Genomic DNA, 144,179 nt, shown 5'->3' with positions numbered 1-144,179 from the left:
CACTTTTTAAAAAATTTAAATTCTTATTTTTACACAAACCCTTCTAGGGATGGGCGTTAGATCCTTGAAAACAAGCAGTACTCTCCTGGTGAAGCTCTTTCTTGTGACAGGGAAAGCCAACCAAGCTTAGTTTATCACACTAACATGGAACAGTAAATATCGCTATATGAGTAAGAATCCCAGACACATCTCCCAAAACTATAAACACTATTCTCCTGTTTTCACACATGCACCACATTTGTTGAAATGTTTGTGAGAAACTCTGCACGCGGATCCCTTCATTTCTCACTGGCTGCCCCATGTGCTCATTTAAGCTCTGGCAGTCAGCATCATGAACTCCAGCCATCACAGCTGGATCCCAGTTACAGTAAAACACAGTTCACCGCTCTGCTCTGGTTCATGACTGGTTCAATAACAACCTGAGATTCTGCAACATATTTCTCCCTTTCTCTTTCTCTATCCTAAACCTTATAGAGGAGTTTTTTCCCAGCATGGTAATGGAAGGTCTATGATCGAAACCCTTCCATCTCTAGATTTTACGTTTAGATACTGCAGGTGAGGCTTGCTGGGGGTGGGAAGGGCGTGGGAGTTTTTCCCTCCCTGTGTTGTTGAGGAGAAGCTGTGCCCTGACCCGGCCCAGAGACAGGATGCTAACACAGAATAAATGTCATTTCTTTACTGTATTCATTCATTTTTCCAAACTGCTTATCCTAATTAGGGTTTCAGGGTGCTGGAGCCTCTCCCACTGAGCGGAAGGCGGGGAAACACCCTGGACAGGTCGCCAGTCCATCGCAGGGCTAACACGTTCACACACAGGGGCCAATTTAGTATCTATTTATTTAGTATCTTCATATATGTGGAAATTACTGCATATTACTGTAAAGCTGCATATTAATACATATATTTTTTCACTCTGTTCCAGTTTATTGTACTTCAGTCAAAATGTATATATTGTATGCATTATATTGTGGTCATCATGTTAAAAAAAAAAAGGGACTGATCTCGTCGGTGATTTGATGGTTCTTTTGGGGTGTCCAACGGCAAAGTTTGGTTTAGATGGAGGGTTACATGGTTTTGATGTGGAAGTTTGAAGTTTGTGAAGTTTGTGAAGACGACTGTTGGACAGTGTTGGAGAAAACACTGGAACACAGCGTTTCTCTGACGTTTGACCTCGTCTTTTCTCTTATTACAAATACACTATGATGAAAAATCAGATGGTGATTTTTTGGTGATGTATCATTACATAAGTTGACATTAACTGAGGTTAGCACTGGTAACCAAAAATGTAAAGCATGTTCTGTATCCTCATGCCTATGTGGGTTGCAGATTTAGTGAACAATGACCTGTTTACACCTTTTACACTGAGTTTAAATCCTGGATGTTGGTGGGATTTTCTATATGACTAAAAGACCACAGTCATGCCAGACACTGGCTTACTTCAGAAAAATCTGCAACCGACAGGGAGCCAATTTGCATTATTCACACTTTTTAATATAACACCGAGTTGAAAAAGCCTCCTGACCATGCCAGCTATTTTAAGACCAGTTTTAAACAAACGTTCTTTTCAAAATAAATATCTTTATCCCCAAACAAGGACGGCAACCAACTTGAGTGCTTCCATAGAGAACACCTGCCATGATAATGATCCATATCATTGGCAGTGCAATGGCAGAACAGTCTGTGAAATGGCATTAGGACAAATAACACACCATATTAACACCATGGAGGCACTTTGTGTGTGTGAGCAGCTTTTCATTTGCTTTTTTCTATGCATCTGTGGGTATGTTTGCTGTGTGTGTGTGTGTGTGTGTGTGTGTGTGTGTGTAGCTATGTGGTAGCATCACATGCTCCTGTCCCTGAGGTTAGTAGATGAATGAAAGCTGTAGAGAGCAGCATGACAGCCTTGAAAGTCACAAGGGGAGTCGGCCAGTGCTGTAAAGATGGCAAAGTTTCCCTCCCTCTGGGCATGGCCTGAGTGAATGTGGATTTGAGTTTGTGTGTGTGTGTGTGTGTGTGTAGATATATGTAACAGAAAACAGAATGGAGATTGTATATACATGTTTATGCATGTTTCTATCTGTGCGTGAGTGAGACATATATGTATGCATGAGTATGTGCAAGTGTACGGCTGATCCCAGAGCAAGATGCCGCACACTGGGCTCCATTGTGGAGCGTATCAGCACCCAATCAGCGCTCCACACCCTCTGTCCCATCACCCATCCCATCAACAACATCCCTCATTGTTGGCTCATCCCACCACCTTCACCCTAAAGGCAGTGGCAGTCTTTGCGAGTGTGTGTGTGTGTGTGTTTATATCCTCGGGATTTCACTTCAAAGACAGGCGGTTTCAGATTGGGTCAAAGTTGGTGGAACACGGACGCATCTCCCTCAGATGGATAGATAGTTCACTGTGTGTGTGTGTGTGTGTGTGTGTGTGTGTGTGTGTGTGTGTAATGAACAGAAAGTTATCAGCAGCGCAGCGTTAGCGGCTCGTCAACAGGCAGAAGAAACAGAGATGACTTTGTGTCTGCCTCTCTTGCATCCCACCTCGGGCCCAAATGTCAATTTCACGGCGCCCGAGGTTGTGTGTGTTTTTCAAACAGGGCAACGATCAGCTGTGTGTCATGTGCTGTTAAATTTAGTCTGAATAAGGGGCGCTTTCTCAACCCCTCTCCAGATCAAATACTGCTACCCTTGCGCTCACACATCTGCTTACACACAGATACACACAGTCACACACAAATCAGTACTGTCCTTGGGGGTCAGGGATTTGTAAGGCAGGACCGTCTCCTGTTTTTCTTGGGGCATACCTTCTCTTTATGTCACATATTCATTTAATCAGTAATATGAATCTATCCCGATTTCATAATCAGTTCATTGAGTCAACCACTCATTGACTATCTTCTTTTGGGATGCCCTTAGCACTTGGAACGGGTGGTGCTAATCAGGGCCCTCGGCCCTTCAGTTTGACCAAAAGGCCCACCGGCTATTCTGCTGAACAGGGAGGCTGTAATTCATTTCATGGGACACACAGCCAGCGGAAATTGGTGCGGCCCTCAACAGCACACTCTGCACAATTGGGAGAATTAGCTTGCCTTCAACCTTTGAGCAATGTGTTTGCCTTCCGCTTCTCCATGGCTGTTACTGTAAAACACACACACACAGGCTGGCGTGCTGCAGAACCTGCCCTTCAGCAGTCGAGTCCTGACAAACGTGAACAATTTTCAAAATAAATGAGTTTCTCTTAAATTATAAATTGCAGTCTGAAATGGTTTACAAACAGTATCTGATTCTTTTCCCACAACACACCTTTCTTTTTGATTTTTAGATTATTATAGCCTTGTTGAACTTTGAGAGGCAGCTCTTTACTCATTCATCTTTTTATGCAAATTGTAACTTAAATAGACCCTTAACAGTATGATGGATCAAGGTCTGTTAGGGTCATACAGCTGGTTACAATCAGGTTTGTCATCAGTGTCCATGTGAAAAAAAGTTAAAATCTGTTATTTCAAGCTTTGACTCACTGTATTTTACTGTTCTCTATGCTCTTTGTCAGTTGTATATTTTTACAATACATTTACTTGGGGCATGGCTTTGAGTACAGAGTTTGGTTTTGACATGGAACTTTTTAGAGAAAACTGTAAAAAGAAACCAAACAGGGTCTGACACCGTTTAATCATTAAATCATTAGAGTCCTCCACATTATTAGATGGAAACTGATGACGTTGCTATACTGTTGCTCCTAAAAAGCTTTGGGGGGCCTGCTCGGTCACCATATGTATGACTTGGGGTGGTAACCAGTGTTTCTGGTGTATTTGCCTTGAATCCATGTGCTCTGCCAGACATTATGACACCGACTGAATAGATTCTAAACCGAATGTCAAGGGTTACATTTGTGATAGTACTTTTGGTAATTATCTGATGACCTTTTAAGTTAAATTTACAAAAGGACAAATATTTTAGAGCATTAGTTTTCTTTCATGATGATCTTACAATGGGATTTTCACTAATCACTGACACACTGCAAGTGATACAATATGTATGAACAAAGCACACCGGGGGCTGATAATAATGGATCTATATTATGTTCACTGCAAAGCCAAAAGGAAGAAACAACTTGTTTCAAAACCTCATATGTCTGAACTATCATGTTAATTGTATTTTTTGTCCAGGGCCACTGCAATTAATCTTGGGGACTTGAACAAAACTTAACATTAAGGTCTCTCCTCATTATTTATGGCCGCCTGAGGCAAGGTTGGCTGTCCCACTGCTTGCCCCCCTCAACAGCAGGCATGATTTAGGGTGTTCACTTTCTCTTTTTTTTAATTTCTATCTATCCGTTTTCTGTCTTTGGTCATCTCCGGGCGAGGTTTAAAAACCTTTGTGTATCAAGGCTGTTTCCTCTGTTATTGCCTACTTATAGAGCACCAGTCCTTCACAGATTTCGTGATTAAGGATTGAAATGGTTCACTAAAGGGCTGAGGAGTGAGGGGCCCAGCTGGCTCGGCCTCACCCTCCCTCACATCCCCACCTCATCCATCCTCCCTCTTTCATCCCCCCTCCCTCTCCACTCCATCTCACTGCCTTTCCTCACCCCCTCTATCCTCTATCGCCCGTCCTCCTCATCATCATGGGACAGCCTAGTTTTGCTGTGCATGTATGTGTGTGTGTTTGCGAGTGTGTGTGTGTTTTGTGTGACTGAGATAAAGAGGGGTTAGGTTGGAGGGGAAGCGAGCAAACGGAGCAAACGGTTGGTCAGGGGAGCACTGTGTGTGTGTGTGTGTGTGTGTGTGTGTGTGTGTGTGGATGGGTGGGGGTGGGGGTGGAGTGGGGTGGTGGTGGGGGATCTCTCTGCCAGACTGCAGCTTCATGCCCTTAGTCCAGGATAAAGCCAGTCAGCAGTGAAGCCACCCTACCTACCCAGCACACACACACACACACACACACACATACACACACAGCCCACTGAAAACAGCCAGGCAAGAGTAAAAGGTGTGTTTCTGGTTCATAATCGTGTCCTGTGAAGGTTAATTCATTAAACTACCGTTGACTGGCGCTGCTTGTGTCCCGTCCCTGCCACGGCACAGCCAAGTCACCACACGGCACTCTGGGTAGTACTGCGCTCTACTGTACTGCTATTACTTCTGCCACATGCATTTCAACTTTCTATCACTCTGACATTTCCAACAGACTAGTATTTTATCCATCTGTTCTCCTTTGGTTTTTTGTGCTAAAAGGAAAAAACAACATCATTTTTAAAGAACAGAGTCAGAGTTGGGAGGATATGGAAAATGACAATTTTGATTATTAGCAGGCAATTGAGAAGGACTTGTAAAACAGCAGAGATGACGTGCAGAAGAAGGCATAAGCTGGATTAGAAGGATGGACATGGAAAAGGATGGAAAACTTGGCATGCTTTGAGTCCTCTGAGTTTTTAAGCTGCCAAATTTTGCATTTTTTTTTTTTTTTTTTTTTTTTTTTAACCACGCTATTCACATATACAAACTTTCAGTTCAAGTCGAAAATGGGAAAAGCAGTATGTGTCTAACAGATGTTGGTGACAGAACTGGAAGATTAAAAAAAAAAAAAAAAAAAGGTGTACCATGCAAAATTGCCAGCGGTCAACTGAAGTGAAGCCTGTAATAAGCATGTAATTTGATGAGTCTGAATCTACATAGTTGGCCAAAAACGATCTTGAAAAAGGTCATTGCACTGAAATGTCAGTGAACAATAAAAAGAATCTAATATGCAGAAATACCAGAGTGCAGCGATCACTAATCTTAAGTCTACATAGTCCTCATCGTCGCACATCATGACTCTAAACGGTCCTGACTTCAGCCCACCCTCTGTAATATTGCACCTTTAAGACTGAGTGAGATCACACTGTGGGTTTAAGGGAAATCGAGGCTGCACAGTTTGAGAGGAAATAAGTCAAATAATAGCACTTGAAATTCTGAAATGAACTGCTCACGGGCAGAATTGGGGTCTCGGCTTAATCCGCGCCCAAGGGAAACCTGTGGTGCTCATTTCTCAGATGTGGAGTTTAACATTAAAATTACTTGAACTTAAGCGCTGCTCAGAAACTGAGGCCGGATCTTCACCTTTGAATAAAACGATGAGTTTTTAAATGCTGTAAGTATTGTGCCAGGTTGTTTCTGTGGAATTCCTCTGTGTTTGTCATGGCGAGCTTTTATTTTCCTCATTACATGCAGCAACCACAGCCATACAAGAGCATGAAAGTGAGGGGGTCAGTGAGGTAACAACTCACATTCAAAGTTAATGCTATCAAGCCCTGTTTATGTGCTCTTAAATCGTCATCAGCCCCCTTTTATTAAATTTAATCATTAGGGAAATGTGATGAGTTAGAGAGAGAAACCACCCTGGCAATATAGTAGACAATTTAACTCCAGGTTTAAATAAATTAGTCACCTCAAATTAAAAGCGGAATAATATATTAAACAAGATGGGGGATAAAGAAAATTAACAATTCACTGCCCTGGTGACGTATGCAGATGAGTTGGGGAAATATGCAAATTGGGAGACTGTAGCTGTTTTTTTTCCCATGGAGGTCACATTACAGGAAATGTCTGAGGGCGGTGACCCCCCTGGTGCTCTCTGCCCACCCTGTTAGCTCCTCTCTCTGCAACACCCCCGCCCTATCCTCTGTGATTATTTCAAATGCCATCCTCCCTGCACAGCACTCTTCCGCTTCCTCGTTTTTTTTTTTTTTTTTTTAATTTTAAAGTGCACCCCCCCCTTGTCACATGGTTTCAGCTGCAATTACTTTTGGTATCACTTCTCGGTGAGAAGTCAACTCCCCTGGAGGCCTCCCATCAGAACCTATTACAGCAGGGGGGCAGGCTGAAGTTAAGTGGCATGACCTGTGGGGTGGATGGAGCAGGAGGGGGGGGCAAAATGTATGGCTAATTTGAGGAAAATTTGAATAAAGGGATGGGGATTGGTGACAGGGCTGCATGATATGATGGCACAGCGAATTAGACATCCATAGGCCTACAGTGTGGCAGGATTATTTCAACAGGATGGTTAAAAAAGTTACAGTTGTTTTCATGTGTATGTGTGTGTGTGTGTGCGCATGCAGCCTCTTCCACAGACACTTGGAAAGTAATCTGTGTTTTTCTTACGACTTATGGCATACTTTTGCTTACAGGCTCGTGCTTTAAACTCATTCAGCTGAGTGGATTTATGGTTTCCTTCATCTCTCTCACCATCATTTCACCTCTTGCCCTCAAGCCAAAACCATAACCCAATGAATGAGAGCATGACCACACACACACACACACACACACACACAGACGCACACAAATGCCAAGGACCTGCGTGCAGCTGAGGTAGATCAGCAGAAGGGGTAGGAGCGACTCAGGCGGCTAATTCAAGAACAGTCTGTCATCTGTGTGTGTGTGTGTGTGTGTGTGTTTGTGTGTGTGTCAGAGAGACAGAGAGACTTAAAGTGCAATCTTGTGCAATCTCATGGCCCCGGGTCACACATATGTACTTTAGCACCTACATGCCGATTCAGCCGCCCATCTCACTGATTGATGAGGTTTCCGTAAAACTCGGGTCTCGCTGCGCACCTGGGATTCTTGTGCAATCCACAGCGAGGCTGCGCTTCCTGTGTGACACAGATAGAGAGAGAGAGAGAGAGAGAGGAGATAAAACGAACTCTGAACTTCAGGACACACGATGTGTTATAGGAATCTCTCGTGCCGTAATTCAAAATGAGCATCCATACAGAAGCCCGATTCAGATGTCAAAAGAATGATGTAGCGACCCAAAAACGCCGTCTATAGAGGCAATCGAGCTATTCCGTCGTAAATCTGCACCAGACAAGCAGCCCCATTCACCAACCTCACGACACTGGCACTAGGCCATGTCCGTACGAAACTGGGTACATTTGAAAATGCATCTTCTTTTTCTCCGTTTTAGCCTTCGAACCATACCAGCGTTTTACACCGGCAGCAACTCGGGTTTGGACAGGAACTTTTTGAACTTTTTGAAAATGTTGACGAAGAAATATAACGTGATCTAGGTCGTGGTCTAATGCATGGCCTGTGCAAACTTGATGGGGGAGTGTCATGTGGATATTACCTGAATTTGACCCATGAAACCTTCAGAGGGATCAACAGGAGGTTCTGGTGTCTTGTTACACACGTCCACAACTACACTATAGTGCAATTACCAGCACCTACCCTGTAACTACACATTATTGGAGACAAATTATTGACTCATAACTCACTATTGACCTCAAAAGTTACAGGATAAAGGGGCGGCTGATTCTCTTGGCTTGAAATAGCCTGAAACCAAATTATTAGTAAAATAGTTCTAGCTGGAGCTGCAAATAGTGTTCGAATTTTCCCTTTGGCATCCATGCAGCCGCTCTACTATAAGTCATGACTTTGTTTTAAAATAAATTTCCATAGTTTCACATGGTTTAGTCACATCACAGATTTTCATGTTTCAGACCCCCAGCCGATCTCCTTTCTTCTGAGCAGGAGCAGTCACAATAAAACCAAACACAATCTAACACATAATAAACAAACCTAGATTTTTCTGTATACACTGCCTTCCCTGAAGCTTCCTGCTCAAAAAGACGTTGCATTATTATCGAAGCCAATCATGCAGAAGCTGCTTTATGATAATGCATAGTGATAATCTTTACCTTTTCAACAATAACATAGGAGGGGAAACACAGTCAAATGCACACGCGCAGGCAAGCTCACACTTATACAAGTGGACATATACATGCACCAAATTTGGAACTGTAACGTAGTTCCCTGCCCCTCTGGAGGAACACATAGAAAAAAAAAAAAAAAAAAAAAAACACAGCGAAGAAGAGAAGTGAAGCAAAATCTCTCTTCTTCAACTTGCCTTTGAGCACTTCACGTCTGAAGAGATGACTGCTCTGGAAGAATGTGCAGAGAAAAAAAAAAAGACACATGCCCCCTCCCTCCCTTGTGCCTTTCAAAGTTGCATCCCTGCCTGTATACGCTCATGTAATTGCAATAGACAATCAGATGCCATCTTTATAGGAGCATGGTACAACTGTCACAATCTGTAAGGCCACGATAAAGCGCTGGCCTGTCAGAAGGGGTTAAGACGTGCGAACGCTCCCCTCACCACCACGCAGTGTTGATTGTTTCACCGAATCAGTCACCGAGAGATGGCGAGCCCTGTTTTTACCAGATGTCGCAGCCGATATGCGCCACTTTCTCCCCCTGATCTTGTTAACAAGACTTAATGAAGGGTGGTGGTGGTTGCGTGTCTGTGTTTGCTGTGGGGTGGGTGGGTGTGGGGCGCGGAGGTGGAGCGGGGGTAGTACATCTTACATGGCAAACCAAACGCAGGCTGACAAAAGTGTCGGGCGGCGATGATGAAGTGACATGGGTGAAACCTGCTTGACTCTTACCGCAAAGCTGAAATGGTGGCACCTGCTGTTTGTTGAAATAAAGCCTGTTGCTTCTGGTTTACACTCAGTTCAAGTCCTAATCATATCATGATCCCAGTAATGCAGTTTGTTCACTGACCCACCAATTTTTTAAACACCATTTTATGCCACATTGAAGGTGCATTATGCAGAATTGGTCTATGTATGTGAGGACTGTTTAGATTAAAGCGACATAAAACATGGAATAAGCATGGTACTGACCAGTGAGTGGAGCTGATGATAGGAGCCATGTAATCTCAGTCATTGAATTTCATACATATGCCACATTGTTTGTCAGTTGAGTCTAAATGGTCACTTATATAAATTTTACTGTCGGTATTGAGAAATTGGCACTTGTATGACCTTTTTCACTAGCAATGCATCACTTTATACAACTTCATAACTAAGTAAAACTAACATAGTTTTGGTTTAAAAAAAACAAAAAAAACACCTGAAGATAATAATAAAAATGCAATAATTAGAATTGCCAGAGTGAGGAAAAATGCAGAATAAACATATAATTCATCAGTGGACAGACAAGGAGAGCCATCAAATTATGTGCATAGCCTAAATGGTCCTCACTTAGATCTACCCTATTAGCAATTTTGAATATTGCAGCTTTAAATGGTGGCAATAACAAAGCAGTGCTTTAACACATGAAACAGACATTTTTGCGTCATCCACAAAGCATAAAAACGTCTGAGCTCCATAACTGACCGCAGGAGTCCCATGAGGGGGAACCTGCAACAGTGTTCACTAGTTTGTTAAAGAGCAAGACCGCTGAGGTGTCGTATTCTCCTGCAAGTCCTGAGGGCTGTGCTTCTCACCTCTCCTGCCCTCTGCCCTCCTGAGGGGGAGAGAGAGAATCACAAGTCAGGCTCCATGGTGAGAGATGAAGTCATCAGTGAATCCTGACAATAAACCTACCTTATTGACCCTTGACCCCTCCCCCAGCAGGGGGCGCGGTAAATTGCACCTTGATTTGGCTGCCGGGGGTGCAGGGGCACACTTGTTGGGGCGGGGGGTCCCGAGTGGTCTCGATCCAGGCCCACAGTGGACGGCCATCCCTGTGGAGAGTTGCTCCTCTCATCTTGAGCAGTCGGCGAGCGGCTTGGCTCTAATTGGTGCTTCTGGTCTGGGTTACCTGCTGTGGCCTCACCCCTGCGTCTGGCTCTGACTGCACTGCAGTTTGATCATGGGGGAACCTGACTGCGAGACCTCGCCACACGCGCATTTTGAGACTCTGGCAACAGTCAGCGAGCCGCACATGAAAAGACTAGTTTCAAAATGAGTGATATCATCATTGTAGAGTTGGTGGAGTACTTTCAAGAGCTTTGAAGACTATTGTGCTGCAGTACAGACTTTTCAAGGCTCAAAATGTGATTAGTGTCGCAGTTCAGTAAAGCTAAAAAGTATGTAAATAAGTAAACGCTGTGCTTAGCTACAACACTCAAGTTTTCTATAAATTTTGTGATTATGAAGCCAGAAAACAGAGGCATTGTGTTGGTGTGACGCCACTGAGAGACAAAACTGAGCAACGAAGAAAGTGATTTTGAGCCTTGACGACTCACAATGTGATTGAGTTTTACATCCAAATGAATTACTGCAATACCTCTGAAACAGAAAATCAACCCACTTTTTTCTGAATTTCATTAAAATGTACAAAAAAGAAAAAAAAAGGATTAATTGCACAAATTTAGTGTACATGGTTCTCATCGTTGGACTGACTCGCTCATAGATTAGTGTCATGTTTTTTTTTTCAGTTGAGAATACACAGCCCAATCCTTGAAATTTTGTACAGTGCTCTTTTGATAATAAAATGATAATAAAAATTCAGCTGACTCTGAAACTGTGCTGTAAATAAATATGAATCTGTCATCAGTCATCCAGATGTATGGCATTTTATTTCTTTTAAAATGTCATGTGTATATATAACATTTTATCTTGCATGCATATTGATTTTCTTGTGTGTTCTCACAGTACATATTCACTAAAATAGTACAGTTAATATTTTAGAATACTTTAAGGTTAATTTTTTTAAATTTTTTTTTTTTTGAAAAAGATGATCATTGGTGCCCTAATGCAATGCAAAGTAGTTTTACATAAAAATGCACTAAGGTGGCCATAACAATAAAAGCATGTAAACTTTTCCATAACTGCAGTAGGACCATGAAGATGCCACAAATAATATTTAAGAGAATTTGAAAGTGATTCGGCAGTTCTAACTTTTGCAGGGCAAGCTTCATCCGTCACATCTCACAAATATGTCAGTCTGATGCCATGCATCTCTTTGAATCAGCATTCCAACAAAACGTCAACGTCATCACAAGAAAACAGCCTCTTTAATGTTAGACCACACCATTAGCTCCCATATGTAGTCACAAGGCCGCTCAAATGGCTGCAAGCTATTTTCCCCTTTGCAACTTAACACTTGCCACTCGCCACAAACACACAGCACCCTGTCCTCAAGGCACTCACTGAACAGTGGCTCGGTCTTTTTGCTGTTCTACTCAAAACAAATTCTTGGGGAATTTAAAAAGGATGACGTAAATAATATGCAGAGAAGTGAGGGGTCATGACACATTAGTGATCTGTTTCCCTTTGATTTATTGGCACAAGATGACCCTCATGGTGACAGCAGATAACAAAAACCACTGCAGCTTCAAGCAACAGATATGATAAGACAAGCAAAGCCTGCTGGGAGGGAAGAAATTGAAAACATAGTGGAAACGAAAGCACTGAAATGATGCCGACAGTGAGTATAACTGTCAGCAAAAATTGACGCAAAAGACAAAAACATCATGTAACAAAGGTATGAATTTACCACAGGTCTACACTTGTTCAATAATTCCCTATTGAGAGCCATGTTTAGTCTGTCAGTACAGCTGGTTCAGACTTCACAATTCCTTTTGAGAGGTTATGATACACAAGCAGGCAAAGATGAGATCAGATTGTGACAATAAATATGACCAAGTGCAGTGTTTCATCATCCTGCTGTTTCCACTAACACACCTCATCACTGTTTGATACTGTACTTTGACAAGGAAATACCACACAACACCATTGCAGTTAAAAGTTGTCAGTGTTCATAATATTAAGTCACAGTTTGTGCCTTCAGTCTCTTCAACACACAGCTACAACTGGGTTCAACATTCGCTGCCAAAGACTCTCCCTGTTAATGGCTCTAATGGTGAACATACAGTCAGCAGCAGTAAGGCCTTCTGAGGCATGGATCATGATTCGCATGTTGTGTCATGAAAGGATCCCCCGGCCTCTGGGTGCTCTTTTTCTCTCTCTCTGCCTTCCTGCCCTCTCCCTCCCTCCCTCCCTCCCTCCCTCCCTCTGTCTCCAGCGGCCCTGTGGCAATGCAGAGGTTGAAATGACACACAGTGGCTGACTGTCGCCCAAGGGCCTGGGTTCTGGCCTTGGCTGGCTGGATCTGTGTGGCAGCTGGTGAGCCCGCTGCCCTCTCTCTGGCCTGCAGCATCAACAGTGGTGGTGGTGGGCCTGATCGGAGCCTCACTCTGATCTCTGACTCTGGGGCTGACGCTTAACTGCTCACTGCTGCCCACACGACTGGTGGTGAGGAAGGAGTGGGAGAGGGAGCAGGGATGTACTCAGGAACACACACAGACACAAAACACAGGAAAACTGATACGTCCCATTGGCAATGAATATGTGTTGTGTGTCAAAAACACCTCAAATCCTAAGGGGGAAGACATTCCCAAAGAACATAACCTTGCCAAGAAGATGAGAGAGACATACTAGATTCATGAGGGCAGGGGCTTGGCAGTGGTGGCAGAGCGATGTGGAATAACAGTGACTGTGGTCATTAAGGGGTTATGGCATTGAACCAGGAACCAGATTAGTTTGGACACACTGTGGCTGTTAGCTAATGTAACTTGAGACAATGCATTGATGTAGCATGAGGGCGTTTCTTTACCTGGGAATATAATGTGCTCTAAAACAAATAACTCCATAACAAGCCTTGTTCATACTTTTAATACTAGTCTTTCCATATTTGAGGCTCAGATAAAAAAAAAAAAAGACCATCGCCGACAGGCACATAAACCTGTTGCCATTTATAAATAGAAAAGCCTTTTCTTCAAGCTAGCAGCGCTTCACCGCTACCCGTACAACTTCCTCAGCTGTAAAAAACACCAAACAAAGTCCCACAAAGTCCCAACGCACACAAAAAAAACACAGACTTAACAGAAATTCGGCTATCTGACATCATTGCTCCTCAATTTTGTAAAGGCATCAGCCAATGGCACTGCCCCGTACCGAGGGCAGACATGGGCAAAATCATTAGTAAAACATTTAAAATGTCTGGAAAAAAACTGTAATAAATGTAATAAATGACAATTTTAGTACCTGGTACTGTAACTAAAACTGGTGGGCCAATTTTTTTTGACCCGCCTGGCTGAGTAAAAAAAAAAAAAAAAAAACAGTCAAAGAAATCAGGTATAGTCCAAGTCCTTGACATATTTCAAACAATTTTCTGTAGTGTGACTGGGCTGACAAAAAAAAGGCAGGAAACACCAGGCAAAAAAGGAGGAAAAACGAGTGAATGTATCCAAAAACCTTTGACTTGTGAACAAATGATATGATGCTTCTGTGGTGTTTGGGAATGAATTTGCCCAGGTCTGACAGGAGAGACAGGAGAGCTTGCAGTGAGTCTGGTCAGGTCGGGTCGGGTCAGGTCTCAGTGGTGTCCACTGGTGTAAACTCTGTTTCGGAGGACCACCACGAGGGGCAGGTGGTGCCGGACGCCGGGGTAGTGCTGAACGTGGTCGAACCACCGCGTCACGTTCACATACTTCTCCTTCTCCTGGACGGCCAAGTCCACCTGGGCGAGAGAGGGAAGGAGAGAGGTTTGTTTGATCCTGTCAGGGAGCGTGTTATTGGGCTGATGGTGCTGAGCCGGCCTCATTACTTATTTGACAAACTGTGTGTCAATTGCTACTCATCACAACTGCTTCCCCTCGTTATGGAGCCACACTGACAGGCTGCAAGTGCAAGAAAGAATGCAGCAATTTTCTGTATCTTCCTGCAGGTAGTGAGGCATTCGGTCCTTATCAAATTATTCAGGATACTTAGGGGTTTATTGAGTAGGTCTCTCAGAATAGACAGAAGGAAATAGACACTGGATTTCATACAGATAACACAATAGGAGAGTGTATTTGGAGGTCCTTAGAGAAAACTGTTATTAGGGATGTGATTTTTCATTATCTCAGAAACTGAAATCTGGAAATTCCCCACACCGACAGAAATCCAGCCCTAAACCATTAAAGCGTCAGTCAGGTTTAATGTTTGTGCAGTGTTGTTTTCCATAAATTGAACATCAGGACAGGCTGTGGTTAAGGGTTGGGCTAACTGACCCCTTGTCCCTGGGGTTAAAAACCACACTGATAGCGAACGAAAGTGACTCCATTCTGCCTGGTGGCGGGTGGCAACCTTCCATCTCCACCACATCCGCTGACTGCTCCAAACATGTGATCTCTCCCTCCATCAATCCCCCCCTCTGTCTCATTCCTTCCATCCCTGTTTTTGAATTCACTTTTTTTAAGCCCAGAAGGCGTAACAAACTTCCTTGTCCCTGGTCTGGGGCTAAACACATCACTTTGTGCCACATCACTTTATATCTTGGAGGAGGAGTGAGAATGTGTTTATAACCTCTGTGTTTATTGCCAAGTTGTTCTTGGTGCCCTTTGGCCATATGACTGGTCTAATTGTGTGTTCTGCGCTGTGACAAATTGCCTATTAAAGTTGTGGCTTGACTGAAGTGGGCACAGATAGGGAGGGGCAAGGAGGATGGATGGATGGATAGATGGATGGATGGATGTAGTCGTTGGTACTGTAGATGATGGTAAGCACAGATCATGGTTTTGTTGAAGTCCTTCAATTCTCAAGATCAACCAGCGTTAAATAGTTAACTTGGATGGTCACGTGTCAGGTTAGATAGATACAAAATGTTCAACAAAGTGCCTCTGCTAAATCCCTATAAATTATGCATAACATCAATTCCAATCCTAAACCCAACCCAGGTAAATTTGATTTTTTTCCCCCTCTGTTTCATCCTTTGCTCCACACTAAGCCAGTGCTTTCCATCGACAAAAACTGGGGGAAATAGACCTTCTGACAAAGATGACAAAAAATGGTCAAGTCATCCAGTGAGTGCTTTCCATGTCCCGTTCCACGTTGTAGAGCGGCACCAGTATATGTAATTAGGGAATTTGTGCTTTTTCGGGTGTCTCAGTGTGGATGGAAGGCCAAACAGCATTTTCTGATTGACCTGGCATAGTGCAGACACGACCTAAGATTGATCTGACACTAACAGACTTTTCACACTATTACATCAGTCTTTCAAAAAAACAGGGAGAGGGCTGCAGCATTCTTAATAGGGTAAAGTAGGAAAAACATATCGTATATATATGAATGAAGATGTGCTTTGGAAAAATCCAGAGGTCTTAAAAACAACAAATAGAAAATGTGACTGTTTAATCACAAGCTAGGCATATATTAAAGACTTTTATCCACTTGAAGAGATGTCTTAGATTCACATTGTTGTAGCTGCTTACAGTGAGTGTCACTTGAAACTCTGTAGACTTTTTACTGACACACTGTAGTCATTTGGTAAAAGTTGGGTATCAGCAGTGGGCGATCCACATAAAATATGTTGGAGAGAGGGTGACTTACTATGAGTGGATGAATTCCATAGTACATGAAAATATCAGCTAAGGTGAACTGGTTGCCAGCCAGGTAGACCTTGTCTTGCAGGTAGAGGTTGAGATCCTGTAAGGGACAACATGGAAAATCAAGTTTAGATACTTAAGCAAAAACCAAGCTATTACAATTACAATTACAATTCACATTTGGCAGACGCTTTTATCCAAAGTGATGTACATATGAGATTTTTTTTTTTTTTACACCAACAAGCAAAGATCTATTCAGGAGAGAAAAACGTCATGAAGTGCCAGAAAGGTCCAGTTCCCGTTAAAAGGACAGAGGTGCCACAAGGCAGTGCACAGAGCGGACATACAGAACGCATACAGTGCATGGAAGCAGGAGGAAAGAGCTGGGTTTTTAGCCTTCTCTTAAAGACTCAGAGGGATTCTGCCGATTGAATGGAGTTTGGTAGCTCGCTCCACCACAGAGGAACCGCAAACTAACATAAAACAAAACTGTAACAAGAGGTTCTTGAGTTGCCTAAGGTCCAGCCATAATCACTACAACGTTACAAATTGTGGTGACTATGGTCGCAGGCATTTGAGACAATTTTACATGCTTTTATTACCACTATTCTTGATTACTGGAACTCCATCTATTTGGGAGTCAGTCAGTCATCATTGTCTCAGTTACAATATATTCAAGATACTGCAGCTTGGGGAATCATAACTCCCCCACTCTTGCCTCACTGCACTGGCTACCGGTTCATTTTAGAATAATTTTCAAGTTTCTTTATTTGTTTTTAGAGGACTTCAGGGCCAAGCTGTGGAATGAGCTTCCCCCCATTGCTAGGTCTGCCACCTTGATTGAATCCATCAAATCTACTGATTAAAATCCACTTCTTTTCACTAGGTTTTCACTATGCTTAATGTACAACTCAGCTGCGTTTGCACTGTATACAGTTTCTTTGCGTTATTTGCTTTTTTGGGTGCTTCCTTTTATATTGTTATTTTATCATCTCATAAAGCACTTTGGTCAACACATGTTTTTAAATGTGCTACGTAAGTAAAAATTGACTTGGTAATCACCAAACTATACTAATTGGATCATTACTTAAGCTAATTAAAGCATTATTAAACAAGCATTCCTATGTCAAAACACTTGTCTTCATGTAATGGGTAGTGTTGACGCTTGGTCCTTTTACATGCTAATACTGGTACATAGATGTTTTGTGAATTGACTGTACAGACTCTCTTGTGTAGCTTGGAAATAAACATGCAGGAAACAAGGTGAAGGATCTTCAGTTCTTTAACAGAAAACACCAAATCTATGCAAAGCGCTATTCAGTTTTTACAAAAGTTGGCCTTCAAGATGGAGACCTGGGGGGGGGCATGAGAGGGGGTTCGTTAACCTATATATCTGAGGGTGCGTGAGGTACATGGGTCTGGATGCTGGCTTGCTTGCGTGTGTGTGTGTGTGTGTGTGTGTGTGCTGTGCTATGTGGATAGGAATAATATGTAACCTGAGGGGGTATTGCATCTCTCCCCATGACTGGCCACTTAGCACAGATGCCGAACAAAACGGGCTATTTGTTTACTCCACTACCAAATGACTACAACACTCGCCTGCAAATCTAATGAAGCTGTCCTAAACTTGGGCAGCATGATGTGTGTTCTTCACTCCATATGTGTGTGTGTGTGTGTGTGTGTGTGTGTGTGTGCTGGGTTGTGTGTGGAAGTGCTGGTCCCAAGGGATAGGACCATCTTTAGCACTTGTACATTGTGTGAAGGGAACACTCCACACACACAGAGCATCTTGGGGGCAAATGGAGTTATTGTGCGGCAAGAGTGGGTGATGCCAAACAAGGCATGAAGACTGCAGACTTGCTCCCCTTCCACAATCAGATCCTTGCCTTTCTTAGCCTACAGCCATGAAGCTGAAGCCCAGTCGAGCAGGAGGGGAGAGGAGAGGCAGCTCCACTGCCACCCCCACCCTGCACATGGAGCTCCAAACCTGGGTTCTTCCCTACCTGCTCCCCCCTCCCACCCCTGTGCCCTAAACTTCAGTACATACAGTTAAGGTCATGAAACTGAAGTCTACAGCAGAATTTATTAAGGACATAGACGTGTTAAACTGTTGTAGGCAACTACTTGAAGGAATTGACATAAATACTGAAAAGTGTGGGAGAAGTCTGTTAAGTTATTGGCCCTTCGTGGATCCGTTTGCCACTAGCTGGACAAGTGCTCAGGTTCATTTCTACATTAGCACAGACAGAAATGAATTCACTGAAATGACTGTGCAAGAGATACGTGCCAGCAGCTGTTTGTGCTGCATTTCTGTCTGACATATTCTTCTTTTCCGCAGCCAGTATTTGCCCGCACCTTTATAATTCTAATTTTTACCTTTCAGAGGTACATATATCAAGAGGCGACCAAGCTTAACAATGAAGAAATAACTTATTCACCCACTTGGCTAGTGCTTGAAACTCTTAAAATCTTCAACCCTTCAATAAATCTTAAACTGCAGTAATTCAAAAAGACAGTTTTCTATTTTTCAAAATGCTGAATGGCTGTGAAGAGCTGGTGAAAAAAGATTCAAGATTCAAATAACTTTGTCTATAATATAAAATCAAGGAAAACTTGTCACTTAGTGCTTAAGCAACCCCCAAAAACATATAGAATAAAACCATGAAATGAAGACAACAATAATCCCTTGTATCTGGAAATGCTCATATAGTCTATTTGGCATCATTTAAGATTTTTCTGGCAGTGGATACTGGTGAGTTTTCTTCTCTTCTCAAAGCAGTCATTTGGACATGAAATAGTGAGTTAAACGCAGGTGTTGCTCATGTCACTGATTAAGGTTCAATTCCACTTTGGTTAGCTCCAGAGCCTGGTGTTGTTCATGTTGTCTCACAGGAAAGACTCAATTGCAAAAAGGGTCTATACTCACAAATATTACATTTCCTGTAACATTTACTACATTACATTGAACAATCTAACTTAGTGCCCATTTTGCTATTTTGGGTCCTGAAAGGAACTAATTGTTATTCAATCCTGGAACTTCTGGTTTATGCAGTTTTAAAAAAAAAAGAAAAAATCCTTTCAAGCACAGCTAGCAAGCTTGTGAAGTACAATGATTTGAATTCATTGGCTGTATAATGCAGGGCACGCTGTTGGTCTAAAAGTTGGTGCTCTCAAGTGACCACAACACAATGTGTCTGTTTCTTTTGTGCCCTCACATGACATGAGTGACACAATGTTTACTAGTCCTAACATGGAAAAAACTATGAATTTCTTATTTGGATCCTGGGGTGAAAAAGTTTAAGAATTCCTCCAGCTGACAGTTTCATCCCTGGCTACATTAATGGGAGATGACTGGTATGTTTGAGAGAGGAGTGTTAAGGACACAGCTAAAGCAGCAGGACAGGCCAGGGGGCCACCAGGCACCAGAGCCTGCCGCTCAGGGTGACTTCCTTCTGTAAGTGGCACCATTAAAATATTTAAGAGGCCTGTCCAGATTACATGCTGCTGAACAGCATGACTCCCCAGCCATGCCACAACACTGTGTCATGCTGAGAGGTGTGCACGCACGCACGCACACACACAGACACGCACACACACACACACACACACACACACACACACACACACAGTTCATGCTGACAGGACAGTGCCAAGAGGCGCCTAGCATCCAGCAGACCAGTGGCTGGCGATCCATTTCACACTGACTGGCGTCAGGCACTTTAAAGCATTTTAGTGTGTCATGAGTGGCCATGTCACTGAGGGGCCATACATCAGTCTGTATTCCTGTCTCTTGTGCCTTAACGAGACAAACATATACACACACCCCCTCACACTCAGTTTGGCCTGGCTGGTGGACAGATGGAGAGAGAGAGAGAGAGAGAGAGAGAGAGAGAGAGAGAGAGAGAGAGAAAGAGAGAAGAGATGCTCTGGCACCTCTCGTAGGCCGGGGGTGGGAGGGGGCATTTTGTAGTTTTTGTGTCAGATTGGCTGAATGTGTATCAGACACAAGATGTCAGAGCCACTGGACTTTCTGTAATTACAACTATTCTCACATTTCCAACAAATTTATAGTAGTTTCTTGAGTAAGCCAACTATTACTCATTAAGAAACAAACACTTTATGGATAAAGTAATTTTTTCAGATAAAAAAAAGAATACATAATCTCATCAGAATACTACACCAGGTTGAGAAATGATCTCACTGAGGTATTAAAAAATTACCAAGATAGAGCATAAAAGGAATTTCTTATTTTACCAGACCAATTCAGTTACTTAAGAATGGTTTTGATGTTAACCTAGTGAACTGGCATCATCAGCTATTAATGAATCTGCATGGATGGACAGACGTCCAGAGAACGTCAAGTACACTGAAGGCCATTCATCCATTTCCAAACACTTTTAAGGGCTTTATTTTGCACACACACAAAAACAGTCAAGAGTTTTCAAGTGGGAGCCTTGACGAGATGAGGACCATGAAGCGATGTTTTTCCAACACAATCAACTGCACCACAATGAGGGACAAACCCGAGTTGATATACACTCAGTTAAAGGAATAAAGAAGAGATTTTATGAAGCTGTTAGCTATCATGATCTCTCTCTCTCTACCTTCAGGGTGATCTTGATGTCATCTTTGGTACAGACATCCAGTCTGGCAACTCTGTACTCCAGCCACTGCTGAACCACAGCCCTGCTTTCTGCAGAGTCTCCCAGCAGCTCTGGTCGCTGGGCCTGTTTCACCAGGTGACAGGCAATGGTCACCAAGCCTGCCACTGGAGCACCATTATTACTCTGCAGCACAGGGACCTACAGGGGGGTGCCAGAGAGAGACACGGGCAAAGAGTGTGAATGGCTGGCTGAAGCAGGATTTTCTCTCCCTTTATTTAATATTTAGACACAAATGAAAACTCAACTTTCAATTAATCAGCCATAACTGCAGGTCTTTAGGATAGGGCCATTTCAGTTTTAAAGAAAACAAGGCATCATTCCAATAACTTAATAACTAATTGATGATTTCACTGAATAAACTGTGCAATATACTGTACACATGCAAGTGTTTGTGTGTCTTTTATTTGTGCAGTTGTACAGTGGCTGGCAACTTTTCACCCGGTACAACGATAAAATGAAGATTAAATAGGCAGACATCATCTACAGGAAGCTGGGAGGATAATATTTTTCTGACACTTTCCAAAAGGAAGGTTATTCAGGTTTAAATACTCTAACTGCACATGTTGAAGTACACATCAAATTTCCTTAACCTCCACTTTTCAGTGACCGGCCTCCACGGATCATGATGCTTGGGCCGGTTTCACACTGATGTAGAAACAGGATGCTGCAGCCCACCTTTCTCATTTAGCCTGACGCTACTCCTGAGGACGGACATGCGCAAAAAGCCCACACGCATGGCATGGATCTATTTCCATTGTGCTGACTAGTGTAAATGACACAGCTGGCATTAAACGCTACTGCCAGGATACACTGTGTATATCAGGTAGGAAAGCCTTGCTGATGAATGAACCACTGGCTGTCAAATGAAAACACAGGACAAACATGGCTAGAACTGGTTAATATTTGCAACACACCGCTGCCTGGCATGCTAAATTAGCATTACAAAGCTAGCCACCGTGTGCCCATTTCAGTAGCTCTCTAACTTCTCGTCAAATCAAATAGCGGTTAAAATTCAGCAGTCCACGCTGCCGTAGTGCGCGGACATTTCACCTTTTTGTCCCCCTGAGTACTGTACTTGTTAGGCTTTTTCAGTCCCAGGTATTTCTCCAGCGATGATAGCTCCCTCAACGCCATTTTTGAGACTGTCAGATGGGCAGTGCGGTGTGCGTCCGTCCTGATTGGTTGGAAACGCTCAACTCCCGCCCATAGGACTTAGATTGACTTTAAAATTAGCCAATGGGAACACACCGGTGCCAAAGCATGTTTCTTCAATCTGTCAATGGATTGCATCAGTGAGTGATGTATCAAGAGCATGATAATACTAATACTCATGCCAATACTACCACCAATAATAAAACAAAATGTTGATAGTAACAATTAGAATAAGAAAAATCACACATCATATGTTTTGTCTTGAAAATTCTATTAAATAACAGACAGAACTTGATTTAAAACAGACCATACTGTCAACTTTACAAAAGCAACAACAACAACAACAACAACAACAAACAAACTGACACGGCTGCTGCCAAGAGGAGCTACATGTTAATGGCAGTTGAATTACAGTGTGTTTTAAATAGAATAATTTGCACAGTGAAAACTGGATAATACTAATCATAACTGCTGATATCAGTATGCTGCACAATTAATTTGGTCTTTAATCACTTGTTTGATGGGCGATCATATTTTCTAAAAGCATCTTGCCTGGGGTTCCAGTAGGGGATCTCCATTAAAATGGAGAATGGTAATTTAGCTGTTTCATTTAGGAGCAAGCCAAATGAAAGTTACATCTGTATTGACAAAAGAGTTATTCTGAGTTGTTTCCATTCCTAGCTGTTATCACAAGACTTCTGCATGTAATACTGTGCAAGATCAAACATGAGTTTTCTGAGAAGTGCTAACTGGATAAAGATTTCTAAGGAGAATATTTACAGAAACATACGTATATACTCAGACACAGTGAATCTCTGAGGTGCAACCTATGTTATCAGATCTAGGCTAACAATTTATCACAGTTACTGAATAATCATGATGCCACATTCATTTCTGATGACAAAGCACAACATTCAGATACAATGGAAATAAATCTAAACTTTTTTTCTTCACATAGGCAAGCATCCAATCAAAATATGAACATAGTTACACAGATCGCAACAGGATATTCATTCATTCATTCATTTTCCAAACCGCTTATCCTTGTAAGAGTTGTGGGGGGTGCTGGAGCCCATCCCAGTGCTCACTGGGCGGAAAGTAGCGGAAACTCCCTGGACAGGTCGCCAGTCCATCACAGGGGAGCAACAGGATATACAGTTATTAATTTAAACAAAACTAATAGGATTAAGGTATCCTTAAAACAGATTTTTATCATGTTACCCACAATAAATCATAGAATTTCATTGAATTTATGTTAAACCTGGTGATTGACATGTCCATGTGAGTAATTAGTCCCACCATGTACATTAGGCAGAGCCCATACTGATTTGTTATGGTTCTGGATGCAGAAACCTGCAGGTTCTGGTGGATTGGTGTGATTACTGTGCAGTTTGAGCACATGCCGTAGGAAAGCCCAGTTTATTCAGACTTTTTGGGGTCCTCTCCAGTTTGGGTCCCACTAAGTCAGCAAACACACACTCTGGACCCCCATATGCAGCGTCCTGATCCTGCATATGAGCATATAGCAGCATTCCCTGCGGTGGGGGCTCAATCCTGTAATCCAAAACGCCCAGCGGCCTCAGCTGAACTGATCAAAAATGAGAGGTATGCGGACCTGCCAGTTCACAGTAACATGCCTGTTTTCACACTGCTTCTCTATGAGGATTTGCGGTTAAATGGAATCAAAATGACAGGGGAAGGTCTAGAGTTTCCATCTAAAGTCCTGAAGCAAAGTTTCCCAGTGTGCATCTGGGCCGTCTGTCTGTCTCGGCAGTACGTCCCTGCTCTGACATTGTGTGTGTCACGTCTGTTTGGATTTGTACTGTCCTCCATGACTCCCCCATAATGAAATGTCACCTGTCAGTCAAAACTGGGCTTATTAACTATATATGAGCCAGGTGTGGCTTTTTGTGCCAGTTTGTGCCTATGTGTGTGTGTGAGTCTGTGAGTGTGTGTGTGTGTGACACCATAGAGAGTGACAGCTGGGCTGAGGTGTCACGCTGCAAGCGTTCGTTTTATCCCCAGCAGTCCCTCTTTGTAACAGCTTACCTGGATGACGAGGCTTGAGGTGATGTCCAGGACCTCAGCAATACAAATCAAATTCATATTTTTTTTCTTGGATTTTTATTGACTTTATTCCGACAGTAATAAAACAGACAAGGAGACAGAGTAAGGGAGACAAAGTCTGGCGAGTCTGAACTCAAGCCCTAAGTGGCTGGTTTGAACTGAAGCTCATGTGGGCTGTGTTTACTTCCAGTGGTCGGGCAGATTTTTGCACAAGAGCAAAGTCTTCGGTGTGAGAGGCAAGGAAGCCGAGACGCCTGGGACAAAGTAAAAGGAGAAAACAAACGGCAAATCTGATTTATAGTGGATTTATATCAACCATATAATCTTCAGTCATAATAGAATAATGTAAAGATGGCCAGCAGAAACACCCACTAATACATTTTCTTTTTGTTTGTGTAACTGGCCAGAATCCAGTTATATTTGTGTCAATCCTATTTTTTTATACAAAGAAGGAGATTGTGAATACAGTGTACTTTTTCACATCAATGCTTGTGCTTTACTTTATTATTATTATTACTCAAGGCGGGGTACACAGTGTTTTATCAAGTCAGCCATTTCAATGCAGACGCAGAGGAAAGCAACATAATTTTTTTTTTTTTAAACCCAATTTTGATCATTATAGGACCAATATTTGTGTCACTGAAAATCATTATTCTGATATGGTTAATGCTAAGTCACTGTATTTTAATGCATGCAATTACATGATATTCAGCACTCATTATTACACAGGGTCAGTGCTGGTGTTAATGCTATCTCTATACTTCCATAATACCATAATGGGTCATACTTTAAAAAAAGATTTAAATGTAACTGTGGCATAGTAAGATAATTTAGGCATTACCTTATTACTATATTATACTGTGTGACATAGGGTACATTCTCTATGTAGATCAACAGAATATTGCAGAATTAGGAATATCTAGTTCACAGTAAACTCTAACATGGCAATTTAATATTGAATTCCAAAGACCTTTTGATTCTAATGTAGGCAGCATTTTTGCTTCATGTGAACTACTTTCACTGACATTTATTGCTTTCCACATATCCCCGCGTCCGCATCCCTTCCTTTTCACTACATGCACTTAATATAAAAGTACAGATGTTATTTTTAAACCCAATTTGTCGAGAAAAAGCTGTCCTAGAAAACAAATTAATTATAAGAATGAGTACACAGACTATCACAAATGATTAGATGCCACGGAACAAGGTAAGGCTAATTCTCTGCATACCCCCCCTCCCCAACCTTCCATTTTTGCTGTTTGTTTGTACACCACAGCACGTCATACACTTTTACCCTAGTAGGCCTTTCCATAAATGCATGCCTGCAGCGTTAAAGTGCGTCTCCTCTAACTAAATGCCTCCAAGCTGCCACATCCTGTCTGTACTCAGGCGGGCTGAGGACAATGATCCCCAGTGCCCAGGACTATCTGTAGCCTGTGGGAGTTTTCTCATGCCGATTGTGATACACAATCCGGGGTCACATTAGTAAGGAAATCTACAGTGGGGGTCACCGATACTGCCGAGGGGCTTCCTGAGGCAGGCATAGCCATAAACACAGCCCCAGTCCTGTAGATATATCCCCCTTCTGCCTAGTGTGTAGCCTACAATATGCTGTTACACTGATTTGTCTGGCCGGGATGCAGAGCCACTGCTCCATCTGTCTGCTCTGTTACCTTTCATAACCTGTGAGCTCTGGGAGTGAACACTGCATTTTCACCACAAGGATGCCTAGGGAAGGAGGAGGAGGGGGGGGTGATTTGTGGTGAGAAGACATGCACGCTGTCAGCATGGATCGGTGAAATTGGATATTGGTGGTAGGTCGGATCCTCAGTGTGGAAACAACATGGAGACAGGGTGTTGGGTGGCTGGGTGACATTCTGGGAGAGGGTTCGGAGATGAAGACAGACATATGGGGGGTTGGAGTCCTGCCTATACCTTCATCTCTTGTCGAGTTTTATTTTGAATCTGGATTTAATCTTCCCAAAAAGGCGCGATGAATGTGCAACTTTTATAGCAAGAGTCATGGGAACAGGGTTTGGTAAATTGATTATGGCCAGTGTGTAGGGCTACATTTAAAAATTATAAAAATGATTGTCATCGTAGATTAATCCATTAATTTGATTTATTGAAGAACTAGTTTTCCTATTACATGCCAAAAATAATGACCAGTTCCTATCAGAAATTAGGTGAGCACAAAGGGGCCCTAAAGGTTTCATTTTATAATGATGTGTGATGGCGAGTAGCAAACAAATCTAAGTGCCTGTGAAGCTGTAGCCAGCAAGTGTTTTTGTATTTTCAGCTGATTAATGATGAAAACAATTAAAAGATCATCAAAATGATGACTGATTAATTTACTGTTCCTCCACTAATTGATTAATCGACTAATTGTTTCAGCACTACCAGTGAAGACAGTATTTTATTTTATTTTAAAGCAGCACATCACAATGCAAAAATCTCAAAGTGGATGTTTACACAAGACACTTTCTAACCTTTTCCCAGTAATATTTATACACACATGTATTCATATACATATTAACTTATATACTGTTTGTCACAGGATTGTCTTTAACCTGACATTCAATTGCTGTCGACAAAAAAGACAACTAAACCATGTCAGTTCATTTTCTAGTTTTCTGCTCCTGTTTTTGAAGTTAACTTTTCATTTAATCCATACTATAGTTCCCATTCAGTTCCACACCAGAGTGTCAGTAAGTGACTTTCAGCCAGTGTAGTAGTGTGACTAGTGGTAGTCCGTGTAGTGAGTCTTTTGGCTTTTCAGCGCTGCTGGCTCCTGTTGTGGAAGAGAGTCAGAGGATGCCAGAAATGTCGAACCTGCAGGCAGGGCCTTTGGGCCCTCATGACGACAACAGTGATGGGATTATAGGAACCACCCTGCTGTTCCATGCAGAAACAGCCACCCAAAGGCTAAAAACAACAAGCTGGTACCCCACTCCATCTCTCTCTCTCTCTTTTTCTCACACACACACACACACACACACACATGCAAATGAGTGTGTGTGCTTGAACATGTATGTTTACAAGGGAGATGGAGGGGTTGGGTGAGCCAACAACAGGAGTGGAATGATGACATTTTTGTGGCATTTCATGTCCTCCCCTTAACATTTGTGACATGGGATTAGCATTGGAAGGCATGCTTATGTGTGTGTGTGTGTGCATGTGCGTGCATGTGTGTTGAATTTCTGACTGATCAAGAGAGGCCCTGGAGACAAACCAGCGAGTAATAAAGGCAGTTTCTCCATTTCCTCCTCCTCTGCTTCCATGCCAACCAACAAGGCTTTGGGACGTGCTGGGGGACACAGTACCAGCTCACAGTAACAACAAACCCCGTCCCTGCCTCCCATCCAGCAGCAGTCACTTAGGACTATTAATTACCGCTCTGAATTTCCTCCTCCTTACCCGTAGCCATCCGTGTCCCCCTCAGACAAACAACCTCGGTGGGAGGATCTTGATTATTATAGCTTCTGAAAAGTCAGATTGTCTTTTATTGAAGTTGCCCACTGGCCATGCAGGTTTCTCTCTCTCTCTCTCTCTCTCTCTCTCTCTCTCTCTCTCCCTCACTCTCGCCCTAGCTCTATCTTTCTCGTTTCATGATTCAGACAAATTCTTGGAGGAAACTATTATGCCTGTGCTCTTGCGATGCCCGTGAGGTTGATAAGGGAGACTCCCATGTTGTTGGAGGTTTGAGTGCACGCAATTCACGTGAAACCGAGGCAGTGCACGTGCGCGCACACACTCACACACACACATGAACATGCATGCACACAAGTTGTAGACTGTAACCTGTGTGTGCAGTGACTAGTTTGCTGTATTTGCATCCACCAGCAGGGAGCACTGTGGGTCTTTCAAAAAAACCCTCAGCATCCGTCTCTCCCCACAGTCCAGTTGCGTCTAAACCAGGTCTCTCCGCCTGGTGAGAGCCAACTTTTTTCAAGTGCTCTAAGAAAGCGACTATTCAAAAGGGATGGGATTATGGGGAAGTTAAAGGAGTATCCAAATCACTGTAACTGTATCTTGAAAGTGATGAAATCAATATGTTCAGTGTGTATTACTGAAAAGACAATGGTCCACTTCCTCCGTCTCTTCAGAATGGTTTAAGTTTGAAATCTGATCATTTTTCCTGTCAAAAGTGGCATTAACAGACTCCTGTGCTGTATTTTATCTAATATTCTCTAACATTTTCTGTAATATATCTGTAATTTAAAGAAAAAACATGATTTTAAAAATGTTTAAAAACTGTGTACTTAAGTATTCACAAAGGTTAATGTATATCTAGGCCTTGCAAATAAAATAATAATATTTGTATAAGGCTTATTTTGCCCTATAGTACAGGTATGCACATTAGTTTGGTGGGAGCAAGCTATCACATGAAGAGCAGCCTCTGATGTGGTGTTAAGTGCATTGCAGGGACTTGCTTTGTTTTAGTGCCTTGCTCAGGGGCACGTCAGTGACTTTCTTATAGATTCCCTGAGCTTTGCATCTTTCATCCACTGAATTAAACCAGCGTTTCATTGAGCCCGGGCCTCTCACGTTTCCACATTCAGTTCAAAAGCCTAAAAATAAACCCCTCTGGCTTAAAAATAGTCACCATTTGGAACCCGAAGCCGAAAATATTTAAGGAATACAAGACATACAAGGACGCTTTTGGGAAACCTCTGCCCAGGTCCTAATCCTCCCCGCCTCATCCGTCTTCATGTCTTTAACCCATTACTTTGATTCACTACCTCTGGAGGGGAAAAGTGAAAGCTCAGGCCAGCACTTGTCTCTCCTATGACTGTGTCCACTATATCCCTTTCGCGTAGCACTTTATGGCCTGGCTGAGAAGGTGGAGGGGACGTGTGTGCTTGTGTGGATGTGTATGTCGGTGTGGGTGTGTGATTGAGAGAGAGCAAAGAGAAAGAAAGAGATAGATAGAGGGAGAAAAAAGCAAGGAAAAAGATAGAGGAATATATATAGGGAGATTCAGAGGGTTATTTGTCCCTCTTCCCCTCTCTGAGAGCAAGGAATCATGGTCTGCATGACAGGTCGCCAGCCCCCGTCGGGGGTGATCTATATGAGACCCTCTTTATTGGCAATTTCAACCCAGGGACAGATGAGACTGCAGCCAGCCAGCCGGACAGCCAGACCATGATGAAAGCCACCAGGCCTCACCTGTGACTCTCGCACTGAAGGCTAGAGAAATAATGCATCAGAGGTTATATGTGGAGCTATGTGTGCTGTATGGTGTGTGGAAGAATGAGCTTGTGTGTGTGTGTGTGTGTGTGCGTGCGTGTTAGAAATAATGTATGGCTGCTGTCATGCCCAGAGGTCTCTGTTTAGTATGGAGAGAATGGCTGAGCTGTGTTGCAGGCAGATTTCGATTGAGATGGTTTGGATACTTTACATATTGTTTGTATGTAGGGTCAGCGCAGCAGTCAGGAGTGTGTCCAAAACTTATTGCTTTTGGCTTCCTCTGAGAAAACACATATGCCACAAAGAAGTACATACTGTATTCTGAATTTGACGATATTAAACTACTTCTGTACATGATATGCTGAATATTGTTTTGCCTTAGTGCTGAAAAACATTAAAAAGCATTCTTAAACCTGGACGTAACCCTGATTGTAATAAAACATTACAGCTACCATAAGCGCTAAAACATTACTTGGGGATTCTGACTGAACTGAAACATAACTCCATTCTCTCTCACAGATTTTTCTTAACATCCTGCATTGGGTAACACTGATATCACATTCAGCCCTCTCTCTCTCTCTCTCTCTCTCTCTTTCTCTCTCTCTCTCTTTCCCCAAGTCTGCAAAACACATTTCCCATTTTTCAAAGTCTTGAATCGCACAAGGCAAATCACTGGGAACTAGCATGACAACATTCAGGCTCTGAGTAGACAATATATCCCGAGGCCATTCCTCCATCCAACGCGCTGGTGAATGAAAGACAGAAGCTTGCAAAGTGACGAACACCATGAAATAGCCCTGTAATGAACAATCGCTCTCATATGAGAGGGCCTGTTCAGTCAGGACCAGCCATTAGACCTGTCTCTCTCTGTTCTGTCCAAATCGATTAGTACAGTGCACATTGCTTATTGATCAGCGTTTTGGTTTGAAGCAATGGGAGGACAAAGAGGTTTGGAAAACGCAGAGTTACAGTAAAAGGTTTAGAAAGCAACAGAAATAGGTTAAAATGCATATTCTATACATTGGTCTCGCTATACATAAAGTCTCGCTGAAGAGTGTTACGGTTTTGGCTGTCAAGTATTACAACATTGAGTATTAGGAAAAAGAAGAATGTTGTGAATTCAGTCGTCTGCTTACCTTTACTGTACATGACCTGATCAAGAGGTTTGGGACGCCATGAGAGAATGAAGGTCCATAGAGATGATCGAGCAGACATGGCCTCCCTCTGTTTTAGACTCAAGCCTGGGCATGTTTTATTCTTATTAATTATTTATTTATAAGTGTGCTCCAGTTGAGCAAGAGGTCTCAGCTTCCAAAGGAATTCTGCAGTTATGAATGAGGGCTCATTATGATAAAGACAATGATGGTGATGTTGACTATGATGATGAAGATGATAATGATGATGAAGATACTTATGATGATGAAGATGAAGACGACGATGACGATCATGGTGATATTAATGATAATGATGATGAGGGTACTGATGATGATGAGGATGATATTGATGATGATGATATTGATGATAATGCTGATAATGATAATGTTAATGATAATGATGATGATGAAGATGATATCAATGATAATGATGATGATGATGATGATGAAGATGATATCAATGATAATGATAATGATAGTGATGATGACAGTGATGATGATGGTGACAATGATTATAGCAATGATGATGATGATGATGGTACTTATGATGACAATAATGATGATGAAAGTGATGACGAAGATAAAAATAATGATAATCTCAGTGATAATGATGATGGTTGCACTTAAAATGATTTACTAATAAAGTCACCTTGAACCTTGAACCTTGATGAAAGTGATGATGATCCTGATAATGATGATGCTGATAATGCTAATGATGATGATGATAGTACCAATGATGATGATGATGATGATGATGATGATGATGAAGATGATTTCAGTGATAATGATGATGCTGATGATGCTAATGATGATGATGATAGTACCGATGATGATGATGATGATGATGATGATGATGATGAAGATGATGAAGATGATTTCAGTGATAATGATGATGCCGATGATGCTAATGATGATGATGATAGTACCGATGATGATGATGATGAAGATGATTTCAGTGATAATGATGATGATGATGGTTATGATGATGATGATCGTAATGATGCTGATGACAAAAAAGCCCCTCCCATCTTCCCCTTGATTGATTGCTTGTCTGACATATTATTGACACAAAGTAAATATTTTGCATCTATCATGTGGTTCCTTTGTGCTGCCATTGGCCGGATCTGTCCTGTGTCAGTCCACTTCATTGTGACACTGTTACACTTTTTTTTTTTTATCATGAAAAAAAAAAGCGGAAAAAGAGATGCAATCTATTACATTTTCACTCCACAGTTTGCAGTAATGACAGACACGCAGGTGCTCACGACTACAATAAGGTAAAACACTCTTAACACACTGCATATAAATTTCTGTGATATGTGTGTCTTCATTATGTATACATATGTATGCATGTGAGTGTTTACCTGTACAGCTCATGTCAATGCATGCATGTATATGTGCTGCACACGTCTATATGTGCTTGCATGAGTGTGTGTGTGTCTCTTGTGTGTTGTGTACCAGGACCCCGCAGTGGCTGTCAACGCTCCTCAATGTTTGTCATTCTGTCGGGCCTCTGCCTCGTCCTCTCCCGGCTCCCACGTACACTCAGGCTCTAATTAACTTAATAAACTGCAGCAATTTTGACATTTAGAGGCCTAATTCGCTCCGCAGTGGCCGACCGGCTGACCGGCGTTGCAGATAACGTAGAGTGACAGGATCAGAGAAAAGTCCGTTTATCTGAGGAATTAAAGGGTAAAAATAAGAGGCCTGGCCCTGTGATAGGTACTCTCCTGTATGGTGTGTCTGTGTGTGTGTGATAGAGAGAGAAAAAGGGTAACTGAGAGACAGGCCCAGTTATTACTTAAATGGCTTATTTATGTAGGCTGATATGGAGTGTCCGCTTGTTTGGGCCTATCAGCATTGTACATCTAGAATTTTGAACTTGTGATCTTTGCCTCAGGTTTCTCCAGGCTCGCTGGTGGCGCTTTAGGTGCCCTGTGTTCTGTCTTCGCAAATCTCCCTTTTAATAAACCTATCAGATGTACTAAAAGAGAGCGAGAGATACACAGACAGAGTGGTGCTCTGTTTGCAGATACAGCCAAAGACAATCTTACCATCTACCTGGGGGGAGCTGCGAGTGCCGGCCCTCGCGGCTACACACATCCTCCGTCAAAACACCGCCGACAGTGGAAGTCAAGGCAGTCTCCCCTCCCCTCCCGCCGCCTCCGACCCGTAACCCATTTATCTTGAGATAACTTTGTCAGATTGTCAACCAAACTCTCCGGTGGGAGCCGAGCCCAAAGCCTATTACGGAGGAATCAGCGCAGGCCGAGGCTGGTCAGCGCTAAACGGATACTCCCTCCGAGCTCTGCACCCCCTGCCTCCGCCGCATTATTGGTGCTGCTGTTACCACATCCGCTCAAGTCAGTCAAGTCAGTCAGGCGGTTAGTCGTCCCTGTAATCGGGTTGCTGAACTCCCTCGCCGTCCGTAGCGGGCCTCGTTTTTTCTGATTGCATAAACAGAGATTGGTTTTCAGTGAGCAGATGTAATGCTTGTAAAATAGGAGTGTAACTGTGTTGGGTGTTGTTGTCCTCTGATGTCACTCACTGCTGGTCTTCCTCTCTGCTTTCCTCCCTCTGGCTTTGCAGCAACTGGTTGGGGATGGTGTTTGTGTGTGTGTGTGTGTGTGTGTGTGTGTGTGTGTGTGTGTGTGCATGAACTAAATATCCAAATCCCTGACTTTGAGTAGTGGTATCAGTAGCAGGAGTATTAGGCTACTAGAGGGATGGGTAGGATGTTTGTGTTTGTGTGTATGAGTGTGTGTGTGTGTGTGTGTGTATCTATGTGTCCCTTAACTCCGATGCTTTGTGACACATTGGCCAGGCCACTCTGTGCTATTCCCGTCCAGGAGACCTTGGGTTCATGAATAATTTGCCACCGTTAATCTTGAGCGGTCTTGATTTATTCTGGGACGCCTTTGAAGCGCCAACATGCTGAGGGCTTTGCAGGGACGGCTCCCAAACTAAAGAGACTAACAACAGCAATAAAGGCAACCCAGAGAGAGGGAGGCGGTGAAAGGGGAATGAGGCGAATCTATTCTTCTTAGAAAGTTTTGCTGCTGTGTTTTCAGAGATTTTTTAAAGGACGGCCCTCTATGGTGGAAATTGAGTTATTTGTTGTATAATCACCAAGTGTGCAATATTGCTATATCACTTACTGACTTTGAAATAAGGTGAAGTTAGTATGAGTTACTGATTCGGCATCTGACTTCAAGACACCAAAGTTCTCTGGGCTGATATGACTTACTGCTTATTTCCATAGTGGTAATGGCAACTGAACATGTGAATATATCAGAGCTGACCATAATGACAGTTGTGGCATTAGATCTGCCCCTCAGTTAAAAATGCCATGCCATGATAAACTTTTCAACATAGGTGTCTTGCACAAAATATTATGCCAGATCCACTGATTATGAAACAACAGCAAGAGAGAGAGAGAGAGGGAGAGAGAGAGAGAGAGAGAGAGAGAGAGAGAGAGAGAGAGAGAGAGAGAGAGAGAGAGAGAGAGAGAGAGAGAGATGGCCTGCCATGTCATCTCCCCTATAGCCCTCTGTGTGACACCCCAGTTTAGCAGTGTAATGACCCGGCACTAATAACTTTCATTTGACTCTGTCAGGGTCAATGTCAGCTACTGGATTCTGACCCATCGCCCACAAATGGACAAACAAACAGGTGTACAGCGATTAGATTTATAAAGTATAAATAGAACTTCCATGGACTTTTTATTCCTCAGTAAAAGTGTGTCTGACTGTGTCTGGATTTTCTGCCCTGTTCTTTTTTAATAAGATTATATAATAATGTTCTGCTCTATTCTATTCTATTTTAACACATTTTCCTTTTTAGCAAGTCTTTAGTCCAGTCTTGATGCTCAGAAGTTTTTTTTTTTTATCATAACGAGTAAAAATGTTTGATTTTAATTAAAGAAGTTGCCATGTTTCTACGTGATTTTAAACAGGTGACAAATATCTCGAGGAGGATAACTAGTAGTGAAAGTAAGATAGCAAAATAGTGTCCCTTAAAAACAGATTTAAAACTAGATTATGAGTGTTCATACATGATTAAATAACTTGGATAGTGATGGTGAAGGATGGATGTTTTTTTTTTTTTTTTTTTGCAGGGCAACCAGCGTAAACAACCACTTAGACAAATAGGTTGACCTACTATGGAAACAATCTCCCTTCCTGTCTGTTAGTGCTGACCCTGGTTAATAATGTGTGTGTGTTAGTAGAAGCTATAAGCTGTTAGGGTGCAGAGTGTGGTCCCAGGTGCTCGGACGAAGCCCCTGAAGGCCGTGACGGGGGCCTGTTGTTTGGGCTGGGGGCCTGAACGCTGAGATTTATTCTGAGGAGAGATCACTACACTCGTCACTCTGAATAGGATCCAATGGTGTTTACTAAAGACACCTGGGGCAAAACATGGCAAACTGCTTGCTGAACTGAATCCACATACCAATGTTGTGTGCATTCATGCTTTTCAAACTTTTAGCTTTCTCTTTTCTGATGACCCACAACCGATTTTGCATGCTAGTGTGGGGACAAATTTAACAAATATCCATTATTTGTCGGTTAGCCTGCAGCCAACCTTCAATAGTTTTGTTTTACCTTCCAAATCGACCACCTATCTGACAAAGCCTGAAAGAGTATGTGCTGTTTTGTTACAATACAAGAAGGATCAAGGTGCAATAAATAGAAAAACAAACAAACAAACAAAAACAACAACTTCATAACTCCCCTACTATCTGTCCATGAGCAGCTCTGCATCTGGTAGTTAATTATAATTTGGTCATTTAACAAAATCACACACCCACAAGTGAACACATCTAGGAAAACAAAGGCAACCAAAGAGTCAATCAGTCAGCCAGACAAGCAAACATGCTGCAGCTTCAACAAAGACCCTGTGCTACAAAGACACTAAATAGGTGTGTAAGTCAGTCAGTAAGTATATGAGTCAGTAAGTAAATAAATAAAACAGTCAAAATCAGTCAGGTCAATAAATAATCCAGAAAATAAGTCAGTAAGTAAGTCAGTAAGTAAATAACTCACCCACCCCCCAAATGCAAACCAGCCAATCATAGCTTAGTATATGTTGCCCTCAGGTACACAATATATTTTTCTCCATAGATGTGACTGAGGTAACTCTGGATATTGAGGTTTATGCTGCTACCTTTAAAAAACTCCTCAAAATTAATAATAAATAAGTCAGTAAGTAAGTAGAGGGTAAAGTAAGAAAGTAAATAGTTGAGTAAGTATATAAGACAGTAACTAAATGAATAGGTAAGTAAATGGTAAAAATAAGTAAAAGTCAGCAAGTCAGTAAGTAAATAGGTCATTAAGTGGTCAGTAAGAAAGTAAATGAGTGAGTAAGTCAGTCGGTAAATAAGTTATTAAGTATGTAAAAACCCTAAATAAGCAACTAAATGTGTAACTAACAATAAGCACACTTGATATTTTCTCATGCAGTTGATTGCCAGATTGCAAAATGTGTTGTTAACTTATTAAAGCACATTGCAAATAGTTGACAAAAACAAAATGAAACAAAACAAAACAATAGAGTAAACCCTTTTAAAAGATTTAAATAACATTTTCTTCATCCAATTGCCATGCTGTTGTTTAACAGAGGCTTTAGAGCCCAGTTTTGGCAGATAACTGAATTATATAACTATGCATAAAACTGCGTTACAATAATTGCCAGTGTGAAAAGCTTTGCAGCTCCAAGCTCATGTTTCTTCTGTTATATCAGTGCCTTCCCCTGCAAGTCAAAAACTGTCCTACCAAAGTGATGATTAAAAAGCAAGTGAGAACATTAATTTGGACCAAACTCAGAAGCAGCAGGCAGAAGTATCTGGCAGCTGAACTGAATGTGATTTTATCTGCCGTCGAGGACCACAATAGAGGTAAATGTTTTAAGTAACATTTCTGTGCCCTTGAGGTCAAATGCACATGTTTTTAAGGTAGGCAGGAGAGAACAAACCAATGAGAGATAAAGTTTGAATAACTAACCCCTGTGTGTGTGTGTGTGTGTGTGTGTGTGTGTGGAGGGGGCGGAGGTGGTGGGGCCATAGGTACAGAAACAAAACCATCTTAAAACAGACACCCAGATGCATTTAGGTTTTCTCCCTCTGTTAATTTCCTATCTGCATTATTCAGTTAGCCGGAGAAATGGCAGCGATGTGTATCGCCCCGGATATAAATTCACTTCCTGGAAACACTTAACCAGGATGTCCTGTTTATTAGGCTTGTCGTTCGGCAAAATGAATCTGTAATGCAGTGCAAGCCCTTTCTTGTTACTGTTACTACTTACAGATAATAGAGGTGACTTTTCACTGGGATTTTTGACAGAACCTCTTTGGAGACTTAAAACTTTTCAGTTATTTTGATGTGTAAAAGGAAGTCTACTGTATGACTTTGTTAGAGCAAGCTTTATTATTATTTGTTATCATAGATTTATAGGAAGTTAAGTTGAGTTAAAATGTAGTTTGCAAAGGGAGATTGCAAGGTCAAAGAAACCAGACTAGTAGCAGACTGGCTGGTATGCTTTGATGCTTTCATGAGTGCTACTCATGCCTTATTTGAAAGTGAGCTTTATGGCTTAAAATGAGGTTGACAACAATATTAATAGCCTTTGTTTGCAGGGGAAGACCAGGGTACCAAACGCCTTGGAAACAGTGACACAATAACATTGGAAAAACACGACACGTTCTGTCTAAACACAGCATACATGTGCGGTGGCCGTGACTAAGTACACACAAATCATCTAAAACATGAAATGAGGCTGCATTATATTGATTCCTTTTTTTGGGGGGGGGCCGTTTGTTTTGAAAGTGAGCGGTGACTGACCGAGATGGACAGCCCCATCATTAACCAGCGAGACGGGACGGGGAGCCTCCACTTCACCTTCCCAGTCACCCGGCCCAGTCAAGCCGGGGACGACGGCACGGGGGGTGGGGAGCAATAAAAGGCGGATGGATACAGTGTTGGGGATGGTGGGGGGTGGGAAAGGACAGAGGAGCAGTCGCAGTAGAATAACGGGTAGCCTGCCTGTCATCTCTGTCTCGTCCACCCTCGCCAATCTCGTTAACTATATCTCCCATGGCTTGCTCGCTCTCTCTCTCTCTCTCTCTCTCTCTCTCTCTCTCTCCTCCTCTCCCTCCCTCTCTCTCTCTCTCACTGGCTGGGTTTTCTACCAGCGCTGACAACCCACATATAATTAAGGGGCATGAATGCAGCTCTACCTATGAGTGGAGCTGACAGCGAGAGGCCTACCTATAGCTCCTCTGTCCCCTAGCCTCTCCTTCCTCCTCCTCCCCCTCCTCTTCCATCTCCCTCGCACCGGTTGAGCAGCAGCCCACTGGAGCGGTGGGGAGATGGAGGGGGAGTCGCAGACCCACTGGCCCTAATTGATGGTCTCTTATACCAGGAAGGGTGGGTCTGGGTGGGCGTGGGGGGAGAGGGAGGGTGTAGGAGGAGTGGTTGTCTCCCTGTACACCCCCCCCCCATCTCATTCCAAAGCAAAGCAGAGGGCTCATGTTGCTCCAGTGGAAATGATTGGGTATAAATATGCAGTATTTCAATACAGACTGAGATAGCTCAGTTTGGGAGGTAAAAATCTGGTGCACTACTCATCATATGGAATAATTTTTTTAACCATTATGCATATATATAAATCAAAGATGACTAAGTATCGTTTCACATCCTTGTCACTTACGGTACCTGTATCTGCAGAAGCCATAGCCACGTCTGATTTCAACTTCATATTAAAGAAATTGGGATTTATTTCTGAATTCCTGTTTAGGCACTTACACTATCCGTCATCCGATCAGAGATGTCCCTCTTTCCATGGAGATGTTAACCGTGCCAAAGTTGCACAGTTTGTTCCAAGGCGAATGCTGTAAGCTCAATTCGCCACTAGTAAACTTACTGTCCAAAATCATTAGGAATGATAACTTCAAAGATATAAAAACACCATATATATATTTAACAAAATAAGTACCTTTCCTTTTGTTGTCACGTTCAACTTTCAGTTGATACATATATTTCCAGTGATTCAGGTCATGTTTCACCTTGTAGCTGGTAGGATCAGTTCAGACCCTAAAACTCTTATATTATGAGGATTTTTTAATTCCTGGGTGAGAAATGACTGGTGCAGTGTACTTCCAGGATCGGGTTGGACTGAGTTGTACCACGTGACTCTATACAGCCTTATCAAGAACTAGAACCCGCCCACCATACAGTTTAACTTACAGTGTCAAGGTGTGTGTTTTGTGTATTTCACCAAGGAGCTTGAATGTGTGTGTATGCTTAGAGCTTACAGTGGCATGCCTTGGGCACAGATCATAAAAGACAGTGATCACGGTTGAAAGAAATCTGGAGACTGATGGAGAGAGCAGAGGAGGAAAGGGGAGAAAAAAAGATGTAGGGGGGAGTCATGAGGGTGAGATAAAGGAGGGCAGAGGGTGGAGAAGCTGGGAAACAAGGCTCTGTCATAGCTCCGGCTCTTACCTCTGCACCCCGAGAGGTCACGTCTACTGTAGACAAGTGTGTATGTGTGTCGACAGGAAGTCGAAGGATAATTGCCGAAGAGCTCTGAAGAGATCCTTCCAGTGCCGGTCGGTCTGCCCACACCCCGGTGTAGTTACCGCGGCGACCGAGCAAGCGGGAAGGAGAAGGGGGGGTGGGTTGCAGTCGTGAACCGTCGAGTGATTAAAGCAATTACTCGTCAAGGCTCTGTCACAGCCAATCAGATCTGTCCCTTTCGTCTTTGCGGAGACAGGCGAGGGGGTGACCCAGACCTGCCTGCATTGGACCGACTGCAGCCTTCAGTGTGTGTGTGTGTGTGTGTGTGTGTGTGTGCTGTTAGTGATATGTACTGATGCAGGCCTACCATGCCCTGACATACCGCCAGTCATTATTTCCTACTAATGATGTCACAGTACAGAGGTGGGAGGGATGTTGCAGTGGATGGTTAGGGACTGGGTGGGTGGCTGTCGATGACGGTAAGTGCCCCCTAAAAGTTGACGAATCATCATAGACCCCCCCTGCAGTCGATGGTTAAGTTGGGCATTGCAAAAGCACAATAAAACAAACCAAATGTACAGACACCTATTTCAGCTGAAACACACCATCACAATTCATGACTTGCTTGTAGTATTGCTATATTTCTACAGACATTCGGTAGTGTCGCTGCTGTTGAAAATACTTGAGACTTGTGCCAATGCATTTTATGATTGCCAGAATGACAGAATTAAAAATAAATAAAGCAAGGCATCTCGTTTGACCCAGGAAATTTTGAGTTGGACGTAGCCATTGTAACATCCAAAATGACTTCCCACAATAAAAGTTGACAAGGGTAAGTGGGCATCCTGGTGGCTCAGTTGGCTCAAGTCCTCAGTGTGAATCTGGTCTGTGAACTTTTTTGCATTTCACTCTCACTCTCTCATCCGATGTCCCTGTCTCTATTGATGTAACTATCTCATAAAGCAGAAACACCACGAGAAAATCACAAATATGAAACATGGTGAAATATGAGAAAGACGAGTAATGTGCTGTAAATCATGTTTGTTGCTCAGTTTCTAACATTAACAAGCATGTTAATTAGCTAATGTTAAGTGGCAGCACGATCTTCATAAAAGAGATGGAGCAGATCACATTCAAACGAACCGATAACTAATTAGGGCTGTAATGTCATTGCTATGAATGCGTCGTTGGACTGTACACAATCTGCACTTGTTCTCTCCTCCCTCCCACTCTTTGCTGACTCTTTCATTGCCCTCTGTTGTTCTTTATATTTTCTCCCTCTCAGACTATCCCTCCTTCCTCTCCTGTCTATTTGACTCTGCTAAATTCAGAGCTGTGACACGATATGAAGGCTTTTGGCAGTGCAGCATTGTTACGGAGGACTGACTGGCCCTGTGGATCCCCTGCTGTGAGAACCCTGGCCGCACAGCAAGGAGATCACAGCAAATGACCTGCGTTGTTGCTCAGTTTCCTGTGTGTGTGTGTGTGCTTTGTGCCTATGTGTCTTTCAGCCTGAACTTCTCTTTTGCAAGTGCTGCAGACATACAAATATGTTATTTCTGTGTTCAGCTAAAAAGCATCTCCGAGGTCCACTTGATTCCACCTTTTTTTTAGTTCTTTATTCACTCGCAGCTTTTCCTTGTAACAGAAAAGCACTTCCAATTATGTCAAAAATTACATTTGATGTACTTGTAAATATGTCCAAAACACGCTCAGTTGACAAGAAAACATTTCTGCTTGGTACCAATAGCACACATATACATGACAACTATTAAAAAGGTTAAAAAAATAAATGAATAAATAGAAATAAAAACTCATAAAAACATCTCCATACAACTTATTATGTCATGTGGAAGGTTTGCCTGTAAGTCATCTCAGGTTACAGAGGAAACATACTAATTATTATTGTTTGACATTGGCCCTCCTGTATGTGTGTGTCTCTGTGTGTGCATGTGCAGCTTGCAGTATGTGTGCAGCAATGTATTTGTGAGTGTATGCACAAATGTGAGTGTGCATGCATGTGCCTTTGTGTGTGTTTGTGCACTTGTATATCTTGGTGTGGATCAGTGTGCATACATCTGTGTGTGTGTGTGTGTGTCTATGGTGTATGGTCTCTTTCTTTGTGATGCAAGCACTCCAGCACTGATAATTCAGGGAATCACTATGTAGTGTTAGCAGTGGGGTGTGTTTTAAGTGGTTTTAACTCCATGGGTGTTACATTCTTACATGCACAATGTGAGTGTTGAATATCCTGATATGGAGGCATGAATAATTTCAGGTTATATATATCATGCCCCATGTTTTGGAAATCGGGTGATTATGAGTGATTATCCTCAAAAGCCCTGTATGTAGCATATGTATGTCATATCTGTGTGATTACATATGTGCATAAACACAAGGATTACATGTGTACAGTAGCAGGCCTATGCAGTTTTAACTGTATGGGCAGCATGCCACAATTCCACAAATACGTCTTGCGCCATTTTCAAACTTTCCCCTTAATATGACAATAATAACTTTTTGTATGTAGTTATATATTTATTTATGTATGTGCTTTGGTAAATGGCCTGTGCTTTTAATTCATGCTTTAAATGATGTAGTAATTTGTTGTTCTGCAGAGCCATGTCTGTTTGTTAAGTGGGCTAATCTTCCCCAGCCTTTTAGAGAAGCGACCACTAAGAATAGCAAACAGTGACAATCTGCCAGAAACTGTGACTGGCTGGGGCTGGGGATATATGCTCCAGGCGTTTTCCAGCCCTATCTCAAAACCTTACATCATCTATTATTCTCCCGCTCATATTGATATGTAATTTTTTCTTTTATCCATGTACAAATTCAAAACGACAGATGCAGAAGAGCAAAGAGGAACAAAAGAACTCAATTTGTAATTTTTTTCTCCCTCCCTCTTTTACTCCAAACAGACACACACATTTCTGTGAGTGCTTTTTTATATATTTATTTATTTATTTTTTTTTATCTTTCTCTATCTTTGCTATGATTTTTTTTTTTTTTTTTGAAGCTGAAGTCAGATATATTGTTTGTGATGTCTCCATGCAGTTCGGCTGTCACCAGCCCCCAATGTCTACATTCTAGATATTATTTCTGGCTGTCCGTACTCCATCTTGGGGCACAATGGAGCCTCTTTCATTTTCTGTGTCATAATGCGATAGCACAAATTTCCCTGCAAGGCATCACACTATTGGAAAAGCGAATAACATATGTTGTGTCTCAAACTCACCCTTCTTCCCCTTATCCCACTGGTGCAGATGACCAGTGAGTCTGCCAGTGCCAAGGGCTGCGGACGAAGAAGGAAGGCAGGAGGAAGAAGAGAGTGTTCTGGAAACATGTCACATAGACTATCATTCATCTCCAGAGAGAGGAGCAAAATAATATGAATCCTCCCTATCAAAATCCACGAGAGGAGCCATAATGCATTAAATTCAGAGTGCCACCACCAAACATGGCTCTATTATGTATTGCCTGTATGTTTTATTGATATTGGAGGAGAATAGTCTTTGCACTGCCTTGAGGAACCTTCACAAAGCAGATTATCTTTTCCTTGGCATGTACTCTGACTTGGTTCTGCTTTCCAAGAGGGGGCAAGCAGGGTGTGTGCATATGTGTGTGTGTGTATGTGTTTGTGTTTTGTTGTATAGTATCGTGTTTTGCTAGATGGCTTGGCCATGCTAATCTTTCAGTCAACACCAAGCTTGCAGGGCACGCCGGCAGCTTTGCTTAAAAAAGTAGAGAGGGGGATAAGTAAGAACAACACACGACCAGATACAAGCAGCTTATTCTCACTACAGGCAAACTCTAATATGCCTGTGCGTAGTGTTTCCACACACATCGGTGAAATAGATAGGGACAGTTTTGACAGCCAGGTAACTTCAGATGGCTCATCTATCCCTTGACTGGAAGATGAGCCGTGGTTATTAAAGCGAGATAAAGAGAAAGTGAAATGGAGAGTGAGCGAACGGACACATAGAAGTGAGAAAAGAGGGAGAGTTAGTGAGCTGGAGAGAGCGGGTGTGAGTTCAGATGAGGCTAGAGAGATGATGAAAAGAGTAGCCACTTGGTCCTTTGAGACTCTTTCCCTTCCCTTGCTGCCAAATTAGCCCAATTAGTCAGAGTGGCCTCCGTTCAGGCTGCTGTCAAACCCCGACACCATGCAGCAGCGCCAGCGGTCATTCTCTCTCATTTAAGTCAGGCTTTTGACTCTCTCCTCTGCCTCTGCCTGGTGAGCCACCTGCACATGTCTCTGCTGAATGATTACTGTAAGTGTGTGTGTGTGTGTGAGAGAGAAAGAGAGAGGGAGCGAGAGAGGGATACCGTGCATATGTGGCTCTGTGCTCGTGTGCGGGTGTGTATGTGCATGCGTGCAAGTGTTTGTAGAAGAGGCATGAAAGGGAGACATCTTCAAATCAATTCCCACCTTCACCAGCATGGTGCCTGCGTGTCCTTCTCATAGTCTGCAGCTTCCAAAGCCGAGGTGTGAGAAATCTTTTCATTCCTCAGGTAAAATCTACCAAGTCTCTTTAAAGCTCACTTTTGCCGTGCCTCTTTTATCTCCCGACATCTAAAGAACCAAACTTTTACACAGTGCAAAGGAAAAGATTTGAGAAAAGAGTGTGTTGAAGATGAGCAAAGTCTAGGAAAAGAGCCTTGAGCGCAGGTGTATAGCTAGCACTGATCTGGCAACACAATAACAAAGCCTTACTCGAGAAAAGGGGGGAAAAAAAAAAAAAAGAACAAACTACTACAATCTACTGTAATTGTTTAGCCTGTCTCGCAACAGCCAAAAAGCCCCCTTGGAAGGAATAATTGTCACCTTCACCTCAAAGTAACTCCCATGACATAACTCCGTCACCAGCAACACAAACGCACAGAGGCACAGTCCCTACAGTCACCCCTTGTTCCCAAGATGAAGGAATCACTTATAACTCAATAGCCAGAGTCATCTTTCATTTCAAATCTTTCAAATTGGAGTAAAAACTGGTCTGTGATAATCACCTGCCCAAGGGCCTTGGAAGAGCACAGAGAGGGAGGGAGAGAGATGGAGGCAGATAGAAAAATAAAGACAGAGAGAGGGGGCTAATTGGACGACCTTGTTGCATGAACAAACATACCTTAAGCCACATGAATGGTGGCAGTGAAACGGGAAAGTCACTGAGTGAGCCAAAGTGCGGGCATTCATCTCTTTAATTTACCTCACCAGGGCTGCATTTCACCCACGGCCCTGACACAGGGAAGCCAAACACACAGCTCTGACTGGCTGAGAGGAAGGGAAGTCTGTTTACCTGTGTGTGTGTGTGTGTGTGTGTGTGTGTGTGTGTGTGTGTGTGAGAGAGAGAGTGTGAGTGAGTGTGTGTAGTGTATCCAGTAATTTGTCAAGCCTCAGAGGCCATCTAATGTATGGTAAACACACACCGCAGCTCTTATATGTTCCTACTCAAGGAGGCATATCTTGCCTAAGGATGCTAGTGAGATAAGCTTTATCTAAAACACAATGTAATGCTGAAATGAGTTGAAACTGGTTAACTGGCATCCATACCTCCACATATAGTATCTACCTATGCATCTTCACAGTGACTTAACGCTGAATTAGAATTTTGAATGTTACATGCCAAATTTGTTTTGCAACAGATTTGTCTACCATGTATCAAGTATGATGAATAGCTTAACATTTGACATTCATGTCTTGAGGACATTCTTCACATCGCTGTGAATGCATAGCTTTTTCCTCTGACTGTGAAACAGTATGCAATGTTTGAGACAGGTAAATGAGGCGTATTCATTATTCTAATTATTGACCCTAACAGGTCAAAACACATTGAGATTCAAAATCTCTTTTTAAAATGTGCCCTGGCCAGGAGGCAGCAGCACACCGATAAAAACAGAGGTTGCCACCAACATCATACAAACACGTGAAAAAAAAAAGTTTTAACAGACTTTGAGTATGATAGTCTGCCATGTCACAAGCCTTAAGAAAAACATGAAAAAGCAAATAGAGTCTGCATTCAATTCTTTCATGAGGGCTTTAAATTCACCCAAATTAACAAGATCCTTAAGTTTCAGTTGATTTTGGAACATGTTCCAGGTAAAAGGAACACAGAACCTAAAAGCTCACTTACCCACCTCGGTTCGTACCTTACGTAATTTGAGTAAAAGTAAGTTCTGCGACTGTAGGCTACAGTTGGGGTTATTTTTCTGTGAAGTGCAAGAGATCAAATAGGATGGGAGCAGACCAAAGAGAGCCTTATAAATAAAGATGCACCAGTGGCACAGTCTCCTTGCAGAGACAATGCAGGCCAACCAGCACAAGCATAAAGGGAGCAATGATGGGCAACAGCTTATGATTAAAAATAAACCTCAGTGCCCCGTGATAGACACTGCATAGAGGCATGCATGTATAAAACATTGCCATAATCAGTGACAGGTAAAAATATTGCTGCAACCAAATTACATCTAGCCTTAAAAGAGAAACACGTCTAGTTCCAAAAGTGAAAACCCAGCCTCAACCTCAATTTGGACACCAACTGCCAAACATGTGGTTTAAAAGAGAGACTCTCGTCATACAACAACAACAACAACAACAACAACAACAACAACAAAAGCAGCCACAATCAGTTGGAGAGTGTGTGAGCTGTTTTCGGTTAAGGTGCACAACATAGCCTTAGTTTTATCAGAACAGTTCAATGATCGTGTCAGCTGACACAAATTTGACTGTACGATATTAAAAGCAGATTGTAGTTTGTTAAAAGCAGAGGTCAAAGAATCCACACAACAAAAAATGACCATATCATCAGCATAGACATGGACAGTTGCACCAGACACTTGATCATCCAGATTGTTGACAAAAGTAGTACAGTAAATAAGAGGGACCCCAGTACTGAGCCCTGTGGAACACCTTTCAAAACAGTTAAAACATCAGAGGTAAGACTATCAGTTTTAGTCATCGGGGATCATCTGGGATTTCGACTGAAGTTTTATTATGTTGTTTCCTAAAACCAGACTGATTAGCAGATGGAGGATGGAGTTTTAGTGTAAAAACTGAGTGAGCTAACTAGAATTGCTCACTGATTACTGCATCAGTAACATTGGATAAAACAGAAAGTATAAATAAATAAATAAATAAATAGGCCTATAATTGTTTTAAAGGTTGGGATCCCCTCATTTTAACAGGGGAAGGACAAAGGCTGTTTTCCAGACCCTAGGGATTTCATTGCACTCCCGTGTGAGATTAAAATGATAAGTGATTGGTTCATTTATACTGTTTTCACTGATGGTAACAGTTTCATGAATGGTCAGATGTGCGTTGTACATTTCGACAAACTTGTGGTACATGCATGTCTTCTTGAAAGTGTTTGTGGACATTATTAAATTAATAATAGGGCATTTGCGGTCGTTGATTAACTTCCTGCATAATATTAGTGTAATGTTTTTCTCATGGCTATGAGTAAAACCAGTAAAGGATCTTTTTGTAAAGGATGGAGAAACAAGTAACTGAAAAAAAAAAAAAGCATCAACTCAAGCTACTTTTAGAATTTTTTTTTTTTCATTTTGCTTGTCTATATTTGCTTATTATCTAAGTACAAGTGACTCTGACATCTCAGTTCATGAAGGTAAAGTGTTAGAACCTAATAAGCAAAAGACAGAATGAAAGAGATTTCTAGCAATCTGTAAGAACCATTGTTACCATACAATGTTTTTGGGCCAAAAATTATGATAGTATGTTACTGCAAGGTCCCTGGACATTTCCACCCATAAAACAATGATTTTGATAGAAAATAAAATTTCAGATCATAATGAGACAGGCTTCATAGTTATATGAATCCATGTGCACCAGGTGATAACTCGATTTTCTGATTGTGTTTTCATGGTAATAATTTCCCATCAGGTGTGTTGACATGGCTTGACTTGATTTTGTCCAAACAAGGTATCAGTGTTTAGGGTTAATGATGATCCTGCTGGATTTGTGTCAAAAGTGATTTACAGAAATGGTGTGAAATTGGCTGATGGGAATGGATACATGTCTGCACATTTTTGTCAAAAAAAAAAAAAAAAAAGAGAAAAAATACATGAAACACACACAGGCACAGACACAGTTCTCTTCGGAAAGGGAAGCCAAATGCAGTTGAGTGATGTCGTCAGCCGCTGCCGACATCCACATCATATTAGAGACGTGGTTGGTTGGTTGGATATATGGGCTGTCTTTAGTCGAAGGCTGTAATGTGTGATGTGACCTGATGGGTGGGGAGATGGAAGTATGGGGGAGGGAGGGGGAGGAGCCTTGATATTCCAGTCCTAACGCTCCCCTCCTGCCCATTCCAAAGACATATCAATTAGTCCTCCTCACTGCTATTGAATTCCTCTCTCCATGAAATGCCACTATTACTACATCATACACACACTCTCATACATGAATGTATGGATACACATGCTAAGCCTTGTAGGCCTACACTATGTGACCCCAAAACCCCCTTCTTCATAACGCTCCACTAAAGTGACCTAATTGTTGGAGTGCAGTCTCCATTCTCTGTTACCTCTGTCCAACCATTCTCCTGAGCAGCCTGGACTGCCTCCTCCTCCTCCTCCTCCTCCTCCTCCTCCTTCATTTTAACCCCATCTCTTTTCCTGCTCCTTATATTACCCCCATCCACTACACTCCTTTTGTTATCCTCTCTTCCTCTCCTTTTTGGAATCCTTCTTCCACCCCTCTTTTCCCCCTTTTCCCCTTCTCCCGCTCCCCTCCTCCCTCTCATCTGTTGTCACCTCCTCAGTTTCACAGGGTTCATATCCTACAACCTGCTGCAGTTTTGAGTTACGGAACCCAACAGGAAGAAGAAGCAGCCTTTATATAGTGGGTAAAGCTGTGTGTGTGTGTGTGTGTGTGTGTGTGTGTGTGTGTGTGTGTGTGTGTGTGTGGGGCCGTGATTATCCTTGTTGGCTATCTTTGTTTCCCTCCCCAACAACCTCCCCACCACATGACTTTTGACCTCACAACAATGAATCACCCTGGACTCAGGTACCTTTGGACCTCAGAAAATTCTGCTCTTACATGAATATATTTGGAAGTGGCAAATTTCCAAACATTTGTGCTCACCTGAGGAGAATTTTATGGTTATTGTGCTTAAAGTGTTTTCCCTTTCAAGTGCTAGATTGCATAAAATGAGAACTTTTAACCCATTGGTCTAGCTTAAACTAAACAATATGATATTATATTGATGCTTTTGTACAATATTTGCAGATATTACAAAGTCTGCCACAATACGATTTTGATTATGATTTTCAATGCTGTGTTTGCTTTTCACGTGCCTGGCTAGGTCCGTCATGCTTCCTGAGTATCTTATCTCATAATGGCATTGCTTGCATACAGAATGTGTTTTTTCATTGGTTCTGTCTTTTCTCCTGAGTCCAAAGTATTTCCACACAGCTTACTATTTATTTCTGAGAGGGGAGAGACTTTCCTCCTCCTCATCTTTATCTTCGACACTTGCCATTATTAGCACGGCGCTAGCTAGCAGCTACTACCATGGTTTCAGGTGCGCTTATGCAGAAACAGCGACAGAATTTCAAAATAAAGGTGACACGATCTGAAAGATGATGATGACTGATGGTCGCACTTTGCATTGATCCTACATCGTTGAATGTTCAATCGATGGGTCGATCCAGATTGATGGATTGTTACATCCCTACCCATCAATGCAAATATCAATACAAATACACAGAGCGCAGCCGAGCTTTGTTCAAACCCAAACATTAGTTTAAATTATAGTTGAGATCACAAGGGTTCCATAGATACCAAATATGTCCTGCTGAATTATAGGGGAAGGTGTATAAAATGATGCACAAGGTATTTTCTGTTTGATGTAATGGTGCAGCCACAAAGTAATGGCATCTTGGGGTTTGAATATTTCACTTAATATAATTATGATGTAGCTTCACTGGAGTGCTGCAACCATCAGATACAGAATATAAATGTGGTATTATTCTACAATGTGGAAATTTCAGAGAAAATTAGGGGGGAAAGGGGAAATTGTAAAGGAGAATCAGAGTTGAGCACTCCAGGCTTCAGCATAATATTAACTCAACAATATTAACTGATTTTACAGGGTGGATATATTCTATTCTAGGCTCTGTGCACCACCACTCTACAAATTCAAAATCCACCGTCTCTGCTGCCACCCAGACGAGCCCCCCACACTCAGTCATTCCTCCCCTCCAGTTTTAAGCCTGATCTTTTTCCAGTTATACCTGAATTAGTGACTCAAACTGGAGAAGCATTCTTAAGAACTGCCTGTAACTCAAGGCTACAGCACACACTCAGACTCAGATGTTCACATTTTGAATGGATTTTAGCTACATGAAAACCTGCATGTAGTTAATATGTCCGCTGTCTTAGCCCTAAGGCCATGCAACATGCTCTCTGCAGTGAGGATGATGCCAGCTGCCAGTTACAGTAAACAAAAAGCCACACTGTAGATTTAACTTTTCTGCACAACAACAACAACATTTAATCAAGAGCCAGAAGTTGAACATAACAGGGGAAACTCTGGTGACACCCCTATCACTCATTATCAAACATTGGGATATTCATGCTCCCAATATCAATCTGCTCTATTCCCATTTTCTGTTGCTGGAGGCGACCAGGCAGGCCACCTCTCAGGCCCTGCTGGCCACCTCTTAAGCCCAGCTCCAAAATACCATCTCCTCTCCTAACTGTGTGTGAGCGGGGGACGAGGAATGAGCGCCGGCGTATGTCAGGCTGCTTCAGGACCCGCCAGGCGATTCCAAGAGCCCGCCGACTAATTAGGCCCTCCGCATGGGTCTGATAAGAAGAGCTCACCAGCGATGAAGAATCGACACAGTCCTACTGAGCAGCCAAATGAGCCGGGCACGGAGACGGATGAACAGACAGATGGCTGGTGGCTGACTGGTGGGAAGGGGCCGAGCAGGGCTGGAGAGGAGACCCAGGGGCCACAGGGGCTGGGTAAAAGGGGTCGAGGCAACTGAGGTCTGCTGCCATGCAAATAAGAGGGAAAGGAGAGATGGGGATGCAAATAAGAAGACAGGAAGTTATGGAAACATGGTTGGAGCAACATGACGTTATCTTGGGATGTTTCAGCGGGTGGAAGGACTAAATGTTGGCATGGACGCCGGTGGCCATGGTGTCTTTTCATTAACCCTTTGTTTACCCTTTATATGTTGTTGTTTATTAGTTTTACCTGGGGCATATATCAGTACAGAGACCCCTGACTTTGGGAACATTTTATTTCATGTCACAACTTGGCATGGGTAATAACAGTGAACCACTGGAGGATTACTCTGCCATCATCCATTCATGTGTATGGTGGTTGTCGTGGAAAGTGCCTGGAACTCAAGCCGCATTACTTCTCACAGCATGTATGTTTCTCACTTCAACAAAAAAAGTTTGTTTAGAAACAGTACATTAAATTCTTATTGTTCTGAGCTTAACATGCTTGCCAAGAGTCTCATTTAGACTCGTTTAACTCAAATAATTATTTCAAATAATATTTCAAATAGGCCCAACAGAGGCTGGCACTTTCCATACAACTGTGACCACTGAGACCCTAAGGAGGTGTCGTGGACTTGGGGTAAGTGTGTGTATGTGCATGCACGTGGCTAAGCCTGTGCTGTTACCACTGCCTTGGTGTCCTTTTGCTCGAGAGGACAACGTGCTTTGCCTCAGCAAATTCGCTTCAAGGTACAGACACCTCAGTGACAGCAAAAGATTCAAACCTGTTCCCCGGTGTAAAGCTCTTTGTCTGTCATGCAGTCTGCAGATACGAGCAGAAAGGGCATTAGCCTAGGCATCAGTCTGTGTGTGTATGTGTGTGTACTGCATGTGTGTGTGCGTGACAGCTCCTGTCTACCCCCGTGACATGCTAGTAGCTAGCCCCTCGGTAGTGCTTTGACATACCTTTCAGCTTCAGGGACCGTGTTAAGTCTCAAAGAGTGTGTGTGTCTGTTTGTGTGTGTGTGTGTGTGTGTGTGTGCGCCTTGGCAATAGACCTTGACTCTTAGAAGACAAGCCATGTCCTCCCTGTTGACACGCTGGCAGCAAGCCCCTTGGTAGCACTGTGACATACCTTCAACATCAAGGAGTGAACAGACATGAAGAAATGAAGAGGTGTGTGTGAGTGTGTGTCACAGTCGTAAGTCACTCAGCAAAAGCTCGAGAAAATGCAATGAGATTTGTATGTATTTGTACTGTACATCTCAGTCCAGTGACCAAAAAGTAGCTGTTGGTTGGTGAATGAATGTGTCCACTTTAGCTGTAGTGTTATTGTGTCTTTTTCTTGTGATATTCATGTGTTCATATCACTTGAAATGCATAAAATCTTCACAAATCTTCAAAACTCATTCACCTTATTCACACAGTGGTCATTAAAGTGGAAAATTGAATAATGTCATACTGCTTTGTCACATTCATCTTCATCCCTATTTTGTATCACTTGTTGCTGTCATAACTTACCTCCTTTGTACAATGATTAAAACAGCAGCTCAGAATCACAACACCTTACCCATAGCGCTTACCTTCCATTGTTGTATGTATGATTTTATAGTCTCAAAAATTTTAATACAGCCATTTGATTTATTGATATTCTGCACAAAAGGCAGTCAAACTCTCAGAGCAGTGAAGGGATGTGCTAAAAGGGAGAGTTCGCTAAAATATACTGTCATTTTCAGAGTTAACTGAATTATTATTGCACATTATCAACAGCTATCAATACTGCAGTGGACCTTTGTGCTGTGGATCTTTGTTTTAGGGTATAAAATATGCATACTGCGTGCATATGCATACAATTTATAATATTTTGCTTTTGTTTGTAAAACAGTCTATACACACTATACTGTCTATACACACTATACTGAAGGCCTTCAGATGTTTTGACTATCTTACACTCTACTGTGTCACTTATATCAAAGTCAGCTAGATCTTTTCCTCTTGCTATCTTGATCCAAAATCAAGGTCAACTGGACCAGATCAGTATTTTTATCCATGCCGTAGAACATTATGGGGCGTTAACTGCTTAATTGTATCATGCAGTACACCTGTATGGAAGCATCTGCCCTCCCTGGCTGCACGCCAAATGCAAGGCAGTGACCTGCTGCCTTTCTACCTGGTGAGACAGCAGCTTTAGCAGACAGTGCTCTCACTCAACGCTCCTCAAAAGGACCATGCAAACATCAAGCTGTTGCTGAGGCAACACATTTGACAGCTGCTGTCATTACCACTTATAATGTCCTAGTTGTACAGTTATATGTAGATGTGTACCCATACTACATGTGACTAAGGTCTATGTTAATATCAGTATTAAGGAGAAGGTGATAACAGACTGAATTTAACATGAGAAATCTAATGCTACCAGTATAGAAAGTGCAGCAGTGGAAAGTTGCTGAACTCAAAATGAAGTCAGAAACATTGCAAACAGCAACACCTGAAACAACGAAACTAACTTTGTACTAACTAACCTTTGATTGAAAAGACTTTTAATATGTTTACATGGACCCTAATCCATAATCCATTAAGAACTCCAACTATGGTGAGCTTTAGGCTTTAGGTTTTAAAGGAGAAACAAATCAAAATGTAGCTGACTGTCTATGGCCCATCAAGACATTTATGTGAAATCTACTTTTATCTTCATTAGTGTTGTGCTGACTATTTTTAGGGTTAGGGTTAGGATGGTACTAACTTGAACATGACATAAGAGTTTAATAGCTGCAATCAATGTGGTAAACTGGATAATTTCAAAAATGTATTAACAACAAGCTAAAAAAAAAGCAGTTATAATGAGCTCTTACATTTGACTTTTTCACAGCAACAGCAACAGCAACCATACATTCCCACATTCAGACCTGGCTGAAGCCCAGTGTCTCCATAGCTAGGGGTTCAGGGCTTGCTCAATTGGGAACTTCAGTAGCCTCATTGGTCTTATGGGAATATAGTGATTCTGTGAATTTCCCCAAACTTGTCTACTTTGCTAACCTTCAGCAGGAGCAACTGCATTTCATCCTATTGCCAAGGCTCTATATGTTCCCTCAATCTATTTTTTTTTTCCATATACCATTTTCCAACACTACTTCAGATATTATTTACAGACCATGTGAAATCAGATTACACATTTTTGCTGATACACCACAGGACATGAACATTTGAATGTTATTCTTCTTTTTGTGTTGAGGGAACATAGGATTGAGTGAACATGGGTCTATTTTCAGTCTAAAAAAACGCTACACTGAGGGAACGTAGGGCCCTGGGAACATAAGATGGACCCCTTTGAACATCACCAAAATGTATACTTACATGGAAGTGTGCTATAGCCGCAGCAGCTCCTTTGCAATCACTATGCTGGTTTGCAGTGTTGACTATTAAATCATGAGGCAGTGTGTGTGTATGTGAAATGAAACCCTTAAACCACCCCATTAGAGGCCCTCAGTGCTACACCCACCCAGACAACCTGCAGTTCACATTTTCAGAAATAGAAAGGGTTCAGTCTCTCAAATTTGACTCACAGAGCAGAGGTGTGTGCCCTTTATTGGACGCTTTTATCCACAAGTCCCTACAATTCCATGAGTATGGGTAGGCCCAGAGGGAATCAAACCACTTCTCCTCCTCTCTCTCTCTCCCTCTCTCGTTCTGTCTGAGGTGACTGACTGAAGATTTCTGCTGCCTTGTGAAGGATCAGAGTTCAGCAAGTCTCTGCAGCCTTTCACAGAATTCTTACAGAACGAGGATCCTCGGGGGAAATATTTGCAGGTGTCATACTATTATAAATGTGTTATATGAATAAAATAATATTGTGATGTGTGTGAATATTCATATTTACATAGATATAAATGACCTCTCTGGTATGTCATTTTAATGTAATTTCTATGGTGTAAATTGTGACGTTTCTCAAATTATGCATTTCTTGAAAGTTCTAGACTTGTTTCTGCTCCCCAGTGAAGACTGATGTGTATGCAGGTGCAAGTAAGTAAGTGCACAACTGTGTGTGTGTGTGTGTGTGTGTGTGTGCATGCACACCATTCCATCACCTCTCCCTGGAGACCTGCTGGTCCTGGCGGTTTAAATCTGAGGTGCTGAAAGGCCCTTGGCAGAGATATCATTGGGCTTCAGTCTTTTCCAGGCTTATCAGATCATGTTCCACTTTGGGGACGCTTGTTTTTCGTCTCCCTACCTTCCCGCTCCTTCCTATCCAACAGGCTCTACCTGTCTCAGGACCTAAGCAGCTGCCAGGTATCCATCCCACAATCATTTAAAGTCTGGCCAACATTCATTTGCTGCCTGGCCGGCCGTCTCTTGCAATTTGTGTCTCTCAGAGGCAGCTTGATTTCAGAGTGAAAGTCCTGATGCCAACCATTCTTTTATATTGAGGCTGAAGGACATCTCTGGTTCAAGCTAATCACTAGCCTGTGCACATAAAGAGCCTTTGTGGCCACCTGAGTGCACGAGTTGACTTTGAAAAAAAAAAAAAAAAACACTGTAATCGATCTCCGCTGAACTTTTATTTGAAGAAACTGAGTGTTACCAAAACCACAGGCTGCTGTGCTGGAAAGGTACGACAGATGTTGACAGAACAATAGTTGTTCAAAGTTGTATGGAAAAATATTAAAGACAGAGTTGGCACTCCAACTGCAATTTGAGGCCCAGCTTTGAGTGACTAGCATGCATAGTAGAGGACTGACAAGCCGACAGTCATGAAGTTTGAGAATATCAAGGTTTAATCATTATAAATAAACACGATGATTCGGTTTCTCGTACATGAAAAGCAGACGTTTGACCTGTAGCATGCTTCCACGTAAAAGCATCAATCTAAACCTAGTCCTAGTCCACTGACAATGTGTAAGTGCTGCACGTTTCATATAAATAAATACACATACACCCAAGTAAGTGCCCATAAAAATGTAAAAAATGCAAAAAAACATTGCACATTAAGTACACAGTTGTTTGGAATTTTGCCCCTGCCGCATGGCTTTCACGTATGAAAAATGAGGCCTGTGCATGAATTTACAATTCAGATGGGTTTCCTTAGGGATGCCCATTTAAGATGCATTGGTATAATATATTTGTTGTCTTTACCGCTCACCACTGCCATTGAACATCATTAGGTAATGCGCACTCACTGGTGGAAGGAGAGCTCGTGTTTATCATCATTTACTTGGCAAGGAATCGTTAGCAGGGGCCTTGGGTCGACTCCGTAGTGAACCAGACGTTGTGTATTACCACCACCACTGTGTCTCGCCCTGGTCCGCCTCTACTGTGATCATCTATCATATCAGTTTTACATACTAAAGACCGAAGAAGTAGAATACTATTAGCAGCATGTTTAGAAAGGGGGATGTGTGTGAAGTGTGTGTGCAGGGGGGCAAAATGTGACTTTTTTGCCTGTTTGTGACTGTGTGCGCCTACGTGTGTGTGTGTGTGTGTGTGTGTGTGTGTGTATTCATGTGTCTCGTTAACATGAATAGTTATTTATCAGGCATTGTTGGAAACTATGTGCTGATGGATAAATAAATAAAGTCTGGACGGCCATATTGGTTCAAGGGGTCCATGGTGAGTGGATCCCTGCTGCCTGCTGTGAAGGATTATGAGAGTCATTTTCCTGGGTTTTCACAAGTAGCCCGTGTGTGGAAACCCACAATCCCAGTTTTAACTCCATTATACACCCCCCCTGTGGGGTTCAAAGAAAAACCATCCATCATGTTTTTGAAGGGGGAAGAGAGGCGGTTAACAGTGCTGTTGAAATCGTCTGTTTTCAACTTTTTTTTTTTTTTCCCCTCATCCAGAGGTTTTGTTTCAGACTGAAAATTAAACTGGCTTTTGTTTATTATGTACTAAAAGTCTCCATGCTGTAGAATGAGAATTATAATTAGCATCACTTTTCTATTTATTTATTTATTTTTGTAACATACTCTACATTACATGCTCCATAACCTTTTTTTCCCCCCAAAGAGAACACATCACATCTGTCACAATCCTTGTTCTGATAAACACAAATTTTTACTGTCATCTGTCGGTATCGCTGTGTGCAAAACGACAGGAACAAACGCACATGCATGGGTTATATACATAAGGGAAATAATGGCAGCTAATATTCTTGATTTAGCACACAGAAAGTGCTTATTTTCCTATATTGGATTATGATTATTGAGGTTAGCAAGCTACATACAAGGCAAACCCTAGAGTCTAACACTGCCCTGGAGCAAACTAGACAAAAAAGGCTCTTTTTACTGTTTAGTTGTTTTTTGCAGAGACAGGCTGGAAATACTTTCTGACTCTGGATAATGGGGAGACTTATTTGACATGGCACAGCACGTTCAATAAGCTTTTTTTCCTCTCTCTCCCTCTCTACACTACTTTTTACACCACTTTTGTTGATAATTGAATTAGACGTTTAAGACTATTATGATACTGCAATTAGAGATTATTTAATTCCCTTTTATCAGAGGGCTCTTTAATTTAAGCAGCACACTGTCATTATGATTCAAACAGAGAGAGAATGCCATTAGTGCGGCCTACATCTTTTAATCCATAATATTTTTGGTAGCCTCTAATTGCACCACAAATTGCATTTTTTTTCTCCCCCTCTCTGGGTCACACTCACCACATTATTTGATTGTAATAATGAATGTGTCTCTTCAGCTTATTTGAATGCTAAATATAATTAGTTGGAGCATAAAATACAAAGAGAGGCACTACCTTTATTTTGTACATCAGGAATTAGTTTGTTAGTTAGCTCATTACTCTTAAAGGGTGCTAATACTCAAAATCCAAAAAGGTTTATGTGTGTATATTTGACTACATGTAGTTTGGATATGTTAATGTTTATGTTCAATGCCCAAACACAATTTTTTTTTTTTTTTAGTTTTCACTGTGCATGCTAATACACTTGCATGTATGTACTAGAACAAATATATTCCACTGATACCAAATATTGAGGCCTTTTACCACCTTTCAGTCTCTGCACCTTGTCCCTATTCAGCTTCACTTCAAAGAGTTCTCCATCTTTCTCTCTCACACACAAACATACACACTCTTTTCTCCCTCTTTCCTTCAACGCTCCCTTTCTCCCTTCCCAATCCCTGGCCCGCCATCCCATACTGCATGTCCCACAGTGGGTAATGTGAATGGACTCAGTCTCCCGGGTGTCGCGGCCCCCTCTCTAGCCTCCCAGGCAAATCTGCAGCAGCCGCTCAGATGGGAGCAGCACACACAGAGTCTACAGCAGTCTGTAGGGGCAAAGAACAGAACGATGTGAAGGGATGATGATGGCTTTCGTCTTGGACTTGGAGGATTGCATCGCCAGCTGCATGCAGAGCACAGCGGAGCAGAGAGCGGGCTGCCTGGCCAAGGCAGAGCGTTCTTGACAGTGCTTTGTTTTGAATCCGCAAGGACTTGACATATGCCTCAAATCGTTTGCTCTCACCGTGCCGCGGATCCATGCTCCGCCGTGATCGGAGACAGGGCCGTGCTGTCTGCCGTTGAGGGTCTGTGTGTGTGTGTGTGTGTGTGTGTGTGTGTGTGTGTGTGTGTGTGTGTGTGTGTAAGTTGTGTGTGATGGGGAGCATAAACAGCAACATCCGACAGCACTGTTGCCTGCTTCACTGCCTATCTGTCTTTGTTCAGTTCCCCTTCATGGAGCAGACTGTGCACTCTAAAGAAAAACAGAGTAAACAACCTCTTGACAAATAAAAACATCTAAATCAATGACCCTTGCCCTTTTTCAGTCTAACTCTGCCCCTTTATAACGTTTGGAGTCTTTTCCAATCCATTTCATAAGAGTTATCGGATACGAACCAGACAATTTACCTTCTGAGCAGATTTACCTACTGCAGACAGGGTCTGTTCCAATAATGTAACAATGCCACAGATGTTGGTCATATTGTATTTGGAGATAGGTCTTATATTTCTTTTAATCTGCTTGGAGCACTGGGGTTTACCGCATCCGGATAATTCAGGCGGTGTCAGGTAAGTTGGCAGGCAGAACGTGAACTAAATTGATTTTCAACTGCTTTCCTGTGACTGTCTAAACTTTCTGGCACTCATTGTGTTATCATATGCAGCAAACCCCACCATCTGGTGCTCCAAGCAGGCTAAAACAAATAATTTGCAAATGCTATTTGACCCAAGTCTGCTCTGCTCAGTAAAGTGTTTTGTTTATCTGCAGCCAGTCAAATTTATTGTGTAGTCTAAAATCCCAAGTGGCCAACTGATCCCTGTCCTCACCTCCCTCCTCTTCTCTTCTCTTCTCTTCTCTTCTCTTCTCTTCTCTTCTCTTCTCTTCTCTTCTCTTCTCTTCTCTTCTCTTCTCTCAGGCTTTTTTCACCCACAAACTGTATGTTTGCATGTGTGTACACGTGTGTGTATGTGTGTGTGTTGAGAGAGGCAAGGTGTGTGTCTGTGTGCATGTGCATGTATGTTTTACTAAAAAAGAAATTTAAGATGAAATATGTGCACTGCATGGGTGTTTCTGCATGCATTTATGTACTTGTGTATTAGTGTGTATGTGTGTGTGTGTGTGTGTGTGTGCCCAGAACCAAGAGAGTTAGGATGCAGCCAGTATAAAATAGGTCAGCTCTCAGAGCTTCTGATCGCTAGAGCATGGCCACAGCATTTCATGCTACATTAGCCTGGTTTTAAGACCTAATCTGCCTCTATTAATGTTTTATGCTTAATTTCATGGAGGTGAGGACAAGCTGATGCTGCTTGGGCACCAGAACTATTACCTGGCAACTCAACTGGGTAGCAATGGATGGCATTGGGTGGCATGGGTGAGTGAACATAGTGCAGATTTGAACCTGCACCCACAGCGTGATTCTGCGGGGAGAAGGGCTGCTGTGTAGCAATGGCAAATAATTAACTGCAATCAAAGGTTGGATATTTTCGCCTATATTTTTTCATATCATGGAAATAGATAAATACAGGCTATTGTTCAAGATACTGCACATCACTGAATGTATGTGAATGTACATTGTTATGCAATTATTTTGCTTTGACTGTGTCCTTGAAGCAATGACAACTGCCTTATCAAGCAAAGACTGACGAGACCAAGACAGTATTCACCTGCAGCAGGAAGAGGGCTCTTTGCTCACCTCTAGTGGTTATGTGGTCAAAGTCAGTAAAATGCTGCATGACAGGCCACTGACATGTTCTCCAGATCGGGACGAAGACCTGGTATAATGAAAGGCCCTCTAAGTTCAGTCTGGCAACCTCTCCTGAAATGCACATTTGGCGATGATTGTGCACGTTTCTTACATGTATCGCAATGCTGTAAAAGGGTTTCTCTATGTTGGTCATTTTTAGTTACAATGAAATTAACTTATAATCATAGCAGTTAAAAAATACATATTTTTGATTAAAAAGTCAGAATTTAAGACTGCAAATATGGCTCATTAAATTTGACAAGAGTGTGGGTGGGCCTTTTCTTTCAGTGTCTTTGTTACATCTATTCTTAATTTGGATGTAAAAAGAGTAATGCCGTCATGCAGCTCTAATCAAATTTGCCTCTTTTTATGTCACTTACATATTTGTTAGGTTATTAAAATGATTAATTATAGCAGAGTTGCTACACATTTATTGTTAGCCACAACTAACCCGTGTCATTGCTGCTCAGATCACTTGTCCAGAGAAAATATAATTTCAGAAAGTAACAAATGGTTATGGTGGACAATGTGCTTAACCAACAACTCAAAATTAACATGAATCTAATGGATTTTTTTTTTTGCGACATTGTTTAACCATCAATTGTTGGGTCTTGAGAATAAAAAAATTGTAGGCTGGTTCTACAGGGCACACTGAGGCAGTCCTTTGAATAAAAAACATTCAGTGTGCACGTTGTGAGGTTTATACAAGTTGCTTCTGTCACGGTGGAGCAAGGTAGCATGGTGCAGCGCTGCATAATAAATGACTTGCATTGCCCTGGAGCAAAGCGCTAATCAAGGCTGTCCCCTAACTCCAATCTAATTGTCCACATCCAGCTGATCAGGCATAGGAGGCCTTTTTACCGAGCACTTACTGAGATCATTGATTTGAGAAATGATCCAGTGGACTGTACTAACTCAGATATGATTGGGTGGGCATTTAATGCCATTAGGGGGATAGTCTTGTCGATGTCTGCTGCAGCGCTAATTGTAGCTAATTTACTGTGAAGCAGATCCCAAGCAGCAGTTGTTGTGGGGAGAAGCCATAATGGTGTTTATGTTTGCATAGTGAAACTCACTGTGTGTTTTATGGACATAAGAGATGGAATGAGAGAAGGAAAGAAGAGAGAGCCACATTAGTATGATTACTAGCAAATATTCACATTCATAATTGGTGGAAAATGTAAATCACAAATACTTTTGGTGAGTACGTTTCAGTATTGCCCCTCATATATCAAGCCATATAAGAGATACCTATTGAATACTTGGAGCACTAAGTTACATTTATTGTTCACAAATAATTATACAGGAACTTGTATTTGAATTGTTATTTTCACCAAAGCTCAAGGTGCACCTGGACTCAGAGAGGTTATGTTTCATAACGTATGCCATATGCCATTGTTTGCTATTAAAAAACACTGATTAATTGCTTATTGCCTTCTTAGTAATTATAAATGACAACAAAAACATCATAACACATGAATATTTGGTGACGCTTGAAAAATCGCTCATTACCGCACAGTGTAGCATCACCGGAAGATAGAAGATTAAAATTCACTCACAGTCAGTAGGTCTTGTTTTTTTCCTCTGCTTTTGCAGCAACTTTTAATGTATGAAATGCAAGGCACGTAATGCAAACAGCCAGCTATGACGTTGTTCTGAGTGATGCGCAGCCGTATGTTTATTAAAGTACATGGCATAATGCGTGTAAACCTTGTGCAAACATCCTGCGAATGGCCTTCTTATTGGCTACGTATTAATCTTCTCCCTGCCCATGTCATCAGCTATAAGGCTGTCTAATGACTCGTAACGAAGGCAGTGCTCTGTTCTTAATGTGGGCCCACTGGGATCACACCCATACTCTAACACCAGGCTGTCCACTCATCACAAATGGTAGGTTCTGCTCAAAAGGACCTTTCCTGCTTCTTTCAAAACATGTTCGAATCTTTCAGTTATGCTAATCAGGGCAAAAGTCATTTTCAAAGTGAGGGAGGAAGGTCTGCGCTCTCAGTTTCTCCCCACATAGGCAGACATGTTTCCTAGAAAGCCCTATAAACTTGAAAAACATTCTAGGGGCCAATGATTGGATGACAGCCACTGGCAATTGTCAAATGGGCTAGTTGCTGCTAAGAAACATTTTGCTGTTTGCTGGAGCTAAAACCAACATTCCTCATCTGCGTTCCTGACTGACCTGACTGTGGCATTGCATCACGGTGTAACTTTGTCTCGGAAACCCCTTTCTTCTCACTTCCATCCATCCAAAAAGTCTTATTATTGCTGCAGTCGCTCTCCAGGCGAACTCGTCACCTCTGTGTTACCTCTGGGTTTGCCCCCACTCCGGGCCCTAGCTCTTTTCCAGGCCGCATTATTCCATTTAAACTTCAATCCTATTTACGGCCTATCCTTCCCCCTCGCCCGCCCGGGGCTATCAAACTATTCATCCAGCGGACTTCATGTCACCCGGCCCTGTCATAAAAGCCTCTGTTGGGATATGTGTGGTGGGGATGTGTGTGTTTGTGCATGTGGTGGAGATGAAAGGTGTCTATGTGTGTGTTTGTTGCAAAAATATGTGTCTGTATGTGTGTGTGGGGGGGGTGCATGCATGCCCGTGAATGCTCATTGTGTTGGTGTGTGAAAGAAACAAAGTGTGTCCATTTGTAGAAGTGGAAACAAAGTAAGTGTGTGTGTGTGTGTCTTGGGTAGAAATTGATGAATTCTCCCCAGATTCTTAGTGAGCTCAGGGTGTGGCAGGCTGCCTGTGATTTGTGTGTGTGTTTTTGCCTATTCATGAGGGTTTGAGTGTGTGCATGTGCGCTGTGCATGTGATCTATAACTAGCTACCACTTGTGCACTTTGGTGCCAATCTCACCTGCTCGCTATACCCGCTCCCTCTTCATTTCCACAGCGGGTGGCCTTTTGTGTTTTCGCGTTCCTCCATTTTGACAGACACAAACAATGCCAACGCAGCACTTAAGAGCAGGAGAACGTGCTTACATGGCAATATTTGCATACATGTGTCGTAACTGCCTGCTTTTTTCCAGACTGACGACGCAGTTTTTGTGAGAACTTGAAAACCCATCATGCACGGGCACAGTTTCGCCAATTACCATTTTGTTTTTAGGGAGGTTAGTCTGATGTCGGGCGACGTGTTTTGGTGCTGCGTTGAGTAAAAGCAGATATGAGGCAACAAAAGGCATGCTTGAGGGCAGACACCTTGGAGGGGTGTGATGGAAGGAGAGGTGATGGAGAGGCAGAGAGAAAGAGTCTAAAAAAGATATGCAGAGAGATAGAAAGGGAGAGCACAGAAGTGAGATTGACAAGGACAGACACACTGATGGAGAAAGAGTCAGAGGGAGGAATAGTGCATAAATGAGAGCGAAAGCTTGAACACGAGCTGTCAACCTTGTGGCTTAACAGACTTTCCCCTTTGACTTCCTCCCTCATCCCAATTTGTACCCTGCTGGAACCTTGCGGATCAGCAGAAAGGGGAAGACGGAGGATAAAAAGATCTGCCCATCATCGTCCTCCTCTGCCCCGTTGTTGTTGTTGCTGTTGTTGTTTCCTCATCCTCTTTACGTGGTGTCTCCCACCAATTAGTCTGGAGGATGCTCCTAATGGGACGCTGCAGCGACGTTTCAGGCAAGGCTCTTTGGTGCGCGGCAGTGGAAGGGGCGCGGGTGATGAGACAGGGAAGATGAGGGATAATGTGAGATAGATTGACAAGCACAAGAAGGCATTAGGCAAATGGCATCATTAAAAAGTGCAGTTACCTGGGCCAGGCTTCGCATGGCATCAGATGAGAGAGAAAGAAAGTGAGAGGGGCTGAGGGAGAAAGGGGGAAACGTATCGAGGCTTGTGCCCCCAGCTTTGCTGCTCTGGTAATTTTGATCTTCTTGCTCTTCTTCTCCTTCTTCCCTCCTGTTTTAATATCCTCCACGGCTTGACTTTCAGGCTTGCTCATAAAACAGAGGGGATGGAGACCAAAGGAGAGGTGCTGCACTAGTGGCATCATTCTTTGATATTGTGTGTGTGTGTGTGTGTGTGTGTGTGTGTGTGTGTGTGTGTGTGTGTGTTTGTTACTATATGTTCGCACTAATGGTGAAATGTGCAGATTGTCAGATGACAGAAATTTATATAAACAGCTAAAGGTGGAAAACAGTGGATATAGGAAATACAGCTCTGTGAATTTCATTAAAGACAGACATGTTGGGCACAGCAGCCAACAACGCATAACTCTAACAGTCACGTTGTAATCATGGTCGAACTTGATTTCTATAAACCAACATCCCCGGCCAAACCGAAACCTGAAACACAAACAGCTTTTTAAACGTAATGCTTTGTTTTCTAGAGTTCATTTGACTTCATTTGAATTCAACCAACTGATGATCTTTTCTTAAAAGGGATGGTGAACCGAGTTAAACCCAATTAAAAACCGGGAATTTTCTTCTTCAGTAGTACTCACTGAGGAGTCAATCAGACGGGGTTGAATAAGGAGTATGAGTCGAGGTTGTTTTCTGATTGGATTGCTCCACTCTTACCTGTGAAAGTAAGCTTTCATTCTCAGCAAAATTGATCCTCTGTCTCAGGAGAAATCAAGTGATCGGCCTGTTCTGCATGGGAAGGACTTCAGATTCCTGCAGTGTCTTGAGACTTTCCACACCCAGTGATGATAATACAATATTTTAATGAAAAATTACATGTATTAGTTTACCATCCCTTGAAACCACAGGTAGTGCAGAAAAAATGACAATAATAGCTACATCAAGAACAACAAAAATGCTTCAAATGCCATTATTAGATTGGTAATTATTATGGCTTGCAACATGTAATTAAATTTAAACCCGGGAAGTACAGTATGTGCATTACTGCATATTATGCTACTTAGTATGAGAGCAGGTGGAGTGGCTGGAGGTGCCTTTAATTTGATCATATTCATAATACTGTGGACTGACTGCCACAAGGCCACTAAGAATATAATCTAAAGAAGACTGTGTGTGTCTGTGTATATTTTCTGCCCCTATGACAGGATATGTGTGTCTAAGTCTCATTTGCACATGTAGAATGTGTGTGTGTGTGCGTGTGCGTGTATGTGTGTGTGTGTGTGTGTGTGTGTGTGTGTTCTACGCACGTGTGACCGTCCTCCGTCGGTGCTCTTTGTAAATGGCAGCGCAGGCAGCCAAGGAGAAAAGGGAATGTGAAATCATTTGACTGCAGAGTGTCCTGCTGGGGTGCCTCAGGCGGCTAGACACACACACACACACGCACACACACACGCACGCACACACACACACACACACACACACACACGCACGCACGCACGCACGCACACACACACACACACACACACACTCTATTTTATGATCAGGCCACTATGTTATTGAAATATTATCTCTCTAACCGAGTTTTCCATACCAGTTCACAGTATATACTGCAGGCCTGGTAGCTGTTGTAGAAACTCCATATCATGCATCTGTCGCATATAAATACTACAAGGGTCAATGAAACTTTCTTTTTCTCAGCTGATCTATGCTACAACTGGAAAACCATATTGCAACACATAATTAATGTCTTTCAACCTGTTGTTAGTCCATTTCTAATGCTTCCTGAGAGCCTGACAGTTCCTCTCAAGGCTGAATTATGCTTCAGCGTTGGAAGAGCGTACGGGGGTTGTGCGAAGCACGCATTTCCTACGCAGTGCGTGTGTGTCCAACATACCTCTGCAAACACACAGAGCAATCCTCCTCCCACCAGCGTAGACCCTGTGACGTATGGTCGCTGCTCTTCTGTGGCGAGTGGACGAGTCGTATAGGTGCGGGCACTCTCCAAAGTTTTCAAACACAACCGACGAGTCGAGACACAACAGTTTTTAAAAAAAAAAAAAAAAACGGCGCTGACGGCACAACAACAGGAATGTGATGCCGGTTGCAACGAAATGCCGGAAATAGTGTACTTCGGCGGACCAATCACAGCTCTTGTGGGGCTGCGGAGGGTCCGCGTAGTTACAATTTTTGGGAGGCGCGCGGCAAGGCTCTGCGGCGGTCGCACAACCACCGTAAGCTCCGCACAACCTCCGTACGCTCTTCCTACGCGGAAGCATAATTCAGCCTTCAGCGTTGAGCAACAGCTTAGCAGGAATGCATACGGAGAAAGGTGAGTCTTATTTCATAATGTTTACAAATCTTTATTTAGCCAGGGGTGGAGGACAGCACGCTTGATGCCTCACAGCAACCTCCTTTTTCCTTCACGGACGATGTAAAAAACGACTAAAATCACATCCTTTATTTGCTTGTTATAGGCTTAGGTTGATGAAACAATTGCAGCTGTTTGAAATGGATGGATAATATGGGGGTGTTTTATATTCGTTTCTGTGTGTCTGTGTATGTGACTCCCGTTCAGAGGTCTACCTGCAGATGAAACTGTTTTCTCATTCCAAACACAAATTGGATTCCGGCACAGAGCGCAGACCAGGACGGCCGGGTGCATGCTCGCCTCATGATTGCCACAAACTGACATCTTGCTTGTTGCTGGGCTCAATAGACCAGTGAAAGAATAATGAAATAAATAAAATCAATCCCTCGCACATGTTGCAAATCCATAAACTTATCTAATCGGCGCAGCAGAGAAATGGAAAGCTGTTGAGGCCTCACTTTCTCAGTGTTCCGCCATTATGTAAATTGAAGCCAATCAAACCGCCGCCATGGAGAAGCTTTGTAATAGAGCGTTGATTAGTTAGGCGGCTGAATCAGCCATAAAAAGAGCCATATAAATGAATAAATTCAGCCTGGCATAATTTAGCCCAGTGAACTTAATTTGACTCCTAAGTCACACTGTGTTATACATACAAACATTATGGTAACGATCAGTGTTGAGCTTCACTTTATCTTCCATCTTTGATGTCGTTAAGTTGATATCTGATCATTCCATGCATTGCAGTGGAATAATATGAAACATAGTTGATTTTCCTTGATGTAGTGCAATGGTGAAACATGATGTTCCTGTTATAACGTACAAAATGCTACAGTTCAGATTCAAGCAGAGGAAATATTCACAGTACTTTTTAACAGTTATTTTGTTGTGTGTTGTGTGACATTTTCTGCAGTGTGGGGGTTCAGAATTTGAGATGGATACCTAGCAATTTAAGCTTCATCCCATGACCCAAGTTCCTTTGAAAAACACCAGGCATAAACACACAGGCTGAGCATCCACATATGTGTCCATCACCTATTTCAGGTGGCAGCCCATAGTTTAGGGAAACGCTGCTTTAATCTGTCATCTTGAGGACCAAAATATCCTACTCTGCATTGTACACTGTATCTTTCTCTATATCTTAATTATACAATGTATAGGACTTCAATAGTCTATATTACATGATATTATAGACTAATCTGAGCACTCTAAAAAACAAGATATGATAAAATAAGATTTTCAAGAAGAAAAGGCCCGATACTATCATTATGTCAGTAAAACAAAACAAAACAAAGCAAACAACCAAACAAACACAAAAAAAAAAAAACTAAAAATGAAAAACAACAACAACAACAACAACAAAAATAATAATACTAATGAAAATGCCCATCCCTGTTATAATGGGTAATGACACCACCTTTATAAAGAGTTTATGACTGGTTTATAATTATGTTTTTATTAAGTTGTTAACACTTTTTAACACGATGCAGGCTCACTATTTGGCAAGATCAAGTAAAGCAAGCTGAGATTTAACAGACTAAATGCAATTCAGCAGTAATTTGATCTTGCCAAATAGAGAGCCTGCATTAATGTGTGTGAAAACTGTGTTGTAATTTTTTTTTTTTTTATAATTGTTTCTAAATGATTTGCAGTGCTTACAACGTAATTAATAACCTAATTACAAACCACTGATAAAGCTGTTATAAGGGTAGTCTTATTGTAAAGTAGTACCAAATAATGCTATTACATGGATGTTTCTTCCCACCAGCTATCACGTCTGGTGAACTAACCAAATAACAACATGGCAAACACAAACCAGTAATACTGGACAGATGGCATGCTGGCAACATCGCCTCGCAGCATTTGAAATGAGTATGAGTATTAACCCTGAAGAGCAGATTACATAATGTAGGCACAAATAACACGAAAATGATTTTCCTGAAGCAAGAACGGATTAAGAGAGAATATGTTAGGCATTAGACAGACACGCCTCCCTGTGCTCGTCATGTGAAAGTAGTAGCTCACGGCGAAGTTTGTGGTTAAAGCTCGGGTTGGGGTTTGTGAGCTGGAACTTTGGTTAAGGTTAGGGAACTGAAACTGTCAAAACTAAAACTGTGACGTCTTCAGTTAAGGCCTTGGTAAAAACTTTCTGAAAAACTTTAGGAAAACTTTAGCTGAACTTAAAAACTTGAGTTCAGGTGAAGATTTCCTAAAGTTTTATGATATTGTGGTAATTTAAGAAAAAAAATTTACAAGATCAGGCTGCTTTAGAGCTAATGTTAACTAAGCCATCATCATGGATAAAATGAGCATTCACCATTATATTCATATTCTGCAAAGTTAACTTAAATCTCCGCATGCTTGTGTATGCTTGATGTATTATACTACACGGTGATTTATATCGCTGCCAACTGCAATTGTCTTACATTTAAAAATTCAGTGAAGAAAAATAGGCCTATTCCAAAACAAGCTTACGTAGTAGCAAAAACACTGACTTCAGACACCACCCGAAAAGGCACAAGTACACAAAAAGACACTCAGTCACAGTGAGAGTGGGTGTAATTTACCTCCACCCTTGCAGAATAGTATTTCTTGCATTCCCAACTCTGGGCTGCAGAACCTCTTCTCTCTGCCCTTGTTTGTTTTTATTGTCCCTTTCTGAGTCAAAGATAGGTCTGGCCTGTTTGTGTGTCCTTGTGTGTCCCTCTGTCTCTGCCAAAGACATGTCCATGATTAGAAATAGGTGAGTGAGCACTTCCTCTAGTTGTGTCCCCTCTGACTTGCTGTTGTCCTATTTAGTGGTGTTAGCCAACGATATCACTCTGGTGTTTCCCCTTGGTGACAGTAAACTGCTGTTTCTGTCGACCTTGTTGCACACCCAGCCAGGCTGCACTTTACAGTCTGGTTTGCTGGGGAGGGGTACAGACGCTGGTACAGATAGATAGATAGATAGATAGATAGATAGATAGAAAGTGTGTGTAGAGGAGAATAATGCATTTTTCTTATTTTCAGACTGCAGTTTGATTATTGCCATTATCTATATCTAACACTATTCAAACTGTATGATCTTGCAGTCCTTTCCCATTCGATTAAAGGTGCACTGCGCAAAAATTGCTGAAGGTTGAGGAAAGTGAGGACCCTTTAGAGTTAATTGACAAAAACAAACAAAGAAAAAAACTAGAATAAACAGAATAAACAGACCCAACCGTTTTTGCACGTTGACTCTTAAAGATCCCCACTTAAACTGACTCTTGACGTAGTGCACCTTTAACAACTAATGCCACAAATAAAGCAGCAGAATAGTACATTGTTTTTTCAGTAACTTTAACAGATTACAGTTGTTTTTTGTTTTTTTTTGTTTTTGTTTTTTTTGCACATGGATTATTGTAATGTTGCCGCATGTAATCCGTTACTCCTCAGCCCTGGCGGAGCCCTGGTGGTGGGTAGGGCAGTGACAGTGCATCTCTATTTTAGTGAGTCCTTGCCTCTTTTCACCTCACATCTGGAGGGCGTTCTCTCGTCGCATATATAAAACCACTTTGTATGGATTGTGCAAATCTGCAGCGCACCTTGCTATACACATATCATTTGGTCTGGTGGCGGCACACCCACAAGAAATCACAGAGAGACACACACACGCACACATACACACACAGATACATATTTCCCTCCCGAGGTCCCCTCTCCTCCCTTTCATCTTTTATTCAAAAGTGCTGAGCAGGAATAAAAGAATTGGATGATCCAGTGAGAGTGGCAAGAGGGAGTGGAGGGTGTGTGTGTATGTGTGTGTGTGTGTGATTGTGTGTGTGTTTGGGGTGCGTGTATGTGGTTGGGGAGGGGTGAAGACACATTTGCGTACTCATCTTTTTCTCTCTCCTCCTCGCCCGTCATCAGCAGGGGGGCTCTCTAATCATGTTTTTAGTGGTGTTTACTAATGTTTCATTCATTAAGCGTCAGCAGCCACCGGAGAGACACCATCCATCCGCCAAAGTCGAGGTTATTATCGCCTTAAATCATCTCGCAGTCTACCTGTTAGGGTGGCTGTCACAGGCCGAGAGAGGCCGGCTCTCGCTCGCCCCGGGGGAGAGAGACTATCTCTCTCTCTCTCTCTCTTACTCAGTTCTCTATTCTGTCTTTCTTCCTTTCTTCTTTCCTTCATCCCCTGCTCTCTCTGTCCTCATCACTTCCCTGGAGTAAATATCACTTCAACTCATCATCTCTTATTATTTGCTGATTTTGTTGTGCTAGTTAAAATAAGAATGAAAAAAACAAAACAAAACAAAACATGAATTAGATAAAATAACCCACTGTGCAATAAATAAGGTGAGATTGTTAAACATGAAATCTCAGAGGTCTTATGAAAGTGTGCCGACCAATTAGGAGGAAGCAAATGCAAACATGATGAGAAAATAATATCATAAACAGTTTTTCAGTGGTATCCATTAAAATACATGCATTGACTTTGCTCTGGTAGAACAGTCTAACCATCAGGGCCTGTGGTCGTCCTTGCAGTGCCGGTAGGCTTTGTCTCTGAGTCTGCCCTCTACACCGAGTACACACACACACACACACACACACACATGCACGTACACAGTGTCTTTTTTTCCGCCCCGTTCCCATCTCTGACATTTCTCTCTTTCTCTATTTGCTCTCTCTCCCGCCATCCCTCCCTCTCTTTCTTTCTTTCTTTCTGTCTTCATCTCTGCCCCCCCTTCTCTTTCTCACCCTGCAATCCTTCATGTTTTGCTGCTCAGCACAGCAATTATCGCCCCACCTCGCTTTGTGGTGACCTCTGAGATGATTAAGTGAGATTACCTGTACAGTACTTGTGGCGAGAAGCATGCTGTGAGATAGTTGTGTGTGTGTGTCTGTCTGTGTGTGTGTGTGTGTATATGTGTGTGCTAGATACAGTAGCTACAGTCGTCTTTAGCCACAGGGCAGGTGAGCCCCTACAGTGTCTGTATGGCTGGCTGGCTGCTTACAGTGTGTAGCCAACAGTGATTTGTAGCCCAGCATATGAATCCATTACTATTTGAAGCCTGAATGAGTAGAGCTGAGAGCAAGAGAAAATGAATAAATGAAAGAATAGAATAGAACAGAATAATCTTTTCATTTACCTCAGTCTACAAACATGTGATCATCCTGCCCATCACACACCACAATCTGGGCATACTGATAAAATGTAAAGGTGCATTTTGTGACCATTAGTGGTGCTATAGTGCACACAAGGAAAAGGTTTTTTTTTTTTTTTTACATAAAATGTTCTTCCTCCATGCCGTAAGCACTGGGGCAACATACTACACAAGCCAATGTAAACAATGCAGCTTTCAAAATATAATGTCCTTTGTCTTAGGAAATACATTCACCATGATAATTAGGATTCAATAACACACTTGTTTTGTTTTGATGAGAAATTTCAATGTAAACAACACCAAGTCTGTTCACAAGGAAAAGTACATTGGGTACCTTAAATTGTGACACATGAGCTGTACATCGTTATAAGAACTGAGGATAGTAATAAACTCCAACTCTAGCATTATGCATGGGATGGGTTGTATTCAACTGTCCAAGTATTAGGCAGATATGCACATCAAGAGTTTTCTAGGTGCTGCGTTGAAAAAAAAGTGAAGAAACCAGTTGGAACTCAACTCAAACTCAACACAAACTGATGTTTCCTATGAATAATTATTCAGAAAAAGATGTTTTGACTGGCTGTGGCTATAGATATCTTGTGTCTGATAAAAAGCCTGTGAGGGCTTGAAAGGTTGTGTTTTTTCTGAATACATATTTCTGGAAACATAACTTGTGCCATTTGGCATCCCCAATGCAACTGACATGGATACTGCCGGGGAAGGACAGGACATGTCTGTCGCTAGACAGTTGCAACTTGAAGCTGACAACTGAAATATGAACTCATGAACTCTGACTTGCTCAAAAACAAAATGCATTAAGCAGTCATACAACTTGGAATTACAAGTTGAGCTGGGTATCATTTCAGAGCTCTGGTTTCTCCAGTTTCATTTCTAGTGATGTCAGAGCTCACAAAAATGTTGGAAAACATATTGTATTCCCCTGGAGGAAATGCAGTGTTGCTTCTTCTGGTTGGCATCCATTTTTCCGGGAGTCGACACCATGAAAGCAACACTGACGCAGGTCTACATGTGCAAGTCTAAACTTTTGCATTCCCAGTTAAGATAAATGCAGCGTAGACTTGTTGCACACTTGGATACAAAGGGCTTCCAGGGGTGCAGAGCTTTAAAAAATGATCTCTTTCTTCTTTTTGGGAATACAGAAACACAAGCAAATCAGTTCAAGTTCAACATGGCTGCATATTACAGGCCATGTAGATCTACTGAACACAGAACTCAGAACACACTCACACACGCTGACAATATTTTTCCCACTCACACAACTTGTATTCCAGCAGGCTACAGGTGGTTACACCACTGATTTCCATGTTTGTGAATTGCTGGGTTAAGCACTATTTCACACGATTTGGTTTTTCACTTAACTTGCAAACTACAATATATATCTCCCATTTGCATCACCAGTTGTCTATTACTCTTTCACATTCATTATACATCTGTGTCGCTACTTTTATACATCTTTTCAGCAGTTTTGCTCACCTGCAAATATAGAAACACAAGGTTTACTCATTGTAACCCTAAAATTTCCTACTAAAACAAGTGAACACACATCAGATTCTCAAAGAGCAAAATAATAAACCAAAACAAATATAATAAATTAAAATGCTGGGTGTCCTGCAATAATAAGCCCAGCACTACTGTGGGTCCCACATACTGTCTACTCACAGAGCAAGAAATACATTCATGATCTCATAGAAACTTACTGGAACATCTCAAGACAAAAAAGTCTTTTCCTACTTTCTAGTGTGTTGTACCGTCTCACCCCCTCCTGCAGCCTTACGAGTCGATACACACACATCCCAATTTGAAAGCCGAGGCGAGCGCTTGGGCGGTCGTCGGTCCCCTTCATCTTTGTTACAATATGCGTCTCATTAGGTGTCCGTTGCTCGGCACCACCTCCAGGCTGGAAGTTACACTAATGAGGACACTACATCTAACGAACATCCTCTTCCCTCTGTCCTTAATTACAGCACCGCGCCTCTCCCCGAGCCAGCACGGCACCCATGGTTGCAGCAAAACCCCAATGAAACACAAGCACCGAAAACCTCATTGTCCCCGAGAGCCGAAACAGAAGACACATGTCCATGTGCTGCACTGCTGCACTGTGTGTTTAGGTGAAGCGGCGTGAGGCTGTGTATGTGTGTGTGCGTGTGCTCATGTGAGGTGTTTGTTCATTATACGGTGTACTATGCTATTATTTGATATTAGCCGAAACAAGCTGTAGGCTCCTGGGTAGATTGGTGATTAAACATGCAGTTACAAGTCCATGCATAACGTGTGGTGCGTTAGTGGATAATAGCTTAACAAGGAACATAATGACTGATGCGCGCACTATTTACATACAGATGTAGGCATTGTAGACAGGCCTGTTTTTACTGTGTGCCCTCTGCACAATAGCTATGATGTTTTCTCTGGAATGTCCTTTTTGGAAGGGAAAATAAATTAAAATTGAAATTCTGTTAATTTTTGGCTTTCGGCAGTGGTGGAAAGAGTACTACCAAGTACTGCTGTAAAAATGTACTGATGTAAAAGTAAAAAGTAGCTCATTTAAAATGTACTGGGAGTAAAAGTTACCCTTTAAAAACAGTGACGGTGTTAGCTGTGATCCTTTCCATGCAGTAAAAAAAAGAGGAGAGAACACGCTTCCAACTGCATTCTTTTAAAGGGACATTACGCTAAACTGAAGTGAGGACCCTGTAGACTCAACTGACATATGTGGAATAAGCGCATAATGTGATGGTTGAGTCTACAGGGTTCTCATTGTCAGGCCAGCTCACTGATATTTTCCCCCCTTTTTCAACACTTATGTCACGTGGTCCTCACTTCTATCGACCATCTGCAGTTTTTCATCATGCACATTTTACTGTGAAATTTGGACAAAAAGTAGAACCAGTAAAGCAGAAGCAGATTCCTCTTCTCATCTTTGCTGACTGAGCTTTTATTGTGAAAGGTTCCACAGCCTGTCATTGTCATTTGTCCTCTGTAATGGACATGATTTAAAATGTAGTGGAGTACAGCACTCTAGGAAAAATGTAAAAGTAAAATTACTGACTTAAAAAATTACAGGCTCACAAAAAAATCTACTTAGTTGCAGTAACATGAGTAAATGTAATTAGTTACTTCCACCTCTGGATTTCAGAAGATGCAGCAGGTCTTCAGTTATGATTGGTTTGCAGGAGCATGATAATTACTATCAAAGACTGGTTCAGGATAATATGTCACAGTGGTTTATAACACATGTAATTGTGGTAAGACAGGACTGTTAAATAATCAAATTAAAGTTCAGCTTACTGAACTGAATGTTAACATTTGGTGTGATTCCAAACAAACTCTAAAAATGTCAAATAATGTTCTGCTATTCTGTCAGGTTTTTTTTTTTTTTTTGTTGGAAAAAAGTGGTTATCATCATTTTAGACAGCAGGATTTTGTGTCACAATATTCCAAAATCAACATATCATCACAATATGATTCCACAGAAAGACATTAAACGATAATGTTGAAATATTGCCAAGTCCTAAATGACAGTTCTGACAATTTTCCATGTTTTATTCATTTAAAACCAAGGAATGATACATGCTTATTGAACTATATATCACACTTTTACACTTTATCTGAAAATGTGTTTTCTTTGTTCATATCAGTGCAGTACTTACAATACTTACAGCCTGTGATTCAATTAATCATTTCAGTGTTTGTGGCTATGCTGAGCCCTTGAAAAGATGAGATGCTGTTAATCCTTAGCAATAGCCATGAATTATGAACTCTCTGGCAGATAGGGAAGGACTAATTGGTCATTTTGAGCTTGTGAAGACCTCAGTACCGTTCCAGGCGGACACGCTGGCAGGCCTGTATTTCCTGTGAGCACCCAGGGCCACTGTATGCAGACTGATAACAATTTCTCAAAGATTGACCTATGGACATGGCCACTGGCTTCCTCTCCCTCTCAGCCTTTGCAGGGATGCGAGGCCACTAATTAGGGCAAAGGGGAGAGCCAAGTGTGCCTCAAACTTTGGACTCATTCTCGTTTTCTTCTTTCTCTTCCTCCTCTCTGGGGGCGTTCTCTCATGGCTGAATTAAGCTGGGCCGAGTTCAGCCGGCCATGTACAGTTAAATCCTTCCTGTGTTTTCATATCCCCTCTGTTTATTCATTTGGTTTGTGGGCAAAAACCAGCCTGGGTTATTAAAGCATCCTTCCATACCTTCTCTCTCTCCTTCGATCTCTCTCTCTCTCTCTCTCTGCCTTTATTCTCCCTTCCTCCCTCTCTCCCTGGTACCAAGGGGCACCCACAGCTTATAATAAAAGGCATAGGATTTTAAATTAGAAATTAATTTGGATAATTTGTCTCCTACGAGTGCCCTCCTCCTGCCGTTCCTGCCAGGAATATGTTAATATATCATATTAAGTAATTGCTGGGCCCAGATACACATGATTATGGAGAGAGAGTGAGAGAAAGAAACTGTGTGTGTGTGTGTGTGTGTGTGTGTGTGTGTGTGTGTGTGTGTGTGTGTATGTGTGTGTGTGTGTGTCCATATGTGTGAGAGAGAGGGAGAGAGAGCGCTCATCAAGGTTGGATCTCTAATTAGTTTGGTTGGCGTTCTGGGCATGCTCAGTGCAGACCTGGCTAGCCCCCTGCACTGCCACCACTTAGAGCACCTTGGAACGAGAGATGACAAGCTTAATATAGGAGAGGGTGCTGGAGAGGGCGGGTGGGGGGGGGGACACTACAGAGAGAGAGGAGGGTGGGGTGGGGTGGCTGAGAGTATGATTGAAATGAGAGAGAGAGAGAGAGAGAGAAAGGATGCAAAGGGTGCAGAGGATTAGGGAGCAGAGTAAAAGATTACAGTGGCAGATCTCCGCCTCGATAAGCAGACAGGTCACTTTGACGAGGCGCAAAAAAAAAGTGGGTTCGGTGCTGCCGGGCCAAGGTCGCCCCTTCCTTCATGTGCACACCTTAACCCACCCGGCCTGCATGTATGTGTGCACCATGCAAACACTCATTACGTATGCAAATGCAAGGTCATGCACCCACAAGTGTCTGTGTGCTCCAGGTACTGAAAGGTGTAATGACACAGAAATGTGTCGCCGGCATGCCGTTCAGCCTGCCTGCTTAATCACTGCAACTCATGTGAGTGTGTGTGGGTGTGTTTATCGCCCCGTGTACAGAGGGCCGCCAGGGCAAAAATTGTCGGGCCAAATACTTGTCAACATCCCCATTTCTTACCTCTAAACACAAAATAAAACTCCACGATAAAGCGATGAAGTTGTAATTTCACCGAAATCATAGTTTGGTGAATGTGATTGCTTGTACATGTGATTGTGTAGGAAGATGTATTCACAAAATTTACTGCTTATTCAGCAGCCATATTTACTGAAACAATGTTACAGTTCTATCTGTGCGATTGTTAATTTGTACTAGGCTAGTTAGTTAGCTGATCAGAGGTACTGAAGGAAGATCCAAGCCAAACAAACCCTCATTAAAATCAGTGTTACTACAGTCCAAACTGAGATGCTCTATAAAAGTCCAGCCCTCGGTGCCAGTGGAGGATGGACTGGCTGCATTCCCAGCAGCAGTCTTCCCCTCGCCCTCGGGACCAGACCACACACAACATGTGCTGATGGGCTCTACTTTCCTCCATGGCGGTGACCAACCTGCAGAGCGGGATCAGACTGACAGACGGTTGTGAATGTTGTCTCATGCACGACTCATGGATCTTCCTCCTGGTGCACGTACCTGCAAACACACACACAAGGAATGGAAAATACCAGAGAAACTATTCAATTTCATCAAGCCAAGCTGCTGTATGTGGCAGTTAACTAGACCTGCCGAGTCTTGTTTTATATTGGGAGTTAAGAGGCATTATACCAGGGTCTGGGTGAATATTCTTTACTGACTGACTGGCAGGTGTGTGTTAAAACTGTGTATGCACACGTAGTTTGGCTCAAATTTAATCACCATTCTAAATTCATCTGCCACCTACCTTGTAACCATAGCAACATTAAGCACAGCTGTCAAAGCTTACTCAAGTTATCAACTGTGGCAGCACAGCTGAGATATTGACATGATAAACTATTTAAAGAAAACACATCAGTGGAATTTTTTTTTCTTTTTCTTTTTCTTCTTTTTTTTTTTATTGTTTTCTCCTCAGTCCCTTATATTGTTCGTAAATGATCATGGCATAAGCAGGATAATCAACTCTTAGGTGTGTATTAAACAGTTTTAAGGCTCCTCATGGAGGCAAATGGTCTAACACACACCCACTCGTTGATTATCCCTACACTCATTGGCTGTACTGACAAGAGTTGACAGTTTTGTTTCATTGGCCTTCCATACCCAAGTACCCTAAAACTCCCCTTTCCCCTCCTCTGTGTGTGTGTGTGTGTGTGTGTGTGTGTGTGTGTATGTGTGTGTGTGTGCATGTGTGTCCCAGGCAGAAGAAGTAGATGAACACATTTCCACGGTCTGCTGAACTGAATTATTCCTTCCCTGTGTCCGAAAAAAAACAAAAAACAAAATTAAAGCTGCAAGCAGCGTTGGACGGGCCCTCGCCCCCCCGTGCACGTCGGGGAGGACGCACTTGTCGAAATGCAGACAAGTTGTCCGTTTGTGCCAGTTTTAAGGGTATTTTTGGTGCTTTTATTGTGAAAGAGTTGGGGGCTTTTCTCTTGAAAGGCCGAAGATGTCATACCATTGACCAGGCTTCATGGATCATGCTACAGACCAGGGGACACCAACTCGGTCCTCAAGGGCACCCTGTTCCGCAGGTTTTGGTTTCACCTCTGCTCTTGCACACCTGACTCAATTAAGGCCCATGCATCTTCCTTCATGCCCTGTTCAGGTAGATCTGCCTCAACCAATCAGCATGAAGCCTTTAAATGGATCAGGTGTGAAAGAGCAGAGCTGAAACCAAAACCTGCAGGACAGGGGGCCCTTGAGGACTGGGTTGGTGACCCCTGCTACAGACTCTCAAATGTCAAGTACAACATTTTCAAAATGAAAACACTTCAAAGGTGATCTTTAGATCTCGAGGGTCATCTTTTATTCTTTATTTTTGATTTACTTATTCTTTATTTTTGATTTACTTATTCTTGTACTCGACTGTGGATACTGCTGAAAACTGTGAATTTCCTTCAGGATGAATAAAGTATCTATCTATCTATCTATCTTAAAAGCTTTAAGTTATTTTCATTATCATTTCTTCAAACCCAACTGAGTGAGCTGCAGGGTTAGATCACATTTACACATTTCCAGTACAAGTCCTTAAGAATAAATCAGATGTCCCTTTGAAAGATTCAGAAGGAAATTACAGAAAGCTATCAACATCAGGAAGGGTAACATGTTACTGAGGGAATACTAGTTATAGATTAGAAGTTTCTGTTTGTCACCTCTTACTTCTTAATAAAGTCAATGTTGTATAATTTCCTCATGTTTACAAATTATGTCTTCATCCATGTCATTAATATACTGTGTTTATCAATTACAATTTATACATACAGCCCTTCACGTAGTTATAAAATACTGTGTAACAGTAAAGCAGGACTACTATTACTACTTACTACCGAATTACTACCAACGGTTGTTTTTCCACACCATATAGAAACCACCTTCATTTATAAAATATCACAGACAACATTTTGTACTTAACAATATATAATTTATTTTTCAATCCAATTTCATTGAAAAATTGTCAGTTACTGAACATGAATGTAATCATCAAAACACCACATGTAATGTCTCTGTCCCACGATCCCACTTGGTACAAGGCCACTATCACCATCACTTGGGGGTAGGGAGGTTGGGGACGCTGCACCACAGTAGCATCTTCAATCAGGAAGCTCCCCTCAGAGGAAACAAAGACAACATTTTGAGGCAAACATGTTTTTTTTTTTTTTGTTTGTTTGTTTTTTTAATTTTAATTTTTTATTTTTTTTAAATTAACTGTCCTGTTTTGGCAGCTAAGGCGTACAGAATGGGGAGTCTGTGCCTTGTTGTGCCACAACAGATTTGCTCTGAGTTCATGCACGCCAGACAGAACACTTCAGTATTGGAAGTGAATGTCTTGCATACAGACAGTACACATGAAGGTGACATGAACTCAAACATGCAGAACTATATACATTTAAACTTTAAACAGATACACATTTAATCATTGGATAGATATACATTTAATCTTTGAACATAGACCAACAGCTAACACGTGGCAAACAGAGACTAACACGTCCATACTTCCTAACACCTGTGACACACACCACACCACAACTAAACCTTCTCTAATTCCACCTGAAGCACACGATTTGCTTACTCTAAAATCTCAAGATCATCAATTCCATATAATAAATACATTATCTAAAATCGCAATAATAAATACAATATAAATACTACAAATAAATACAATAAATAATCTAAAAACCCAATAATAAATACAATATAAATATTATAAATAAGTACAATAAATAACAAACTATACAATTACAGTGGGACAGGCTCTACACTTATAAAAAGACAACATTCATAGTGGTAGCCAATGTACACACCATGAACAAGACACCACACTACAAGTCAGTTTCCTCTTTCCACACATAAACCTGACCTATGCCAACACACAAACACGACAACACTAACATTTGCACCGGGACACTGCAATGTAGCTCCGTTTGACTCATCAAACAATGAATTTACATCGGTAGTGTGAATTCATTGTTTGCCTCCTTTGCCAAACACAACAACCTAATCCTCATCTAAAACCAAGTCTGACTCGAAGAGGCCCTCTACCTCCTCCAAGTCAACAACTCACCCCTGATCATCTTTAACAGTAAAACTACACAAAACACCTTCATGATCACTAAAATACGTGGGCATGACTGCACATTCGACATTATACTGTGTTGTTTTAACATAAACATGATCAATTAGTGTCCCCTTCTCTGTAGTCTCCTGTGTCACATGCTGACTAAAACCTTTTTCACCCATAAATTTGGAAATTGATGATGTTTTTAAAATGTTCTCATTGAAATCCCCCATTATTACAATTGTGTTACTGATTGGATGTAACCAATCAAGTAACCTCCCCAGATTTTGTTTGAATAAAGAATTTGGATAACATGGTGGACGATATATTACTGCCAACAGTATGCTGAATTTGTTACACAGGCACACCAAACACTCCAGATTCAAATCGGGCACCTGCAGAATGTTACAGTCCAAATTGCCTACACTATACAAACCAACTCCACCATGTTCAAGGTTCTTTAGCTCTAACAATTTGGGGTTACTGCTACTGTAACACAAGCCTCGAGGACGGTTGTTGAAAGTGTAACCTTCAATTTGGACACCGTCTAATGAAGACTGCGCAGTGAGCCACGTTTCTGTCACAGCAATACAGGTAAGCTGCAAATGCTGCGTGCAAGACACCAAATCTACGAAGTGGCGACTTAAATTTTGAACGTTCATTAAATACACAGAGAAACTGTGTGTATTTAATGAAGGCTTTGGCTGTTCAATCAAAAATGGAGGCATGCTATCCAAGGCCTCCTTTATGGCGTCCTTGCAGTAAATTACCTTCTCTGTAAAATCCCTGATGATCAGTCCAGACAAGGCCCTAACACGACTAAGCGCTACATATGCCTGCCCCGGTGCAAACACCCTCTTCAAGGACACTACCGCCTCGTCCACAGTGAGTCCTTGCACTTTGTGAACAGTGCAAGCCCACGCTAACCTCAGAGGAAACTGACGACGCACACCGCCGCGTTTAGTGGCTCTTTCCGTCTCTGGATCAATGGCAGTAGACTGCAGGCATTCTACTGCTGCATGTGCACGTTTTTTTCTCCTATCTGAACCAATATTCTCATCATCAAATCTAACATACACGGTGAGAGGAAACGTGGAATCCTCTCCAAAAACTAACTGAGTAACTGTGCCACATGCTCCATTGACCAGGCCGTCCGCAACATCCACGTTCTTACACAACATCACTCGCGCATTCCTCGCTAAACACAGGGTCTCCGGTAAAGACGTGTCCGCCGCAACGCCGTGATGCCCGGGCATCCGTTCCAAATTCCCTGTTGTCCTGTTATTCACGAAGTCTTGCGCTTCAACGGTGACATAATCAGGACAACAGTCAAACAGATAATTTAGGTTGTGCTCACTTACTTGCCTATTCGTCGCAAAGATATGCAAGGCTGAGCTCACCTCGCCGGTCTCGCGCATCTTCAGCATTTCAACATCGCTATCTAACATTGGGGTGGCCCTGGAACGCACTCTTAACCTATTAAGCAACTCAGCAAAAACACTATCCTTCTGCCTAACTATCTTTTTCAGCTCCACGATGCTGAAATTGCACCACAGGTCCACACCAACAGGACTACTATACAGAGGCTTCCCTTTAACAGGAGGCAACTGATAGAAGTCCCCGACAGCTATCACACTAACATTACCGAATGGGGAAAAGTCGCCTGTCTGCTTCACCTGCCTCAACCTACCATGCACATAAGCCAACACGTTGTGATCAACCATACTGATTTCATCTATGATTAAAATTTGGACCTGACTCAATTTAGCTCGCAAAGAGTTTAGTTTATCTTCACCCAGAGGGGTGTAAGGTAAACTAGCCTGTTTGCCAATACTCAATGTGTGATGAATTGTTGCTGCATTCAAATTGTATGCAGCTATGCCAGTAGGAGCAGTTAACAAAACACAGATATCGTCTGGTTGATCACAAAGTGTTGACAGCAGCCTCCCTGCCTCATACTCAATAGCCCTAATCAAATGACTTTTCCCCGTTCCTGCGCCACCTGTCACAAATACATGCAGAGGCTCTGGGTTTTTACCCATCACCTTCTGCAAACACCACTGTCTCACTTTATAAAAAACAGCCAGCTGTGTCTCATTCAGAGACCTAATAAGCGCCAAACCGTCACTTCTAGACAACGTGGACCTGTTTCTCTCTACCTGCGCTACCTGTCTGCCACCAACAATCAAATCTGGAACATTCTCCATGGCTTCAACTAACTGTTCTTCAGCTATCTCAGCTTCCCGCTGCTGCCTCTGCTCCTCTAAACCTTCTAGGCGTTCCGCTTCCTGTTCAGGACACAGCTCACCCCAAACATCTTCATCTACCCCGTTGTTCTGCGCAGCTATCTCCTGAGCTAACTCAAGGTGAGGACAATTGACCTCAAACCTGGCCCTATTCTCGCCGACGACATCGCGAACCGAATGCACAGACCCGTCGCTAAACGTCACCTGGCCATCGTTATAGAACTGCTCAAACAGCTCAAAGCCTGCAGGTTTGAGGTCTGAGTCAGTTCTATAAGGAAGAAACAACTGCAGCAGGCTCTGAAAATGTGCCTCTTCCTGTCTATCCAAACTGAAACGCATGTACCGCACCACTGCAAACTGAGTGCGTGTTCTCCTCAGAATGAATCCCAAATCATTGTTCAATTGAATTCTGTCCTTAGACTTTTCATTTTTGCTGAGAACACGATACTCAGATGCAAAGGTGGCCATACACATGTTTGCAAACACATCGCTGTTAGGCCTATTCTTATACCTATCCACTATGCCTGTCATCCACATCTCATCCTCCCCAAGATCACGGGAGGCCGCCTTCTGCCTCAAAACACTAAGGGGCAAACTCATCCTAACTATCTTGCTCCCTGTCGGCACAAACACAACCTTCCTGGAACACTCCCTAAGGTGCATGTTCATTAGCCTGTACACCGCCTCCTGCGCACAAACATCTCTGTTGTGTAAATATACACTGCCCAGCTTCCTCAGGGCTTCTTTAGCAGAGAGATTCCCTTGTGTTTTGGCTTCTTTTTGGGCATTAGTCAATAATAGGCCAATTTCTCTCTCTGCTTTCGTAATATACGATAGTATGTATATTACTACTGCGTAGGCGTCGGTGACAAAGCTAATGTCCATGTTAGCGTTCCAGCACTTCAACAACTGCTTACTATACTGATTGACCCAAACCTCGTTCACCCCTCTCCTATACACAACCTTATGCCTCTTCTCTAAACGCCTATAAGCCAACTCGAAGATTTCCTGATTTATTCCTAAAGCACAAAACAAGTCCTCTACACTAACAGGAGGCACATCACTGTCCACAGCCAGCTTAACAGCTGTTAGAATAGCCTGCGCAATGTTTTCTGGCATCTTATCTCTATCCTCAAAACACTTACAGACTGGCCTGTTTTCTGAACCAGGTTCGGTCTCCGCTGTCTTTTTCTTATCGCACTTGCATTCTAACATTCTACAAATGAATGTTCGCGCAGAAACAGGTTTTGGGAAATTGAAACGACATGTCGTTTTGTGTTTTCTACACGACTTTGAATGTCGTTTGGAATGTGTTTGAACAGATGACACCGTGTCCAATAGTGTGTCATCATCTGAGGGTAGCTCACATGTAACGTAACGGTCAATAAATTTTACCACCTCCTCATCTGTGTTTCTATCAATTTGGGGAGCACCCTCGATCCAAAACAAACAGTGTACATGTGGTGAGCCTCTTTGTTGATATTCTACCCTATAAAAGTAATCGATTATTTTGCCGATTGGTTGACAGGGAGACATGAGAACCTCTTTCAGAAAACAATGCCACCTGTAGTCAAACATCCTCGCCGCGGTGACCGGATTACGACGCAGCAACTCGCACCTGTCAGCCCACTCCAAATCCTCTACCGTCTGCGATCTGCCTTCCTGTTTCAGGATGCTGGTCAGGAGATTCTGCCAGCGCATATCCGCAGACGAAAACGAACAAAACCACGTCGGAATACCCAATTGACGCACGCAAGCCATCACGTCCTTCTGGACAGACTGCCAAAAGGCCGGAGTTCCTCTAATGGGTTTAAGAAACCTAAACCCGTCATCACACGCCAACAACTGCTTCAAGGCGTCCGCATCCGTTAACATGTCCTCAGTAATGCGTTGAGGCCTCTGACCTCCTTTGCCCTTACGCAAAGCGATGGAAACACTGGACACAACCCTGTCCAACTCTGACATGTACTGCGCAAAAAATATGTACTCGACGTTCCGCGCAAAACGACCGTCAGCATGCATAATCCGGTTATTAAAATAACGCGACAACGTCAAGTGATGAGACCGTCCGTCATGGAAGGTCTTATCACCCGCAGGGAACAACACAGGGAAACACTTTGCCTCATTCGTGTGGTCAGAAAGCATTCTTACCGGACTATTCCCTTCTGCAGGCGCAATGTTCAAAATATCCTTAAAATACTGATCTAAAGCTTCCTGACCAATATCAACAGGCATAAGACAAGTGTCCTGAAACATGCAGTGCTGTTGTCTGTCATGTAACAGTTCATCCTGTCCTATGTCTGCTGATTCCACTAGCTCACACATTTCACTCTGAACCGTAACCTGCTGTGACCTACCCTCATCCTCACTGCCTGACTCAGCCTCTTCCCTCTCCCTATCTCCCTCCCTAACAAACTCGTTTACCCAGTCCTCATTAAACTCAATGTCTCTATAATGAATATTTGTCCTCTTTAAATACTCTAGCGCCTGTCTTACACGCAACGTATCCACAAACTGGTACTCGTAATAACCTTTATACGTGAGTTTCCGCTTCAGCTTAACCTGAAGCAGAGACCCCTCCATACTGGAACGCGGCAACACATTCGTTGTCTGAACAATGTCGGCTGGAACACATGTCACTGGTCCATGTACTCCATTCTGCCCACCTTTAGGCAGTGCCAACATTTTCATAAACGGAATATGCAAAGCTATCAAATGCTGCTCTAAACTATTCAGACATCCCAGTTCACATGGAATGGGATCAAGCTCCAAGTTGTTAACCCAGCATTCAGCTGGCATCTCACCTGCACTAAGCTTACCATGACACGTGAAACAAATCCACAGCTGACCACGCGATGACACCAAGGAACACGGCACAACACACTCCTCATTACATCTATGCAAATAACGCTCGCCTATACACTTATCTGCAATAGCAGCTGTTGCTGAACTTCGCCTATAAACTTCCCTATCACAACTGACCACCTGAAATCTAAACAACAACCTATAACAAACACAGCACACAAAATCTGGTCCATCTCTGACCTTTGCCAAAAAGTGATCCATAACAAAAGCAAAATCTTCTGCCTTCTCCAACTTCTGCTTCCTGCTTAACCTGACACCAGAAATAACTTTCTGCTTATACTGTAAACTATCATGATACTTACTCTTAATCCTACTCTTACTCCTTTCTATAACTTTCTCCCTGTGCTCAATACTGTCCCTATATCTGCCCAAACTCCTGGCCTTTACTCTCTCCCTGTGCTCAATGCTGCCCCTGTATTTGACAAAACTCTTGGCCTTTACTCTCTCCCTATGTTCAATGCTGTCCCTATATTTGTCAAAACTCCTGGCCTTAACTCTCTCCCTATACTCGACGCTGTCCCTATATTTGCCCACAATCTTAGCCTTAACTGTCTCCCTGTGTTCAATGCTTTCTCTGTATTTACTAACACTCAGCTTTTTAACCCTCTCTCTGTGGGGCAAATTTTTACTATATTTCCCTACACTCGACAACTTTGCCTTTTCCCTGAACACCACATTTCCTTGATATGTCTTCCTAATTCTCAACTGACGTTTCTCCCTAAGTGAAATATTCAACTTTTCCTGCTTCCTCTGTTTCTGCCTTAAGTACTTGGACTTCACAGACATTCTACCTGACACTACCTCACTAGCACCTTCCACAACCTTGTCACTATCCTCTACACCTAAAACAGAACCTACTACACTACTACACCCAACCGCTGTGTTGTCTGTATCTGTAACATCCATCATTCTAGACCTAATGCTGTAACATCTCACTTCACTAACTTTACAATACCTGTAACAACTCTGCAGTCCAGGCTTACACACGCAAACAACATTCTCAAAATGCTGTCCCATGATATTCTCTATGTAAACGCACTCCGCTGACAAATGCTTACTACTACAGCTATACTTCACCCAACGTCCCTGATAGAAAGTAAACACACTAACGCCTAACCAATCGGCTGCCGCCTGAATCTCCACCTCTGTGGCCCAAGTGCTCACACGTCTCATTCTGGACTGCTCAATGTACTCTAACACAGAGGAGTACTCACTCCTCAAAAGACTCTGATATCTGCCTGCATTCCTCTGCAACTCTTTACACACAGCTAACCTAATCCTACGATGGTGCTTCTGAGAACCACTCACAGCCTGAGAGATGGCTCTGAAGAAGCAGTTACCATCAGCCACAATCCTCTCTTTGCTACAAGGAACACCTAACAACCCCACCTCTGTGGATACTGCACTACCAACCTTCACGCAGTCAACATTTAACTTACTACACAACACTCGACAGACATCTACGCCAAGGGGATGGAAAACCAGCTCTTCCTTTCTCACAGTGCTAACAAACTGTAGGTCCAAACTGACCTCGCTAGCATCAAAGCTCTTGAATTTCTTTGACATACAAGTGCCGGAAGAAATCACACGCTTTCTGCCATTAGCCACTGTTGGTTCTGCCGCTGAACCGCTGCTCACCTCGCTGGAGAAAGTCAACACAGAAATGCCAGACAGTGCCAGACTTGCGGCAATGCTGACACCACACTCAGGCACACAACTGCCTGCAGACACCTCACTTTTTCTCCCAGCCTCAGTGAGCACACTAGACTCTGGTGCTGGAGCAGCGCTCATCCCAGTGATGAGACTCTCCACAGACACACCAGACCGCGCTGGACTTGCACCCGTGCTGACCGTCACACCACACAGCTCAAAGAGCTTCTCCCTTGAACTGAGACTGTCAGCCAAACAACAGATGTAGTGGTGCAGGTCGTCAAGACACGCGAAATGCAGAACCACGCTTGTACCATTGTGGTGTAACAAGCCAGTGTTACTGCGTGAGTGACTGTCGACCACAGCGAACCGTCCACCCTCGCGCACGATGGCAGTGGTGTTTCCACACATTGTCAAAAGACATGTGCTGTACTGACTGAAGATCCTCTCCAGTCCGTTCCGCAAGCTGATGAACACACCGAAATCGATGTATTCACCTTCGGTCACGCCTACTTCGCCTAACACTGTGTCACCAAAACTGAACCTAAACACTTGTCCATCTAATTCCAGCTGTTGTGGCAAATCTGGCACAGACAGCAGATTAGACACATGGCTGAAGATGTTGAGGTCACGCAAACTCGTGTACAACTCATCACCTTCAACCAACGCGCGATCCAGATCCAGCCTGTCCCACGAGAACGCGCTGCTCACTGTGTGTTTGGCTAAGCTGACCAAAGCTATAGCCATACACTGGACTCCTCCATACACAAATTGTGCATCACCCTGATGAAACGATCCGCGCACTACTTTTGCTAGCCTAATCCTGCTGTTACCTCTGCTAGCCTCTGTTGCCACAGCATTAGCGTTAGACTCAAACTGAACATCACTAACACAAACATATGGAACAAAAGCAGCCTTAGCTTTGCTGATCTTCTGTTGTGCCTCCAGGACGGCAGGGCATGCTGCGGCGACGTCCTGAGTGACTACCACCGCCGGCACCGTGCTGGCAGACTCCTGGGTTGTCACCTCCATCTACCAAAAAAAAAAATAATAATAAAAAAAAAAATTAAAAACAAGGTTTTAGTGAAGAAAACAGGAGAACCATTTTCCTGCTACCTCTCAATGATAACTCACATATTATATTTAAACAAAGACAAACCTGCTGCACCGCTGGTCTGGGCCCAGAGGCAGACACGGTCCCACGGGCAGGTGAAGGTGTTGCCGGCACCTAAAGAAGAGGGGATAACAAAACACTCATTTAAATAATGCACTCATTCATTCGGGTCCTGCACGTGTTATAAAAAATTTTCTGCCGCACCTCCGGGACGGCCGTGCACGCTGTGGCGACCTCCTCTCGACAGACGACCACCCCTGGCACCACGCTGAGCGACTCCTGGGCTGTTGCCTCCACCTGACACAAAAATCAAAAACAAGGTTTTACTGAATATGAAAACAGGAGAACCATTTCCCTGCTACCTCTCATAATGTTAACTCACATAAAATATTTAAACAAAAACAAACCTGCTGCACCGCTGGTCTGGGCCTGGAGGCGGACACGGTGACACGGGCAGGTGAAGATGTTGCCGGCACCTAAAATAGGAAGGGGGTGACAAGACTCATTTCATTAATGCACTCATTCATTTGGTTTCGGCACGCGGTATCACAATATATGCAAAAAAAAATCCACATAGTTTACATGCTAAACATGATACCAACCTGCCGCTTTCCTCCTCTGCGCCTTGTGGCAACACCTCTTGGCGAACGCCTCACACGGGAAGTCTAAAAGAAGGAAAGCAAACCTTGTTAAATGCCGTCTTCAATTCAATTTTATCCAGGACGGACAGACATGCAATGGATGTTGTAAGCACAGAAACCAAAACAACAAAGATCTATGTATACAATAAAGGAAAAAATGTAAAAACAGTTGGCGGATGAAGAATGAGGATGCCGAGGGGAGCCAGATGTACTGGAGAAGCCTGGGACCTGAGCCACACAACCACCAACACCATGATGACCTGGCTCAATAAAAGACAGAGCACGCACTCGGAAAAACTCACATCAACCATTCACACACACTCACACAAAGTCAGATCTAATATGGATTCCGGTTTACTTCTTACTATCATGTACATATAATTTTCAGGCAGTTTACCTGGCCAGCTGGTGGAATGGCAGTGTCGTCATCGTCTGAAGAAGGACAAACCGTCTCCATGGCCTCCAACATGTCGCCGCTGAACCACACGGGGTTGGACGGGAGGACAGACTCTTGCACCGGAGATGCTCGAACCTTAAAAACCACAACAACAAAAAAAATTAGTCACCTTTTTTTCTAAAACCACAAAAATGAATACATAACCAGAAAAAATGCACACATGTACAAATGACTCAGAGAAACACATTACCTTGCCCTCCTGTCCGACTACGGTCCACTCCAGTGGGTCGCGGTGACGGGGCGCGGGGCTGTGTCCCGTCACGACCAGCACGGGGGAGACCCTGGCACGAGGCGATGTCCGGGGGGGCACCGAAGGAGGAGGAGGAGGAGGAGGAGGAGGAGGAGCCAGCTGGCGGACCGCGGCGTCCCACAGGGCCTGGACCAGGATTGGCGTTCCATCGCTGTCGCTGAGGTGCACCTGGAAAACAGTCAAACGCACATCAAACACATTGCAGTCAAGTTGTGTATTGAAAATGGCAACCTTCAAATCCTCTATGTGTCATGTCACAACAACAAAGTATGCTGTACTTACACTGTCACGGCTCCACAGCTCCAACCGATCCAGAGGGAGGTGCTCTGCCACAGACACGTACGGGAGACCTGCCACAAAAGTGAGAAACATCATACATTCCGGTATTAATTACACTCATGTAAAACATATGAGGTTAATTTCACGATACGTCAGTTACAATCGGGCAGATGACCAAAACTAAGACGTACCCATGCGTGCTGCAACACGGCGGAACTCCTGGCGAAACAGCTCCTGCAGGCCAGGCTCGATGTTCAGGCGTGGAGGGAAGTCCAGCACGAACACCTACACACACACAAAAAACATTTAGAATCACATTTAGGTTTCTAAAAAAAGCACAGAGAAAACACATGCTTACACAGCCTCTAGCTGTGACAGCACAGGACAAAACAAATACTGCCAGCAGCAACTGCAAATTGAACACACCTTCGCCCAGCGGCTGCAGACTGTAGCCAGGAGAGCACCGAAGTCCAGCGACGCCTCTCCGATGTTCCTGCTGGCCGTGAGGTTGTTGCTGGGGGCCATCACGCAGACCACGTCCGGGGTCCAGGGGAGAGCGGCGTGCGACACCTCCGTCCTCAGCTCTGCTGCATGCGCACCTGGAACAGAGAGAAAAGCAAAGGAGACAGGTCCCTCTGGCATCGCGACGATCCCATCCACCATGGGCCGCAGGTGGGAGGCTCCCACGACGAACACCATCTGCAACGACAGAGACACGGCTTTAGAACACAGACACGAACCGTGACTTCTTACAACCAGCACTGTGTTTCTGGAACGGTAAGACTAATACCTTCTGGTCCGGCTGCTGAGCTGGAGTGACCAACTTGAAGCTCCGCTGGGTCAGCTCCGAAGTCGGCCATCTCCGCACACGATGGCGGTAACCGGTACCGCGCCCTGTGTGGTTGACAACAAAGTTAAGGATGATGACACAAAATTCATACATCTTTTCATTACATTCAAACTGCGTCAATTAAACATTTAAAAAATAAACATACTGTTTGATACTTACGAGCAACGAACTCGGGGACAGGCGGCTGGGGGGTCCACGGCTGCGGCTGCGCCATCCTCCGCTTCAGGGCCTGGGCACGCCGGTGGGACTTGGCACGGGGCATCTAAAAATGAAAAACAAAAAATTTTATTTTCTTCAAAGTTCAAAGAAACTTTAAAAATCCATGTGAATCTGTCCCAATCATACTCACAAATAATGCTTTCCCAGACAAGATCAGCCTTCAAATACACAAATGTTTCAACTTACCTTGGCAGTGGGAAATCAGTTGTGTGTGTATGTGTGTGTGTGTGTGAGTGTGTCTATCTGTGTGTTGAAGGAGTAAAAATATGTGTGTTGATTAACAATTAGTTCTGTGTGTGTTTTTTTAAATGGAATAAATGTGTCTGTGGTAAGTTGTTCTGGATCAAGGGATCGCAGATGTAGGTGCAGGAAGCACGCTGGTAAACCGCAGGTCACTCGGTCTCGACAGAAGCCAAAGCAGGAGAACACCAGATCTCACAGCCAACAGATATGAATCTGTAAATTAAATGACACATTGTTTGATTTAAACATTACTTGTCTAATAGAAAACATTTAAGTGAACAGAACTTTACACAAAACATTCTGAATACACTTAACTGTAGCACATTATAGGCTTTAATTTTAAACAGTCTTTCTCTCTACAACACGGTTAAGACAAACTAGCATCCATATTATTGTGCTCAAGTAACAGAAAGAAAATGGCCACCACCACAACTGTGCTGCTCAAAACAGAGATACATCTTAACAAAGAAAACCTTTTCCTCTCAAAACTGTGATTAACCAGCAAACTGACATCCTTATTACATTATTTGCTTCCTCATTACACAGAAAGTGGCTGACAACATCTCACAGCTTAGCCATACTGGTGGACACAGAGACACCCAACTAAATACAGCACAAATTATGGTTCCTGCACACAGGAAACGACACACACGTCCGCACGGGGAAAAAATGCAACTATTACAATTAATTATCAAAATTAAATAAAATATTTTCCCTTTTTCACACAAGGAAAATGTTTTCTTTTACAACAATATAAAACCAACCACTAGTACAGCTTTGCATATCACACAGCTACCCTGCTCTTTGAATACACACAGAAGCCACACACGCAACTACATACATCATAAGCTTAGTTCCATGCAAATAAACCTGATATCAAACTACAAAAAGGACACACACATGCCAGTTTTCATCATCAAGTCCAATAATTTTCCTTTTTCACACAGCAAGAGAAAGTTTTCATCTGAAAATCTGGTTGAACCACACATTAGCAAAGCTATGAGTGGCGTATAAAGAGTAGATATAACTCTGTCACAAAGCCACACACATTCAGCACAAAGCCACACACATTCAGCTCAAGTACATATCACAAACTCAGTTCCATGCAAATAAAGCCTGATATCAAACTACAATAAAAGCACACACACCTGCAACAACTCATCAAGTCCAATAATTTTCCTTTTTCACACACCAAGAATAAGTTTTCCTCTCAAACCAAACACTAGCTCAGCTTTGCCTGTGACACAACAACACCTGCTCTTTGAATGCACACAGAAGCCACACACTAAACTACATACATCATAAGCTTAGTTCCATGCAAATAAAACCTGATAAAAAACTACAAAAACACACACACGCGCCAGTTTTCATCATGAAGTCCAATAATTTTCCTTTTTCACACAGCAAGAGAAAGTTTTCATCTCAAAATCTGGTTGAAACACACACTAGCAAAGCTGTGGCTATAGCTAGCTAGCCCGCTAGCTAGCGCTAGCTTAGCGCGCTAATCTAATTAACCAAATGCCATCAATAAACTTTAAAATTCATCTCACGTCGACGGTAATGCTTCATAATAAACGTTTCAAGTCAACCACTTGTATCTTAAGAGTTGGGATTATCAAATACAGGTTAGCTTTGCATGTGAAGCTAGGCTGCTCCTCCATCCAAAACCAGCAAACAGCATAAAGACGATACAACAGGCCTCGGGCCTACCGGAGGAACGGCTAGCTAGCGCTAGCTTAGCGCGCTAATCTAATTGACCAAATACCATCAATAAACTTTAAAATTCATCTCACGTCGACGGTAATGCTTCATAATAAACGTTTCAAGTCAACCACTTGTATCTTAGGAGTTGAGATTACCAAATACAGGTTAGCTTTGCATGTAAAGCTCGACGGCCCCTCCATCAAAACTCACCAAAAGCCAGCAAACAGCACAATGCAAAGTACATAATCACTCTCTGAAATATAACATTTAAATTTCGTGTTTTACCTGTGTTATCATCAACCATATCCTCATATTACCACAGAGTAAACACAATAGGCTAACGTTAAGCTAACAGAGATGAAAACAGGTCTTACCTCGGAGGTCTGTGAGAAGAAGTGGGTGGGGCGGAAACAGACGCAGGAGCCTTTTAAACGCTGTGGAAAAAAACGTGCGTGTGGACGCGCGCGCGCGCGCGCGTGCACGTGCGCGCGCGTGTGCCTGTGTGTGTGTGTGTGTGTGTGTGTGTGACATGAGTACTGGCAGCTGATGCATGATCACACTAAAATGCAGGCACACACACTCACTCACTCACTCACTCACACAAACACACACACACACACACACACACACACACACACACACACACACACACACACACAGACGCCAACAAAAACCCACTGGTAGTACATTTGCTGCTGGTGCCCCTCTGGCCACTAGCAGCGCCCCTCCAGCAGATGGCGCCCTTAGCATGTCCTAGTGTGTGACTGACTTGAGTACTGGCAGCTGTGGGGTGATCACACCAAAATGCAGGCAGACAGAGAAATCCTCATTCAATCCAGTGGAGAAATCCAGAAAACCCACCCCTGTTTGAGGTGTCACAGCTCGGTCACCGTTTGAGTTACAGATTTGATTCAAAGTTTAAACGAGTCACGAGACTCGGATCTATAAATATCCCATTTACATGATTTTGCTATCTTTTACCGTTTTTGAATTATGGCAGTTTTAGTTTGAGAGTGTTTTCTGCTCCCTCTGAGCTCTTACAATGGGTGTGTATTGCGCATTCCTGAGGCAGCTAGAGTGAGTCACATGTCCAGGCAGAGTGCAGAGCAGAGCACACCAGAGTCAAAAATGTTTGAAAACTCTTCACAGCTCCCACAAACTTGGTCCAATCCACATCAAAATTACATATTTTTGTAGGAATTTTCGTCCTCTTTCCATCTGCATAGTTTTCAAAGCCGCCAGACTTTTAGTTTAGACTCCAGGGGCCTAATTAGTGCCCAGTGTCAGCCTCTTCACACCAAACTCCATGGGAAAAAATGAGATTTTGGTTCTGGCCCCTCCGACTTGGAGGTGTTATCACATCCAAACTAAACGAGTAATGACGAAATCCTTCAGAACTTTTGTTCAGCACTGTGTCCTCTGTCATCTGTGCAATTTTCAAGTTGCTGCCATTCACGCCCTGGGAGGAGATAGATTTTGTTTAAAGCGGAATTTTGGGTGAGAACGTGACTTTGCAACGCAAATTGCGGACTTCCTGTTGGTTTTAGGTCGGGGGTGTCAGCGCGTGAATTGTAGGGCTTGATGAGACCTACATTTCGGCAGTGGTTTGGTCTTTGTATCACATTCCTGTGGGCCGCAGCGGCTGCCTTTGTGTGCCTAGGTGGCGCTACCGAGCCCATTTTTGCACCCTGGGGGTCTGTTTGTCCATTTTATCAAATTTTTCGCCAGACCTGGCCTGCGTGCCGAATTTGGTGACTTTTGGAGCATGTTTAGGGGGTCAAATTAAGGGTTATTTAGACGTAATAATAATAAAAAGAAGAAATTAAAGCTGCAAGCAGCGTTGGACGGGCCCTCGCCCCCCCGTGCACGTCGGGGAGGACGCACTTGTCGAAATGCAGACAAGTTGTCCGTTTGTGCCAGTTTTAAGGGTATTTTTGGTGCTTTTATTGTGAAAGAGTTGGGGGCTTTTCTCTTGAAAGGCCGAAGATGTCATACCATTGACCAGGCTTCATGGATCATGCTACAGACCAGGGGACACCAACTCGGTCCTCAAGGGCACCCTGTTCCGCAGGTTTTGGTTTCACCTCTGCTCTTGCACACCTGACTCAATTAAGGCCCATGCATCTTCCTTCATGCCCTGTTCAGGTAGATCTGCCTCAACCAATCAGCATGAAGCCTTTAAATGGATCAGGTGTGAAAGAGCAGAGCTGAAACCAAAACCTGCAGGACAGGGGGCCCTTGAGGACTGGGTTGGTGACCCCTGCTACAGACTCTCAAATGTCAAGTACAACATTTTCAAAATGAAAACACTTCAAAGGTGATCTTTAGATCTCGAGGGTCATCTTTTATTCTTTATTTTTGATTTACTTATTCTTTATTTTTGATTTACTTATTCTTGTACTCGACTGTGGATACTGCTGAAAACTGTGAATTTCCTTCAGGATGAATAAAGTATCTATCTATCTATCTATCTTAAAGCTTTAAGTTATTTTCATTATCATTTCTTCAAACCCAACTGAGTGAGCTGCAGGGTTAGATCACATTTACACATTTCCAGTACAAGTCCTTAAGAATAAATCAGATGTCCCTTTGAAAGATTCAGAAGGAAATTACAGAAAGCTATCAACATCAGGAAGGGTAACATGTTACTGAGGGAATACTAGTTATAGATTAGAAGTTTCTGTTTGTCACCTCTTACTTCTTAATAAAGTCAATGTTGTATAATTTCCTCATGTTTACAAATTATGTCTTCATCCATGTCATTAATATACTGTGTTTATCAATTACAATTTATACATACAGCCCTTCACGTAGTTATAAAATACTGTGTAACAGTAAAGCAGGACTACTATTACTACTTACTACCGAATTACTACCAACGGTTGTTTTTCCACACCATATAGAAACCACCTTCATTTATAAAATATCACAGACAACATTTTGTACTTAACAATATATAATTTATTTTTCAATCCAATTTCGTTGAAAAATTGTCAGTTACTGAAAATGAATGTAATCATCAAAACACCACATGTAATGTCTCTGTCCCACGATCCCACTTGGTACAAGGCCACTATCACCATCACTTGGGGGTAGGGAGGTTGGGGACGCTGCACCACAGTAGCATCTTCAATCAGGAAGCTCCCCTCAGAGGAAACAAAGACAACATTTTGAGGCAAACATGTTTTTTTTTTTTGTTTGTTTGTTTTTTTAATTTTAATTTTTTTTTTTTTTTTTTTTTTTTTTTAAATTAACTGTCCTGTTTTGGCAGCTAAGGCGTACAGAATGGGGAGTCTGTGCCTTGTTGTGCCACAACAGATTTGCTCTGAGTTCATGCACGCCAGACAGAACACTTCAGTATTGGAAGTGAATGTCTTGCATACAGACAGTACACATGAAGGTGACATGAACTCAAACATGCAGAACTATATACATTTAAACTTTAAACAGATACACATTTAATCATTGATAGATATACATTTAATCTTTGAACATAGACCAACAGCTAACACGTGGCAAACAGAGACTAACACGTCCATACTTCCTAACACCTGTGACACACACCACACCACAACTAAACCTTCTCTAATTCCACCTGAAGCACATGATTTGCTTACTCTAAAATCTCAAGATAATCAATTCCATATAATAAATACATTATCTAAAATCGCAATAATAAATACAATATAAATACTACCAATAAATACAATAAATAATCTAAAAACCCAATAAATACAATATAAATACTATAAATAAGTACAATAAATAACAAACTATACAATTACAGTGGGACAGGCTCTACACTTATAAAAAGACAACATTCATAGTGGTAGCCAATGTATACACCATGAACAAGACACCACACTACTACTAAGTCAGTTTCCTCTTGCCACAGATAAACCTGCACTACACCAGCACACAAACGCGACAACACTAACATTTGCACCGGGACACTGCAATGTAGCTCCGTTTGACTCAAACAATGAATTTACACCGGTCGTGTGAATTCACTGTTTGCCTCCTTTGCCAAACACAACAACCTAATCCTCATCTAAAACAAAGTCTGACTCGAAGAGGCCCTCTACCTCCTCGAAGTCAACGGCTAACCCCTGATCATCTTGAACACTAAAACTACACAAAACACCTTCATGATCACTAAAATACGTGGGCATGACTGCACATTCCACATCATACCGTGTTGTTTTAACATAAACATGATCAATGAGTGTCCCCTTCTCTGTAGTCTCTTGTGTCACATGCTGACTAAAACCTTTTTCACCCATAAATTTGGAAATTGATGATGTTTTTAAAATGTTCTCATTGAAATCCCCCATTATTACAATTGTGTTACTGATTGGATGTAACCAATCAAGTAACCTCCCCAGATTTTGTTTGAATAAACAATTTGGATAACATGGTGGACGATATATTACTGCCAACAATATGTTAAATTTGTTGCACAGGCACACCAAACACTCCAGATTCAAATCGGGTACCTGCAGAATGTTACAGTCCAAATTATCTACACTATACAAACCAACTCCACCATGTTCTAGGTCCTTTAGCTCTAACAATTTGGGGTTACTGCTGCTGTAACACAAGCCTCGAGGACGACTGTGGAAAGTGTAACCTTCAATTTGGACACTGTCTAATGAAGACTGTGCAGTGAGCCACGTTTCTGTCACAGCAATACAGGTAAGCTGTAAATGCTGCGTGCAAGACACCAAATCTACCAAGTGGCGACTTAAATTTTGAACGTTCATTAAATACACAGAGAAACTGTGTGCATTTAATGAAGGCTTTGGCTGCTCAATCAAAAATGGAGGCATGCTATCCAAGGCCTCCTTTATGGCGTCCTTGCAGTAAATTACCTTCTCTGTAAAATCCCTGATGATCAGTCCAGACAAGGCCCTAACACGACTAAGCGCTACATATGCCTGCCCCGGTGCAAACACCCTCTTCAAAGACACTACGGCCTCGTCCACAGTGAGTCCTTGCACTTTGTGAACAGTGCAAGCCCACGCTAACCTCAGAGGAAACTGACGACGCACACCGCCGCGTTTAGTGGCTCTTTCAGTCTCTGGATCAATGGCAGTAGACTGCAGGCATTCTACTGCTGCATGTGCACGGTTTTTCCTCCTATCTGAACCAATATTCACATCATCAAATCTGACATACACGGTGAGAGGAAACGTGGAATCCTCTCCAAAAACTAACTGAGTAACCGTGCCACATGCTCCATTGACCAGGCCGTCCGCAACATCCACGTTCTTACACAACATCACTCGCGCATTCCTCGCTAAACACAAAGTCTCCGGTAGAGACGTGTCCGCCGCAACGCCGTGATGCCCAGGCATCCGTTCCAAATTCCCTGTTGTCCTGTTATTCACAAAGTCTTGCGCTTCAACGGTGACATAATCAGGACAACAGTCAAACAGATAATTTAGGTTGTGCTCACTTACTTGCCTATTTGTCGCAAAGATATGCAAGGCTGAGCTCACCTCGCCGGTCTCGCGCATCTTCAGCATTTCAACATCGCTATCTAACATTGGGGTGGCCCTGGAACGCACTCTTAATCTATTAAGCAACTCAGCAAAAACACTATCCTTCTGCCTAACTATCTTTTTCAGCTCCACGATGCTGAAATTGCACCACAGGTCCACACCAACAGGACTACTATACAGAGGCTTCCCTTTAACGGGAGGCAACTGATAGAAGTCCCCGACAGCTATCACGCTAACATTACCGAACGGGGAAAAGTCGCCTGTCTGCTTCACCTGCCTCAATCTACCATGCACATAAGCCAACACGTTGTGATCAACCATACTGATTTCATCAATAATTAAAATTTGGAGGTGACTCAATTTAGCTCGCAAAGAGTTTAGTTTATCTTCACCCAGAGGGGTGTAAGGTAAACTAGCCTGTTTGCCAATACTCAATGTATGATGAATTGTTGCTGCATTCAAATTGTATGCAGCTATTCCAGTAGGAGCAGTTAGCAAAACACAGATATCGTTTGGTTGATCACAAAGTGTTGACAGCAGCCTCCCTGCCTCATACTCAATAGCCCTAATCAAATGACTTTTCCCCGTTCCTGCGCCACCTGTGACAAATACACGCAGAGGCTCTGGGTTTTTACCCATCACCTTCTGCAAACACCACTGTCTCACCTTATAAAAAACATCCAGCTGTGTCTCATTCAGAGACCTAATGAGCGCCAAACCCTCACTTCTAGACAACATGGACCTGTTTCTCTCTACCTGCGCTACCTGTCTGCCACCAACAATCAAATCTGGAACATTCTCCATCGCTTCAACTAATTGTTCCTCAGCTATCTCACCTTCCCGCTGCTGCCTCTTCTCCTCTAAACCTTCAAGGCGTTCCGCTTCCTGTTCAGGACACAGCTCACCCCAAACATCTTCATCTACCCCGTTATTCTGCGCAGCTATCTCCTGAGCTAACTCAAGGTGAGGACAATTGACCTCAAACCTGGCCCTATTCTCGCCGACGACATCGCAAACCGAATGCACAGACCCGTCGCTAAACGTCACCTGGCCATCGTTATAGAACTGTTCAAACAGCTCAAAGCCTTCAGGTTTGAGGTCTGAGTCAGTTCTATAAGGAAGAAACAGCTGCAGCAGGCTCTGAAAATGTGCCTCTTCCTGTCTATCCAACCTGAAACGCATGTACCGCACCACTGCAAACTGAGTGCGTGTTCTCCTCAGAATGAATCCTAAATCATTGTTCAATTGAATTCTGTCCTTAGACTTTTCATTTTTGGTGAGAACACGATACTCAGATGCAAAGGTGGCCATACACATGTTTGCAAACACATCGCTGTTAGGCCTATTCTTATACCTATCCACTATGCCTGTCATCCACATCTCATCCTCCCCAAGATCACGGGAGGCCGCCTTCTGCCTCAAAACACTAAGGGGCAAACTCATCCTAACTATCCTGCTCCCTGTCGGCACAAACACAACCTTCCTGGAACACTCCTTCAGGTGCATGTTCGTTAGCCTATACACCGCCTCCTGCGCACAAACATCTCTGTTGTGTAAATATACACTGCCCAGCTTCCGCAGGGCTTCTTTAGCAGAGAGATTCCCTTGTGTTTTGGCTTCTTTTTGGGCATTAGTCAATAATAGGCCAATTTCTCTCTCTGCTTTCGTAATATACGATAGTATGTATATTACTACTGCGTAGGCGTCGGTGACAAAGCTAATGTCCATGTTAGCATTCCAGCACTTCAACAACTGCTTACTATACTGATTAACCCAAACCTCGTTCACCCCTCTCCTATACACAACCTTATGCCTCTTCTCTAAACGCCTATAAGCGAACTCAAAGATCTCCTGATTTATTCCTAAAGCACAAAACAAGTCCTCTACACTAGCAGGAGGCACATCACTGTCCACAGCCAGCTTAACAGCTGTTAGAATAGCCTGCGCAACGTTTTCTGGCATCTTATCTCTATCTTCAAAACACTTACAGACTGGCCTGTTTTCTGAACCAGGTTCGGTCTCCGCTGTCTTCTTCCTATCGCACTTGCATTCTAACATTCTACAAATGAATGTACGCGCAGAAACAGGTTTTGGGAAATTGAAACGACATGTCGTTTTGTGTTTTCTACACGACTTTGAATGTCGTTTGGAATGCGTTTGAACAGATGACACCGTGTCCAATAGTGTGTCATCATCTGAGGGTAGCTCACATGTAACGTACCGGTCAATAAATTCTATCACTTCCTCATCTGTATTTCTATCAATTTGGGGAGCACCCTCGATCCAAAACAAACAGTGTACATGTGGTGAGCCTCTTTGTTGATATTCTACCCTATAAAAGTAATCCACAATTTTGCCGATTGGTTGACAGGGAGACATGAGAACCTCTTTCAGAAAACAATGCCACCTGTAGTCAAACATCCTCGCCGCGGTGACCGGATTACGACGCAGCAACTCGCACCTGTCAGCCCACTCCAAATCCTCTACCGTCTGCGATCTGCCTTCCTGTTTCAGGATGCTGGTCAGAAGATTCTGCCAGCGCATATCCGCAGACGAAAACGAACAAAACCACGTCGGAATACCCAATTGACGCACGCAAGCCATTACGTCCTTCTGAACAGACTGCCAAAAGGCCGGAGTTCCTCTAATGGGTTTAAGAAACCTAAACCCATCATCACACGCCAACAACTGCTTCAAGGCGTCCGCATCAGTTAACATGTCCTCAGTAATGCGTTGAGGCCTCTGACCTTCTTTACCCTTACGCAATGCCACAGAAACACTGGACACAACCCTGTCCAACTCCGACATGTACTGTGCAAAAAATATGTACTCGACGTTCCGCGCAAAACGACCGTCGGCATGCATAATCCGGTTATTGAGATAACGCGACAACGTCAAGTGATGAGACCGACTGTCACGGAAGGTCTTATCACCCGCAGGGAACAACACAGGGAAACACTTTGCCTCATTTGTGTGGTCAGAAAGCATTCTTACCGGACTATTCCCTTCTGCAGGCGCAATGTTCAAAATATCCTTAAAATACTGATCTAAAGCTTCCTGACCAATATCAACAGGCATAAGACAAGTGTCCTGAAACATGCAGTGCTGTTGTCTGTCATGTAACAGTTCATCCTGTGTTATGTCTGATGATTCCTGTACATCACCAGTTTCACCCTGACCTCTGTCCTGATGTGACCTAACCTCAGCCTCACCCTCACTGCCTGACTCGGCCTCTTCCTTCTCCCTATCTTCCTGCCTAACAAACTCATTTACCCAGTCCTCATTAAACTCTATATCCCTATAATGAACATTTGTCCTCTTTAAGTACTCTAGCGCCTGTCTTACACGCAACGTATCCACAAACTGGTACTCGTAATAGCCTTTATACGTGAGTTTCCGCTTCAGCTTAACCTGAAGCAGAGACCCTTCCATATTTGAACGTGGCAACACATTTGTCGTCTGAACAATGTTGGCTGGAACACATGTCACTGGTCCATGTACTCCATTCTGCCCGCCTTTAGGCAGTGCCAACATTTTCATAAACGGAATATGTAACGCTATCAAATGCTGCTCTAAACTATTCAAACATCCCAGTTCAGATGGAATGGGATCCAGCTGCAAGTTGTTAACCCAGCATTCAGCCGGCATCTCACCTGTGCTAAGCTTATGATCACACGTGTAACAAATCCACAGTTGACCGCGCGACGACACCAACGAACAGGGTACAACACACTCCTCATTACAGCTATGCAAATAATGCTCGCCTATACACTTATCTGCAATAGCAGCTGTTGCTGAACTTCGCCTATAAAATTCCCTTGCACAACTTACCACTTGAAATCTAAAAAACAACCTATGACAAACACAGCACACAAAATCTGGTCCATCTCTAACCTTTGCCAAAAACTGATCCATAACAAAGCTAAAATCTTCTGACTTCTCCACCTTCTGCTTCCTACTTAACCTAACACCAGAAATAACTTTCTGCTTATGCTCTACACTACCATGATACTTACTCTTACTCCTCTCTATAACTTTCTCCCTGTGCTCAATACTGTCCCTATATTTGCCCAAACTCCTGGCCTTTACTCTCTCCCTGTGCTCAATACTGTCCCTATATTTGACCAAACTCATGCCCTTCACTCTCTCCCTATGCTCAATGCTGTCCCTATATTTGCCCACGCTCTTGTCCTTAACTGTCTCCCTATGCTCAATGCTTTCTCTATATTTACGAATACTCATCTGTTTAATCCTCTCTCTGTGGGGCAAATTCTTACAATACTTTTCTACACTCAACAACTTAGCCTTCTCCCTGAACACCACATTTTCCTTATATCTTCCTAATCCTTAACTTTTGTTTCTCCCTAAGTGACATATTCAACTTTTCCTGCGTCGTCTGTTTCTGCCTCAGATACTTGGACAGAGACTTTCTATCTGACACTACTTCACTAGCAGCCTCCACAACCTTGTCACTATCCTCTATCCCTTGAACAGAACATACTACATCACTACTACACTCAAGTGCTGTGTTGTCAATATCTGTAACATCCATCATTCTAGACCTAATGCTGTAACCCAACACTTCACTAACTTTACAATACCTGTAACAACTCTGCAGTCCAGGCTTACACACACAAACCACATTCTCAAAATGCCGTCCCATTATATTCTCTATGTAAATACATTCTGTCGACAAAGGCTGACCGCTACAGCTATACCTTAACCAACGTCCATCATGGAACGTAAACACACTAACACCTAACCAATCCGCTGTCGCCTGAATCTCCACCTCTGTGGCCCAACTGCCGACACGTGTCATCCTGGACTGCTGAATGTACTCTAACACAGAGGAGTACTCACTCCTCAAAAGACTCTGATATCTGTCTGTGTTTCTCTGCAACTCTTTACACACAGCTAGCCTAATCCTGCGATGGTGCTTCTGTGAACCACTCACAGCCTGAGAGATGGCTCTGAAAAAGCAGTTACCATCAGCCACAATCCTATCTTTGCTACATGGAACACCTAACAACCCCACCTCTGTGGATACCGGACTACCAACCTTCACACAGTCAACGTTTAACTTACTACACAAAGCACAGCAAACATCTACGCCGAGGGGACGGAAGACCAGCTCTTCGCTTCTTACCTCGCTAACAAACTCTACGTCAAAATTGACCTCACTAGCATCGAAGCTCTTGAATTTCTTCGACATACAAGTGTCGGAAGAAATGACACGCTTTCTGCCATCGGTCACCGTTGGTTCTGCCACTGAACTGCTGCTCACCTTGCTGGAGAAAGTCAACACAGAAATGCCAGACAGTGCCGGACTTGCGGCTACGCCGAGACCACACTCGGGTGCAAAACTGCCTGCAGACACCTCAGTTTTTCTCCCAGCCTCAGTGAGCAAACTAGACTCTGATGCTGGAGCAGCGCTCATCCCAGTGATGAGACTCTCCACAGACACACCAGACCGCGCTGGACTTGCACCCGTGCTGACCGTAACACCACACAGCTCAAAGAGCTTCTCCCTTGAACGGAGAATGTCAGCCAAACGACAGATGTAGTGGTGCAGGTCGTTGAGACACGCAAAATGCAGAACCACGCTTGTACCATTGTGGTGTAACAAGCCAGTGTGACTGCGTGAGTGACTGTCGACCACAGCAAACCGTCCACCCTCACGCACGATGGCAGTGGTGTTTCCACACACTGTCAAAAGACATGTGGTGTATTGACTGAAGATTCTCTCCAGTCCATTACGCAAGCTGATGAACACACCGAAATCGATGTATTCACCTTCGGTCACGCCTACTTCGCCTAACACCGTGTCACCAAAACTGAACCTAAACATGTGTCCGTCTAATTCCAACTGTTGTGGCAAATCTGGCACAGACAGCAGATTAGACACATGGCTGAAGATGTTGAGGTCACGCAAACTGGTGTACAACTCATCACCTTCAACCAACGCGCGATCCAGATCCAGCCTGTCCCACAAGAACGCGCTCCTCACTGTGTGTTTGGCTAAGCTGACCAAAGCTATAGCCATACACTGGACTCCTCCATACACAAATCGCGCATCACCCTGATGAAACGATCCGCGAACAACTTTTGCTAGCCTAATCCTGCTGCTATCTCTGCTAGCCTCCGTTACCACAGCATTAGCGTTAGACTCAAACTGAACATCACGAACACAAACAGAAGGAACAAAAACAGCCTTAGCTTTGCTGATCTTCTGTCGCTCCTCCAGGACGGCAGGGCACGCTGCGGCGACCTCCTCCCGACCAACAACCATCCCCGGCACCGCGCTGGCAGACTCCTGGGCTGTCGCCTCCACCTGACACAAAAATGAATAACAACGTTTTACTACATAAGAAAACAGGAGAACCATTTCCCTGCTACCTCTCATAATGATAACTCACATATTATATTTAAACACACACAAAGACAAACCTGCTGCACTGCTGGTCTGGACCCGGAGGCAGGCACGGTGACACGGGCAGGTGAAGGTGTTGCCAGCACCTAAAATTGAAAGGGGGTGACAAGACTCATTTCAATAATGCAATCATTCATTTGGTTTCTACACGTGGTATCAAAATATATGAAAAAAAAAAATCCACATAGTTCACATACTAAACATAATACCAACCTGCCGCTTTCCTCCTCTGCGCCTTGTGGCAACACCTCTTGGCGAACGCCTCACACGGGAAGTCTAAAAGAAGGAAAGTAAACCTTGTTAAATGCCGTCTTCAATTAAATTTTATCCAGGACGGACAGACATGCAATGTATGTTGTAAGGACAGAAAACAAAAACAACAAAAAATCTATATGTTTAACATGAAAGAAAAAAATGTAAAAACAGTTGGCAGATGAGGAATCAGGATGCCGAGGGGAGCCAGATGTAGTGGAGCAGCCTGGGACCTGAGCCACATAACCACCAGCACCAGGATGACCTGGCTCAATATAAGACAGAGCACACTCGGAAAAACTCACATCAACAATTCACACACACACTCACACAGGGAATCATTAGTTATCTGAAGAGCAAGACTGATCATTAAGTAGCTCAGAGAAAGCAATAATGTCATCGGCAGGTGAGGGTGCTTCATTGATATAATTTTCAGGCAGTTTACCTGGCCAGCTGGTGGAATGGCAGTGTCGTCGTCGTCGTCGTCTGAAGAAGGAGAAACCGTCTCCATGGCCTCCAACATGTCGCCGCTGAACCAAACGGGGTTGGACGGGATGACAGACTCTTGCACCGGAGATGCTCGAGCCTTAAAAAAAAACAACACAAAAAAAATGAGTCACTTTTTTTTTTAAATAAAAAAAATTAATAGATAAAACCAGAAAAGATGCACAAATGCCAGAAAATGACTCAGAGAAACACATTACCTTGCCCTCCTGTCCGACCACGGTCCACTCCAGTGGGTCGCGGTGACGGGGCGCGGGGTGGTGTCCCGTCACGACCAGCACGGGGGAGACCCTGGCACGAGGCGAAGTCCGGGTGGGCACCAAAGGCGGAGGAGGAGGAGGAGGAGCCAGCTGGCGGACAGCGGCGTCCCACAGGACCTGGACCAGGATCGGCGTTCCATCGCTGTCGCTGAGGTGCACCTGGAAAACAGTCAAACGCAGAACACATTGCAGTCAACTTGTGTATCGAAAATGGCAACCTTCAACTCCTCCATGTGTCATGTCACAACAACAAAGTATGCTGTACTTACACTGTCACGGCTCCACAGCTCCAAACGATCCAGAGGGAGGTGCTCTGCCAGAGACACGTACGGGAGACCTGCCACAAAAGTGAGAAACATCATACATTCCTGTAATAATTAGACTCATGTAAAACATATGAGGTTAATTTCACGATACATCGGTTATCAAATCAATCAATCAATCATACTTTATTTGTCCCCAGGGGGGAAATTTGATATAATCTTGCAGATGACCAAAACTAAGACCTACCCATGCGTGCTGCGACACGGCGGAACTCCTGGCGAAACAGCTCCTGCAGGCCAGGCTCGATGTTCAGGCGTGGAGGGAAATCCAGCACAAACACCTACACACACGCACACACAAAAAACATTTAGAATCACATTTATATTTCTAAAATAAGCGCACGAGAAAACACACGCTTACACAGCCTCTAGCTGTGACAGCACAGAACAAAACAATTACTGCCAGTAGCAACTGCAAATTAAACACACCTTCGCCCAGCGGCTGCAGACTGTAGCCAGGAGAGCACCGAAGTCCAGCGACGCCTCTCCGATGTTCCTGCTGGCCGTGAGGTTGTTGCTGGGGGCCATCACGCAGACCACGTCCGGGGTCCAGGGGAGAGCGGCGTGCGACACCTCCGTCCTCAGCTCTGCTGCATGCGCACCTGGAACAGAGAGAAAAGCAAAGGAGACAGGTCCCTCTGGCATGGCGACGATCCCATCCACCATGGGCCGCAGGTGGGAGGCTCCCACGACGAACACCATCTGCAACGACAGAGACACGGCTTTAGAACACAGACACGAACCGTGACTTCTTACAACCAGCACTGTGTTTCTGAAAAAGAAAAACTAATACCTTCTGGTCCGGCTGCTGAGCTGGAGTGACCAACTTGAAGCTCCGCTGGGTCAGCTCCGAAGTTGGCCATCTCCGCACGCGATGGCGGTAACCGGTACCGCGCCCTGTGTGGTTGACAACAAAGTTAAGGATGATGACACAAAACTCATACATCTTTTCATTACATTTAAACTGCGTCAGTTAAACATTAAAAAACAAAAAAAACTGTTTGATACTTACGAGCAACGAACTCGGGGACAGGTGGCTGGGGGGTCCACGGCTGCGGCTGCGCCATCCTCCGCTTCAGGGCCTGGGCACGCCGGTGGGACTTGGCACGGGGCATCTAAGAATGAAAAACAAAAAAAGTTTTTTCAAAGTTCCCAAAGAAACTTTAAAAATTCAAGTGAATCTGGGCCAATCATACCCAAACAATGCTTTCCCAGAGAAGGTCAGCCTTCAAATACACAAATGTTTCAACTTACCTTGGCAGTGGGAAACCAACAAATTGTCTGTGTGTCTCTGTGTGTGTGTGTGTGTGTGTGTGTGTGTGTATGCTTGTGTGTACAAGGAGTAAAAATATGTGTGTGGATTAACAATTACTAATGTGTTTTTTAAGTGGAATAAATGTATCTGTGTAAATTTGGTCTGGATCAGAGGATCACAGATGTAGGTGCAGGAAGCTCGCTGGTAAACCGCAGGTCACTCGCTCTTGACAGAAGCCAAAGCAGGAGAACACCAGATCTCACAGCCAACAGATATGAATCTGTAAATTAAATGATACATATTGCTTGATTTATAAACATTGTCTAATAGAAAAAAAAAACATGTTTAAGTGAACAGAACCTTACTCAAAACATTCTGAATACACTTAACTATAGCTCATTTTTAGGCTTTAATTTTAAATCAAGTCTTTCTCTCTACAACATGGTTCAGACACAAACTAGCATCCATATTATTGTGTTCAAGTAATAGAAAGAAAATGGCCAACACCACAACTGTGCTGCTCAAAACAGAGACACATCTTAACAAAGAAAAACCTTTTCCTCTCAAAATCATGATTAACCAGCAAAGTGGCATCCTTATTACATTACTTGCTTCCTCATTACACAGAAAGTGGCTGACACAACATGTCACAGCTTAGCCATACTGGTGGACACAGAGACACCCAACTAAATACATCACAAACTATGGTTCCTGCATACATCAAACGACTCACACGCCCGCACAGGGAAAAAAATGCAACTATGACAATTAATTATCAATGTTAAATCAAATATTTTCCCTTTTTCACACAAGGAAAATCTTTTCTCTTACAATCATATAAAACCAACCACTAGCACACATACACACAGAAGCCACACACACTCAAAGTACATACATCATAAGCTCAGTTCCATGCAAATAAAACCTGATATCAAACTACAAAAAAATACACACACCTGCAACTACTTGTCATCAAGTCCAATAATTTTACTTTTTCACACACCAAAAATAAGTTTTCCTCTCAAACCAAACACTAGTACAGCTTTGCCTGCGATACAACAACACCTGCTCTTTGAATGCACACAGAAGCCACACACTCAAACTACATACATCATAAGCTTAGTTCCATGCAAATAAAACCTGATATCAAACTACAAAAAACACACATGCCAGTTTTCATCATCAAGTCCAATAATTTTCCTTTTTCACACAGCAAGAGAAAGTTTTCATCTCAAAATCTGGCTGAACCACACACTAGCAAACCTATATAACTATAGCTAGCTAGCCCGCTAGCTAGCGCTAGCTTAGCGCGCTAATCTAATTAACCAAATGCCATCAATAAACTTTAAAATTCATCTCACGCCGACAGTAATGCTTCATAATAAACGTTTCAAGTCAACCACTTGTATCTTAAGAGTTGAAATTATCAAACACAGGTTAGCTTTGCATGTAAAGCTAGGCTGCCCCTCCATCCAAAACCAGCAAACAGCATAAAGACTAATACAACAGGCCTCGGGCCTACCGGAGGAACGGCTAGCTAGCGCTAGCTTAGCGCGCTAATCTAATTAACAAAATGCCATCAATAAACTTTAAAATTCATCTCACGTTGACGGTAATGCTTCATAATAAACGTTTCAAGTCAACCACTTGTACCCTTAAGAGTTGAGAATATAAAATACAGGTTAGCTTTGCATGTAAAGCTAGGCTGCCCCTCCATCCAAAACCAGCAAACAGCATAAAGACGATACAACAGGCCTCGGGCCTACCGGAGGAACGGCTAGCTAGCGCTAGCTTAGCGCGCTAATCTAATCGACCAAATGCCTTCAATAAACTTTAAAATTCATCTCACGTCGACGGTAACGCTGCATAATAAATGTTACAAGTCAACCACTTGTATCTTAGGAGTTGAGATTATCAAACACAGGTTAGCTTTGTATGCAAAGCTCGACGGCCCCTCCATCAAAACTCACCAAAAGCCAGCAAACAGCACAATGCAAAGTACAGAATCACTCTCTGAAATATAACATTTAAATTTCGTGTTTTACCTGCATTATCATCAACCATATCCTCATATTAGCACAGAGTTAACACAATAGGCTAACGTTAAGCTAACAGAGATGAAAACAGGTCTTACCTCGGAGGTCTGTGAGAAGAAGTGGGTGGGGCGGAAACAGACGCAGGAGCCTTTTAAACGCTGTGGAAAAAAACCATGCCTGTGCGTGTGTGCGCGGTTTTACGCGCGTGCCCGTGCGCGCACGCGCGTGCCCGTGTGTGCGCGTGCATATGTGTGTGCGCGCGTGTGCGTGTGTGTGACATGAGTACTGGCAGCTGAGTCTGACCAAAATGCAGGCAGAGAGAAATCCTCATTCAATCCAGTGGAGAAATCCAGAAAACCCACCCCTGTTTGAGGCATCACAGCTCGGTCACCGTTTGAGTTACAGACTTGATTCAAAGCTTAAACGAGTCACGAGACTCGGATCTATAAATCTCCCATTTACATGATTTTGCTATCTTTTACCGTTTTTGAATTATGGCAGTTTTAGTTTGAGAGTGTTTTCTGCTCCCTCTGAGCTCTTACAATGGGTGTGTATTGCGCATTCCTGAGGCAGCTAGAGTGAGTCACATGTCCAGGCAGAGTGCAGAGCAGAGCACACCAGAGTCAAAAATGTTTGAAAACTCTTCATAGCTCCCACAAACTTGGTCCAATCCACATCAAAACTACATATTTTTGTAGGAATTTTTGTCCTCTTTCCATCTGCATAGTTTTCAAAGCCATCAGACTTTTAGTTTAGACTCCAGGGGCTTAATTAGTGCCAACTGTCCGCCTTTGCACACCAAACTCCATGGGAAAAAATGAGCTTTTGGTTTTGGCCACTCTGACTTTGAGGGCTTATAAAATCCAAACTAAACGAGTAATGACGAAATCCTTCAGAACTTTTCTTCAGCACTGTGTCCTCTTGTCATCTGTTAAAATTTCAAGCCGCTGACATTTACGCCCTGGGAGGAGAAAGATTTTGTTCAAAGCGGAATTTTGGGCGAGAACGTGAACATTCCAGCGCAAATTGCGGACTTCCTGTTGGTTTTAGAGGGGGGTTGTCAGCGCGTGATTTGTAGGGCTTGATGAGACCTACATTTCGGCATTGGTTTGGTGTTTCTATCACATTCCTGTGGGCCGCAGCGGCTGCCTTTGTGTGCCTAGGTGGCGCTACCGAGCCCATTTTTGCACCTTGGGGGTCTGTTTGTCCATTTTATCAAATTTTTCACCAGACCTGACCGGCGTTCCGAATTTGGTGAGTTTTTAAGCATGTTTAGGGGGTCAAATTAAGGCCTAATGACACGAGATAATAATTAAAGCTGCAAGCAGCGTTGGACGGGCCCTCGCCCCCCCCGTGCACGTCGGGGGACGGCGCACGTGTCGAAGCGCAGACAATTCGTCCGTGTGTTCCAGCTTTAAGGGTATTTTTCGGTGCTTTTATTGTGAAAGAGTTTTGGGCTTTTGTTTTGAAAGGCCGCGGAAGTCCTAGTGTGTGACCGACAGGACTACTGGCAGCTGCTGCATGATCACACCAAAATGCAGGCACACACACTCACTCACTCACTCACTCACACAAACACACACACACACACACATATGCACGTGCACACACACACACGTGCACACACACACACACACACACACACACACACACACACACACACACACACACACACACACGACGCCAACTAAAACCCACTGGTAGTACATTCGCTGCTGGTGCCCCTCTGGCCACTAGCAGCGCCCCTCCAGCAGATGGCGCCCTTAGCATGTCCTAGTGTGTGACTGACTTGAGTAGTGGCAGCTGTGGCATGATCACACCAAAATGCAGGCAGACAGAGAAATCCTCATTCAATCTAATGGAGAAATCCAGAAAACCCACCCCTGTTTGAGGTGTCACAGCTCGGTCACCGTTTGAGTTACAGACTTGATTCAAAGCTTAAACGAGTCACGAGACTCGCATCTATAAATGTCCCATTTACATGATTTTGCTATCTTTTACCGTTTTGGAGTTATGGCAGTTTTAGTTTGAGAGTGTTTTCTGCTCCCTCTGAGCTCTTACAATGGGTGTGTATTGCGCATTCCTGAGGCAGCTAGAGTGAGTCACATGTCCAGGCAGAGTGCAGAGCAGAGCACACCAGAGTCCAAAATGTTTGAAAACTCTTCAAAGCTCCCACAAACTTGGTCCAATCCACATCAAAACTACATATTTTTGTAGGAATTTTCGTCCTCTTTCCATCTGCATAGTTTTCAAAGCCGTCAGACTTTTACTTTAGACTCCAGGGGCTTAATAGGTGCCAAGTGTCAGCCTGTGTACACCAAACTCCATGGGAAAAAATGAGATTTTGGTTCTGGCCCCTCCGACTTGGAGGTGTTATCACATCCAAACTAAACGAGTAATGACGAAATCCTTCAGAACTTTTGTTCAGCACTCTGTCCTCTGTCATCTGTGAAATTTTTAAGCCGCTGACATTTACGGCCTGGGAGGAGATAGATTTTGTTCAAAGCGGAATTTTGGGCGAGAACGTGACGTTCAAACGCAAATTGCGGACTTCCTGTTGGTTTTAGGTCGGGGGTGTCAGCGCGTGAATTGTAGGGCTCGATGAGACCTACATTTCAGCAGTGGTTTGGTCTTTCTATCACATTCCTGTGGGCCACAGCGGCTGCCTTTGTGTGCCTAGGTGGCGCTACCGAGCCCATTTTTGCACTTAGGGGGTCCGTTTGTCCATTTTATCAAATTTTTCACCAGACCTGGCCTGCGTGCCGAATTTGGTGAGTTTTGGAGCATGTTTAGGGTGTCAAATTAAGGCCTAATGACACGAGATAATAATAATAAGAAAAAACGAAGCAAAAACAATAGGGCTTCGCACTGTTCCAGTGCTCGGGCCCTAATAATAAGAAAAAAAAACGAAGCAATAACAATAGGGCTTCGCACTGTTCCAGTGCTCGGGCCCTAACAAGCAGCGTTGGACGGGCCCTCGCCCCCCCGTGCACGTCGGGGACGGCGCGCGTGTCGAAGCACAGACAATTCGTCTGTGTGTTCCAGTTTTAAGGGTATTTTTCGGTGCTTTTATTGTGAAAGAGTTTTGGGCTTTTATTTTGAAAGGCCACGGAAGTCCTAGTGTGTGACCGACAGGACTACTGGCAGCTGCTGCATGATCACACCAAAATGCAGGCACACACACTCACTTACTCACTCAGTCACTCACACAAACACACACACACTCACACACGCACGTGCACACACACACACACACACACACACACACACACACACACGACGCCAACAAAAACCCACTGGTAGTACATTCGCTGCTGGTGCCCCTCTGGCCACTAGCAGCGCCCCTCCAGCAGATGGCGCCCTTAGCATGTCCTAGTGTGTGACTGACTTGAGTAGTGGCAGCTGTGGCATGATCACACCAAAATGCAGGCAGACAGAGAAATCCTCATTCAATCCAGTGGAGAAATCCAGAAAACCCACCCCTGTTTGAGGTGTCACAGCTCGGTCACCGTTTGAGTTACAGACTTGTTTCAAAGTTTAAACGAGTCATGAGACTCAGATCTATAAATCTCCCATTTACATGATTTTGCTATCTTTTACCGTTTTTGAATTATGGCAGTTTTAGTTTGAGAGTGTTTTCTGCTCCCTCTGAGCTCTTACAATGGGTGTGTATTGCGCATTCCTGAGGCAGCTAGAGTGAGTCACATGTCCAGGCAGCGTGCAGAGCAGAGCACACCAGAGTCAAAAACGTTTGAAAACTCTTCACAGCTCCCACAAACTTGGTCCAATCCACATCAAAACTACATATTTTTGTAGGAATTTTTGTCCTCTTTCCATCTGCATAGTTTTCAAAGCCGTCAGACTTTTACTTTAGACTCCAGGGGCTTAATTAGTGCCAAAAGTCAGTCTCTGCACACCAAACTCCATGGGAAAAACCGAAGTGTTGGTTTTGGCCACTCCGACTTTGAGGGCTTATAAAATCCAAACGAATCGAGTAATGACGGAGTTTTTAGCAACTTTTGTTCAGCACTGTGTCCTCTGTCATCTGTTAAATTTTCAAGCCGCTGACACTTACGACCTGGGAGGAGATAGATTTTGTTCAAAGCGGAATTTTGGGCGAGAACGTGATGTTCAAACGCAAATTGCGGACTTCCTGTTGATTTTAGGTGGGGGGTGTCAGCGCGTGAATTGTAGGGCTTGATGAGACCTACATTTCGGCGTTGGTTTGGTCTTTCTAGCGCATTCCTGTGGGCCACAGCGGCTGTCTTTGTGTGCCTAGGTGGCGCTACGGAGTCCATTTCTGCACTTAGGGGGTCCGTTTGTCCATTTTATCAAATTTTTCGCCAGACCTGGCCTGCATGCCGAATTTGGTGAGTTTTGGAGCATGTTTAGGGGGTCAAATTAAGGCCGAATGACACGTAAGAATAATAATAAACAAGCAGCGTTGGACGGGCCCTCGCCCCCCCGTGCACGTTGGGGACGGCGTGCGTGTCGAAGTGCAGACAATTTGTCCGTTTGTGCCAGTTTTAAGGGTATGTTTCGGTGCTTTTATTTTGAAAGAGTTTTGGGCTTTTATTTTGAAAGGCCGCGGAAGTCCTAGTGTGTGACCGACACGAGTACTGGCAGCTGCTGCATGATCACACCAAAATGCAGGCACACACACACGCACACACACATACGCACGTACACACACACACACACACACACACACACACACACACACACACACACACACACACGACGCCAACAAAAACCCACTGGTAGTACATTCGCTGCTGGTGCCCCTCTGGCCACTAGCAGCGCCCCTCCAGCAGATGGCGCCCTTAGCATGTCCTAGTGTGTGACTGACTGGAGTACTGGCAGCTGCTGCATGATCACACCAAAATGCAGGCAGACAGAGAAATCCTCATTCAATCCAGTGGAGAAATCCAGAAAACCCACCCCTTTTTGAGGTGTCACAGCTCGGTCACCCTTTGAGTTACAGACTTGATTCAAAGTTTAAAAGAGTCACGAGAGTCGGATCTATAAATCTCCCATTTACATGATTTTGCTATCTTGTACCGTTTTTGAGTTATGGCAGTTTTAGTTTGAGAGTGTTTTCTGCTCCCTCTGAGCTCTTACAATGGGTGTGTATTGCGCATTCCTGAGGCAGCTAGAGTGAGTCACATGTCCAGGCAGAGTGCAGAGCAGAGCACACCAGAGTCAAAAATGTTTGAAAAGTCTTCACAGCTCCCACAAACTTGGTCCAATCCACATCAAAACTACATATTTTTGTAGGAATTTTTGTCCTCTTTCCATCTGCATAGTTTTCAAAGCTGTCAGACTTTCACTTTAGACTCCAGGGGCTTAATTAGTGCCAAAAGTTAGCCTCTTCCCCCCAAACTCCATGGGAAAAAATGAGATTTTGGCTCTGGCCACTCTGACTTTGAGGGCTTATAAAATCCAAACTAATCGAGTAATGACGGAGTTTTTAGCAACTTTTGTTCAGCACTGTGTCCTCTGTCATCTGTTAAATTTTCAAGCCGCTGGCATTTACGCCCTGGGAGGAGATAGATTTTGTTCAAAGGCGGAATTTTGGGCGAGAACGTGACATTCAAATGCAAATTGTGGACTTCCTGTTGGTTTTAGAGGGGGGGTGTCAGCGCGTGATTTGTAGGGCTTGATGAGACCTACATTTCGGCGTTGGTTTGGTGTTTCTATCACATTCCTGTGGGCCACAGCGGCTGTCTTTGTGTGCCTAGGTGGCGCTACCGAGCCCATTTTTGCACCTTGGGGGTCTGTTTGTCCATTTTATCAAATTTTTCGCCAGACCTGGCCTGCGTGCCGAATTTGGTGAGTTTTTGAGCATGTTTAGGGGGTCAAATTAAGCCTCAAAGAGACGTATAAATAATAAGAAGAAAGAAACCTTACAAATACAATAGGGCTTCGCGCTGTTCCAGCGCTCGGGCCCTAAAAACGAAGCAATTACAATAGGGCTTCGCGCTGTTCCAGCGCTCGGGCCCTAAAAAAAAACACTACAAAAACAATAGGGCTTCGCACTGTTCCAGTGCTCGGGCCCTAAAAACAAAAAGGTAGAAGAAAAGATGGGTATAATACGGCTGCTGCAGCTAACGCTACACACCCTGGGAATTGGACTGGGAGAGAAATGTCATGGTGGTGACTGGGAGGTAGGGTGCTGGGTGGGGGCTGGGAGTGGGGGGGGGTGATGTGTAAGCGACTCCAACCTGAGATCAACTTCACATTAAGAAGTGCCCTGTGGGTAGTTTAACAATGAGAGAGCGGGTTGGCTGGGAAAAAAAAATATGCACCGGAGTGAGAGAGAAGAAGAAGAGAGGGAGAGAGGTAAGGGGGGGGAGGAGAAAGACACATATCATGCTGTGCGTTTTGACCAAACACTCTTTAATCTGTTATGGATTTTCTCGCCCTTCTCTCCGTCTCTCTCTGTCTGTCGCCCCGCATGCTTGACACTTTTTACGTGACTCTCCTCAGGTCTAGTGGCTTGCCATGCCTCATGGCCCGTGATTAAACCGAGCGTCATGATTCAAAGTCAAATCTGCCTCCACCGTGCTGCGGGAAGCTGTCATCTTGCATGCTTTAGGAATCAAATTAGTTTCAAGAAGCTCCTGTAGAAATCTGGTTCCCCTCCACCCCACCTCACCACCCTATCTTTACACTTAGTCAGATGTTGTTGAAGAGGCACCCAGAGGACTCCTGTTGAAGGGCGAGAAACATAGCATTCCAATTACGCGTTTTCTTTGAAACCTCAATTGTGGGAAGACAAACTGCAGTTTAAAGGGACTCCAAAGTGTCTTTTGCATTATTAAAAACCATGATGTAACCACAAAACAACTTTTAGGAGAAGGGGGACTACCAGACAATTAGGCAAGCGTGGCTCATCGCAAAAAACACTGCAGATAATGCATTTCACAAATGTTTAATTAGACCGTATTAATTAAAGGCTTTCCTCTTCCCTTTCTCTCCCTTTTCTATCTCTCTCTCTCTCCCTTTCTTTCCCTCTCTCCTTCCCTCTTTCTTTTTGTGATAGATCTGCAGCGTGACCCCCAGTTAATTGAAACCCAGGAGACTCTTCTTGCATAAAATCAGATTTATCTATCCATAAAAGGATTTCGTTAAAAATAGTCCAAATCCAGTGGCTCACAACTAAAAGCCTGCAGCTACCGAGGCGAGCCTGGCTCCAACCCCTTTCGCCCTCTCTCAGTCGCCACGGTGAAACAAGTGCTGCCTACTGCTAACTAGCTGGGGACCCATTAATTAATTGCAGGAAAACACAGACATTATGTCTGTGGGGCAGAATTTTTTCTCCCCCAAAAGAAAGGAATGGCTGTGTGCGTGTGTCGGTGTGTGTGTGTTGTCCCTAATCCACAGCTCTTCTGAACTGTCTCGAATGTCCCCCAGACTATAATAAGTGGAAAGTAATGATAGGCTGTGGTGATAATGAAAAACCATGTATCAAACAAAACACGCTGATTCTGTGAGACAGGTCAAATGAATAGTTAGTGGAGTGGCAGAGAGACAGTCCAGTATGCCTGTTGGCAGGCTGCAGATAGGCCACTGGTAGGTTAAATGGCAGATTTTTTGGTAGGAAAAAAAAATCCAATGTGGCTGCGAGAAATAGATTTTTGGATCCAAATGTACTGCAGGATATGGCAGCAATTTATATTTATATATAAAGCCCCAAACCAGAATATATCAGTCATGGCTATACAGACATAATCCATACTGTACAAGTTACTAAATTATAGATTTGTCAGTGTATTGCGACTCACAATGTATCATCTATATACAAGCAATACCAGCACAAACAACCCTTTATAGATTATAAAACATCTAAAAGTCGTGTTGTGCAGCTAAATACAGATAGTTCTGACATCAAGAGCTCATTTTAGAATGATAAAATTAATGTTTTGGCTGGCTTTTCTGGAGCTTCATTTAGTTTCTACCATGCAGCGGAAGCATAAGTGGGCCTGTGCTATATCCGTGTTATATCAAAGAGATTCTTGTCTAACAGCATTAGGCGTAATGCTGTTAGAATAACTTACATCGCCTAACAACTCAGTAAATAAATCGTGGGGAGTCCCAAGCAGTGTCCCAAATTAGGAACAGTTGTCATGCGGTACCTTCAGAGAAAAAAAAATGACAATTTCGTGGCGATATCCAGACTTTGGTGCAACAGTGTGGAGTTACGCTCTGTCTTATTTATTACTGGATTTTCCTCTGTGAATAAATCTCACAAATTCAGACAGTTTCTCGCTTTTTCCATAACAATAGGTTCTACAGTGGTGGCCAGCATCACCATCACAGTCCCACACGAGGAATCCTGTGTTTGTCCTCCACTGGCACTGCAACATGAAGCTGAATATCACAGTCATACTGAATAGGCACAATATAATACTTGTATTTTTTTATTCAAGTGATAGGGACACCATCCTTTGAGCTTAATGGTGAAATTTAACAAACAATTGATCTGTATATATCTATATCTATATATCTATAGTGTATTTGATGAACCATACCAGTCTTATTGCATGTTTTACCCCATTTTAAGTCCATTTACAACACAAAGGTCTATGCTTTATATATTAATAATGTTACTTTACTTACTGTTTAGGTGTTTGAATGCTTTATTCCCACTTTCCAGGCAGGCATTAGTATTCATTTCAATATGATATGAAAATCAACTTGACAATCAACCAAGTTACTTTATCATTGTATGGTAATTTAGTTTAATGCCCAAATTAATTTTAAAAAAGTGCACATGGCCTCTGGTGTGACATGCCAACATCAGGCACTTCAGGCAAATCACCCAAACAGCATTGCATTCACTTGCAATTTTTCAAAAAAACCAAACCCAGAAGACAAAACAAGCAGTTATGACAGGTTGTCTGGCTGAGTACAAAGTGGCAATTTTGTCTTTCTGATCTATCACATGAACACGTCATTCTTCTCTATTGAACTGTTGAAAGGCTTTCGAAGCAGTGACACGTGCACAACAGAATGTATTTCTCCACCAGAAAAAAAGTCCCTGAAGAAAAGACTGTTTTACAAATCAAATTAAAATGTATCGACTTCTAAACCTGGACACAAATGTTTGCAGTGAATTAGGTTTATTACCTGAGAGTTTGAATTAAATAAAAGTATGAATGTTTGGATTAAAAAAAAAAAAAAAAAAAAAAAAGATAAACCAAGTATATATTAGAAAATCTCAATAGTATAGTATGCAGGAGTAATGTTAAGAAAGCATGAATTCTATATGGGGTAAAATATGCAAAAACATCAGTGTGGCCTTTAAAGGTAATATTTTGGGGGTTTCCTGCCCCTGGATGCTCACTCCCACTTCAGTGGCCATCTGGGACGGATGGTGGCCCACATCCAAATGCCTCTGGATTTATGGTGCCATGGTCTCCCCCTCTTCCTTACTCTTGTGCTTGCCTCCTCTCCCATGTTGCGAGAGGTGTTGTTGTTTGGAGCAGCGCCAGAGATATTGGTGCTGCCACGCCCTCTTCAGTTATTTGGGAAGCACGGGAGGGGTCGGATGCTCGCTACCCAATTACAGCGAAGTGGGATTTCCAAGAAACGCATAGAGGAGGCGAGGGCTGCCTGCCTCGGGGGCCCATTATTGATGCAACACCCTAAGGACAAGAGCCACATATGGCCCCTTCTTGTTAATTCACTGTCATACGACATATACTGGCACCTTGCTCCCATGCAACCACAGACACCGTGGGAAACAACAGCATGATTAAAATTATGACGCGCATGTGTGTGCTTGTATGTAGATTCATTTGCGCGTGTGTGTGTGCGTGCGCGCCTCTATGCATTTGTGTGTGTGCCTTGTTTGGCTTTGAAGTGATACACAGTGCGGTGGTGTTGTCCCTCCAATCAGTGCTCCTAGGCTCCCCCCTCTCTCCTTCTACAGGAAATTAATAGGCGACCGCCACTGATGCGTTAAATTGCTTTGCGTTCGGTGCTGCAGACAACTGGATTATTTATTCTTTATATCCCCCATATTAGAACAACTGCCTTCTGCTTGGCTATTGTTTTTAAATGAGATCTTGTTTCCCAGTGTTGCGTTAAAAGATATGTGATTGTTCAAAAGCGCCACACAGTTTGTGGTATGGTACTCTCTCTTGCGATGGTTGATCAGAAATTCCTTTCACCTTCCTTAATTGTGGAATTTATATTGATCTTGGAATTTCAAGTTTCCATCTGTTATAAAAAAATAAATAAATATAAGATGCTTAGGTTTAAATCCCACTGTGCAATTTTAATGTTTTGTCCACCTAACTTAAAAAATAAAACAGACAGTTATACAATAGACCATCTGAATAACTCGTGCTCGTAAAAGACATGAAATGAATGATAAATAAAATTTCAAATTTTGTTTCCTCTTTAATATCTCACTGGTTGATTGTGAAGGGTTTAGTATTAAACCACTGCATGAAGCTATAGGCCGTACAAAAGAGAATAAGCCACTCGAACGAGAGACAAAACGACTAGGATCACAAAGAGAATAACTACAAATTAAGACTTTAAATCTGTAGCTAATACATTGTGATGTGGAAGTCTGGCATGGTTTGCAATCAGTTGTGGAGACAAACCTTTCGGCCCGCTGAGGACACAATGCAAATTCTCTCGCTGTGCATTCATCTTCTTGTTGTTTAAAATAGATACTCGGTGTCGGTCAGTGGCATAGGCAACACAGAAAGCCGACTAAGGGCATCAACTGGCTAGAGGCATCATAGAAAACTGTTCTTTTTTTTCAAGTGAGCTGCACACAGACATTAATATCTTTTCGTAGGTGGGTGAAGTCAAAGAAGCTTACAAGGCGTCACAGTTCCTCACCCACCTACAAATAAAGATGCCCAGAGGAGCGCTGGGTGCTCACCAGCCCCATGAGTGTTCATGGCAGCACTCAATAGACGGGATACATAGGCAGGATCTCCATGACCTCTCTTGAATCTAATCGAAAGACAAAGAGCAAGGTCAGGGTTGCCTAATAGCGAGAGAGACTGTCCTTTCAAGCCCATGGTTCAAAATACAGAGCAGCTGGGGACATGTGAGCTCCCATGAAAGCAATAAAAGTTTAAATTTGGGGGTGGTCTCTAAAAACTGCAGTTCAGGTCCATCATTTTAAATATTTCCTGGTGAGACAAGGTCGTCCCCTGTCATGAAGCTGGTCCCATGCAGGTTTCTTCACCAAGCCACCGAAGTTGAAGTGGGTTGAACAGGGAATGTGGACTAACAGCTGGTGGGAGCGTACAGTGACTACGATGATATTCAGTAATAGGTGCAACAACCTTGGCCTCAATTTAGACTCGCAGCAGTTAGGTAGTGCAAGGCCACTTTTTTCCACACATTTTAGTCTGCATTTAAATGTTTTTGTATGTTGTCTTGGTATATTTTATTCTCAGTATGTGAGTGTCACTGTCTCTGGAAGATAAGACTCCTATACCTCTCCAACTTACATTTTTTTCCCCCCAATTCATGCCTCATGTGATGTCAAGGTGTCTCCCCAAAATATTACACATGGTAACACAGCTGAGTTTAGAAGTTAGAGATATGCATTTAGAGACATACATTTAGAGATGTAACTGCAGCACCCTGCCAAGCACCCTCCCATTGTAAGCTACTTATCTATCCCAGCTGTCAAAAAGAAAACAGGTAGATAAACCTTTTTTTTTTTTTTTTTTTTTTAAATTATGCTCCTTAATGGTGGAAGCACCTCCTTATTTCAATTTAAATCTAGTCTTTAAACTGACTTATTTTCAGTACAAGTTTGTGAACTTTGGCTTTAAACAGTTACTTGCAGTGTTCCACTTTTCTGAGAGTAAGGAAAGACTTGTTAGTATGTTAGATTTTCAATTTAGATTTTCATTTTTCTTTGTTCTCACTGGGAGTTTAAGGGTAAGGTGTGTCGTTTCCATTTATTGCTTTCATTTACTGTTACATAATGTGGGTGCTGTGAAGTCCTTTGTGACAGTGATTAAAGGCTACACAAACACTAAATCACACTATATTTACATGTTTGAATGATAAATTCAACACATTGACATTGCTAACAGATTGTTATTTAGTGTGCTAACATACCTCAGCTGACATGGGAGACATATCTTTTTCCTTTATTGCCTTTTCTCCTTCTTGGGCCCTTGTCTTCCTCTGTTTCTTTCTCGCTCCCTCTCTCTCTTGCAGTTGTTACAGTGCAGAGGGCCTGTGGTTTTACCTCGCAGTGGAGGTCTCCTCTCCCCCCACTGGACCACTGTCAGTGGGAATCTCCCTCAAACCCGTGCTGCTGCCTGGCCTGGCATCGCCTCACGCTGCCTCTGCACATATGCATGTCATGTGGTGTCAGCACCAAGGTGGGCTCTGATGTTATGGGGCCTGATGGTAGCATATTCCCTGCTGATAGCGATGATTGCCATGCTCAGGTATCACTGTGTGTGTGTGTGTGTGTGTGCCCTCTGAGCCCACCCTTCATGTTATGGGTCTATGCCTGAGCTGACTGGCTAGCCCCCTGCTCCTACATGACTCCGCACCGAGGATTCAACATGGCAGCTGCAGGTTGCTGAGGCTGACGAACCCTCCTCCCCTGTTCTCCATGCTCTATTTCACCTGGTTTTCTGTCCTCTTGCCCCCATTTCTTCCCCCTCTTCCTTCCACTAACCCTCCTATTTTTCTGCACGGCTGAGCTTGGAGTTGAAGGGAGGAGACTCACACACTCTGGCCAATGTGAAGAAGATCACTACAGCTCCATTGCTCCATTTGGCATCCCCTAGTTGAATTAAAATGAATGTGTGTTAAGGAGGGATGCAAAATGGCCTTTGCCAACATAGTTCAGAGGGACATTTGCTACATGGGAACAGCTGAGACCACAATGGAGAGTCATTGGGCCTCATTCACTAATATGTGTGAAGAAATTTTGCACATGCAAAATTACTGCCGTATTCATAAAATGTGCATACCAGTCAATTTTGTTCTTACCCCTGTGTATACTAGTGAATCAGGATCAGTCTAGACTGACAGACACGTGCTTGCAATCGGTAATTACCATACTACCACACCCCCATTTATCTATATAAGGAAAGCTGTTTGGAGAGGTGCAGCAGTGGAGAGAGCTGCCAAGCCATGGAAAATAAGAGAAACATGGGCTGAGAGTGGTTGAAAAAGCAGCAAAAGATAAAGAAAACTTCACTAATGCTGAAATCCAAACAGTAGTTACAAAAGTACCGCCCTATGTGCGCTGGGATAGGCTCCAGCAACCCCCCGCGACCCTTGTGAGGATAAGCGGTTTAGAAGATGAATGAATGAATGAATGAGTTACAAAAGTGGAAGACAGAAAAGGCAGATTTTCCATATGTCTGGTTTGTATGCAACTGTAATGGAGATCCTTTGTTAATCCAGTATACACTGTGTAGACCTGGAGATTCCCATTTATTTGTTACATGGTGCACATCACAACGCAACAATGTTTAGTAAACCAAGCAATATGGGACTCAGGTTATTTCTAACCCAGGTATGACATTTACATACCCAAAGCCAGCTTACTAGAGTAACTGAGTTATTGTTGTTATGAGGAATAAGTCTGGATAAAATCATCAGTTGCTTAATATGTGAATGTGAAAAGTTTGTTATCTTTATTATCTAACCATTATAAATCTAGTGGTGTTTTTCCTAATTATGGACTGATTTCTTAACTATCATGTATTACTAAAGTGTTAGAGAAACTTTTTAACTAAAACACTGTTTCAAAAAAGATTTGCGCACCTGTGTTGAGAAGCATTGGTTCAAAATCGACGCATAATAGAGCGAGAGATGCGTGTCTGTTTCCCAGCAGCAGTGGAGGCACAACCCCTTTAGATATGACTGATGGGAGAAACCTACAGGGACTCTTGTTTTCTGGAAAGTTTGTTACTTAAATAGCAACTAACCACCAAACCCAAATCTGTGTGAAGCGTGACCTCTAACGGTAAAAGCAGGGTGCCTGTTTTTTGGCGACCCGTGATGTCACCACCCACACTGAATGACAGGAAATGTCTACAACTGACACAGCGACAAGTTACATAGGTGTCTCTGATCAAAACTGATTATGCTGCTTCTCACTTAACAGTTTTACTCTCAAAAACATGCATTCATTCATTGTGTAAACCACCTCATGTACAGCAATCCATCCAACGGTCAAAATCTGTCAAGGCTTCCATAAATATCACTGACATGGATTTGGTGTGGTGTTTGCTAAATTGATATACAGTAAAACGCTTGTCAGATGAAACCTGAGCTTCACTTATGAATGATTTGGCTACAGTTTATGATTTGTGCGTACACTTGGTCTGCAGCATTCTAGACTTGTTCGCAGAGTAAGAATAAATTTTGCTGAAAATGTTTGTACGAGCAGATTTGTGCGTACTCTCCATTGACTTTCCTCGCTGATTTATTCAGTGTACAATCATTTTGTACAAACAGCACATGTTTTAAGAGCTGTTTTAATAAAATAACTAAATCAACATGGCAAAGATAGACATATTGACAGTGTGACCGGAGCGAGTCCCTGTAAAACCTATTCAAATAAGGCCTTGAACCATATAAAGATGAGTTTTGCCCTTGTATTAAAAACAGCACTGAGTAATATTCAAGTTAGCTGTGATTTAATATGACGTTTAGTAGATTTTCCTCTCGCACAGCTCAAACCAGGCAGCACCCACGGGAATCTCCTCTCCCGGTACACGGTTAACATTCCACATTTGTCCGGCACTCTGTAATTTATTGGATCTCATCTGTAACCGGGGTCCAGGCTCTGATTTATATATTGATTTGAAAAATAAATAAAAGTGATAGGAACCTGCATTGGGGTGTAATGATGGACTGTGTCGACATGCAGGAGTAGGGATATGAAACATTGGGAGGAAATTAGATATTATGCCCCCAAGACAACTGCAGCCGGCAGCACATTCATTATTGGCTGGATATTTATTATTAAGAATTTCTCTTCATGAGTGACTGCTGCAGAATATTTCGGCCCTGCTCGAGCTACCCAAGTCTTCACAGGAACAGTGTGTGTGTGAGTGTGTATATATCTGTGTGCATGTGTGTTTGCCACTTTGTTGTTTGCTAGATGCTGACAGTGCAAATGCCAGAAGGTTTGGTTTGTCATGTGTTTCACTTTTTATTGTCTCTCTCTCTTTCTCCCTCTCTCTCTCTCTCACACACACACATTGCAGTACAAGCTCTTGGGGTGAAAGTGAAAAATATATGCAGTCCATGTATAAAAGCCCCAGTCTTGGTTATACAATGCATAATCACACTTACCAACTCAATATTTCAACCTGACTGGACCACATTCATAGGAACAGTGGGACAGGAGGAAAAAAAAAACAAAAAAACTAGACAGCTGTTAAAAACGAAAACTCCTTGCCAAGACTTTCACCACCGCTCTGCACCAATTTTAATCACAGCACAGTGAATTTCCAACAGCAGTACGGAGAAGGGCTGCGGTCCAAGCCTCCAGAATCTTTATTTCATTTTTCCCCCTCCCACCTCTCCGCTCTAATCCACTTCAATTATGTTTCCTCCCATTTCTCCTGATCACTTTACAGCTCAGCAGCACCTGTGCTAATTGTAGCGGCGATGATCACTGATATGTTTTGCATCCTTACAGGAGTTTGAGAGGGGGGACGATAGATAAACATCTAGCCCCAGGGCTTTTGGGAAGCGTGGCTCAGCCTAGCAGATGGCCATCATATTATATGAGGAGAGCTTCTCACACAAGCTGGGGTTTGGGTGGGTGGGGTGTAATGAGTCTGAGGTAGGAGGAGGAGGAGGAGGGGGTGGACGCTATAGAGCTGTAGAGGAGAGATGGAGTGAGGGAAGGAATGAATTTAGGACAGAAGGAGGGAAAGAAGGAAGGAAAGAAAGAAGGAAGGGAACAAGGCATTTATATTGGACCAGGGGAAAATACAGAAAAACATTTATACAACATAGCTTGCTTGACATATCATACTTGTCTGATGAAGTCTCAACTGAAAACACACCATGTCTAAGGCCAATAAATCAAGTGCAACTCAACTAGTTCACATACTCACAACTACATTTCCTTATAGTGTCCGATTTAAACTGTTCTGAAATCCCCAACTATGCTTACATGTTATTTGCACAATAGCAAAAATAAACTGCTATGGCCCCTTATATGTGAGTATATCTCCTATTTAGCGAGCCAAGGACGAGAGGGACTTTGTGTGTGTGTGTGGGTGGCATAGAGAGTGACAAAGAGAGGAAAGAGAGCCTGTATCCACCACCCCATTCCCCCTTTGAACCTATGTGTGTGTGTGCATACACTTCATGAGAGCGAGTGTGTATCCCTCACCTAGCCACCTTGCTGCCCCCACTGAACCGGCTGCACCCATAATGAATGGGCTGCCAGCCCTCCCTGCTGTGGCTATCTGAGGTCGGACCACATATTATATAGCAACCTATCTGAAGTGGACCGCATATTATATAGCAGCCTATTTGCTGTGGTGATGAGCTCTGGACACCTCCCATTATTTATTAGGATACGAGAGCAGAGGTTGGCCGGCCCAGGTTGACATTAATAAGGGTGGGGGCAGGGTGGGCTGTGGAGGTAGAGAGAGAGAGAGAGAGGCGGGCGATGAGAAAGGCTGTAGGAGTGGGGAAGAGAGTGAGAGTGAGAAACAAAGGTAAGGAAAGAGGAAGGAAGAGAATGGGAGGCAAGGATGGAGGAGTGGAAGAAGAGGAGATGATAGAAGGAAAGAGAAAAAAGGAAGAGATGAGAAAAGATCGAGGACATAAAGAGAGACGAAGAGTGGGAGAGGCAATAAGAAAGACATAGAGACCTGCACCCTCGTGGTTCCCTGGATGTTTACTGAGGGATTTGTGAGAGAAGAGGGTGCGCTCCATCATGCACCATCACTGGTGCAGGGCCTCTTTCTTTCAATGTACTGTGCTGGCAACATGAAATGGGAACTTTTATTGAAGCAGTTTCTTTTATGCTTAGCATCAAGTTATAACCCCCCTGCTGCACATTGTGTTGCTCCAAAGTCATGTTGGGAAAACAAATTCCACTGATTGATATTTCATAGGAGTGGCATACCTTGTTATCTTGCTTCAGATACAATGCCTCAAGTTGTTGAGTTGTTTTTTATATAATAAAAAATAATAAATGTTGCTATAAAACACTGACATGAAAAGGGAGTAATGTTAATACGAAACACTGAAATGATATTTACTATGTTTACTATGTTGCATGCAGCAAACTGATAAAATTCCTATACGGTTTTGAAGAATGGACAAAATCCTCCGTCTTCTAACAGGGGTCAGCCTCCTTTGTTAGGAGGTGTGTTCTCCTGGTGCTAAAAGACAAATGATGTACTTTGCCTTGGGTCAACTGGGCTTTCCCATCCCATAATGACCTTTCAGGGAGCTGGAAGAGGAACAGCCGCTCCCAGTTCCCACAACAATGAAGAAGCACTGTATGCTGCACTTCAGAGGTGTGGTGTATAACGGAGAGCGAATGTTTTAACACTGCAGCGTGACCTCTCAACCTGCGATGGACCACTTCACAGTTCATCAATCATATCAAAACAGTAGTTATGCAAGGCGCTGTGTCTCATAAAAACAACACCATGAATGAAATATTTCCTATTTTGCAGGCAGTAAGTGAAACCCAGACCTGCCAAACAAGGATGCATCCAAAGTCATTTTCTATTTTCAACTGGGTTACATGGTCCCAGTGTGTGCAACACTTGCCATTTTGCTTTGGAAATAAAAACCTAGCAGTCCACTGTGTGTGTGTTCTGCTGTAGTGTAGCTGCAAGCTAAGGGTTCCCTGGAGGAGAGAGGCTCTCTGTCAGTTTGTCATCAGGCACAAGCTGCCAAGTTTTATGAAATACCAAATTACTAATTGGCCCAGCGTTGGGTTTCCCGCCTGGAAGTGAGACTGTAATATCTGGGCCTCTATTAGGATCACAGGCAGAGCCACTCTCTGCCACCTCCTGCTAAGCTGGCAAGTCTCTGTCATTTCACACCACGCTATGGCAGTGAGTCAGGGACACATGTACACACACACTGATCATCAAGGACAACACAAAAGACTTTTCAAACATTTCAAATGCACGCCAACTTCAATATTGCCTTTGTTGGGCCTCTCAGTGTAACCAGTTAGTTAAACTGCATGCCTTATTTATGCATCTCGAGACATTTATCGGTCAGCATGTGAATTAATGTGACACCCTGTTGAAGTCTACTGGGAAAATCTCTTCTCACTCCATAGGGGAGCCAATGTGCAGGGTCAGCAGGCAGGTTCTTGCCCATGGGCACTTCGGCAGGACGGGTGCTTGCTGACCTGAAGCTTGAATCTGGATCTCTCTAATCACTTGGCCATCCTTTGGCCCACAACAACACCAGCTCAGACCCACACTAAAGCAGTTACAACTCCTTTTACATGAAGGCCCATTTGGTGCATTAGCCCACAGCTGAAGAGAGCACAGGCCAGTAATAAACTTTTGGACAACAGTATAATCAAGATGCATGGATAAAACAGAGCAAAAGGTGGCAGCATTTCAAAGGTCCCTGGTTAGAACAAGGTACTAGTGTTGTAATTCCTGTCACATCCAGCACTGCACATCAAAAGGGGTTTGGTGTTAAACAGGCACAACTGTACAAGAAACAGTGAATTCAGCTGGACAGGCACAGATCTCCTGGGCAATGACTGTCTTTGCACAGGACTGTATTTTACTTATTGAATCCAGATGTGCTGTAATGCTATAACACTGGAATATGATTCTTTTCATGTGTGACAAACAGGGACTCGGCTAAGAGAGAGAAAGTGTGTGTGTGTGTGTGTGTGTGTGTATGTAAGAAAAAGCCTGAATTTACTGTACAATCACTTTGGCAGAGTATAACTCAATAATGCAAAAGTGTAAGGGGGGAAAAAACACTCCATTATAGAAAAGCAAAATTAGTAAGTCAGTAAAGACCAATGTGCTTCATCGCTGTCACTATCTAGGCAGAATGCAGTTTGGCATTTGTGTTAATGACACACACACACACACACACACAAACACACTTTTTTCCTCTCTGAGAGGATCCAAATGAATAGTAAAGCTTAGACACAGTGAATACTGTTTATTTTCTGTCTAGCAGTGCTATCTTTTTTTGGGACTGCTAATCAAACATGCCTAAGGCCAGTGGATGGGTAAAACACACACACAACACACACGCACACACAGTTTGGCAACATTTCAACTCTTCTCTCTGGCGGTGTAAAGGGAGAGAATAAGGTTGGCTGGAGAGTCATGTGTACACACACACACACACACACACACACACAGAAACTGTTGGATAAACTTTAAGATAAACGTCTGACTTTGTTTTAATGTAAAAAGAGCGAGAACCTTTCACCCACACAAATGGTTAGCAAATTATGGCAGTTGACACTGTTGATACACACCAGGGCATCCAGCCCTGTATTTCCCAAAATGTCACCATGATGATCACACATACATTTTCCATGTTTAAGAGCACAATCAGATATAAATTACAAATAAACTATGAAAAAAAGCCACCTTTACCGAGACAATGTTTGTTTTCCATTTTTTCCTTGTGGCACATGCTAGGGAAAATATGCCTTTTTTTTTTTTTTTTTTATAAATATGTGTATCATTATAATTAGCTTTTGAGGGGGTACACATTCATTTCAATCTTTGTAGATTAACATATCATTCTGTACCCTTTCAACCTGTTCCTTTTAAGATTTATTTTTTTTTCAAACCACTGAAGGGTTTCACAGGTCACTTCCAGTGCAAAACTGTGCGATTTGGTTAGCTAAGGCGCTGGCTTCCCTTTTGACAGTCTTTTAGGTCCTCAGTGTTGTCCTCCATGTTGGGAATGTTTATGTGGGGCTCTGCAGCTTCACTGTGAAAGAGACCACGAGCCACTGACCCACTTAAAAAAAAAAAAATGGAAAAATAGTTATAGTTCCTTCAGTTTTCTGAGGAGGATAACAGTAACTGCTTCTCCTTCTCTGGGTTTTCTGTCAGTTCTACACCAGTTGTGTGCCGTTAAATAAGGAGAGGGAATACAGCGACCCCATCACTCCTCGTAGTTCTATTGTGTGTTAACTGCTTGTGAGGCCGGTTGGTGGGTATATCCTGTATACCCAACCTTGGCTACACCACTGGTTGTACTGAAAGTCGATGGCGATGAGGCTCATAGCTGGGGCATACTCTTCAGCGTATCCCCTGAGACAAGTGGGCATACTCTGAATCTTTCCGGGACGTATGCCTGTGCAGGACGTCAGTCACATCCGTGGGCACTCCTATACGTTTTGTGACAGCAGTCGGACTTTCTTTCCGGTCAGCAGCCAGCTCCTGAGGTCCTTGATTGAGGGCAGCTTCATCTTGTCTTTGTTTTTACTGTAAACATTCAGGAAGATGCCAAAGAGCACCAGAAGGCCACCCCAGATGTACCTGAGGGAGAAGAGACAGGCCTGGTCAGAAATTTTAAATAGGATATGCAGGAACTGAAAGACAGGATGTGAATAGAAAGGGGAAGGCCATTCATGTGCAAAAGTAAAAATTTAATGTTCCCAGCGTCCAATATTCTCAATTTATAGATTTTCTTTCAACCTGAAAACAGCTCCATGTTCTCTCAATCCAACGTTTCCCTCACAAAACAAGAAGGCTTATGTCGATATATCTGGTATATAAATTAAAACGCAGAATCTGACAATCCCTGTTCTGTAAATAACATATGAAATAGTATGTATAGGCAAATGAAATGAAAAGCATCATAATCCAGTGTTATGCCATGATGCTGGAAGAGACGGCGAAAACGAAACCCCCTTTACAGCCTTTCATGCTCAGTTTTGGTTGCAACAAATTTTTTTCCATATAACTGCACATAATTAATAAACCATCTTTATTCTACTTTATTTGTAACCCGACAGTGATAAACCACACACACTGTGGAACACATTTTTGGGGGTCAGTGAATAATTCACAGTGTACTGTGAGTTTTGTGTAAAGGTAAATGACCATTTTTGGTGTTTGGTCACATTTGAAGAGCACTTTTCAAAACACAGCTAAAAAAGTGGCTTATGGATAATTAATATGGTGATTAAAACACTTTAAAGAGTGCTAATGGCCCACTGGCAGTTAAGTCATGAAAGGGACTGTGCAGAGAAAGGAGGCTTCTCAGCTAAGCAATGTTCAATCCCTCATCAATATAAAACAACTGCAAGGACCGGGAATCTTGGCAGGAGACACACTTTTTTTTTTTTATCTTCAAATTGTTCTTTGTGTCATGTGTATGTGTATGTGGAAAACAAGGAGAGAGAGATGGAGGAGGAAATGTGAGAAAAGAGACCTTATGGACAGCACGGCGAAGTTAAAGGATGAGCGAGAAAGTCAAAGAGAGAGAGAGAGCAGTGGAGTCAAGGTCTGACAATGGACTGAGGACATGAGCACCGCAGTCAAAAGGCAAACTGCAGTTTTGTACGTCAATCGGGCGCTCAGGGGTCGCGCTGCAGACTTAGTTCCAAAAAGAACAAAACTGCAGGAAGTCAAAAGGTGAAGATACTTACTGAAAAGTAAAAGGTTTTGCAAAGAACATGAAGGAAAGTACGATAGTCATGGCCTTTCGCCCGGTGGTCACTGCAGAGGGAGAAACACACAGTTATGGAAACAACATCTACACCAGTTCCATTACTTTATTTTGTCTATAAAAAATGAACCGTCCTTAAAAAGATATGTACGTTAAATATAAATTTGTGTCACTGCACTAAGAATTATCTGGAGTGTGATCTTGAAATGAATCATTTTAAGTATGACAACTGAAAAAATGGAAATTAGCTTTTTAACATGTGCTGTGAGATTAAGACTGCTCTGATCTGGGAAGACTGTTTCATAGAATGTGATGTCTTTTTTTTTTTTTTTTTTTTTTTTTTTTTCGTTCTGGGGTTAGGAGTTAAAACTAATTTTGGCAAGAGCCCCTCCAGGGACAAACATCAGCAGAGAGAAGGGAGGAGAGGAGAGGTTGAGCTAACTATTGGTCTAACCTGTGACTGCAACCAGGGCGCCAAAGAGCTTGATCAAGGCCAACACGAAGGAGATGCCAAAATAACCCGTAAGAGAGAAGAAGAATGCATATCCGTATGTCTTCACTGGATGCTAGGAGAGGATAAATATGATTATGTAAGTCATAATGCATTAATGCCCTATATTGAGACACCTTGGAGTGCATTGTTGTGCTTAAACCATGGTCATTTGCCAACAATTTAAAAAAAAGGAGAGTTAATTAATTTAAGAAGCGATATACTCTGAAAATAAAAATTTTCTGCCTGCACTATTTTTGGGTTGGACTAATATCTGGCACAGCCTAGCAACAGCGGTGCTACCAGCTGATTTAGCTATTCAACCTGAGCCATAGCATTATAGTCATCGTGGATTTGCCAAGTGAATTCAATACACCACATATTTACAAAGAAAGGGCTCAGCTACCTCAATATTGGTGTTAAACCAATGTTCATTGCTGGAAAATAATCACATTGGTTTTAAAGCAAGCAGGCTTTGAAAACGGCAGTGTGTGGTGGCTAATGGCTGACATAGTTATCTGTATGTAACACATCTGGTTACTGCCGTCACAGTAACATGTTGTTATGGTTAGTTACAATATGTTTCATATGACCAGAATGTATTTGTGAGCAAGAATTATGGATTAAACTGTTGACGGGGACTTTTCTGTGTGTTGATAAATGGTTTTAATGGAAACCTTCCAGCCAATCAAATTCCAGTACTCGCTGTGGCCATGGTGTAAACACATTTTATAATACAAAACCACTGAGCATCACATCTTCTTGATTTCTAAATAACGTCACGGCATCATGGAAAGGGGGAGAAAGGAAAACAAATTTGTGAATTATGCTAATAGATGAAGGGTCACCAACCAGCCCAGCATTAAAAAAAAAAAAAAACCCACAGCACTGCAAACGATTGGCCAGTAATCACTGCCTTTGTTTAAGGCTGGGTAAGCATTAGGGTTTTTCAACCAGAGGCAGAATAGGGGCGGGTCTTCCTGCAACATGCATGTCCAGTATGTCAATTTCTTCTCTCCCCACAACACATGCATGCCCACACTACAACTGCAACAGTGACTCATTAACCGTGACTAACAGTTTTCATATTTCTTTTAAGCCACTTTTCCACGGGAAGCCAAAAGCAACGCAAATAACATCTCCTGTTTTCCTATGGTCGTTCGGGATGAGATGTTGAAGTATGTGCATACCAACTGCTAGGTGTGACTGGATAAGCATGGTAGCTGACTGACAGCTATGATAGCCAATAGAAAACTGATCAATGCAAACGAAAGATAGAATGAGGTTCTGCACGTCCTCTCAGATAAAATTGCCCCGAGCTGCACAGCAGGAGGCAAAGAGCCACATGTGGCTTGCAAGTTGCAGGTTCCCCACCCCTGTTCTAGATGGATACATTCTCATATTAGGTTATAAAATGGAAGCTTATAAAAGGTTATAAATGGAAAACTGATTCCTTATGTTTGAAACCCACAGAGTTCTGCGGGTTTCAGACTGAAGGAATCAGGCAACGTACAAACAACATCTGTGATAACAGCGAGTCTGAGGTTAGCTGCACTGAAACCCGGGGGTATCTGTTCTTACTCTCTTAAGGCGTACTCACCTCTGAGCAGAAAGCCACCGCTGGCCCCAGCCCACCCACACAGAACAAGCCTGTCAGGATGTAGACAAAACCAATGGAGTACGAGTACAGCACCTGGAAGCACAGACCCGCATGACCAGTCAGTCACATCACACACAGGAACATCACAGTGTGACAATTCTCACAGCCGAAGCGTGCAGCACAACAGTCTGGTTTGATTACAGAGTCAAGCAGAGCTTCGCATTATGTATTCACCTTCACACACTACCTCCAGGTTCTCTGCATGCATCTAGCTGCTCACTACACTTTAGTTTCAATTAGACACATAGAGTACCATTTCAGAGTTGGAGCCATTGTGGAGTTTCATGGCTTTCTCCTGCACGTTTCCGATGGCGGCGTCTGCACACAGTGCAAGGGAGATGAGGATGACACCTGTAACACACACACACACACACACACACACACACACACACACACAAACATGCAGGTCAACTAAAGATAAAACCCTAGAGATTAAGCAGCATTCAATTTAGTTTCAACTTATTTTCTGTGGGAGGTAAGACCAAAATGGCAGAAGGCTAATTAAAGGATAATTATATTATTTTACAAAAGGATGAAATTCTAATTCACTCATATTGATAAACATATGTAGATCTGTTAGGGAAGATTGCAGAGACCCAAACTAAATCAAGTCCTACTTCCGGTCCTTCCAAGGAGGATCTCCATTGAATTAAATGTTTTTTGTACATTCATTCATTCAACAACAACCGCTTGCCTAAGGCTCATTTATTTTCTACTCTCTGAGGTAGGGCTGGGTAATATATCAATATTACATAATATTGTGATATGAGACTAAATATCGTCAGGAATTTTGTATGTGGTAATATTATTAAAAACTTTCATGCGTGTTTCTCATAAAAGCACCAATAGTCATCCCCACAATATTGTCACAATGAAGACATTGTGATATTAAATTTTTCCTAATCTTAGGCTAAAGTGTCTAATGTTGACTTTATGTTTGGCCAACAACCGCTTGTTTCTTGATTTAGGAAAACAGCTGGCAGCAGTTAAAATTTTGAGCAAGTGTCCATCAACAACTAATCACATACTTGAATTGCAACATGCCTTGACACTCGATATGTTGCAACACCATCGGATGACAGCCACATATCAGCTTCTATGGGAGTGTAGCATCACAAAGTGGCTGCTTGTTGCCGTTTGAATATAGAGTTATTACTACTCCATTTACGTGAAACCATTATGTAGTCTTCTGTGAGATCTAGGATATTACATTACCTGTGACGTTGAAGTTTGGGGCCACTTTGCTGTCAGCTAGTGTAAACCAGATGAGTCCCAGACTCATGCAGAGAGCAGCAGACACGTCAGCCACATTATAGCGTTTACCTGGGAAACACATACAGACACAGCACTTGAATCCCTCCAAACTGCACTTCTGAAATTGGAAGTCCTTGGCCATCCTAGACTCCTTCATCAAATTTTGACTATGCTTCTCCAAAAAAGTGAAAAGTTTCAAAGATTACTCTAGCCTGGAAACTACACCCAAAATAGCTACAGCACTGGTAAAATTTCTCCCAAACCTTTCACAGCATCACAAACTCAAGCAAACTGAGGCAAAGGGAGAACTCAGAGGGAGAACCTCTCTCCTCAAGCACTGCTGACAAAGAAAACTTCAAAAGATGACCCCCCTCTTTACAAATACAAGCTTCTGAGGTTGGACTCAGGTAAGAATGTAACTAATCAAAAAGTTTTCACAATAAGTAGTCTTCACAATTGAAGGTTTCAGAGGTTGGACACGCAACAATGAAAAAAAAAGTTGTGTAAAAAAAAAAAAGACAAAAGAAGACGAAGAAAAAAAACAACAACAGAGGGATGAAGGAGTCTTCCCAGAGCAAGCTGACAGACAGATGCCTTGAGGATGACAAGGGGACGCAGCATCAGGTTGGCCGTAGTCGGCTTTGATTCCCCGACTCGCCTTTGAAGGGCCTCACTTCAGATGCAACCCCACACCCCTCCCTCTCTCCCAACCTCTTTCCCCTTTGCATCCTAAGTACACGCAGTCTGTTTTCCACTCGACCCCTTGAGGGACTGTGGTCCGCACATCCATCCATCCATCTCTATTACAAGAGACGGTAGAGAGGAAAAAAAAAACAAAAACGCACAAAACCTGTCTGAATGTGAGGACGCAGAACCTTGTGAAGGCCAGGGTGAGGATAAAAGGACAGACAGAACCGAGTGCAGCGAGACAGAGAGAACCACCGACCGGGCTTTCGCACCTGGAAACAACAGACGTGCATAAAAAGGAGGGAGCGAAACTTGAAAGGTGGTCGTTGCTTCAAAGGAACGATGTGCAATGGCTGGAACGAGATGTGAGCCACGCTTTCTCGAAAGTCAGTCTCTCCTGACTGACAGTTATGGTCAACGCATTTTAAGTTCCCTAAATTCAACATGTGAACTGAAAAAAAGTTCTCCATAGTAATGGCAAGGAAATCCATTTTCAAATTCTTTGAAAATGGAAAATCTACTTCCTTAAGTGACTGCATATTTAGTATACTGACCCTACTAGAGTTCACACAAATACTTGTGCAGCTTTCTAATGAAGTGGAAGACGGACGACCATTGGATACACCCAATAAATAAAGGCACCATAGACGCACTTCACACTTGATTTCCATATCAGAAGAGGACAAAGCTAAGTACAGAGGTGTATGGGGTCTAATGTGTCTTGAAGGCACCTTATGAGGCGATCAAGCGAGTCACCTTTGAAGGTGGTCAGAGATGCACTGGGACATACTGCATCTGTAGTGTGAATGCTAATGATTCCCCTACAACTTTGGGAGACCACCTTGGGGTGAGCTATGGAGCAGACTGTTGGTGTCAAATTTACATTTGAATGAAGTTTGTTTTTGCAGGGAGATGACAGTGAGCACATTTACATGCACACCTTATTCCTGTATTAACCGGAATATTCGCAATATTCCGGTTGCGCACGTGTCATGTAAACACGCACCGAACCCGATTAAGGTCATATTCCGGTTGGAGAGAATTCCGAATAAGAACCCTGGAATATTCCTGTTCCAACCGGAATACTGGGGCATGTAAACACCATAGTCGGAAAACTCCTCGAACCGGAATATTCAGTCACGACTGCGCATGCTCTACTCTCAAGGAATTCTGTGGTGTCTTTGTTGCTATGGTTACCTGCAAGCAGGGAAAACGGCATGGCGAACAGCAGCAAGAGCCAGGAGACTGCAGTCCACCTTCAGCTAATGAAAGGATATCGATGGGAGAAAACATAGAACTAGCGACAGAAAAAAAAGAAGAAGACTTCTTCGTCTGTATTTCCGGCAGACCAGACACCTATACGCGTGCTGCTGCCCCCAGCGGCTGAGTGTCGCATTACGCAAGACAGTGGAATACGCCGAAACACGGGAACATGCCAAGTAACATGTAAACGGAATATTCCAGTTGCCGCGGCGCAGTTACCTTAGCCGGAATATTGACCCGAACCGGAATATGGTGTACATGTAAACGTAGTCACTGTCTTCTCAGGTGATCCAGATCACTGGGTGGTTGGGCGCAACTGTTTTGTGAATGGGCCAGCGATAATAGGATGGGTGGGAGACATTGGTAAGATAATGAAAGCATGGAATATAGAAGTGAGGAGGAAGAACGTACTGGAGGGAGTTGGAGTAACATAGCAAGGAATCAAAAAAAAAAAAAAGAAAAGAAGTAATTCTGAGGGATGAGACATCAATCGCAAATCAGATCACAAGTCACTGGAGACACAGTTGATTGATAATGCCAGGTGTAAACAGCGATCTGTCTCAGCTGTACACCTGTGATCAGGTTACCTGACATACATGCTAAAACCAAGTGGGAACAGGGCCTCATTTTGGTTTATCAAACAGCTTCATGCAAATACAGTGGGTTAGACATGCAACAAGACAAATTTGATGTCATATGGCTTGCTCAAGGGCACACCAGTAGACTGTGCTGGTCTCTGTATTTCCGAAACATGTTGCATATCCAAGTTATTTTGTTTGGTTTTTTTGTTTTTGTTTTTTTGGCATTTCCACTTCATTGGACAGTACATGGAAATGCAACTTTGTAGTCAGATGCTTTGTTAATCTCCAGGGGGATTTTTGCATAGCAGATAAAGATCCCATCTCTGTGTGTTACTAAAGATTGAACTACTGAAAGAGTCTGGGTTCAATTTATTATGCCGTGGGCATGCATGGACTCAGTATTAATTCTTAATCAATCTGATACTTTCAACTGCGTAAAGTGTTTGGGTTAGCGTTTCTCTGCAAATACTAAAAAGCTGTACCTCCCTCAGATGAGGATTTAAGGAAACTAGATCAATACTTTCACTCAATCACATTTTGCTCAAAGTTTGGCCTGTGTGGCTAAATGGTACATCATTTGAATACAAACAAAGGCAGCTGGTGTTCAGTAATGGGCAATAATAATAGCTGAATAATTACAGATATGCTCCAATACCCAACATCCCCATTACTCACAACATTTTGTTTTGTGATCAGTTGCTTATTTGTCAGATCTAGGCAGCCTTGTTCTCTACAGAGTCCTCTGAGACATGCTTTAGTGATGAAAGGATATATAAATAAATCTGACTGGCTTGTCAGACTGTGTGGTGAGGGAGGCTTGTATTGCTCTGTCAAAAAGACTAAATATAATTATGCCGATTTAAATGTTTATCAGTGTGGATATCTGTAAAAAGGAGCTGACCTTGTATGAACACCCCTCCGATCATGACAGGGATGAGTTTACAGCACTTGAAGATGACCTGCGTTGGGTAGTTCAAGTAACCCAGGGAGGTATTGGACAGGCCCATGGTCCCCACTGTTAAAAAAGCTATGATCATATAGGTCTTCCCTGGTATCCTGAAAACACATAAGGAAAACAATTAAGTAGCATAGGAACTGGTTTCCGTGGCGAAAACCTGTTTTTCTACAGCAGTGCAAGAGAAAAAAGATGCTACGTCCATTATTGATTCTTGGGTCTGTTGGTATCTCAATGCATGTGAGACAGGGCACTATAACGAATGAGTAGCAAAGATAAAATGTAAAAACACAAAAGGAATAAAGTATGTCATCTGGGATCATGAGGTCATTTTGTGAGTGGTACCTTCTGCGTTTGTCCTGTGTGAGCTGGAGCTCCACCAGGCCAAACATGGAGTAGAAGCCAAACTGGACCAAGGTGAGGTACCAACCAAAAGGCTTGAAACCTTCCACTGAAAATATCAGTTCCTGGTGTGGAGGGGCAAAGAAGTACAGTCAAACAAGATAGATAAAAAAAGCTTTCTCATGTGCACATATACACAGTTTCATTATGCAATTCCTCCATCAATTGTCATTTCCATTGGACAGACAAGCATACAGCTATTATATCTAATAGAACAATGGGTCTATAGACATTAAAGAGACATTATATTAGCACTGGGACGATATGCTTCTATCCTGACTCGATACTATCATGATACCTCGGTGCATAATCAATATCTATTGCGATTCTTAGGTACTGTGATTCTACAAGTATTGTGATTTGATATTACAATTTATTGGGATTTTTGTTTTCTGAATGATCCTCTAGTTTGTGGGTGTAAAGTTTCATGAAGCTGTGATTATCCCAAAGGTCACTCTAAGTCATTTCATACTGTGACGCCAGGTTTCAAAAAATGGTCTCACAACAATGAAATTGCTACTATGGGGGCTAACGTCATCACACATGAATCAAATGTGGCTCAATGAATCCACAAGAGTCTCGGCTTTCCAGTCAAACCCAATTAATGCACACTCCAAGACTGTTTAGGCTCCAGTCTGCACAGATACACCATTCTACAACAAGCCAAAATAACATATTTGTACTGCATGGATAACCCTGCGTAGCTTTTATCCAAAACTGCATGGGATTAGCACAAGGTGGGCATGTCTGCAAAGAGGAGACCCATTAATGTCCACAGAACCCATTTTCATCCATGTATCTGGAGGTCAGAGGTCAAGGGACTCCTTTGAAAATGCCAGTTTTTCCATCACCAAAATTCAGCCCTCTATCTTTGGATCAATATTTATTCCCCTCGTCGACAAGCTAGCATGAGGTGCTCGGCACAAACGGATTCCTGAGGTTGTCTAGTTTCTTTATGATACCAATATCTTTCATTTAAATCATCAGTAATAAAAAAAAAAATCGATCAAAAAAAAACAAAAAAAAAACTCCAAAAAAGAATTGCAATACTTCAGTGAATCTTAAGTGATTTTTTCCCACACCAATTTTATATGCCAGTCCTTTGTATTTGTGCATGTACACAGATGTACACAACCTGTAAACTCCTTCACATTAACACTTCTGTGTAATGCTCTTATTAATTTAGTTTTTCTGTCACGTTGTGTCTCTGTGGCTGGAGTCACAGCCCGTACCTGCAGGTATCCATAGATGAGATAGAACAGGAAGACTCCGGCCACGCAGATGAAGAACTGCGTGGGGGCACTGAAGCTGCTCAGGTTGATGCCCAGGACCCTCAGCTCCTCCACAGACTTGATGTGGGGGGACATCACCTCCGTGGACGAGGGGATGGAGATTGAAATGTGCTTCCGCGAGCTGTTGTAGCCCATCAGGCCGAATTTGGCACTCATTATGTCCGGTTCGTTGCTGGGAAGTGGGCAGCGAAAACAAAAAGAGGAAGGAAGGTTGTGATCACACAGAGCCACAGAGCCGACACTTTAGTACTTGCAATTTTGTCATTATTACTATTTAACAGGCATAGATCAGTTCAGGTTTACATTACATTACCGATGTTACTATTTCTAAAAGATAATTGTTGTTCGTCTCTTATGTCTGATCTCATTCCATTACAGTATATTGAGGTGGGTGATGCTTCCATATTATTACCTCTTTCTTATCCCTTTTCTCTTATACTACAGCTTAATCCAAATTGTACTACTCCACAATCACAGCATTGCATTACACTTCAGTCTTATCTACCGGAATAATATCTTAGATGTAAAAGCCAGACTGAAAACAGTATACATGCTGAATGAACTGTGTTAGCATGCATTCACCAGCACAAAGCAGAGCCTAGTCTTTTATTCAACACTCAACAAAAGTCTTCTTCATTGATGTGCTCGCAGTGAAGCTGATTCCTGAGCAGACTGAAGAGCCGAAGCTCATAATTAGCTTATTTTAAAGAAAGTCAGGCTGTGAGTGTGAGAGCTTAGCAGCGTTAGCTCGGCTACACAGAGCTGCTAACATGTCGAGCACAAGCTGTCGTCTGACCATCTCACACACACTCAACATCTACACAGCAGGCGTCGTCTAAACAAGCAGTGGCAGATTATGAGACGAAGGCAGGTTGTGTTGCTGGCTTTGCTTTTCAGCCTAAGTTATCTACTGAGAGGAAGCAAGCTAACGAGGCTACCTTCACCAGCACTTCCGGGTTTCTTTACGTGTGGTTGTCCTCTTCCTCAGAGGCGAGCCCGGTGAATGTCGTCCCCCCGCGCCGGACACCTTCATTTTCCGCACATTTCAAACGCTCTCATCTTCCTCCTCTGCGGCGATAAACACACAAAGCACGCCAAGGAGCCGGCCACTTTGCAACCTGCCTGCACTTGCTGCGGTGGCAGCAGCCAACAACTTCCGGTACGTCACGACCTCCGACCTGTGCAGCCATTGGTCAGCTGGAGGAGCTCGTGTCACAGGTGGAGGGTTTCACACCAATAAACTTGTATAAACCCATCGTAAATACCACGCCACGTGTTTGGTAATTCATCAGAGTTTTGCAGTGAGATTTGTAGAATAACCCAGATTAGATCAGCTGAGTGAGTTCATTCAGAGAGAGATGCTTTTAATTTTATGAAGACAAACAGCACGCGGGCTGCACAGGTAGGAGAGTCACCCACACACCTGTGGACTGTATCCTGCCGACAGAGACCTGGATCTGCTAATAGTGAACAAAAGACATTTCATCACACTTTTTCAAGTTATCTGGCAAATTTGATAATCCTGGCTGGTTAATCCTGGTTTTATCCTGGTTGAAGGGATGGATGGAAACTCAGCTGCTTAATCTGATTTGGCATCTAAATGAATAAATAAATAAATAAAAATAAATAACTACACAATTAAATAGATAAAAATAAAAACGAATAAATAATAATAATAATAATAATAATAATAATAGTAATAACAAGAATAATCCCTGCTTAGACAACAGAGAAATTCTCAACAATGAAATGGTGTCACTTTCAGGTTCATTTCCTCCACAGACACAAAACAGACAGCACCACAGTAGTATTTACCCTTTACTTGTCAACATAAATCTTTATTATTATTATTATTGTTATTACTACTTACTTACTTACTTACTTACTAGTTTTATCATATCAAAGTTGTTTTTTTTTTCTTTTCTGTAAAGCGACTTTGAGTATCCTGAAAAGCGCACATATAAATGATGTGTTATTATTATTATTACTTACTTACTTAAATGCATCATACACATTAGAGCAACACCACTGAATCATGAAACTAACCTTTCAAAGACAGCAAGCTAACAACAACAAAATATACATTTACTCTATTTGGAGAATCTATGTTTCTTGGTGTTTCAGTGCTTTACGCATAAATACTAAATAGACATAAATGCCAGTTATTACAAAGTTATGGCAGAAAAAATGAGTGTAAAATTTGAGGGAACAGAATGATATAATGATGTCATGTCATGTGTTGTGGTGATGCTGTGGCCTGGCGCACGCTGCAGGCCTACTCTGTGGCTCATGTTCTGATTTTCTGGTGTCCGCCTCTTCCAGCACTTTCTACGCCCCGTCCTTGTCCGCTTTCTACTGCTCTGTAGCTCCTGGCTTATTTCCCTCCATGCCTCCCAGTCCCTCCCGTCTCCGCCTGCCTCCTTGTCCACCCCTCGACGTCTTTCCTCTTTCAGTCTCTCCCTCTAAATCCTTATTGTATTACACTCTGCTCTCCGTTCTTCTATTCCTGCTCTGTCTCTCTCCCATCCAATCTCATATCCCTTTCTCTTCCTGAGCAGAGGGCATGAAACTCTCTTGCTTCTTCATTCCCCTCCTCCCTCTGCAACCCCTCACCTCCTCCTCTCCTTCCTGTCTCCCTCCCGTCCAATCTCAGATCCGTCCCTCTGCCTGCCCTCCCTCTCCCTCTCTCTCCCTGTCTCTCCCTGTCCTCCTTCCCCAGCCAGAGGTTAATACACTCCAGGATGGCATTATTTCCTCCCCGGCCCTCCGACAATATAAAAATTCAGAATGGACAGCTCAATCCCTCTTCCATCTCAGATTTGATTGTAATGGTATTGCCTCCTGTCCCTGGGAGGCCCCTGCTGCCTCGCCAACCCGGCCTTTATGACACTAAATGGCCAGGCTACAATTTTTCCATCTATTCAAAAAATTCTGTTAATAACTCATTTGGAATGAGACGTCTGCACTCCCTGGGCCGTCTGCGGCCGGGTCTCTCACCCCTCTGCTCATAGGGGTCACCATATACGGAATAAGATGCAGGGCTGAATCACAAATGGTAGGGGTTAATTAATCTCTCTGAATTTACAGTCCCCTTCCCCCATACCCCTTGCACTCCAATTGACAGTCCCAAAGAGACACAAATGTCATATTTACAACCTCGCATGAAGAAAGTATTCAGCAATGCACAGTAGCCTGGCACCGGCGCAGGCCTGTCTGACCACTTTTCCTTCTCCCCTGTCCAACTTTACAAGTGTGCCCATTCATCACACATGATGGATTTATGTAATAAAACCCATTTCCTTTCCCCATAAGATCCTATTAAATAATAAAATAATTATTTATTGATTATTCAAAAAGGTACATATGCGCGGGTAATGGCTTTGTACCACACCACTGGACCTGCAATAAATAAAGCAGGCAGAGAGAGAGAGGGAGAGAGACAGCGTGGAATAAAGCAGAGAGAGAGAGAGAGAGAGAGAGAGAGAGAGAGAGAGAGAGAGAGAGAGAGAGAGAGAGAGAGAGAAATGAAGGGGAATGAAATGACTTCTGAACCAGTGAAATCTGGATCCAATATGGCCTCTTGCAGCGTGGATCAGGAAGGACATTATTCAATCTTCAGGAGGTTCATATATGAGCAGGACCTATGCATGGTTTTGATATACTGTGTGGATCGCAGAAATTAAAATCTACTACAGGGTCAGTGTCCTGCACAAACCTTGTATCACAGATTTGTAATGCAATTTTCTTTTTTTTTAATCTTCTAATCTAATCTTCTATAATCACCTGCTGTCATCGCTGGATCACAACATCTGCCGGTTCTATGGGAATCATATGAGGGATGATATTTTTGGCCCAAAGAAGTGTCACTTAATCACACCTAATTATGGTTTTCCATGACCAAACAAGGCTCTACATTAAAGCGCAAAGCAAACAAAGGAGTACATGGCAGTGTTATGAGATATAGCAAAATGATCTGGGACACTGTCAGTGTTAGGTGCCATTTCCATAGCTTCTTCATTAAACCCCATCAAGCAAATTAGCAGCTAACATTTTAATCATTAATGAGCTAATAAGATTGTCAGCTCTGTTTGTCTAGCATTAATGCTGGTTTGGATAGAGGCTTGTTTGGAGTTTAGTGCACTGCCCAGCAATCTGCACAGAGATGACCTTTTTGTTCCCTCTCTCGCTCCTTTTCCTGTACCCTCCCCCCCTTATAATGATCCCTCATATTATTTATTTGCCATCAGTATCATAAAAGTCCTTCTCCAGCAGTGGATCATTTCAAAAAGAGACACTTTAATGTCAGCCAGATATTACATTGAGGGTTTCTTAATAACCCATTTGTGTTTGCTCTTATCCCCGGCTAAAGTGCACTCGCTCTCCGTTGTCTTCTTCCCGGGCTTGTCTCAAGCCTCCTGCATGCTACGGAAAACAGATGCTATCTCAGCTATATTACTTCTCAAAGCACTCATATCCTCTCCCATGTTATTTTCTTTGATCTGCTAGGCTTGCTGCTCTCACATTTTTCTTCCCACTTCTCCTCCTCCTCTTACCCCCATCCCACTCCCCCCCACCCCCCCCCCTCCATCCACTATCCTCGGCCGGTGACCAGAGCGGAGCGACAGACTGGCCCGACTGGTGGCTGTGGACGCCTGGAATTCACCTCATCTGTTCCCTGTCATCAGAGGCCAAGAGGTGCACGGTGGGTCAGACCTCTGAAATTCTCCATTTAGTATGCCTTTACCATCAGAGGGGCACTTCACATCAGGGTTGAGGGTCAATCCCCATTCAATCAACTGAAAATACAAACTATATTGATTATCAAAGTGTTTTATTCGCAAAAGACTTCAAGTTTGTCCGTTATAAAACCCTCATTCTGAACTGATTGAATTGAAAGGGAATTCAACTCAACACTGGGTGACGTGGTCTTATATCTTTATCTATCTTTACATTATATTTTTCAGGGGTTAGAAGGATTATTTTGAGTTATTTTGTCAGCAACATTCTGACAATCCAGTGTGTGTGATCATCAAACTTTTTCTGACCACAACCAAAGCAAGTTTAGACAGTGAAGACGTGCATATCATATCATATCATATCAGGAGTTTGACAGCTAATAATGGCATCCTCATTAAGTGATGATATACTGCATCCTCTGGACACCTGAGCCATACATTAGTTCACTATAGTGGAGCTTACATGCCAACAATGGCTGAGCGTCGTTGCCATAAATTCTTTCTTGCATTAAAATGTTTTTAAGGATAGAAATTCTGATTTTAGTGTCACTGATGGGGTTATAAAGCTGTAATGCTGCTAATGCAGAAAAAAATACTGTTAACTACTTTTGACAGTCACCTTAATATGTACACAGGCCTTTAAAGGTAGAACATGACCCCATAGAGCCCAAGAAACCTACTGAATCTTATTATATATTCTTGTGAATGCATGAGCGCTTATCTGCAAAAAGCAAAATCATTTTTCTTAATGGTGGAGTAGATGACTTTTTAGGACAAACAGTCCATTTCAGTTCATTAATGCGAAAGCAGCGAGCTAACTTTACCCTGAACTGAAGCCAGCTTACTTCATATTTACTCAGTTCATATGCTGCACATTACAATATATACTTTACCATACCACACTCATATGAGCAGAGGGACACACACACGCACACACACCTGCAAACATGTATAAACACGTCCATGCACAGTTGATTCATAATA

General features: G+C 42.9%; 6 protein-coding genes across 7 annotated transcripts; all 6 read right to left on the bottom strand.

The window, feature by feature from the left end:
• Positions 1-12,032: 12,032 nt before the first annotated feature.
• On the bottom strand, positions 12,033-21,984 carry eef1e1 (eukaryotic translation elongation factor 1 epsilon 1). The gene is made up of 4 exons (XM_030079726.1): positions 21,852-21,984; positions 20,742-20,939; positions 16,142-16,237; positions 12,033-14,291 (listed from the first exon to the last, which is right to left on the bottom strand). Exons 1-4 carry the CDS (start codon positions 21,933-21,935, stop codon positions 14,148-14,150), a joined length of 522 nt encoding a protein of 173 aa, XP_029935586.1. The 5' UTR covers positions 21,936-21,984; the 3' UTR covers positions 12,033-14,147.
• A 56,837-nt stretch (positions 21,985-78,821) lies between these two features.
• LOC115378676 (uncharacterized) lies at positions 78,822-101,206 on the bottom strand. The gene is made up of 2 exons (XM_030079091.1): positions 101,145-101,206; positions 78,822-84,614 (listed from the first exon to the last, which is right to left on the bottom strand). Exon 2 carries the CDS (start codon positions 84,473-84,475, stop codon positions 79,166-79,168), a length of 5,310 nt encoding a protein of 1,769 aa, XP_029934951.1. The 5' UTR covers positions 84,476-84,614; positions 101,145-101,206; the 3' UTR covers positions 78,822-79,165.
• LOC115379245 (uncharacterized) lies at positions 85,458-89,882 on the bottom strand. The gene is made up of 13 exons (XM_030079969.1): positions 89,675-89,882; positions 89,456-89,559; positions 89,092-89,364; positions 88,857-88,950; positions 88,669-88,736; positions 88,327-88,554; positions 88,077-88,211; positions 87,641-87,703; positions 87,446-87,514; positions 87,243-87,335; positions 87,084-87,152; positions 86,067-86,956; positions 85,458-85,467 (listed from the first exon to the last, which is right to left on the bottom strand). The coding sequence occupies exons 1-13, from the start codon at positions 89,775-89,777 to the stop codon at positions 85,458-85,460; spliced, it is 2,199 nt and encodes a 732-aa protein (XP_029935829.1). The 5' UTR covers positions 89,778-89,882.
• LOC115379244 (uncharacterized) lies at positions 94,902-104,111 on the bottom strand. Its single transcript, XM_030079968.1, has 6 exons — positions 104,040-104,111; positions 103,633-103,701; positions 103,334-103,516; positions 102,332-103,051; positions 101,949-102,244; positions 94,902-101,497 (listed from the first exon to the last, which is right to left on the bottom strand). The coding sequence occupies exons 1-6, from the start codon at positions 104,109-104,111 to the stop codon at positions 95,722-95,724; spliced, it is 7,116 nt and encodes a 2,371-aa protein (XP_029935828.1). The 3' UTR covers positions 94,902-95,721.
• On the bottom strand, positions 103,499-106,786 carry LOC115378677 (uncharacterized). Its single transcript, XM_030079092.1, has 9 exons — positions 105,967-106,786; positions 105,748-105,851; positions 105,384-105,656; positions 105,142-105,235; positions 104,901-104,968; positions 104,572-104,790; positions 103,829-104,453; positions 103,633-103,701; positions 103,499-103,516 (listed from the first exon to the last, which is right to left on the bottom strand). The coding sequence occupies exons 1-7, from the start codon at positions 106,067-106,069 to the stop codon at positions 104,169-104,171; spliced, it is 1,146 nt and encodes a 381-aa protein (XP_029934952.1). The 5' UTR covers positions 106,070-106,786; the 3' UTR covers positions 103,499-103,516; positions 103,633-103,701; positions 103,829-104,168.
• A 21,056-nt stretch (positions 106,787-127,842) lies between these two features.
• slc35b3 (solute carrier family 35 member B3) lies at positions 127,843-139,649 on the bottom strand. Of its 2 annotated transcripts, none has more exons than XM_030079651.1 (10): positions 139,398-139,649; positions 138,400-138,638; positions 137,111-137,232; positions 136,712-136,866; positions 133,241-133,348; positions 132,279-132,376; positions 131,966-132,058; positions 130,330-130,441; positions 129,856-129,925; positions 127,843-128,740 (listed from the first exon to the last, which is right to left on the bottom strand). In XM_030079651.1, the coding sequence occupies exons 2-10, from the start codon at positions 138,613-138,615 to the stop codon at positions 128,590-128,592; spliced, it is 1,125 nt and encodes a 374-aa protein (XP_029935511.1). In that variant the 5' UTR covers positions 138,616-138,638; positions 139,398-139,649; the 3' UTR covers positions 127,843-128,589. The 2 variants fall into 2 exon arrangements, with proteins under 2 accessions (XP_029935511.1, XP_029935510.1); XM_030079650.1 differs by having other exon boundaries at positions 138,400-138,631; positions 139,398-139,648.
• Between the last annotated feature and the right edge of the window lie 4,530 nt (positions 139,650-144,179).

This window comes from Myripristis murdjan, chromosome 20 (assembly GCF_902150065.1).
Source record: "Myripristis murdjan chromosome 20, fMyrMur1.1, whole genome shotgun sequence".
Taxonomy (NCBI): Eukaryota; Metazoa; Chordata; class Actinopteri; order Holocentriformes; family Holocentridae; genus Myripristis; species Myripristis murdjan.
This window is presented reverse-complemented; position numbering and strand designations above follow the sequence as displayed.

Coding starts and splice junctions, on each gene's coding strand:
- LOC115378676 (XM_030079091.1), bottom strand. CDS start 84,475: ATGGATCACTTTTTGGCAAAGGTCAGAGATGGACCAGATTTTGTGTGC.
- LOC115379244 (XM_030079968.1), bottom strand. CDS start 104,111: ATGTGGCTCAGGTCCCAGGCTGCTCCACTACATCTGGCTCCCCTCGGC. Junction 103,702..104,039: donor TGATTCCTCATCTGCCAACT/GTTTTTACATTT, acceptor TTTCAATTTTAG/GTGCTGGCAACACCTTCACC. Junction 102,245..102,331: donor ACGTAGAGTTTGTTAGCGAG/GTAAGAAGCGAA, acceptor GACTGTGTGAAG/GTTGGTAGTCCGGTATCCAC.
- slc35b3 (XM_030079651.1), bottom strand. CDS start 138,615: ATGAGTGCCAAATTCGGCCTGATGGGCTACAACAGCTCGCGGAAGCAC. Junction 137,233..138,399: donor TCATCTATGGATACCTGCAG/GTACGGGCTGTG, acceptor CCTCCACACCAG/GAACTGATATTTTCAGTGGA. Junction 132,377..133,240: donor CCCAAACTTCAACGTCACAG/GTAATGTAATAT, acceptor TGTGTGTTACAG/GTGTCATCCTCATCTCCCTT.
- LOC115378677 (XM_030079092.1), bottom strand. CDS start 106,069: ATGCCCCGTGCCAAGTCCCACCGGCGTGCCCAGGCCCTGAAGCGGAGG. Junction 105,852..105,966: donor TGTCCCCGAGTTCGTTGCTC/GTAAGTATCAAA, acceptor TCAACCACACAG/GGCGCGGTACCGGTTACCGC. Junction 105,657..105,747: donor CTCAGCAGCCGGACCAGAAG/GTATTAGTTTTT, acceptor CTGTCGTTGCAG/ATGGTGTTCGTCGTGGGAGC.
- LOC115379245 (XM_030079969.1), bottom strand. CDS start 89,777: ATGCCCCGTGCCAAGTCCCACCGGCGTGCCCAGGCCCTGAAGCGGAGG. Junction 88,212..88,326: donor TAGTCGGACAGGAGGGCAAG/GTAATGTGTTTC, acceptor GTGGTTTTTAAG/GTTCGAGCATCTCCGGTGCA. Junction 87,153..87,242: donor CGTGCACGGCCGTCCCGGAG/GTGCGGCAGAAA, acceptor CCTCTTCTTTAG/GTGCCGGCAACACCTTCACC.
- eef1e1 (XM_030079726.1), bottom strand. CDS start 21,935: ATGGCGTTGAGGGAGCTATCATCGCTGGAGAAATACCTGGGACTGAAA. Junction 20,940..21,851: donor GTACTCAGGGGGACAAAAAG/GTGAAATGTCCG, acceptor ACCCCCCTGTAG/GTCCCTGTGCTGCAGAGTAA. Junction 14,292..16,141: donor ATGGAATTCATCCACTCATA/GTAAGTCACCCT, acceptor TCTCTCGCCCAG/GTGGACTTGGCCGTCCAGGA.